This window comes from Eptatretus burgeri, chromosome 11, assembly GCF_056783735.1.
Source record: "Eptatretus burgeri isolate ZD-2024b chromosome 11, Ebu_testis_v1, whole genome shotgun sequence".
Lineage (NCBI taxonomy): Eukaryota > Metazoa > Chordata > Myxini > Myxiniformes > Myxinidae > Eptatretus > Eptatretus burgeri.
The window spans coordinates 8,060,350-8,204,528 of NC_140971.1; the positions used below are offsets into that span (position 1 = coordinate 8,060,350).

The window sequence follows — 144,179 nt, forward strand, 5'->3', positions numbered from 1 at the left end:
ATTATTTACTGGGAAACCACTTCACGCTCGTTACGGACCAACAATCCGTGGCATTCATGTTTGATGGGAAAAATAACGGGAAAATTAAGAATGAAAAAATTATGAGATGGCGGATAGACCTAGCTTGCTACAGTTACGACATTGTTTACCGGCCCGGGAAGGAAAACCCTGCTGCAGATACCTTCTCTCGGGTCTACAGTTCGGCAACAATCAGTCAGGCTTTGCAAGACCTACACGTGTCTCTCTGCCACCCAGGGGTAACCAGAATGGCACATTTCGTGCGCAGACAAAACCTTCCCTATTCTGTTGAAGATATTAAACAAATGAATGCTTCATGCCCTGTTTGTGCTGAACTAAAACCCAGATTCTTTGGCGCGGCTTCTGGCAGACTGATCAAGGCTACTTCCCCCTCCGAGAGACTAAACATCGACTTCAAAGGGCCCCTGCCGACCGAGACAGACAACAGATACATATTCACCGTTGTTGATGAATATTCAAGGTTCCCTTTCGCATTTCCGTGCTCGGATATGACCTCGGGCACTGTCGTGAGATGTCTCTCTGACCTCTTCGCTATGTTTGGGAAACCTTCGTACATACATTCAGACAGAGGGCCGTGTTTCATGTCGGCCGGGCTAAAACAATTCCTACTAGAGCTCGGCATAGCAACTAGTCGAACGACGGGTTACAACCCACAGGGAAACGGGCAGGTGGAAAGGTATAATGGAGTAATTTGGAAAGCCGTAACTCTGGCGCTGAAATCGAGAGGACTGGGCCCCGAGCGATGGGAGGTTACTCTTCCCGACGCTCTGAATTCCATACGCTCTTTGCTCTGCACGTCCACCAATGCCACTCCTCACGAACGAATGTTTACTCACCAGCGACGTTATGTTGACGGTCAAACGGTGCCCAACTGGCTGACCCATCCCGGAACAGTGTTCATGAAACGCCCGGTACGACAAAGCAAGTATGAACCCCTGGTGGAGGGGGTCGAACTCATTGACACTAATCCAGAGTATGCTCATGTCAGGCTCCCGGATGGCAGGGAGACCACTGTGTCGGTTCGCCATCTGGCTCCCTCAGGTACTCCTCCCGCAGGTACACCACCTTCTGGCACTCCTCCTTCTGACATCCCCTCCCCAGGTGTTCCCCCCCAGGAACTCCACCGGGCGACGGGGCTGCCGCGTTCCACCCGAGAGCGATCGAGGAGTCATCCCCGGCACAAGTCGAGGCTCACCAAGAGGATCGGGAGTCTCCCTCAAGTGAAACTGCCATTTACTCCCGGAGAGGTCGACGAATAAGGCCCCCTCGACGACTCAATCTGTAAAGGGGATTATCGGCATTCTCGCTGCTCATGCTCCTATATGCCCATTATATCATATATCGATGCTCATTTCCATGCTCCTACAACTCAAAATAATCACTGCTTGGCATGTATGCTTCTGTAGACCTATTAGTCCGCGTTGCTTGAAATGTATACTCCTATAGTGCTAAAGCAATCATGGTGTGTAAGATGGGCCCCTAGTTACATTTTAAAGGTGGGGAGAATGTGGAGAATTGAGGTGAATTGAGGGACATGACGCGGGATCACATGTTGTGCGTCTCGCGGTTCAGGGGAGGTCTCCACGGCACGGGGTGATTGTCCCCGGGGCATTGCCATTTACATCGGCTGTTCACTTGATGCTCGTTGACTGAAGGTGCTCATTGACTGGTGAGAATGGAGATTATATCGAACTCCGTGCTTACGCGGATTTAGTCTGCAATGGTTAACTGCACATGTATACGTTACTGCTTATGTACTCCTAGCTGAACCTGTATTCCCCGGTGTGCCCGTAGAAGCGGCTCCAATCAAATGGAATAAAGCCTAAACTCTGAAGGTTCATCTCTCGCTCTCATTTCAGTTATTATCATTATTTTCAATATTATCCTTATTATCATAATCATTCATGATGTATCACTATAATTATGTAATTTACGTAATCACGATCGCGGTAATGACGTCATGATGTCAATGAACATCGGACTGTTAGCCACACCCCATCCGGATAAAGTGTGTTCTGAGGTAAATGTGTACAAATTATCCTTTGAAAATTTTCAATGTGCGCTCAACATGCGCGATATAAAGTGGTCACGTGTCACGCGGTAAACTTTCGGTTTCCTCCGAGGGGACGCTCGAAGCATTACACCACCGAGGCTGGAGCTGCATATAAACCACCCACCAACTCCATGACCCACGTTTACAGCTGCGCATTACTCCGTCAGGAATTTCGGTATTGTTTGAATATCCATCATGACCACACCAACGGATCATGAGCTTGATCCACGTAAGGACGCAATGTCGAGTGATCCGTTGAGTGCGCATCCTAAAGTTGTTCGAGATCGGCCATAAAGTCTTCGGATTTGGGAACAAACAAACCCGAAGACTATTCTCTTCTTCTTTTTCTTCTTCCTCTTCCTCTTCCTCTTCCTCTTCCTCTTCTTCTTCTTCTTCTTCTTCTTCTTCTTCTTCTTCTTCTTCTTCTTCTTCTTCTTCCGGCTGCTCCCGTTCGGGGTCGCCACAGCGGATCATCCGTATGATCCGCATAGTGATTTGGCACATGTTTTACGCCGGATGCCCTTCCTGACGCAACCCTGGTCGCGACAGGGATATGGTACACCTATTTTAACCGGGGTATACACCGGCCCAGTATATTGGTATTCATTTCGCCGACCTCGGAAGGATGACAGGCTGAGTTTTCAATGATGACATCAATTCAGTGGCCCAACGGGGCTTGAACTCAGGACCTTTTGGATCCCAAGCCGCTGCCCCAACCACTGCGCCAACACCAGGCGATCCGAAGACTATTCCCTCTATATTAAAAAAAAAATTTTTTGACACTATCAGGTTTATCCTAATAACAACATTCACAATTATCGTTTGTTCATTCGCGCTATTTTTTTATGCTTAGCTACAATTCAGTCCATTTGTAAGTTTTTGTTAAAAAATTAAAGTCAGCTTTTAAAGCGGTGTATTGCCACACGACGGTCGGTAGTCTTCTATTGGCGTTTATAAAAAAAAATTTTTTAGTGTCCATCCATTTTGAGCTCTGAGATTAATATCATCCATCGGTTACACGGATCGTGAACACAACGTCCATCAGAGCAGGCTTCTGTTAAACATCAGCACGACGCACGCAAATGGATGTAAACAATTCACTCAACACGTCATATGTATCGTCATCTCGCACGCCGCGTGACGTCATCACGTCGCGGCCTGCTGATTGCCGCCGGTTGAAGGAGAAGGGGAGAGATCTGCGTAGGTGAACGAGACGGAAGTAAATAATAACCCGCCATAAGAAATAATTTTTTTTTCGAAAATATAACTGGTAAGTTGTGGGTGTGAAGAGCTGATGTCACGTAATACTGTCGTCGCTTTGCTGAGGTGAATTATTTCAACCTCCCCCCCACCTCACCCACTCTTTCTGTTAGTATAAGAGACAATAACAACGAAAACGGCAAAACTGGTGGTAATTTACCACAGCAATAACTACAGATACTGTGTTAATAATAATAATAATAATAACGATGTATAATAATAATAATCATGTCGTGCTTTTGTGTATTTCGGGATATTACGTTTGAGGGTCTCTGCGTGTGAATACCGAAGCCCTGGGCCTTGTTTTTACAATTCGTTCTGCCTCGTCTGTTCAACCTAGTAAGCATATTAACTAGCGATTTATCGTTTTTGCAATGATGGTGATTTGCTTGTGCCTGTTCCCTGGCAGGTCGGCTCGTGTGTTTTTTTTTTTTTTTTTTTTTTTCTTTCTCCTCACGCATTTCCCCGCTCGTCATTCCAAGCGACTCGTTCGTTGTCACCTCAACCGATTGGTCGTTATAATATCCCACACAACAATCGTTATCCTCACTAACTTGGTTGTCACAGGCGTTCTTTGGGAGTTCGGAGCTTGGGTTTGTAAAGACTAACGCTTGAGGCCTAGGCGGCTGTGTCGCTGTGTGTTTTTTTGTTGTTATTTATTAAACTCTGTGCTAATTGTGTTGTGTATAAATCATTAACCTGATGATCAGCGTCGTCCATTGATGTGACGATCGCACTCGTTCCATGCAACTCTGTTCCACTCGTGTTTCCAGGTAGGCCCGTGGCCTTGGCTGGTTAAGTTTCCCCTTCAATCTCCCCTGACTCGATGAATCGTCACTACGTCATGGATTTGCGGAATACTGATTGCCGGTGTGGGTCCTAGATCGAGAATAACACGTCAGGTGGTGGTGGTGGTGGTGGTCGTATGGCAGCTTAGCTGTTAGGGGAGCTATCATTTCTTGAAGCGCCACTGTGTCGCTGATGCAGTGCCCCTGAACTAGTACTCATTTCGCCGACCTCGGAAGGATGACAGGCTGAGTCAACCTCCTGGTGTATTAATTGAGCGGCCGACGGGGCTTGAACTCGGGACCCTAGGATCCCAAGCCGTCACCCTAACCACCGAGCCAACACCGGGCTATATACACGTCAGGTGAGAAACGACCGTCGTACCGCAGGAAGGTGATCATAGCACTCTGCAGTGTTTGCCGGTTTAACCTCCAACCAAGCCTGTTGTTGGCTTAGTGGTTAGGGTGGTGGCTTGGGATCCTAGGGTCCTGAGTTCAAGCCCCGTTGGGTCGCTGAATTAATACACCAGCCGGTTGACTCGGCCTGTCATCCTTCCGCGGCCGCCAAAATGAGTACCAGTGTGTACTGGTAAGGGGGACACTGCATCAGCGGCATAGCCGCGTCCCAACCAATGATGCATCCAGCAGCCACAGGCTGCACTCGATAGAGAGAGAACCTCCAACCTCCAGGTTAACAGGTTGTTAACTGTGCAGGATCCTCCTTGGAGGAAGGTTTGTGGTTTTCCTCCTTTTGCTTTGAGATTGATTAATTTGTGTAAAATCTTCTCGTTTGCTATTTTTCCACGATCCAAGGTTTGTCGTCTTGCGATTTTTAACTGTTTTGTTTCACGGTTGATACAGGCGGCGTTTCATCAGACTACAAGAACGAATCTGTATGAGAGTTCATCTTCATGTGAAGGAGCCAGTCATGAACTTGACCAGACGACTGGTGTATGTGCCTTGGTGATTTTGGATTTATTTTATTATTTTATTGTTTTATTTTATTGACGTGGCTGTGACGGGTTTGAGTAGAGGCTCATGTCGGATGGTGGATGCGTCGACCTCCCTCGTTTTGGTAAATTGAGGAAGTCTTCTTATTTGGGCTGGTGCAAGTTTTGACTTGATTGTCGTTGACCATTTTCTACGCATTTGTACTGTAGGGGTAGGGGAGGGGTCTGCATGATGGTGTACATGCCACTGTAACCTCCAGTGGGGTTCTCTAAAAATGAAGAGCTGCTTTGGTCCCAACCTTCATCATCAATGTGTCGATCAAAAAATTATTTTAAAAAGCGTTATTTCTGAAATGATTCGTCGACGTACATCCCAATATACTGAATGATGTACATCGATAACAGATGGACCACCAGCATCGTCTTTATTCCATTATTAAATTGGGAGGTCATGCCCTTTGCAGCGTTCCAGGGCACATCACGATTGGTTGAGAAACGCTTCTACAGTGGAATCGATCCTGGACCTGCACCGGCCACCACTGACGCAGGACACTCGATTGGAAGTGCAGGGAGTTTTAATTTATTGAGGATGCTGGTGATGACTCACCTCTTCATGCAAGAAGACATGGGATATTTAGCGTCCACCACCTAATGCTAGCAAACAGGTTCCTTTCTATATCGATATCTATCTCCACGTCAATCCTAACCCATCTGACTTGACCTTCTTCATGAAGTAAATCATTGGATCTTTGATGTCCATTCATGGCAGATGCCCCCTCCGGTTTAACACGCATCTGATGGATGACACGCACATTGATTCTTTGCCTTGCATGCCAAACACCAGGACGACCTTTTGTGGCTGGGTTGAAATTCAAACCCAGGCGAGACAGCTTAGAGGCGAGTGCACACACTTCTGGGATGTCCTGCCAACCCTGTTTATTCAATCGATGATCTGTTGTAAATGGATTCCTTTTTGCAAACCTTTCCTAGAAATAAGTCTTGTATACAAAGCCACATGACAATCTGCACAGGATGAGATTTGTGCTTTTACACGTGCCCTCCGCTATCTAGTATTTATTTTTGTGTCACTGAGAATGTGATTTTATATTTCTGAGATTTGGGATGCTTTCGAACATGTTCAAGGTCCAATCGATCCTCGTATCCCCTTTCAAGGTTGGTCATCTGCTTTTCCATTTCTGGTCTGCTAAACATGACTGTTGTCCTTGCTTCAAACCCTGGAGCCCGAGCAGTTGTAAAGTTTAGTTTTGTAAGCCGCTCATTGGGAAGTCTCGTAGTAAGTTCCCTTTACCTGCAGTATTTTTTGTGATGTGCGGCAGTTGCGATGGCCATCAATCATTGAAGGACAAACCCTTGATCTGACATTTGGCAAATGGCAAAAGAAGCATGGAGGCCGAACATAATTCATTTTAATTAAAATCTTTACAAACAGATGACTTGATTCACAAATGGCATGCAGAACAACTTGAGGGATCTACTACGACTACTACCACTACCTGGGATGACCCAGGAAGCTTTTTTTTTTTTTTTGACTTGGGTCTTTCATGAATTAGCTGGTCAGCACTGACATTCAGATGACAAGAAATTTTAATGCTGTCATGGTGTAGTGATAACGCACCTATTATTTGTGAGTCACTGTGAGATCTATGAGATCCACCATCAATCAGTGCTGGTAGACGGTTCCTCTGTTTTAACGTCCTTTCAGTTGACCATGTGTCCATTAATACGTCGCTCTGCATGTGAAACACCAGGGTGAGAGTTTATAGCTGGGTCGAGATTAAAAACCATGCCATTACAGTCGAAAGACGAGTGTGCATGTCACCAGTCTATCCTGACAGTTTGCTTTTCCAGCGCAACACTCCATCCTGCCTGTGATGGAAGTGCACATCCAAGTTATTCAATGAGCTCCAGACATTGTAGAAAATGAAACTCCATCACTTTGTCTGCTCCTTCAGTCCAACATCTTTAAATTTGCACCGGCAAAACTTTTACTCGTTTCCTGATTCCAAAGGGGTTATCTAGGTAAGCACTTTGGTTCTGACATGCCCTGTCCCGACCATCCTGACTCCTCAATGTAGGATGTGTAATCATTATCTTGGTGGAGCTACATGCTGTTTGTCGATGGTGTTTACTTATCCATGCGTGTTTGTTTGACTTTGTGAGACATAATCCACGACGCTTTAGATATTTTCACGGCATGACTGCCAATCTTCTATTGTCCAATGTGCTTGGGAAAGCCCTTCCAGCGAGCTTGAGAACTGCTATGGCAGACAGAGGAAAGAAAGCACAACATGCTGTGCATGGTTTTATTTTTCCATGACACCTGCGGTGGTTTGACCTTTGTATCAGATGTTTCTCCTACGGAGCGGTTAAAGCATTTGATTTGCATTTAGTCGGCATGCGCACGGCCGTGACGAAACGCAAGGCTGGTTGTCCGATTTGGGAACCAGGCCATCTTGTGGTAACCGCTACCTTTTTCAATGGACACCACATTCAGTATGAGAGATGTTGAAAGAGATTTGAGCAAGGAAAGGTTGCTTTGTACGAGTGGTTTGAAAGAACAGGCGTTGATATCTGGTAGAAATGCCATATTTGTGTTGAAGTATAAATCGTACTTTTGTGGCTAAAATGACTTCCTCATCTAAAGCAAATGATGTGTGCTGTACGTCCTTTTAGCATCGCTCAGTTGACCACATGGTGATGATTCCTTGGAGTCCTCAGATTTTGCGGAGAGTCCTGATCGTCATGTTTGTTTGTGATTGGGTGGACATGGTTTTTCTAATGTGTACTTCTTCTTCCTGTCTCAGAGGGTGAGTGCTTTTCGACGGGTACTGTAAACTCATTCAGGGGCATGAGCGAGGGAGGAGCCAAATGAGCGAACCAGCTGAGCAGCATTCTCCGCCAACTCTCAGACGTTCAAGGTTGTCCTCCTCTTGATTATTATGACCTTCTCCACCTTTTGCTTTCAATTACTTTTTGTCTCAAAACCTCTGATTATGTAATGTATTTTTATCACTTTGTTTCTGTTTTATTTATTTATTTATTTTAGATTATTGTCTTGTTTGCTTGCTTGTTGTTTTTTTAAGATATATTTTCCTTTCTTAAATTTACCTATTCCATGGGTTTTATTTATTTATTTAAAGAAAATTTCTCCCCACGTGCAGTCGCCAGGCGAAGAGAAAGCTTGCTGAGTCTTCTATTGCTCAGCATCCAGTTGTCAAGGCAACCCGGGGGGGGCAGTCAACCAGCAGGTGCGCTGAACTTGCTCTTCACATCACCACGGCATTGTGGCTGAATTTGTGGTTACACCTGAGAAAGCCAACCTTGTGATATTAATTGGTCTCGTACTGCCATTGTTCTTTATTTTTCTTCTCTCCTCGCTCCTTTTACCATTCCACACTCTTGTCTCGTCGACTATCCATTTAAACTCGTTTTGGGATTTTACCTTGTATCGGTAACATCTGGCTTTTCAGGGTATCCAGGTGTAAGTTCGAAGACGAGAGATGATAAAATTGCACTCGTTATAGTCCATATGTGCGTAGAGGACAGCAGTTAGGCTCGTGCTACACCCAAAAAGTAAATTTGATTTTGTCAAAGCATTGTATAATAAATCGAGCTCTTGCTGCTTCGACAGATTTGACCTTTATATTTATTTACCGTTTTATGTTTCAAAACCATGATTTATTAGTGTGAAGCAACGATTTGTTTTCTTACCTTTGGGTGTTTTGAGCTTGATTGGTAATTAGAAAGAAGCCAGAGCTTATTTATGTAAACTATAACCCAAAAAACGAATTATCTTTTACCATTTATTTTCCGCTGACATCCACACCTCGGGTCATTGGCAATGGTTGGTTTCATGTACAATGACATTTCAAGCAGATTTATAACTTGAATAAGTGGTAAGGTCTGACGAATAATATTGCCTTACAGTCAGGGGGAGGGGGAGGCGGGTGGGCTTGTTATTTGCATTGCCGTGTTCCTATAACTTTAAAGGCATTACAAAGTCACAAATAATACTATAAGGATGATAGCCAATCATCACAGCACCATCCCTTTTTTTTTTTTTCTTTGTCTTCGTCCTCCACAAGACTTCGAGGTATCATCATTGGCTAAGGGTGCAGCTGTGCTGCTGATGTGGTACCCTCCGCAGGTTAAGGCAGTAATTTGTTCATGCTGCCAGCAATAGCTCACTTACTCTTCGTGAAGGACACTGTGGGATCTTGAACATTCACCAACTAATACGGATTGATGTGACACCCAGTTTAAGGTCCATCCAAAGGACGGCACACGCATTGATGAATCACCTTGCCTGGAAAACAATGGGATGTCAGTTCATAGCTGGCTCAGCAATCATACCCAGGCTAGAAGCTTTGAGGCGAGTATGCGTACTTCTAGGCCTTTCTGCCAGCATCGCGCCCTCAACATGTATTGGTAATACAATCCAAATTATGACGTGACCATTGCGTACAGTACTATTGTTGCTTTTGATTTGTGAAACTTCGGTTCTGATGCATGAAACAGTAGTTATAAACGCTTCACTTTCGACACTGTAAAGTGGGTTGATGTGTCTGCCTCTGCACGGCAATCATACGATGTGGTTTTATTTAGCACCTTCAGAATCATGCCGGCATGGGTGATCACATGAGTCGGTGCCTGTGCCATCTCAAAACGCCTTTGATTATGTGTTTGCGCTTATACCTGCAGATGGTTACTGCGTTGAACTTGTGCGGCCTATTCTTTTTGAAGTGCTTATCGCCAGTGATGCACTTGCAAAAAAGATCCCTCATCATCACTTGTATGCATTTAGCTTGATAACGGCATCGTCGTCAATCAATATAAATGTATAATTATTTTTTTTTAAATAATACTTCGCTTCTGTCACCAACCTCTCTGACCATCAAGGAAGTAAAGGCAGATCCACAATGGAAGTGTACGCACGTATTTGCATTTGCACTCACACGTGCGCGCACACTTGTAAGATGCCAGTTTACTTTGGGGATACATTCCTGAAAAGTATGACATATGTCGAAACGACTAACATCAAAGCAGTTTTTCTCATCAGAGTTAATGGAATAAGGGGTGGGGGAAGGATGCATTCTGAATGTCACCTCTTCGCTTATTTATTTCACTTTTTTACTCCTACGATAGTTATTTAAGAAAAAAAAAACAATTACCGTGCATACTTTAATAATAAAAATTAACCTTTTCCAGAAGGTGGCGGTATATCATCGTCTTCCCCATCCTCCTCCTCCTTCAATGAACGTTGGCATATTTATTGATCAGAGGCAAACTTAATAACCCGGCAACCATTACTACCAGTATCCATTGAACGAATAACATCGAATTTAATTTCGCAGTTCGCACTTCCATGATGCCTCTTGGCAAATGTACAGTACATTTATTTATGTGCGATGGCAAGGTACAGTAGTTTTCAGCGATATATATATATATATATATATATATATATATATATATATATATATATATATATATATATATATATATATAATTTTGTGATCCCCAATTTGGTACTTTAGCGGTGTGTTATTGTGTCTTTATCAGTCTTGTGAGTTCTGAAAGTGTGCATGCTCATCACTGATAGAGAAATATCAGCAAAAATGATTGAATCTCGAGTATAACTAATCACAATTTTCATGCAAACACTTGTCAAGGAGCGTACGCAGGTTTGACGTGCACTCGTAGCATCCCCGTTTTGTGTGTCTTTGCATTATGGCATAAATCTTCCTCATGCTTGGATCGTTAGAAGACAAACTTGAGATAAGGTTTGGTTTGAAGATTTTGTTTGAACTTTTCCTCCCCCCTATAACCCCAAATACCCACATAACCCCCCCTCCCTCTCCCCCAACATGAATAGCTAACATTTTGCAAATAATTTCATTTCTATACATGGTGTTTCAAAAAGAGTGATGCAACTTTAAGTGTTTATTTACTTGAAAGCTCATGACATGGAATTTTCTATCACTGATTGCTATTGCAGTAAGTCACTGCTTGAGTTGGTGAGAGCCCAAGGTCTGAAATTGGCATTCACGCAAAATCCTTGTAATTGACGTTCTCCATGTGTGCTCCTCCGTGGTTCAGACAGGCATTGATCCTGACTCGAAAGTTCTGTCCCACTTTCCTGTATGTCTCATGTGGCACTGCCTGGAGTTAGTCTGACACCTCATGCTTCAGATCATCCATTGTGGCAGGGTGGTTGGCAAAGACAGAGCCCTTGGAAACCCCCCAGAACCAGTCGTCCAGAAGGTTCAAATCTGGGCTATGGGGTGCCCAGTCATGAGTGGTACCCAGGACAACGAGGCGGTTTCTGAAGAGCTTCCGTAGGAAAGTGATGGTGTCACCAGCTGTATGCAGGGGTGCACTATCCTGAATAAACCAGGTCATGCTGAGCTGGTTTGGAATGACCTTTTGGGCTCTATCATTATGCAACTTCTGGAGCATGGCCCGGTAGCGCTCACTGTTGATCGTAGTCATCCTGCTGTTGTCATTCTCAAACCAGTAGGGCCCTAGCGTTTCCCATCTGGCATTGAAGGCCCTGAAGCATGTGACCTTCGGCCCCTTCAGGTACCTTTCAGTGATCTGCTCAGGTTGTTCTGCCCCCCCCCCCCCAGAAAATGTTGTGGTTGTTGATGGCACCGTTCAAGTGGAAATGGGCTTCACCACTGAACCAGATCAGGTTGATCCAGTTTGGGTACCGCTCCATCCTGTCACTGAGCCAATTGCACATATCAAGTCTCCTTCTCATGACATCTTGACTCGGTTTATGCCTAATAAAGATGTGTGGAAACAGCTTCAGTTCCTTTGTGAGGATACGCCAGACTGATGTTTGTTTGATGCCGAGCTCCCGGGAGCACCGGCGGTGGGATTTCTTGAGACTGTCCATTGCAGTATCCCGCATGGTGTTGGTGTTGGCTTGGCTCTTGGTTACTGATGCTGGCCTGCCCCTGTTGCCCTTGCTCTGGTCGTACGCTGCACCTTTGTGCTCAAAATGTTTCACAACACGTTGAACGGCACAGTTTGTGGGTCATCACGTGTTCTGAGGTCGTATCCCGGAAGAACCTCTGGTGGGTGTCAACATATGATTTAGTCTCATACCACGGAGCCACCACTTTTGTCTTTTGTTTTACTGTCAATGGCACAGTTGAGCTACGGAGCTAGAAATCTCAGGGAACAAATACCACGATAACACCACCAAACGCTGAAAAGGAAAATGGTATAGGTCAAAAAACAAAGAAATGGCAGGAAGTCAAAGTTGTATCAATCTTTTTGAAACAACCTGTATTTTTTTAGTTTTTTTTTCAATAGGTCATTTAATTATCTTGTTCTTTCCATTTATTTAAGATTGCATTCTTCCTCTTCCTCTGTGGTCATCTCGACAAGCCCCTCGAGGAGCCGGGGACGGGGCCGCGGCCGGGGGCGCGGCCAAGGACGGGCAGTGGCCACGCCCCCCAAAAGGAGAGGCGGGCGGGGGGGGGGAGGAACCGGACAGGGCAAGGAGGTAAGACGGGGGGGCTTGGTTGGTGAAGCAATCGAGAGAGAGAGGGAGATGTGATTGTAACACAATCTGTATTGGGAGGATTGGTTTGCTGGACTTATGCAAAGAAAGAGAGAGAGGGAGGTCGAGATGTGGAAGGTATTTTGGAGGGAATAGCGATAATGAATAAGGACCTTGAGACTATCTTTTGATGAAATATCAGGTTTAAGTGTAACATTGGGGAGAAGAGAACATTGAGAAGAAGGCATTGATTGTGACGAGACAGCTCTTGATCATCATTTCCGAGGTTTTGAGCTGTTGGGGTATCTGTGTGCCATTTCGCAGGGAAGGGAGACACGAGGAACAGGGAAAGCAGGAGGGGAGTTTTCAGTTTCAGGGACCTTGGTTGTTGGAGAAGAGAGAGCAGGTGCGAGTGGAGTGAGAGGTAACAGAAGGAGTTCAGGAGACGTTCCAGCGGTGAGAGGATTGACCATCGTGTTTTCCTGGACGCTGTGTGCTATTCATCCATTCATTCAGTTATTGAATTATCGAGACTCAGAGAGGCCAAATGGGATGAGAGGCAAAGATGAGGACTCTTACCTGCCACCTGTATTATGCGAACAAGCACAATTACAATAACTTTGTGATTTGAACACGACATGAAACCAAGATGCAGAAGGATGCACAATGATAAATGGAGCCACCTTGAGATCCCCAACAAATCTGTTTGTTTTTATGCCTCTGCAGCCGATGGCCAGAGGCTTTTTTTTTTCTCCATTCGTGAAAACTATCCATTTGATGTGCTTCTTGCGATCCATGTTTGTTCCACTGTCTGTCTGGATCTTTTTTTGAAATGTTCTGCTCATGTCGCACCGAAAATGCTCTCGCGTTAGCACTGAATAGCATTGCTTTAACATTTTTTTTTTTATATTGCTTCCACCAACTATAATGGCAGATTTTTACCAAATGTATTTTGATGGAATTGGATGAAGGCATTTGATTGACCATCATGTTACATCTTCATCATACTTTGACTGCCATCAAATCCAAACATTTTTCTGCCTGAACCCCAGCCTCAGCAGGAAGTCGGAGGTCGCAAGTCAGGATCAAGCCCTAGTCCCCGACGTGAGCCAGTTGCACCGACTGTACCGCGATTTGATTGGCCAAGCCGCCTCAGTAGAGCCACAGGCATTGGCAAGGTGAGGGGGTGGGGTGGGTTGGGTTGGTGTTCAGTTCAGTTTACTCTCTTGAATCGATCAAACACAAAATACAAGAAATGTGCATCGTAATATGAGAACAGTGAAGGGACCTGAATAAAACCATGGCTTGTAAAATTTCAGGTCATTGTGACTGGATTATGATAAAATAAAATAAATATGAAGACAGAAATATAGAAACAAGCCGCTAGCCGGCGATGGGTCGCCGAGCATGGAAACTATAAGATATAGAGCAAAATGGATGTCATATAGTGGATGGGGAATCACCTTGAGATTATGCATATCAAATCTCATCCAGTTCCATCTACTGATAACTACTCGGTATCCATTTGAATGAAAAGTACCGAAAATGCGGTTTGAAATCGGAAATCCCCAAAGTTTGAGGGGGTGCTGTGGGTGAACAAAGATCTAAATCGAAAATCCGGCTCGATCGTTTGTGCACAATGTCTTCCGGACGATTAGTGTGAATTTTCATGACCATCCGACCATAACCCTAGGAGGAGTAACATTTGGCGCGAAGGCACCTCCAGCTCTCGCATGTTATTGATTTTTGCACAAATTGACCTTTGACCCCTGACCTAAGCGAAATCGGTCAATATATCCTGAGGCAAAGTTGTAGGACTCATTGAGTACCATGAACCTGCAAAGTTTCATTCGTTTCGATGCACTCACCTGGTCGCTTGGGGGCCTTCAATTTGTGCAATGAGATACCTATAATGGGAATAGTGAGGTGGAGAAATGGAAGGTAAAACAGAAAGGAATGCAAATGGGGGTGGTTGGGGGGGGGGTTGGAGTCGGGTGATGGGTATGGGGTGTTGAAGGAGGAATCGGCTGGTATGTAATATTTTTGCAGCAACACTCGTTACTCATTTATTACCAGTAACTACTCCTACATCAATTTATCATATACTTCTCCAATAATTATCTGGAGATTGGTTAACTGTTTTGAGTGTATCACAAACTGGAACAATATAATACGGCAAAGATATGGTTTGAATTCAAGCATTGAGGGCCGTGCTGAATAAGCCCACATGCCGTCAAGCAGGAACAAATGCAACATTGTTGAACAATGTTGCATGTCACAATCGTGTCACAAAAACAATTAAAACTATTAATACTGTAGCGTCAATGGGTCAATTAATATTGACCACGTTGCGGTGGGAGTTAATCGTGCGATGAACCAAAACGATCTTTTACTGCGTTCAACCCAAAGGGAGGTGACTCGTGCAGGAAGCACAGGAGGCTCTTAAATCTTAACGGGTTAACCAAAAAGAACCAGGAGATGGTGATCGTGATGGTGGGGATGATGGAGGGTTTAGGAGGTGGAGGATAAGGAGGAGGAGGAGGAAGAAGAAGAATAAAATCTGAAGGTGCCACGCACAGACTGGGAGGGAAACGATCAACTGGGTGAGGCCTTAGCTTGGTGTTTGTTGATGGAGGATTGCGATGAAGCAGGCACGACGAACCAGGGAGGCAAGAATGAACAGACGCATGAGCAGAAACGACGAGGGCACATGGGCAGGATGACTAACATGTGAGCAGGGACGACAGGGAGAAGGCAGGAACATGAGCAGGAACCAGGGATGACAACGAACACGTGAGGAGGCAGGTGACAAATACACGGGTAATGTTTCAAAGGCTGCAGAGGGAAAAAAAATGGCATCCTCCAAATTTAATTTATTACTTGACGAAATCTACGATTTTGTCAAGTATGTTGGTCGGTTCAGTTTGTGAGTTTGTTTGTTTGTTCGTTTGTGTGTACGTCTCGCTCTACAGGTCGCATTTCGAGTCAGAATGTCATGGAACTTCACCAATGGACTTATTGGCCACCAGAATAGAACCCTATAACTTTTGGCATGTCAAGGTCAAAGGTCAGGAAAAATTCCTGAAAATCGCGAAAATCCGTATCTTTTAGCATGGGCCGATTTTCAAAAATTCATGTCTCCGCCAAATCTTAACAGATTCCTTTCAAATTTGAAACACGGACGGAGGAGGGGAGTATCTTTGACTGGATTAAAAATTGGTCACATCCGTTACGGATTACGGAGGTGACAGGTATTTTAATTTAACATGGTAAGTGCTCGCTACGCTTTTTCATGGTAGTCATAATCACTTATGAATCATAATGCCACCAAATATTCAGAAAAATTACCATTCACAGTGAACAATTTAACGGAATTGAAAACGAATCTCCTCGGCCTCTAATATTACACAGTCCTCTCATCGCAGATCTGAACCTTGGGGTTCAGATCTATGGGGTTCAGATCTATTCTCTCATATTGCAATTCTAGAAAAAAACCTATGAGTAGGCGTCGTGTAATACGCACGTGAAGTCAGCAATATAAGCCGCACCGGGCCTGCTTTTTTTTTTTTTGTTGTTTGTTTGTTGACCCGAAAAACTGTGTTTAACCCAAAAAAAACTGTGTTTAACCTATTATCGCTCAATATTCTCTGGTACGCGATCTTGTTGAATTTCGTCAAGTCCTGGCCCTATGGGCCATTTTTAATCTATATGTTCGTATGCAGCCTATAGCTGCTTGGCTGCATCATTTTCTGGGGGTGCGGCCCCTGGTTACCAGCAAGTTGGTACTCATTTCCATGACCTCGGAAGTATGACAGGCTGAGTCCAACCCGCCTGGTGTTGATTCAATGGAAAAACGGCCTTGAACTCAAGACCCGAAGATCTTAAGCCAACCACCCTAACCGCGAAAGGGGAACCCAAGCGCTCTCAGACCACCATGATGCTCATTTCTTGTATACCTTGATACCCTACAAAAGAGATATGATGTGTCTTTTTCCAATTTCCGAATTGTGAAGTAAGTGAATTTGTAATTAAAAGTCAAAATCTTATTCTTCAGATTAGCTGTGACATTGCATCAGGAAGTCGACCACCATATCCGTACTGTCTACAGGTGACATCGTGGTATAATTTTCGATTTTCCACAAATATGCCGAGTCGCGTTATTGGTGCTCGTGTCGTAATACAAACTGAGATGGTTTCATGCTACACCAATGGCCGAAAGACCCTAAATTTACAATAAATTAGATGAGGTTCGTCTAAAATACCCAAGTGTGGATCAGGCCTACGAAATGTTCACTTTTGTGCTCGGAACATTTTATAGAGAATTGTTATATGAAACAACAGAGATGGCTCGATGTGATTATGCGCCATGATTGAGAGGGGATTCAATCCCTACGATTAAGCGGAAGAAACAGCTTTCGCTCGAAACCAACACCATCTCTACCCAGCTACCAGCATATGTACATGGGCGATTTGAGCAGTGAATTGAGCTCCTGTTGCTATTGCCCGACAGTTACCACAAGGCACCTGAAAAAAATATTCTGTTATCGACACAAATTTTTGCCAATCAAATGGACCACCATCTATTTATGGTGGAGAGTTATGTATGTATGTATGCAGCATCTCCTCCTCCGAGAGGATTTGACCGAGGACGCTAAAACTTTCAGGGTCCCCCCTCCCCTCCACCTTTGACACGACACGACACAACAAGGCAACACAGCACGGACATGGCACCACAGCACCAGAACACGACATGACCACAGACACAAATGGCGTCCCAGGAAAGTATGAAAAGGGGTGGCCTCGTAACATACAAGATACCTGGTCAGCCTGCAGCTGTTGGTCAAAGCATTCATCGCCCATTTTGTCTACTGTGTCCGAGTGTGCCGAGGCGGTTTCTGTGCTGTCAGGCGATGACGGGTATTTCTGTTTGAGGAATGTAACTGATTTCTAAAAAGTAAAACATCCTTTGTAAGCCATCAATTGAACAGAAAAACAAAACCTACAAATCTGAAGTGAACATACGACCAGCATTTTCATCTTCACGAATACTTCCGCCGCCTTCCTCTGAATCGCTTGCACAAGGCTCGAAACGATACGGCTCAACAATTCCCTGAAAGCATTTCCATCACCAAGTTGTTTTTTCTCCATTAGTTTCTTCAAAATCCTCCTGATCAGTTTCAACATGCTGAGAACCTTCGTCAACGTCGTTATTGTGTTCCCCGGTCAGTTCTGCTCGAATAGGCCCACGGCACGGAAATAGCCGATCGATCTCTCACGAGTGGCCCAGAGATCCTTCACATCTTCGATGTTGTGCTCTTGTTTAAGTGGAGCCAGGACCGCGAAGTCTTCTTCTTCGTCTTCGTGTGTGTGTGTCGGCGTCGGCCTGGCAGAGGTTGCAAGTATCGTCGAGTCTGTTTGTCGTGCAAGAGCTGTGGGTGGTGTCCACAGAGGAGGCGTGCAAGGTGAAAACTCTCAGACCTGGAGAGTCGTTTGTCTGTGTCATGGATGGCATTGTTAATGACTGTGGAATCGGTGTCGGAATCCAAGCTCGACATGCACTTTCTCGATGCAAGCCGCTGTTTCGATCTATATGGCTTCAAAATGTGGCGTCGCTGGCAAAATTGAAAATCAACACTGGTGCTTTTTTTATATACGCTTTGTAATTGGCAAAAATATTTCCATTCAAATTGGACCGTGAGGAGGTGTGATTAATGATTTTCAATGGATTTCAGAAAAAAAATACAATTGCGTTTGGGTTCCCCTTTAAGCCAACACCAGGCTTCTTTATTTCATGACAATCTGTTTCCCTTTAACCACTCAGAAACATGCTGAAGTTCGATGCTGAGAGTATCCAATAAGATATTTACATCACAATGAGGGGGGAGAAATGCTAGAATTGTCAGCAAATAGGATGAAGGATAGTCATCAGAGACGTTATGAAAATACTTTCAAGTTAGTCTTGCAATAATTGAGTAAACGTGGACATCACAGAAGCTCAAAAATTGACATTTAACAAATATTGGGTCGATGTAGAGGTTTGAAGCCCTGTTCTCCTTCTGCTTCCAACCCCAATACTGGCCTTGAGTAGCCACCCAAGGCCAGCAGATGAGCATGTAACTTAGCCTTACTCCAGAGCACATACTCCGGCCCGGGCTCTGATAAAAGGATGTACTCCCGCCTGGAGGGCCGGAGTGACAGCTCGTTTTTGTGACAAGCTAAAGGGGTCCCGAGGATAGCAGGTGTGCTCATGATTGTTTAATTTGGTGCTACAAGCTGTTGAATTCTTCAGTGGAATTTTGGGTTTAAATGATGAACATTTGATTCGCCTGATAAAATCTTACAGGATGGTCTTTGAGTACCCTTACCTTTTGAGTTGTCTAGCTTGCATTCTGTTCTCAGCTCGAGTATAAGCTGTTTAACCAAGTCGTCCTTGTACTCCGATTGACCCTGATAGTTATATTACTATGAGTAGCGGTTGCCAAAGATGTATGCACGATGACATTTTTGCTATTAATTTTCATTTCCCCTCACCATTCGGCCCTTTTTATTCATTGTTTTATTGTTGTTGTTGTTGTCCTCTCCACCCCCCTCCCCCTCCCACCCCTATCCCAGAACCGATCCCAAGCAGTCGAAGTCTCTTCAGCTCCCAGCCGGCCGGGCCCTTCCGGCCTTCAGCCTCAATTACCCGGTTACGTTCCATCATGATGCATCTTCTGTGATGTTCCAATTGACTGTCATCTTCCTCTCTCAATTTCGTGTCATCTTCCAGCACCCTTTACAATTCATACTTCCCTCCTTTATCTCTTGTTTTGCTTCTCAAATTACATGATGTAATTTGCACAAAGCTATAATGTGCTGCTTAATAACTTGACCACTTTATTTCAGGGCTGAAAAGAGGTGGGACTACCAGCAAGGGAAACCAATCCCTTCCCGCGGAGGGGTTAGGGGTGGGAACAAAAGCGGGCCAGAGGGCCAGCCAGAGAGGCGGAGGGGGGAGGAGCAAAACCACGGGGGGGGGTTGCAGGTACTGCCGTCTCCCGGGTGATTTTATAATACAGTGCAGCATTTTAAATAGTCTTTATAACTTTGTGTTCTTTATGTTAATCATGTTCCCAACCTATTGATTTGGAGGTCTATAAAATATGAAGGAGCTAAACCTGAGGCTTTTCACCATTCCCACTTGCCTTGTCTGCAATCGCAATCAAAATGATGTACATCACAGGAATTGATGAATTTGCTGTGTTGATGGATTCCTTCATATGTTTATAGGCTGTTTCAGTTATGGGAAAGAAAATGAGCTGAGTTTTATTCATTCTCCCTGTTCCACTTTGTTATATCCTCGATGTTTGAATTGCTGCTACGTACTAATACTTTCATTTTGACTTGCTTTACTTGTTTGTCTATGAAGCAGCAGAACTTTCCTTTTACTTGATAAATGTATTTTGCTGCTGTTCCCACTAATGCAAAGCAACCATTAAATGGGTTTCAATTGCTTTTTCATCATCCTCATCCATAGCCGCCGGGCCGGGCAGAGGGGTGGGGACAAGAGCATGGCAGAGGCTGATGGAGAGGGGTCCGGAGGAGGTGGAGGAGCAGGAGGGGCAGTTGGAGGCCTTGCTCCTACAGATGACTCTGCACAAGGGGCTACGGGTGGGTGAATATTGTCTTCGTCTTTATTCCCACAGATCTTGTCAGGAAGAAGGGTTTGTACACAGATCATCACCTCTTTGTTGGCCATATCGTGACGTGAATAAAAGTGAAGCTGAAGTTTCGGGCCTCACCCTTCATCGGAGCAAAAAAGACAATGGAACAGGGGTTAATAAAAGAACACTTCCACAAATTATATCATCTGAGGTGCTGGGGATGAGGAATGCCGATTGTACAGAGGGGTTTGCGTGATGTGTAACGTATTTCTCAGTGCAATGTTATGAGTGACGAGAGAAGAAAAGGATGGGAGATGCAAGGAATGTGGGGGGGGGGGAGTGGGGCAGAAAAGTGTGGAAGGTGTGGGGGGGAGAGGGGGAGGAAAGTGTGGAAGGTGTTGGGCGTGGGTGGAATAAGGGAGGAGGGGGAAAAGAAGATTGGCAAGGGGAGAGCTGAAAATTATGAGTAAGACGAGAAATCTTATGTTAGAAACTGGAGAGCCTCCCCGTCGTTTTGCTGACGGACCAATTATTCCTGTTTGGAAGGGGGACAAATTTAACTCTGCGAAGATTGCTTTAACTTCAGCATTGCCCAGATAAAAAAGGAAATTGTAATTACCCCGTTCCACCACCACCAGGAGATGCCATAAGGTACACATTTACATCAAGAACATACGCACCTCTGCGTGAGACCGAGGCCACATTGCCAACATTACTCCCCACGTAAAGTTGTATTTGTACCCCGAGTTTGGAGTTGGAAACTTAAAACATGTGGCTGTGCATAAGGAACAGGGATTGACAGAGACACAATGGTGTTTTGTGTGTAGATTTAAGGTGCAGTATTTTATTTCTCATTTGTTTAGATTTTTTTCCGCCCATTGTATATTGATGTTCTGGCCCATTTTGAGCTGGCCTTTGACACACGTTGTACACCTCTGTCTTTGCTCCAGTACATTAAATTGGAACATTAACGGTGCGCTCATGAGGATGGTGCTATTAGTCTTTGGCTTTTTCTTGTCTCACATGAACATTAATCTCAGGCATAAGTACTAATGTGGATTATAAGGACATTAGTAGACGATGCACAAACATGTATAGTATATGGGATTTGAATCTGGGGTCCGAGCATCATAAGCCAGCGGTTCAGGTGGGAATGCTAAATTGGCAAAGCTTTCAGTTAGCTTTTAGTGTCTTCTATTACGATTATAAAAACTATTATCATATCTCTCAGAGAGAAATGAGTAGATGACTCATTCAATGGTGCTTTGAGCTGACTTTGACATCAATGGCAATCTACAGGTTCGAGTGTTGGAGCTGGGACCTCTGGAGAGAGCGAATCGGATGACTCGGATATGGGACGTTTGCAGGGTAAGAAAACAGTTTGGGTGTTTCATTTCGATGAGTAATTGTGATTGGCTTTTCTGTTTCTGGACACTAATTGTTCGATTTGCACTGGGCAAGAGTGGTGAAGGGAAACGGTTAGCGGATACATTAGATTGGTTGATTGTTTTTTTTCCTTAGCTCTGCTGGAAGCTCGAGGCCTGCCTCCCCAATTGTTTGGATCTCTTGGTCCCAGAATGCAGCAACTGTTCCACCGTACCCTTGGATCCGGCAGCTGTAAGTTCCACACTTTCTTTCCATATTTTTACCCTTGACTGTACGTCTTTAACCACCTCGATCCCCCTTGCCTCCTTCCACATTTTATTCAAACTTTCTCTAAATGTTGGCAACATCAATATAAATCGTATTTTGCAAATATTTCTCTCCTTTCCTTTATTGCTTCACTTCACCCAAACCCCCAGCATCCAAAGCCCAGCAGTTGGTGTCAGGGCTGCAGGCATCGGGGGATGAGTCCCAGCAGCTTCAGTCTCTCATTGAGCTCTGCCAACTGCTCGTCATGGGGAATGAGGAGACTCTCGGTGGTTTCCCTGTGAAACATGCTGTTCCAGCATTGGTGAGAATCAGCGGGAGTGTACTCAGCATTTAATATTGTTCATCAGGATTTCAGTTGATGTCTCTGTGAAAGATTGAGAGTGAATCCATGATACAAACGCTTCACTCTCCTTCCCAAACTCTCCTTGTAGATCAGCTTGCTTCAAATGGAGCACAATTTTGATATGGTAAGTTTTGGTATTGCACGTACTCTCTGTGTAACCTCTTTGTGCTACATGAAGCCTATTTAACCCCTCAGTAGCATGCAATACTAATGTAAACGACTGGTTTCTAACCTTTCTCTTTCCCTTTCCCATTCAGATGCATCATGCCTGCCGGGCTCTCACTTACCTGATGGAGGCTTTGCCTCGTTCTTCCGCCGTTGTGGTCGATGCAGTGCCAGCCCTTGTCGAGAAGGTGCTTCCTGCTGTGCGCCAGCACCACCACCACCAGAATAACTTTGGCTTGTGGAGGAGTTTGTGCATTTATTATACAACACAAGCAATAACTTGTTTTTGTTTTTATTTTTTACTCTCCATACTCCAGTTACAGGTAATCCAGTGCATGGATGTGGCTGAGCAAGCCCTCACTGCTCTGGAAATGCTGGCAAGGAGGCACAGCAAGGCGATTCTGCAAGCTGTAAGCCTCCTCCCCTCAACCTCTCAAACACCATATAAAAGTTTACATTAAAAATGAAGTCTCCTGCTTTTGCTTCATTCCTCCTGGCACAAGTTATAATGGCACGATAACATCTCCAGGGAGGATTGGCTGGGAGTTTGCTCTACCTCGAGTTCTTCAGTATAAATGCCCAGCGCCATGCCCTGGCCACTGCAAGTCACTGCTGCCAGGCACTGGGACCATGTGATTTCCACCTCGTCTCTGATTCGCTGCCGCTCCTCTGCCAGCGATTGGCACATCACGTATGTCTTCCTCTTCCTTATTTTTGTTCCACCTCCTTCCTTTTTTTGTTGTCTTCGTTTCTTCTTCATCTTTTGTCATTTTCAACCTTTTCTTATTCATTGTGATCTATTGAATTGCAAAGTTTGAAGTTGTCCTTTTCACCCACCTAGGACAAAAAGTCTGTAGAAAGTACCTGCCTCTGCTTCTCTCGCCTGGTGGAAAATTTCCAACATGATCAGGTGACAAGCTTATGTCCTTCACTGGCATTGTCCAACATGTTTTGCTTTTTCTTTTATTTTTTTTACTCCCAATGATTTTGAATCCTCCTGGTTTTTCTCCGAACCCCCACCTCACCTCCCCCAACCACTTACCTTTATTTATATATGTTTTTACCTGTTATTTCACCCCATACAAATACATTGATCAACCAACTGACTTCCCACCCAGGCTCTCCTGCAGGAATTGTGTGGTTCCAACTTGCTGCCAGCTCTGCAGCGTCTGCTATCCCTCTCCCCTCCTCTGCTTTCTTCCCAAATGTTTGTGAACGTTGTACGCACTTTGGCACGGATCTGTGCTTGCAGCCCGGCACTTGCAGCCCAACTTCTCCAGAACAGTGAGTGAGCCCTTGATAGTTGATGGATGAGGAGCCTAAGAGTGCCATTTGGGAAGAGTTCCAATATTGTAGGATATCAAGGTGCAGAAATTGTGGATTCCTACATGGCTCCCACCCCTCTTTTTGCCTCTTCTGCACAGATATTGCTGACACTCTTTCACGCTTGTTGTGTGGAGAGGGGGATAGAGAGCGTGCAAGTGGAGAGCTGGAGGGAGATACAAAGGAGAGAGAGCGAGGGAGAGTAGGAGATGCATTGGAACTTGTTTCACGGAGTCCGCAGGAGCTGTTTGAATTGACTTCACTTATTTGGTATTGTTTTTGTCTGCCTTGTATTTCTGGGGTTTATTAAATGGGATTTGGTGTTTTTTGCTTTGTTTGTTTGTTTTTATTTATTTATTTTAAGTCTCAATCTTCCATATTCATCTTCTTTTCCTCCTTTTCATCCAGTGAACTGCTCCCCAGCCTCCCAACTGATGGAATTTTTTCAGTTGATGCATGGCTAGAGCGTGGTCCTGGCAGTGGTCTCAGTGGGCTTGGGGGTGCAGGAGGATCTGGAGGTCCTGGGAGTGGCCCCTTGTGGGAATGGCAGGATGACAGGGGAAGCTGGCTTCCTTACTCTCACATTGATGGCAGAATCATCGAGGTGAGAGCGTCAAAGTACTCTAAACCCCATTAGAGCAAGCAAGTGTTTGAGATTAATTTATCAGCTCGACAACGCTTTCATTGAATCCTACAACTTGTTGACCCAAATGCCTGTAATAAGTTCTGGTTTTTACTTTTTTGCATTTGGCCACATTGTACATTCTGACTGTCAGACATCGTGCTGATATCCCACTTTTCCAACAGTGTAACAAGTCTTCCTTTCATTATTGAACAAGGTTTCTTTACATGTACAAGCACATGGTTGTTTTAAGGGTGTAGGTTTTAGAAGGGGTACTACATTCTGTCTCACCTTTGGGTGCAGGCGGCTCACCAGGCAGGTGAGGAGGAGGTAAGCCTATCCACACTTGGACGGGTCTACACAGTAGATCTGTCTGCCATGCGCCAGGTTAATGAGCAGACTGGGACAGCGAGGCCTGTACAACGTAGGCCGGGACGTTCCCCACCTCCACCCCATGGTATTGAGCAAATTATCACATCCCATTTTCTACCACTGACTGTTTGCTCTCTCTGTGTCTCTCTGTCTCTGTCTCGTCTCTGTCTCGTCTCTGTCTCTCTGGATTTCACCACTTGGCCAAAGGTGAAAATCATCAATTAAATATTATACTTTTGGTGTTCAGTAAGGCTGCATTTCTAATACCTTCTGTATTTCTTGCTAGGCCAACGTTCTACTGCTGCTCCAGCTGAAGATGCACGTGCATGCCTTATGCGCGATCCAGACAGTGGGCCAGCTGGTCCTTTTGTACGACGCCTTTTTGGTGTCCTCTACGAGCTTTGTGTCTCGAGTGCAGGTCCAGCAATTCGACATAAGTGCCTAAGAGCTATTTTACGTGTCCTGTACCATGCTCCAGCATCTTTGCTTGCAGAAGTGCTGCGTAGCCAACCACTTTCCAGGTAATGAACAATCGCCCCTCTTGGCATTTTAAAAGCCCTTGTGTTTTTATAAATGTCACCCTGACTATTACACCCACTCACTGTGACACCCACTCACCGTTCTTTCCTCACTCCAGCCATGATTCCCAATTTAATTTGACTTGGCTCCTTTTTGTCTACACAGCCACCTGGCATCTATGCTGTCTAGTTCTGATCTGCGGGTGGTTGTTGGGGCCGTTCAAATGGCAATCATCCTCATGGAAAAGCTCCCAGACATTTTCTGCCTGTTCTTCCAAAGAGAAGGTAACTTTTGTGCTTTTTCGTTACCTCCAAGGTTCATGTCGCTTCCCTATCTTCCTGAGGTGCATTTGTTCGTTCGCTTGTCACAGAAGGTTAAGCAACAACTTTTAAACTTGAATATACTACACATTTGCAGTTAATAAATTTGTCATGTGTATGCAAAGCATTCCTATTGAGGAAAAAAAACTCAATCGAGTGTAATTGACCTCACCTGAACTGAGCGATCCTTGAAAATCTCATCTGAATTATGTCTCCATAATCTGCATGTAAATTTGCACATGACCCAGGTCGATATACTTTATAAATTGGCCAAACATGTGTTCTCAAGTTTCGTCATGGCTATGTGTTAGTCACCATATAACATCCTGCTCTACTTTCCACATACAAGACAGTCCTCATATGTGATGGCTTTCACAATTCCTTCATTTATGCAGTCAACGCCTTGCTTACGATGGAATCGATGCCTCCTCTCTCCCAATGAAGACTTGAGTGCCCCCCAAGGCATTGTCTCGGTCCCACTCGTGTTCCTCGCCTACATATAAACCTCTCCAATGTGCTGGAAAACCCTCTTCCTCTTTACAGATGAGTCCACATTGTGCTGTGCAGTACCTCATCCCTCCGACAGGCAACAGTTGCATCACCTTGCTGATCTGGAACTGATAAAATACCAGTCTGATCATGATTAGTGGCACATATCTTTCAAACCCCATCAAATCTCTGTTTTATTTTTACTCCGGAAAAAATCAACCCACAAACTTAGCGATCTTTTTCCAGACACTGGAAGAGTTCAGCCTCTCGAATTTCGAGCTGTTTTTATCAGCCATAACCTCTCCTGGGCTTGACCCCGTATCATGATCCAAAGCTAACCACAGAAAATCCTCCGTCATTCCAAATCGTTACTTAAAAAAAATCAATTTCACTCTGTCGAGAAAGCCTTTGTGCCTCAACGGAGAAGAAGGATGATCAACAGGTTATCGTTCTTCTCCACCTGCGATCTTTCTGACCCCCATTTAACCGGCTCACCCCAACCCAACCCTCTTCTTACATGTTACTCTGTTTCCTTACATCTCTCTCTCTCTCTCTCTCTCTCTCTCTCTCTCTCTCTCTCTTTCTTTTCCTGTTCATTCATTCCATTTTGTGTCTAACTGTTGCACCATGGTAATTACATTGCCTATTTGGCCCCGTCACCTCGATTTTACATTCACCAAGTATGAATCCTTCCTCACATCATTGGAATAGTTTAGGGTAGTGGGAGTGGAGAATGACAAGGTACCATTAGACTGGGATAGTTAACGAAGAAAGCCAATTCAAGTTGTCCAAGAGTTTCAATCAATCAGGAGAATTGTTATCTTGTCTCCCTTGCCAGAAATAACTTTATAAAACAGCATGATCTCTTCAAAATGATGGAATGGGCAAACGAGCCAAACAAGGCACATGTACATTCTGCTTGTACTTCACCGAGAGGGAGGTTGGAGTCTTCAGATGAGGTGTAGAACAATATTTCTAATTGTACCATTCGTTAGCATGATCGTTTTGGTGAAGTGGAGGGTGATAGTCTGATGATGTGGGCTGAATAATTTATCTTGTCATCATTTGAAGAGATTCTTAAACCAGTGTCACACGCAAGAACGAGATGGTTATGCCGGTATTTGTCCATCTGTCCCAACAGCAATGTCTGCACTTAATTTTTTTATGAACGTCTATGTCCGTGCACATCATCAACACTGCACTTTGGGATCGCATTATCGCTCGCCTGTACTGAGTGGTTTAATCTCCTGACTTCAGTCTTATAAAACATACTTGAGACATCCTACAGAGACGTATTTGTAGTCACCAATGCCACCCCCAATCTCTTGATCAACATGAAGTGGCCCTGGTTAAGGAATGTTGCAACACCCCACAGTGAGAACTGAATTGTCTGATGTTTGTCCATGATAAGACTTTTACAAGCTTGTATTTGAGTCCGTTTGTCACCTACGTTATTCACCTCATAGAGATTGGATATACTCCTCACACCTCATAGATATACTCCTTACAAAATATATATATATATATATATATATATATATATATATATATATATATATATATATATATATATATATATATATATATATATCAAGCAACAAAGGTTTCAAACCCTGTATTGTTTTATTGAACGTTCAAATGTGTTTATATTTTGCTTTAAGAGGATTTGGACATTGATGTGTATGAACAACATGCCATGTCATTACCTTGCAGGTGTAACCCACCAGATGACCCGACTAGCATCCGTGGGGCCAGCTAGCCCCTTAAGGGATGTTAGCTCTGGCACTGTAGCTGCTGGGGGAAGTGGAGGCCCGGTGGTGGGCAGTGCCCCTCCTGTACCCCCAGCACCACCCCCAGCCCTCAGTGTTCCCTCGGTTGAGCCTGAAGTAGAAGCGCAGAGGTACGCTCTGCCTGCTGTTCTGAGGTAGATCGCCCAATCGTGCACGTTGGTCACACCCTCTCCTCCCTTTAATTTGTCTTGGTTATAAGAATGATTAATGTATTATTGACATGAACACTCCATTTGTCATTTGCAAATATTAGTTGTTTTTTAGTTTTATTTTTGTGTACATGACTTTTTTTTCTGTTTTTTTTTTAAAGTATTTCATGTACCCCCTCAACCTCAGCCTTGCACTTTGTGTCACACTCAAATGTACGTGTCTGTGTTGGTTCCTCCAAAAAGCAATGTACTTTCTGTTTAACATTTTAAAAGGAAATATTTTCTCTGAACACCAGCAAGATGGCATTTTTGTTTGGAAATTTTTCTTTAAAATGCACCATCGCTGGCATGAGAAGCAAGCTTTCCTGGTTTATCAATGTACTTGTTGGTCACTCTGGATGGTTATGTTGACACTGAGATGGATGGGAGTGCCAGAAGCAGAAGTTAGGTTGGTATAATGGGGATGTACAAGGAAATGAGGGGAAGAGTTTTGGTTGGTTCTTGGGTGTCTGAGGAGTTCAACGTGAACATTGGTTTGAGGCAGGGACGCGCTCTCAGCCCACTCAAGTTTATCATGGTGATTGAGCTGGTGAGCTTGAGTATGGGGAGGATGTTGTGGTGGAGAGTGGGTGGGAGATGCAGGAAGTACTGGGGGAGTGGAAGGAGGCATTTGGGAAGCATGGGCTGAAGATGAGAATGGAGAAGACTGAGGTGTGATGGTGGTCAAGCAGCAGAGAAAAGGAATGAATATCATGTTGGAGTGGAAGCAGATCAGGCAGGAAAATAGGTTTGACTATCTGTGGGGATCAGTGACCAGGTATGGTAAGTCCCAGGCAAAAGTGCGAAGGAAGATTCAGGTGGGTAAGGGTGGAGGGAGTAATGGCAGACAAAGTTATCAATACAATTGAAAGGGATGGTTCTGATGTCATGTTTAATGCCGGCCTACCTTTACGGTCTGGAGACTGTCACTGAGCGGCGATGACAGGCTGCAGGTTTGTGAGAACAACTGGGTCAGTAGGATTACGGGAGTGAAGAGTGCATATAATGAGGATGGATGACGTGAGAGAGGTGATTTGTGTGCAGATGAGTTTGACGGGGAGATTGGTGAAATGCCGGTTGAGATGGGCTGGACGCATGTTGCGAATGGTGGAGACACCGGATAGATTGAGGGAGCAAGGCAGGAGGAATAGTGGTTGAGATAGGAAGATTGTGTGGGGGATATCTGTGAGGTAGGGGTGCTTGGAGAGTGGAGAGAGTTGGCTGAGGACAGAGTGGGGTGGAAGAGTATCGTGGTCAAGCTTGGGTAGAAGTGTGGTGCCATCATTCTGGTCTATTATATCGACGTGGGAAATTGGAAATCTGCCATCATCACAGCATTACATTAAAAAGGTGCAAAAACAGATGCCCTTAACTGCAGCCCAATTTGCTTACTTCCAATCAGCAAGATCATGGAATCCATCATCGCACTTGACATAAAATCATTTCTTTTCTCCAACGGCCTCATCTCAGAACATTAATTCAGATTCAGACCTGGTCACTCTACTTTGGACATGCTGTTTCTACTCTCCCACCAATGGTGGAGGCCCTCAATATCAGATGTGAGATCAGGGCTGTCTGGACACATTTTGAGCTTTTGCTGCAGTCTGCCATCCTGCCTTGCTCTCCAAACTGGCTACCTATGGAATGCAAGGCCAACTCCACTCTTGGATTACTAACTTCCTCCCTTCTCATTGTCAACATGTGGTCTTCAACGGAACCCTTTCTCCTCTTCTCCCTGTCAAGGCTGGAGCACACTAAGGCAGAGTTCTCGACCCCATATTATTCTTGATCTTCATCAATGATCTTACTGACTCTCTCTGAAAAATCCTCTATCTCTTTGTTGAGGACCCTACTCTCTGCCGTGACATCTCTCATCCTTCTGACAGATAGGCAGCAACCTCTTTCCTCTCGTCAGAACTTGACAAAATCACAAACTGGTCAAACACAATTTAAGTATGTATCCATTTTGTCTACCCTTTGCGTTTCCCTTACCCCTCATGATTACCTGCATACCTTATTTGTCCTTCTCGGTCTGCTTTCTCCCTCCGCACTGCAATTGGTGTTTCCCCTTTCTCATGCTGTTCACTTTGTTATGTTGTGTCCTGATTTGTTCTGTGCAATTGCTCTTCCGCGAGCCGAGACCATGTTAAAAAAAAAAAAAACAATGCCGTGGCATTTTTCAGGAACATATCCACTGCGAATAGTGGTGTCCATTCGTAATTAATTCTTTGGTTTCTTTGAACTTGTAAAATGTAGACCTTACTGTACAATTGATTGTTTTGTTTATGGCAAATATAGGACAAGTTTTGCAATTGCAAATCCTACATTTACCCACTTTGCATTCGGATAAGTGTTCCCTCGTGGCGAACCCAGAATGACCATCACCACCTCCAGCCAGGATAGCTGAGTTATCCACAGCATTACCTTGTCAAGGAACACAAGTCCTCTGAGGAGGGTTTGTCCCCAGGGAGGCGAGTTCAGCTGGGGGCTGCCCTGCTTTATCTTTCATTTTGTTCAATTGCTTCATTTTCATCGTTTGAAATGTAGTTTTCATAAATACATAACCAAATAAGTACACAAGAAATGTATAAATATATAAGAACCAGTATAGTGGATTTTCCACCAAAAGATAATGATGTAATAATGACACACATACACACACACGCTTCTCCTTTTATTAATAAATGACGGTTAGTCATGATTGACTTGTACCTCATAACAATGTGCAGCTGGTATGAACGTGTTTTTATATATATATATATATATATATATATATATATATATATATATATATATATATATATATATATATATATATATATATATATATATTTTTTTTTTTTTTTTTTGACATGAGATAGTGGCAAGAGCCAATCGGTGACTGTTTTGGAAAAAAAACAACAAACAAAAACTTTCAAATCAAACGAATCTCGGCCAATCATTGCATGTTTTATACGGAAGCTTCACAAGGGTGGTTTCACTGAAAGTTAAAAAAAATATATATTATTATTATTTTTTTTTTTGTCCTCCTGTGGGTACTGTGCACAGTGGTGGTTTAGCAATGTGCAGGAATGTCAGTTCAAGTATTTAAAAGTATGTTTTTTTTGTAGTTTTTGTATCCTGTATTAATTATTTTTGCACATGTATGGGGTAGTCATTGAAGCAATCATTCAACTCTTACGCTGTAAGCTTAGCAATTACCTTTAACGATAAGTCTGATCTATTAGTTTACAGTCCTGAAATCTGTAATGCAGTTTCATGGATTCTGATGTTTTAACATAAAGACGATACAAGGCCATTTTGTCCAGACAGCTTTGATGAAACATCCTCTCCGTTAACAGATGGAAGTGTGGCCTCGGTATGTGGTCACAAAACATCTGGAATAATGTCGTCTTTAAATGTTACATTTTTTTTTTTTTTAACAGGTCAACCTGTCTTAATGAAAGCACAAACTGGTGACATTTTTCTTTTTTTCATTTCTCGTTGGGAATGATCAGGTACCTGCATGCTGCCCAAAAACCGTTGCTGAGGAGAGGCAAAGGTTTTCGGGCAGCACCACATTCATCGAGTCACTTTGCGGTCATGTGCTTCTTATTCTCAGATCAACGTTGACACCCATACTTTTCAACTAGGTTATTCACAAGATATCGACCAGATCATGGACTCTCATGTCGTAAATATACCTTGAGGTACTCATCCTTACTTTTGAAGAGTTTAGGCTCTCTTCCTGAACAGCTTCTATGGTCCACAGCACCGGTTTCACTTGTCCTCCTAAGTCTTGCAACAATGGTGCTGCTGAACCATGAACTTGGATCCCATTAGGCCACATGGAGTTGCTTTCATGAGCTCACCTTTTGATTACTATATGCTTGTCATGTGGTATTTCCTTCCCAGGTGCGGTCGTATTCACCACGCATCAACCGCACTACAATGTTTTTGGTGATTTATAGTAGTCCTGTGGGTGTGGAACTTTCTAATTGCTTGTATGACAACCAATCCATGTACTATATCAACACGTGACTCTACGATGGAGGATTTCATTCCTCCTTCCGCATGAGATCACGTACTGTATTTGCGTGTTACATCTTTTATTATTATTATTTTTTTTCCTCTTGCCATCATTATTTCCAATACTGTACATAAATGAGAGCAATCGCAGATTTAGTGATTGGCCTGATTCAGTCGTACGAGGGAAATTGTTTGATAGCACTGTGCCAAGTGAAAAGACACTAACTTGAGGCTGCTGTGCTTTTCCCAGCCGTGTTGAAGTCTTGAAAAGGAAGAGGCTTCCCAAACGAGCCGCACGACGTGTTCGCACCCACGATGATGATGGTAACCATGCATTATCCCTCTTAAACTTCAATGATTATTTGCATTGATGATGATGAGAATTGCTTTACACTGAATCTGGTTTAACTTTGATAAAATACTTCAACATGCTGTGACCGTTATAGTCATGGGCACGTTGGGCTTTTGGCCCAAGAATGCATAAGTCATAGGTAGAGATGACCGTCTGGGTGGAGACACTGATATTGCCCAATCCTGCAACCCATTTCCAACGGCTGTCTCAATCTGGTGGTCTTCCTGTCAAATAGCCAACCAAGACCAAGATGGCAACATCATGCTGCGTAAACAGTTTCATGCTGATGATTGTCATTAAAAATTCAGGAACATGCCAAAGGGCTGAGTAGCACTCCATTGAACTATGGATGGAAGCCCTGTAAATTGATAAAAGATCAGATTTGCCAAAGAAAGGCTTTGCACAATGGTGGATACCGACGGAGTCGGCGGCTGGCTTTGCAGGCCAACTATCTAATGGATAGTGGGGATATTTTCAGCAGCCCCTGACTATTTTGTGGAGAACTAAGTTTTTGAGGGTGGATTTGGGTACCTTGGAATTCGACCTTTAAATTTAGCTTTGACACATTTGAGAAATGATTGGGAACGGCCGCTCGAGGGCGTTTTCCAAGATGGCCTCTCTCTCTCTCTATCGAGTGCAGCCTGTGGCTGCTGGTTGCATCATTGGTTGGGACGCGGCTATGCCACTAATGCAGTGTCCCCCTTACCAGTACACTGGTACTCATTTTGCTGACCTCGGAAGGATGACAGGCTGTGTCAACCTCCTGGTCTATTAATTCAGTGGCCAACAGGGCTTGAACTCAGGACCCTAGGATCCCAAGCCACCACCCTAACCACTAAGCCAACACCAGGCTTTCCAAAATGGCCACCATGAGTATTACGTGTGAGTATCTTGGTGTTTTGTCTGCAGAGTCGGCCAAGGGGTGTATTAAGGGGGTTTTAATGGTTCTAAATCCAGTTTTCATACTTGTAGCAAGCTACAACACTCAAAAATACTATTATTGGTGCTTTTATTTGTTTCTTACAGGAAATAACACAGCAAAATGGTAAATATGCAGCAAACATTGAATTGAGTATCAAGGACCTTAAACTGGTGCATCACTATGGTGATTATTATAATATGACTTCTAGCATTTAGTATTTCAACTGCCCTTTGAACAAGGTGTAACATTTTTCACTCGGCAGTTTTTTTGTCATCACTGCCATCTGAATACATTGAAGAATCTGAATCGGCATCAAGGTCTCTGTCATCTGGTTGATTCCTATCTGCAGCTGAAACGTCTTCTGGCGTAGCAGGTTTAGATGATACGGCAGGATCAACTGTGCCAGACATATCTGTAGCCCAGCATGCCCCCAATGGCGGAGGAGGAGATTTGGGTTTGCAAATAATTCATGAACACCCACACTTGATAGTTGGTTCTTGAGATATGAAGATATGGAGGCAGGCCACTTCGCATTTTCTCTCACATGAAAGCCATTTTCTGGACTCCCTTTGGACCAAGCCAAAGAGAGTAAGATGAACAAGGGAAGCAAGATGAAGGGTGGCTGACTCGATAAAATTCACACAAAATGCCACGATGATTATTACTCACAACCAGACTGTCAATCATGTATCTACAGCTTGAAACACACTTGATGCAATTGCGAATTGTCGTGAACATGAGCAAGGGCATCATGAAAATGAAAAAAATTGACGAAAAAGCTGTCCAGGACATCAGCTCGTGTTTTAACGAGTGGAACTCCGACCCATTTGATACCGCCAACAGCACAATTATGTCTTCAGTCTGGCAAAACTGCATCTCCGAACCTTTGTGATGATTTCAAGTCTGCCAAAGATAATGGCGAAAAGCTAGTTCCTGACTTTTTTTTTTTTACAAGGAACGAATCCTGTCAAATGAAAATAAATGAAGGGACTCTATCAAAAAGAACAGTCGACTAAGCTTTCTTGATTCTAAGACTTTGGACAGCAAGGGCATGGAGATGGACACAAAGCAATGGCAAGCTTAATCCGAGTTGTGCAACATTCCAAAAATTTGGAAACGTAATGTAGTATCGCCTGACTGAGATGCCATTGGCTATTTTCAACCTAAAAGGTACAATGTGGAAAAGTCGTCAGATCACGACCTCAAGACAAGATGACTTTTGCGGAAGTTAAAAATCACCCGTCTTTGCAAAATCGAGGACAGTTATCGTTGATATGGGATATCTCTGGCGTCTGGCAACTCCATTGAAGGAAGATGAAAAAGTTTGATGGTCAGCCGTGCATGTGGGGCAACTATCCACAGAAAATTTCCAGTTTTGGTCACAAGATGGCATATTCGATCTCCAGTTTCATTTTATAAATGACACTTATGATCTTAACAATTTCATTGGAGGCAGCAAAAACATCTTCATCAAGGTGGACAATCAGCTTCCCTCTTCACAAGGTCTCGCTATAGTTTTCAAAAATCTACACAAAACAGTCAGGCTTCAACAATTCGTGTTTCATGAATTCAAATGCCTTATCCGACATGAAGCGAAGGAGTTCATCTACACTTTGAGAGAGCAGTGCTTTAATTTGAGGATGAGTAAAGAAATAATCGAGCGAGAATGTCGTCAGGCTGAGGCAGACACAAAAATTTTCTTCCATGTACACTATCTCAATCAGTGACCCCCTGTACGGCTATTCCTGTCGGCTGAAGATACTGATGTGATAGTTATGGCAGCACATGTTTCCCACAAGGTTGCAGTCCCACTGCAATTGTACAAGAATGGGAAGATGTACGATTGCAAGAACCTCTGCAATCATTTAACTGCATATCTTCACAGGCACTGACTGCATCTGTAGATTTTTACCACCAAGGTAAAACATCAGTGTTCTCTGCTGTGCAGAACTGTTCTGAAACACGATCCCTTTCATCTAGACTCAGGGTTGAACTTCCAGTCAACAAGACTCTTGTCCAGGATTTGGAACACCTCACTCTGTGTTTTATCATTGATGAGAAGTAAACACATTCTCTTGGACAAACACTTGCAAACAAGTGGAACATGATGAAAAAGGAGGTTACCTCTAGACTTCGACTCGACCCTGACTCTCTTTATCTTCATATCTCAAGAGCCAACTATCAAGTGTGGGTCTTTATGAATTATTCCAAACCCGAACCTCCTCCTTTGCCATTGGGGCATGGCTGGGCTACAGATACAGTCGTGGCAAAAAATAATGTCACCCTTGCACTTTTTTCAAATAACTCACAATTTTCTCTAAAAATAAGTTGAAGTTGATGAAAGTATTTTGTCTCCACAATTCTATATTTCATCGTTAATATAACAGAACCTTTGTTTTTGATTCAGAACTTAATGTGTCCTTTTAAATCAGAAAATAAAAAGAAATTGCATTGACAAAATTATTGACACCCTCGACTTAATATTTGGTAGCACAGCCTTTGGACAAAATAACTGCAGTCAAGCACTTCCTATATCCATGAATGAGCTTCCTGCACCTCTCTACTGGCAGTTTGTCCCACTCTTTGTGTGCAAACTGCTCCAGTTCTCCCAGATTTGAAGGGTAGCTTCTCTCAACTGCTATTTTCAGATCTCCCCACAGGTGTTCAATGGGATTTATATCTGGACTCATTGCTGGCCACTTCAGAACAGTTCAATGTTTTGTGTTGAACCATTCCTGGGTGTTTTTTGAAGTGTGTTTGAGGTCATTGTCCTGCTGCAAGACCCATGACCTTCGATGGAGACCCAGCTTTCTGACACTGGGTTGAACATTGCGCTCCAAAAGGCCTCCTTGGTAATCTCTTGATTTCATGATGCCATGCACACTCAAGGCAACCCAGTGCCAGTGGCAGCACAGCAACCCCAAAACATCACTGAACCTCCTCCATGTTTTACTGTAGGGAAGGTGTTCTTTTCTTTGATGGCTTCATTTTGTTTTCTGTAAACAGAGATGATGTGCTTTACCAAAAAAATCTGTAAACAGATGATGTGCTTTACCAAAAAAATCTGTAAACAGAGATGATGTGCTTTACTTTACCTGGGTCTCCTACCACAGAACCCCCTTTCATTGAGTTGGCGATGGATGGTGCGACTTGAAACTGTCGTACCTTGTATCCGAAGGTCAGCTTGAATCTATTTGGCAGTTGATTGAGATGCTTTCTCCATCATTCGAACATTCCTTCGTTGCAATCTTCGATCAAGTTTTCTCTTACGGCCATGTCCAGGGAGGTTGGCAACAGCGCCATGGGTCTTAAACCTCCCAATTAACATTGTGTATGGTGGACACACGAACATCAGGATCTCTGGAGATGGATTTGTAGCCTTGAGACTGTCCATGCTTGGCTACAATCTTGTCTCTAACCTCATCAGACAATTTTCTGGTTTTCTTTCTTTTCTCCATGGTCATTGTAGTACACACAGTGACACAAAACGGCAGAATGGCTTCTTTTCTCAATTCAAACTGGTTGAATGAGTTTTTTTTTTTTTTCATATTACAAGCACCTGCAACTCGCTCCAGGTGAGTTCAATTCCAAAGTAAAGGAGAATCACCTGCTTGAAATCTCATCATTTATCGCAACTTCTAAAACGTGCCAATAATATTGTCCAGGCCATTTTAGGATTTCTGTGTGGAATATGCTAAGATTTAGTAATTTTTTTCTTTTCTTTTTTTTTAAAGTTTGTTCCACTGCAAACCAACGATAGACATTTGTGGATACCCAAAGATTTTTTTAATTTCAACAATTTACTGGAAGAAATGGTGCATTATTTGAAAAAAAAGTTCAAGGGTGCCAATATTTTTGGCCACGACTGTATGTGTGGCACAGTTGTTCCTGTCATATCATCCAAACTTGCTATGCCAGAAGACCTTTCAGCTGTAGATCGGAATCAACCAGATGACAGAGACCTTGATGCTGATTCAAATTCTTCAGTTTATTCAGATGATGGTGATTATGAAGAAACTGCCGAATGAAAAATGTTACACCTTGTTGTTCAAAGGGCAGTAGAAATACTAAATGCTTTAAGTCGCATTATAATAATCACCGGAGTGATACACCAATTTCAGCAAGTTCAATGTCCTCGAAATTCAATGTTTGCTGCATGTTTACCATTTTGCTGTGTTATGTCCTGAAAAAATGAAAAGAAGAACAAATATCAGTATTTCTGAGTGCTGTAGCTTGCTATAAGTATGAAAACTGCCGTCTCTACCGTCTCCTCTCCAGTCTCGCCCCCCCCCCCCCCCTGCTCTGTCTGCGATTTGTCCCCACCATATTTCCACAGCGCGCTCAAGGTCTGCCAACAACCTCCTTCTGGTAAAACTTTCAACATCATGAATCACTGCTCACCTTCACTCTTTCGTTCCTCTTTTTTTTCCCCCGTCTTTGGAATAAACTCCCTCACTCTGTTCAATCCCATTCTCCCCCCCCCCCGGCCTTAAAAACAGCTGTTGACCACCACCTCTTATCCTCCCCCATCCAAATCCTCGATCTTTTCTAGCCCCGTTAATCCACCCCAAACCCACCTCCTTCAAATTCCCTGTAATGTCCATCTTGTATGCCCCCATCCCTCTCCCTTCCACAGATCTCATAATGTCTCTGTTCCCCACTGTTTTGTCCTTCCCACTCCCACCCCTCTTGTCTCATGCACCCCTCGCTGTACGTTGTGTGTTGGCTCTCATACAAGCCTCGACAAGGTATACAAAACAAAAAATATAAGGAATTTCGACCCATTTAAAAAAAACCCCACAATGCACCCCTTTGGTCAACTGTAGACAAAACACCAAGGTACTCAGACATGTAATTCACTCATGGAAAACTCTCCCTCATGGCTGTTCCTCCTCATTTCTCAAATGTTTAGAAGCTAAATTTAAAGGTTGTAGACTGAGGTACATAAATCCACCCTCAAACTTAGTTCACCACAAAATAGCCACGGGGATGCTGAAAGTAACCCTATAGTTCCTCCATTAACCAGGTTGGAGTACGGTCTTCAAAACAGCTGTTCACCACCATCTCAGGTCGTCCCCAATCCAAAAACCATGATCTTTTCTACCATCGTTAACCCCATCCAAATCCCTCTTTCTAATTTTCCCTCCATGGAGTTTCCTTCTGCATCCATCGTCCACCCCACACGTGCGTGTGTGTTTTGCATCCTCTTTTTGTCTGTTACGTTTTGATCCATTCAGTGTACTCGCTCTTCCACAAGCCTCGACGTTATTCAAAAAATACCCATCTGGACCACATTTTTATCATTCACAGAATACCTATCCAAATGTGGCATTTGCAACCAAAACTACTATAAAAGGGGTCTCCACTCCTTGCCATGTATATTGATATTACATTTTTACCAGTTTGTGAGATGAGTTACCTGATCTACCAGTTCATGGAATATATTTTTGATGCAAACAATGCAATGCAGTTGCAGGTCCAGTGCATGCATTGGGTGATGGGTTATTAATTTTATTTACTTGCTTCTTTCACTCCTCCTTTCCAGGGAAACCAACCCCACCTCCTCATTCTTCATTCTTGGGTTCTTTGCACCCTTCTCGTTGGGCTCACCCTCCCTCACCTCACCCACCGTCCCCTTCCCCCTCACCATCACCCACCACTCCTCCAGGTCCCCCTCCTGCACCCACGGAGAGTGGCCGTGGCAGCACTGCGTTAAGGATAACGGGTGCAAGGGACACTGGGAGTGGCAGTCGGTAGGTTATTAAGATTATTATTTACACACATTAATCTCATAATACTTTACCAGCAACCTGTGAAAGAATGGCTGAACAAATTTTGTACAAGTGTATGTATAATGATTTAAAGATAAACTGATTTGATTATGGGGTGAAGCGGTCAAAGGTCAGAGGTCCCGTTGGGTAAAAAATCATTTTTTCGCCCTAACTTGTGAACCAGTGATGGGATTTTGAACAAACTTGGTAGAAGTATATGTTATGATGCAGAGATTATCCGATTGGATTTTGGCATCAAGAGGTAAAAGGACAGAGGTCATGTCAAGTAAAAATGTGATACTTGAGAAGAGGTGAAGGGATTTAAAACAAAACTTGGTTCAAGTATGTATGATGATGTAATGTGGGCGGAGGCAGATTGTTCTCAAGTGCCGTTCTCGTTATTTTATGGGGTCATTAATTTTCGGAGCATTTTGCATCAAAACTTGCAACTTGTGCTGCTTGCCACTCTACATGTAGAATGAAGAACTGGCTTTGCTCGTGAAGGCTAGCGTCTATCTGTATTGGCAGACCAGGTAAAATATAGAACAGACCAGGTAAAATATGCTAACCACCGTGGGTAGAAAGGAGGTGACATTTTAACAGTTGACCCTTCATCGGATCAAAAGAGCAGTTCTGATGAAAGGTTAACACTCACCTTCAGGTTCTCCATGCTTCCCACGGCGGTTAGCATAAAATGATCGGCATATTGTTGAATCCATTCACTTCTTTCCACTCTAATTGTGTGTCGCTCAATCGGTCTTTTAAAAGTGGCGTTTTTCCGATGTGGTTGCTTTGGTTGAAAACTGAAAGAATAGTACGAATGCAACAAAGTGCACGGCTTTTTCAAACGTTGCTTGTTCGCGGCACTGTTGCAGGGTTGTGTAACGTGTACGTTTAAGGACGAATATCAGAGACCATGTTGTGGCAACAAAACACAATTTGAAGTGTGCACACAATTGTAAGAACACTTGTGAAATTGAGCTGCATGTACTTTGATGCTGATCATGCTAATTTGTACCATCGGCTGAAGGGAGAGGGTGAGGCTGTGGGTGAAGGAACAGGCCACAAGCTTTCTGTCACGCTTCCCTTCACCTCCTGCAGAGAGAGGAATCGACACTCAACCTCACGGCCTTCTTCCTCGACTCACGCGTGCTGCAACCCGGCTTGCCCAGGTTCCTTCTCTTTGTTTGTCAAATCACCTTTTTGTGTTTGTTTGTCAATTCTTTCGTACGAATCTCCTCGAGTCTATATCCTTCTTGGCCGCTTCATTCGATTCGTGCCTCCTGCAATGAAACGCATCGCTGTTCTCATTCCCCCAATCTTGTTCGACTATCTTTGTGGTACATTTCCCTTCACTCTAGGGTGACTCTGCAGTGACCACCCTTCAGGAGGTTTGCTCCCTGCTTGTCGAATCTGACGCATCAGCGTTTGAGCTGCAACATTCAGGCCTGCTCACAGAGCTGCTCTTCTTCCTCACTGGCACTCGGCTGCCCTCATTATCTTCCCAGCACTTGTTCTGCTCGCTCCAAATGCCACCGCAACCTCCCACTTCCATCCCAGTGCTTCAGCCCAGGGATCGGAGAAGTGATTGTGAAGTGCATAATGACAAGGAGTGGCTTGCAGTGGGTCAGCCACAGCGGCTCAGGCTCATGGCCTTCTGCCACATCTTTCTGGGTTGTCCGGTAAGTTTGCTTTGTCTTTGTCTTTGCTTTTGCAACCTTGTTCATAAAGTGCACAGTAATATGAATGGAATTACAGTTGAGGTCATGGATCAACAATGATCGTCATCAACTCTTTAGTGGGTATGTTTATTTGAGGGAGGCATGATGAGCTTATTTTAACATCGAGTCGATGTTTCTCCCACAGTACAGTTGTTTGTTTATTTATTTTATTGATGGGATGTGAAGCTTCCCCAATAATTTTGGCAGCCATGTTGATCCACGAGTCTGATTGGCTGTGTTTCTGCACTTGGTTGCCCATGGTGGTCTGTCCAGAGTAAATTGAAATGTCTTTGGGTTTACGATCCTCACCATGAACAACATGAATGCAGGCAATGACGTAGAACTTTATTTGTTCGACATCATCAAACAGTGGAATAGCTTTCAAAATCCTTTTGGAAGACCTTGATTCGTGCATGATCATTAGCTATGTATGATCCATGAACGTTGAGGATCTTTGTGTCGTGACAAGAAGAGTAGCCCCAATAGTAAAAATAAAATCAATTGCGCATTGGTAATTATGCCATTGTTGTATAAATTTTCATTTGCAAGATTTACAATTACTCCATCCCACCCCCTCCCTTTGCATGCCCCCCCTTGTATAAATTACATTCTAGCCCCCCCCCCACGCCACGTTCTCCGACTTCCTCATGTGCATGCTCCACCCCAATCCCTCCATCTGGATTTGGACGAAACGGATTCGTTTTTATAAACTTGAATTTTTTTCAAAGTAATTCTTCACCATTGAGAAATGGGGGGGGGGGCAAAGATGATACATAGCGTGATATCTCAAAAAGTTGTGGGTGGGTTGTCACGACAACTTGGTGAATGAGTTGGGTATGTGACAAGAACAAGCCGATAAATTTTGGTTTGACAAGGACTAATGTTCCAGATGCATATCCAGCCTGTTCGTGGGGAAACAAAACGTAAACTATTCAGTCTGGCAGAGGGATGCGCTCTACCGAGTGCCGTTCTCGTCCATCCGTGTTTTTCTTTGATAACATTTCCTTCCACTTATCCCATCCTCAGGCACCCGATGCTCCTCTGAAGGGCTTTGTGCGTCTGCCTTCTGATCCTCCCTTACTTCCTCTTGTTCACCGACTCAATGGCTGTCTCTCTCAATTGGAGCAGTTTCAGGTCAAGGTTCATGACTTGCCTGGTGGAAATGGAGCTGGAAGCAGGTGTGCTATCTCCAAATGCCGTTAACTCCCTTTGATTTACTTTGCTCTGAAGAAACCCTCATCTTATTCAATGTTCTCCCTCCATTGCCACTTCTGTGTGACTGTCCATCACTGTGTTGTACTCCTTTGTGTACTTGTTCCATAAAGGGATCCTCCAATGCTCCCCTCTTACTCCCTCCCTCCTTCCTCCAAATCAGCTATCTGACTATCTCAAACTTTGGCCCAGTTTTATAAACAAACTATTGATGAGACAGATCTAAAAATGGTACCAGAGTACAGAGGAAGGTCTAAAGTTCCATTTTGTGTTCCGTTTCATGTGCCGTCTCCAAACAAGAGAGTGATCAGGCCCCCCTCTCTTTTTATTTTTATTTATTTATTTTTTCAATGGCAAAAGCTATTTGGAAACACCACAGACATTCTTCTTTGTGGAATTGTGATGTCAACATTTTCCGTATGGTTTCAAAAGGATGGGACACACCCTAGCACCAAGGATGACTTCTTTGATGATCTCCACTCTCAACTCTGTGGCAGGATCTCAAAATGTCTCTGTGCACGCTTTGAAGAAGGCTTACCCTTGCCACCGTCGTGCCTGGACATTAATCTGTTTGACGTCTTTTGGAAGTTCCTTGCAGAGGACGTCGAAGATGTCTTCAGGACTGTCCACAACCTGAAACTGGTGATTCGGGATTGCGCCCGACATATTAGCCGAGACTCGTTGGAAAGTGATATGCAGAACATGTGCGTACGCGTACGTGCTTTATGCTTAATCAGAATGTTGGTCATATTGAACATTTCCTTTCCACAAAATAAACCTTTGGACATTCCTCTGTGCTGGAGTACCATTTTTGGTTGTGATTAATAGTTCATAATTAACAAATGTGTAACGTCATGGTTTTTCACCTGGAGCACGCTGTATTCCTTCTGTGCAGGCACGGCTCCTCACGGAGGTTTGAATATCCTTTTCCTTGCTGTCGTTCCAGAGGTTCCCAAGCTTTGAAGTTCTTCAACACTCATCAGCTGAAGTGCCAATTGCAGCGCCATCCTGACTGCTCTACGGTGCGACAGTGGCGTGGCGGGCCTGTCAAGATCGACCCACTGGCTCTAGTTCAAGCCATCGAGCGATATCTGGTTGTCAGAGGTGAACAATATTTGGGTGTCCAATGGGTTTAAATCGGGAAGGAAGAGTTAAGGTGTGTTCATGCTTTCTTTTTAAAATGTTGTTGTCCTCCCCTTTACCCCCACCACCACCAGTAATCAAGGGAGCAGAATCATCGGTGGTGCATCACCAATTATTTTGTAATTTTAACAGTAAATGTGCAGTCAAACTTGATGCAAAGTCAAATATTGACTGTGCAGTCCAATACATTAATTTTAAGGTCTTTTTTTGTTGTTGTTAAGCTCCATTGAGGGTGTGGGGATTGAGTGGCTGGAATTTAGGTAACACATTCTTCATTAGCCCATCTGCCCACGCAGGGAGAGGGACAGAGAGACAGGCAGGGTTTTGCAATTGCGTCTGTGTCTGCGTGCCTGTCCAGAGCACACCTTTTTTTTTTTTTTTTCTCCTTAACTATTTGTGCTTTTGTCGTCAAAACAAACCTTTATTGTGAGAATTATTGAGAACACTAATTGATAACTGGGTAAAAATGTCAAAGAGCAAAGCCACAGTAATTACAAATGGGCCTTATCGGACCGCCCGCCACTGCACAGGGCGAGACGGCCGGTTTTTTATCCCCCGCCGCGTGGCGGAAGGGGGATATTGTCACCCAGGTCGTCCGGCTGTCCGTCCGGGCGTCAACATTTATAGCTGTGAGTGCGATAACTCATAAACTGTTCACCATATCGATTTGAAATTTGGGTCACACATGTACCACCTGAAAAGGAAGAACCCTATTGATTTTGGGCGTGGCCGGATCCAAGATGGCCGACTGGGGCGGCCATATCGAAAAACGCTTATCTGATTTCAATTATTTTTCAATGGCGGGGGATTCCCCATCTCTGATGGTATATTTTTAATTTCTTCAGTGTTTCTTTATTTAGTTACCTTTGAACTTCAGTTTGTCTGTCTCCAAGCCATAAAGTTTCCACCATTTGAGCTTTTGTTATCAAATTTACAACAAACCTTTATGATGAGAATATGGACACCAACTATTAAATTTTACTTTTACTCAGTAATGTCAGGTAAAAATGTAATGCTTGACAACAGCTGAAGGTATTTGAATAAAACTTGGTACAACTATATATCATGATGTAATGATACGGGCAGAGGCATATTGGTGGATGTCATGACGTTGAAGAGTGCCATTCTAGTTCTGTAATATTTTGTCCCTGTGTTGCTGTTTGTGTTTTTGTTCAATTTTCTGTGTACTCTTCCTCATTCTCATTGTCTCATTACTCTTCCTCGTTCCCTCTCCTGTCCTTCCTTCTCCAGTTTCATGGTTTTCTTGATTTGGTTCATCTCCATTTTGTGTTTCATTCGCTGCTGTCTCATTACTCTTCCTCGTTCCCTCTCCTGTCCTTCCTTATCCAGTTTCATGGTTTTCTTCATTTGGTTCATCTCCATTTTGTGTTTCATTTGCTGTTGTCTCATTACTCTTCCTTGTTTCCTCTCCTCTCCTTCCTTCTCCAGTTTCGTTGTTTGCTTAATTTGGTTAATCTCCTTTTTGTGTTTCATTTGCTGCTGTCTCATTCCTCTTCCTCGTTCCCTCTCCTGTCCTTCCTTCTCCAGTTTCATGGTTTTCTTGATTTGGTTCATCTCCATTTTGTGTTTCATTTGCTGCTGTCTCATTACTCTTCCTAGTTTCCTCTCCTGTCTTTCCTTATCCAGTTTCATGGTTTTCTTCATTTGGTTCATCTCCATTTTGTGTTTCATTCGCTGTTCTTTGTCTATCTCCTCGTACTCCAGCCTCAGCTTTTCTTTCAATTGGTCAACCTCAGATTCATGTTCTTTTTGTTTTCTATTCCATTGTTCCTCTCGTTCTTTCCTCTCCAATCTCGTTGTGTCCTTCAATCTCCTGATTTCTCCTTCCTGCTTCATTCCTTGCTCCTTTACTTTCTCCTCGTATTCAAACCTATTTTTTTCCTTTTGTCGTTCAGTTTCAAATTCATACTCTTTCAGTTTTCTATTCCACTGTCTTTCTTGTTCCTCCTTCTGCAATCTCGTCATTTCTTTCAACTGACTGATTTCTTTCTCCTGTCTCATTCGTTCTTCCTTCATTACTCTTTCTTGTTCCTCATTCTTTAGTCTGGCCTTCGCTTCCAGCTGTTCGATCTGTACAGTGTGGTTTCTTAAAGTTTCATTTTCCGTTCTCTTCCTTTCCTCTTTTAACACTCTCAGTTCGTTTTGTAGTTCCCTCTCTTTGTTTTGGTGTTTCTGTAACTCAGAAACTTTCTTTTCCAATTCCTTTCTCATCTCCGCACACTCACACTTTGCTTTGGCTTCTAACTGTTCTTCCGGCTTGCGCTTGTGGTTTTCTACCCGTCTTCCCAGTTCCTCTGTCTCCGTTTTTCCCTCCAGTCCCAGCTTATCAACTCTCTTCGTCATGTCTTGAAGTCTTTTCTCACACTCCACCGTTTCGACCTTCAATCCCTCCTCTGTCTCCTCCTGGCTTTCTTTTAATTTTTCTAATACCTTCTTTACCTCGTGTCTCGTCTTACACGTCTCCCGAATTATTTTCTCGCCCGCCCCGACCGCAGGCCTGACAGCCGTTGCACTCCCCCCCCAGCTCGTTCGTCCCAGCACGTGGCAGCGCCATTTTCTCGCCCGTGGTCCGCGTTTCGCTCCTCGCCATTGCCATAATGCCTGCCTGCAGGCCTATGCCCATGCTCTGCATCTCACCCCGCATTTCTTTCATTTGGTTTTTCGCTTCGAGTGCGTTTCCATCCATTTTTTTATTTTCCATTTGTTGCGTATTTCTCTTCATTTCGTTGTTCCTTTCTTTTATTTCGGCATTCCTGTAATCCAGTTTGTCATTTATGCTCTGCGCGAGTTCCATAATCTGCCGCATTGTCACCTGCCCTGGCCACTCCCACTGACTACATTTAGTGGTGGAGTTATAATAAAAAAACCGACCAGATGAACGGCATCGATGCCTTTCCCAACCTTCTGGTACGGGTTTCTCTTGCACGGTGATCCCGTCCTGAGCCATGGATTCTACATTACTATTACACATACCTAATCCACCCGGCACCCGCTCGCCTTGAGACGCCATCTTATTTCTCGTAAAAGGTTAATTTGAATCGCTCGTAATTTGGAGGGAATCGGGGGTCGCTCCTCTCACCCCTGGACCGATTCCTGTGAATTTAGCTGGAGACAGGAGAGCCCGTTTTCCCGTTCTTCGATACCAGTGCCGCGAGGAGGGCGATGAGTTTATATCGCACGACCTGACACCAGTGTTGCGGATTCGCGCCCGCCGGCGTGCGAACGGCCACGTAACTCGAATCGCGGCACGTCGCCCACCGGACGGACAATCCAGTCGTGACCCTCTCGGACTACCGCCGGGAACTAGTCACGGGTGGACCTTTCGGCCTCACCACGATCGTGCCAATCGGCCCCCCGCGTGGGATAGGGTTGCTCGCCAAATTCGACCTTCCTAAGTACCCACACGGAGGGTAGACCGGGCGATCGCACCTCGCCGCAGGTCGACTTCGGACACGGGCCACTTTAAGCGACCCGTTCCGTACTATCGGGATAACCGAGCGGTGTTATCGTCGGCCTCGACGGTTCGATTAATTATCGGGCGTTTTAGCCCACGACCAACCCTTTACGTGAAGTAAGATGGAGATTCAATAGAGGAAAAGACGAAGCGAAGCGGGAAAACAGTTCAACGTAAAGCACATTTATTTCACGATGAACGGAAAGCACACATATACAATTACACCAAAAGCAAATGTAAAAGAAGAAGAAACACAATATTACACAAAAAGCAAATGCAACAATGCAGATCTATTACCGACTACGCGAGTACACGGCAACACTTATGCAGTTTTACTTCACAGACGGCGCCGACAACACATATACCCAAAGCAAAAGAAAAGGACCACCCTCAAGGATGAGGCGGGCCTGGGGCCGAGACCGCGTCGGGCCGACCCGTCTGGTGATGAGCCGCGAAATGGCGCTGGCGCCCCGACTCCGCGGGCCTCGCTGGGACTGCCTGCGGGGGGAAACAGGAGGGGGTTGTTGATGCTCGGGGGATGGAGGATATCTCCCTGTCTCGGGTCCCGCGACGAGCGTCTCCACCACGACCTCGGTCGCGCCGCCGGCCTCTCCCTCCGCAGCTCCCCGACTCCGACACGAAAACCCCCTCGACCGCCTTCGCTGCCGCCACCTCTCCACAGCTCCGTCCTCTTCACTCGGACTACTACCACTTCTTCCCAGCTCCACCGACAACTACCAACTGCGAACTGCCTTGACTGACGAACGCAGCCGTTTATATCCCCCATGGCCTCGCTCCTTCACCTTTGACCCTTTACCTCCGACCCTTCACCTCGAACTGGCTCCCCATTGGACCGAGGAAAAGTGGGCGTGAATGCTTTTTGATCCATGAATTTGCATATAGCGACCACACTCCAACGTACCTGGAGGCGGGGCCAAATCGCCCCACGCTCACCGATAGGACGGAACAGAAGTGGGCGTGAGTCGTTTTTGATCCGTTTTCTTCGGAAAGGCCGGCGCTTTTGCACCCCTGCTCGGTGCGCGCCCTGCACGAGTCCAGTATCGGTGCCCACAAGTGGCGCGGGAATAGTGGTGATGCGATGGTTGCGAGGGCGAGTTGTGACGGTAAAGGTCGTGGCTGTTGTTGTGAAGCGGCGTTGCGGTTGGTGGTTGTTGTGTGATGGCTGTTGAGACGTGGTTGGTGGTGGTAGTAATGGCGGCTGGTCCAAAATAAAGATAGTAAAAGAAAAACGGCTATCTGGAAGGGTCGCAGCCCGCATGAATGACATTTATTCCCTCTAAACAACGGGTTTGGGCCTAACTACACATATACTTAGAGATATCTCACCTAAGGGACCTGAATGGTGGTTTGCGAATTTCGTCAACCACAACAATATATACACACATATATATATATATATATATATATATATATATATATATATATATATATATATATATATATATATATATATATATATATATATATATACATATATATACATATATATATACATATACATATATATATATACATATACATATATACATATACATATATACATATACATATATACATATACATATACATATACATATACATATACATATACATATACATATACATATACATATACATATACATATACATATACATATACATATACATATACATATACATATACATATACATATACATATACATATACATACACAGTAGACTATGCGCAAGTCGTCACCATCAGGACGGAGAAAAAAGTGATGACTTAAGCGTATGCGAACATTCATGATGACTGGGGTGAAGGATGAAGTCGCGCGTGGCCTGGACACGTATGTGTGAGAGCCGGCTATTGTACCAAAAGGAAAACGCAATCCTCGGGGCATAGGTGGGGGTTCATTGGTGAGTTGGAAAGTGATCAAGCAAAGATGGAATTCATGAATCAGTTTATCAAAAGTAAAGATAATGAACAACTGTAAGACAACAACTTCTTATCACCATGATGGGATTGACCAACGAACCCCAGAGTCTTTTCTGGCAGCATCTGCCAGAAAAGCCCAGTCTCATCGGCATTGTACACGTCTCGAGGCTGATACCTTTCCAAGATGTCTTTCAATTTGCCATCCTTCCAGTCGTACACCACTGCGAATCCACGCTGCTTGATTCGCCGAACTTCTTGACCTTGCCGATTCCCCACCTCACTTTGAATCTGTCTATCCAGTGCATCGGCAAGGTCTCGGCATCATCATGCCCGAGGTCCGCAGCGAATTTACGTGCCTTCAGCAGCAACATTTCACCGTCCAACCGAATATTTGGCTGAGCCGACATTTGCCGAAACCAGATGATGAGCGCGTCATCGACATCTTCAAAGGACACGCATTTCACACTTACCACCGGCCTCGCGATCTTCTCCACTTGTCCAAATATCTTGCCCTTATTCTTCAAGATATCGTTCAATGTCTGCCGTTTGATGTCCAACTTCTCAGCTATGGCTGTTTTCTTCATCAGTGGGTTTGCCTCGCAAAACTGGATGATGTCGTATTTTTCTTGGTAGGTTTTAGTTGTAAGCTTGCGCTTCGTCGCCATTGTCCTGCCTGTAGTGCGATCAACATGTGTACGCAGTTATAAATAGCCTATCACTGGAGGTGTAAATCAATGAGCGAGCATCACGATTCCATGAAATCGGGCTTCTCACGAGGCAGAAGTTTCGTGTGACGAGTTAGGAGTGGTAATTTACTTGAGTTTCCATTATGCGGGAACGGACAACATCTGACGAAGTGACGACTTAGAGATGACGACTTACAGAGGGATGACCCTTTATTCAAAGGGATTTAACATGAGATAAATTTGGGGCTTTTTGACGCTGCCGACTTAGGCGAAGTGACGAGTTACACCCTGCCGACTTGCGCCTAGTCTACTGTGTGTGTGTGTGTGTGTGTGTGTGTGTGTGTGTGTGTGTGTGTGTGTGTGTGTGTGTGTGTGTGTGTGTGTGTGTGTGTGTGTGTGTGTGTGTGTGTGTGTGTGTGTGTGTGTGTGTGTGTGTGTGTGTGTGTGTGTGTATATATATGTGTATATGTATATATATTGTTACGTTTGAGGGGGGGGTATGCATTCAAAGGGTAATTAGGATGTTTAATTAGGTATGCCATGCTGTTCGAGTTTACCAGGATCTCGATGTAATAAGTAGTAATTCAGTGGTGATAAGTTGTCTAGTAAATGTGCATTTCTTCAAGGGGGGAGATGATAATTGTCACGTAATTAGATAGGGACACGGGATAGGGTAAGTGTGTCTGCGTAAACCCCTTTTGGTATTCTCTGAAGACTGGCCGTGACGTCACAGGACAGTTCAGCGGATGGCTCCGCCCCGTGATCACGATTGGCGGAAGGCGACGGCAGTGGGCCAATGAACGGCTCGATTGGAGGTGACGAGGGCAGAAGGATAAAAAGGTTCTGTCCGGGGTCGAAAAGGAAGAAGAAGAAGATTACAACCAGAACGCTCGTGTTTTTTTGGTGTGGAACCTGTGGCGGCAGAGAGCGTCCTGGTGGCTGTGCTGAGTCGATCGTGCTCTTGATCGTGCCTGGGAGCCTTGCCTCGCTTTGGTTGGCTCTAGGGTTCTGCTGACTCGGAATACGGGGTCGGGCGGCGGGTGGACCTGCCTCCCTCTCCTGCTCGCGGCTTGGCGCGGGAGCTGGTCCCCTGGCGGCTGTGGGCGGACTTGGGCCAGGACCAGGAGGTCGACAGCACCGCGGTTTCTCCTGCCCCCCCCCCCCCTGGCGAGAGCAAGGCCGGCTCGTCCGGCGCCGATCCAGGGACAGTTGCGTCCACACCACGGTCCAGCCTGACCACCAGAGATAGCTACGTTTTGTGTGTGTGTGTGTGTGTGTGTGTGTGTGTGTGTGTGTGTGTGTGTGTGTGTGTGTGTGTGTGTGTGTGTGTGTGTGTGTGTGTGTGTGTGTGTGTGTGTGTGTGTGTGTGTGTGTGTGTGTGTGTCTGCTTGGCGCCTTAGAGGGATTGAGAACTGTATATTCATTGGAATTGTCTGTGTTTTTCCCCACGTCCGATCCCACACCATCCCGTCGAATCGCCCCGGATCCCTCTTCTTGCCGAGTCTTATTTCTGGTAAAAATTAAAAAAGGAATAAACATCATCAACTCGGTGAAAAGTGACTCGTGCCACCTTCCTCGTCCCGTTTGCGGTAGGGCGATTGAAACCGCCGTCTTTGGGTTATATAAAAATAAATCGCCTCCATCGTTTCGGCTCATTCTACGTTTGCGGGACTATTCAAGTCCCGTGGACGTCACAATATATATATATATATATATATATATATATATATATATATATATATATATATATATATATATATACACATATATATACATATATACATACATACATACATACATGCACACAAATTCCCGAACCCACCAAAGAATTCTATAATCGGACCTGGTAAATGTCCCGTGGACTTTCGTCAACCTTGGAAAGGTGATGTGTCTCAATGGTTTGAAAACCAGATCAAACAAACAGTGTCCCATTCCTATTTTGCTGTTCAACCACAAGTGATTTTCACCACCTGCCAGTTGCTTCTGTCAGTCCAAAAAGTTCTGCTTCTGTCAGTTCTGCCTGCCTCATAAAAGTAAGATTATTTACAAATTTCAGTGGCAGTGTGATGCTCGGTATGTGGGCCGGACATCTTTGAGATTGAAGGATTGCATTGAAAAACATGTCCATTTGGTGATCAGATGGGGTCAGTCATCCAAACAGAGACAACCAACTTGGGCTTGAAAGAATATACACAGTACGACAACTATTCCCTGTGCTTCTGCAATTGGTTACCATTTACTGAATAATCAGTGTGCAGAGCAATATCGTATTTGCTAGTTTAAAATCCTGAGTTGAGGAAGCAGTTTAGCTCACCTTCCTGAAATGGAGGCCACATTCATCAGGTCAACCACTCCCATTCTTTGCAGACAGACATAATTTGCTGAACTTTATATCTTTTCTGATTATGATGGCATGACTGTGTGACTGACAACTCTACCACAGTCAACATTGAATCATCGTAAAGCCACCACCACCACCCCCACCCCCTTCCAACTCGCCCTCAGCTAATTGGCATTATGTTTCCGCCGGTACTTTGGTGATTCATCTCTGTCCAATCATTATTCATGATTGTTCATTTCATGATTGTTCATGATTCCCTATGGTGGAACCAATCAATGTTGAGGTCATTACATTGTAACTTTATAAACAACTCGTTCACCCGTGAACCCGTTGAGTTCCCGTTGTGACGGCGATTGATTAAAAAAGTAAATAAATATAAAAAATAGCTCCAGTGAACTATACCCCTGAGGTTGTTCGCATTGATCAAATAATCCCGAAGATTACTTGCCTGAATCGGGTATTGATTTTTTTAAATATTTTTTTTCTGTTGCGCGATTTTAACGAAACTTGATACTGCACACCTAGGAGAATGGTAAGGTGGGCTGAGTTTTTTTGCGCTATCGTGTACCGTTTTGGCTGTATTTCGGGAACATACATACACACATGATGAGAGTTTTAGTAGTACATAGATAAACTTTATGAAAAAAAAAGTCCTTTCAAGCTTCTGGGTCTCACTATCTGCCATGATCTTTCCTGGGAAAGCCACATTTCCAACCTGGCCTCTAAAGCCAGTTGCCAACTGGGAATCCTCCGTCGTGCAAAGTCCTTCCTCGGCCCACCTGAGATCCTGACCACGTACAAAGCTTTCGTCAGCAGCCTGATGGAGTACTGCTCTCCCCTCTTGGCTGGTGCTCCTGCTTCTCACCTTTCTCACCTTTCTCGCCTTCACGCAGTGGAAACCAAGGCATTTAGGATCATTGGTATCTACCACGATGAGGCTGAGTCTTTGGGCTTCTCAATCTCTCACTTCAGGCAGGTCGGTGGTCTTTCTGTCTTCCACCGTCTCCTCTCCGGTCTCGCCCCCCTGCTCTGTCTGCGATTTGGCCCCACCATATTGCCGCAGGGCGCTCAAGGTCCGCCAACAACCCCCTTCTAGTAAAACTACCAAAATCACAAAGCACTCCTCACCTTCACTCTTTCATTCCTCTTTTTTCCTGCCTTTGGAATAAACTCCCTCACTCTGTTCAATCCCATTCTTCCCTCCTGGCCTTCAAAACAGCTATTCACCACCACCTCTTATCCAAATCCTCGATCTTTTCTACCCCCGTTAATCCACCCCAAAACCCACCTCCTTCAAATTTCCTGCTTTCCTTCCTGAAAGTCCCTGTAGTGTCCATCTTGTATACCCCATGTTCCCCACTGAATCCCTCTCCCTTCCACAGATCTCCTTGTCTCTGTTTCCTACTGTTTTGTCCTTCCCCCACCCCTCTTGTCTCATGCTTCCCTTGCTGTGCGTTGTCTGTTCGCTCTCATTCGAGCCTTGACAAGGAATACAAAAATAAAGTTTGGTGCTTCTTCATCTGCTTGCGGTTTTGTCCTGAGGGAGCACAAGTCGAAAAGCTTTGATTAATGTCTATTTTATTGAGATATATATATATATATATATATATATATATATATATATATATATATATATATATATATATATATATATATATATATATATATATATATACACATTTTTTTTTTTTCACAGTACCAGTCAAAATTTTGAACACACCTACTCATTCAAGGGATTTTCTTTATTTTTATGGTTTTCTACATTGTAGAATAATAGTGAAGACATCAAAACTATGAAATAACACGTATGGAATTATGTAGAAACCAAAAAATGCGGAAAACAAATCAAAGTATATTTTAGATTCTTCAAAGTTGCCACCCTCTGCCTTGATAATGGCTTTGCACACTCTTGGCATTCTCTGAACCAGCTTCATGAGGAAGTCATCTGGAATGCCATTCCAACAGTCTTGAAGGAATTCCCACATATGCTGAGCACTTGCCGGCTGCCTTTCCTTCACTCTGCGGCCCAACTCATCCCAAACAATATCATTTGGGTTTAGATCGGTTGATTGTGGAGGTCAGGTCATCTAATGCAGGCACCCCATCACTGTCCTTGGTCAAATAGCCCTTACACAGCCTGGAGGTGTGTTTTGGGTCATTGTCCTGTTGAAAAACAAATACTGGTCCCACTAAGCGCAAACCAGATGGGATGGTGTATCGCTGCAGAATGCTAGGGTCGCCATGCTGGTTCAGTGTGCCTTGAATTCGAAATAAATCACCGACAGTGTCACCAGCAAAGCACCCCCCACCATCCTGCCTCCTCCTACATGCTTCATAGTGGGAACCACACATGCAGAGATCATCCGTTCACCTTCTCTGCGTCTCTCAAAGACATGGCCGTTGGAACCAAAAATCTCAAATTTGGACTCATCAGACCAAAGGACAGATTTCCATCAGTCTAATGTCTATTGCTCGTGTTTCTTGGCCCAAGCAAGTCTCTTTTTGTTGGTCTCCTCAGTAGTGGTTTCTTTCTCTCAACCAGCTTCATGAGGTTGTCATCTGGAATGCTATTCCAACAATCTTGAAGGAGTTCCCACATATGCTGAGCACTTGTCGGCTGCCTTTCCTTCACTCTGCGGCCCAACTCATCCCAGCAGCAATAGTCCAGGAGTATTAAGTCAAATTTGAGTCAAACCCAGAACAAATTTATAACAAGCTGAAACTTTCAGGATATGTTCAGAAAACTGTCAGGAATAACATACTAAAAGTCCCCAAGATTGCCCCTTGGGGCTTTTGAGAAATTGAAGATGGCGTCCAAGATGGCCGCCGGCTTTTTTTTTTTCATTTCTCAACCTGAAATCATCATAGAATTAAAAATAATGGGTCAAAACATTGATTTTAAGTTACAAAGAATCAATTACTGTGGCTATTTTTTAAGATAAAATCAACTTATTACATATTTGATATGGCTGACATGCACAATACAATGTTTTCTTTTCAGAGCAGGCGATGGAGTCATGCATCATTTGTAAGGACTTATGCATCAAGGATTTTGTGCAAGTTGGACCCAAAGGAAGGACAACTCTAGTAGCTGCAAGCCTTGAGAGACAGGATGGTCTTCCTGAACTTCTGCAGATACAGGAGTCACTGACACTTCACATCGCCTGTAGAAAAGCCAACACCCAGGAATCATCCATCAGATCTGAGACGAGAAAGTCTGAGGAATTTGAACAACCCACCCTGCGGTCCAGAACTCCTTTGTTTGACATCACTACACACTGCCTTTTCTGCTCTGAAGTACTGATTACTAGCAGCAGACTTGAAACCAAATGCAGAAAGTTAACAAGCAATGTAGAGACAATAGAGTTCAAGAACAATGTGTTGAAAAGGGCAACAGAGAGGGGTGATGAGTGGGGAAAGGCGGTTACCAAAAGAATAGAAGAAAACATTGATTTGGTTGCCGCAGAGGGAAAATACCATCGTGCCTGTGCCCAGGAATTTCTTTCTTACCCACAAAAGTTGAAACCTGTTGGCAAACCAGTTTATGTTCAAAGGATTTCAGCTTTCAATGAGCTATGTGCATATATAGATGACAATGACGAATGTCAATATGCAGTTTCTGACCTCATGGAGCACATGGAAACATTCTTGAATGGTGAGGAAGGCTATTCTCTCAAGTACTTCAAACAGAAACTGAAAGAGCGATACAAAGATGATATCATTATAACAAGCCTCCCTGGAAAATCCAGCATAGTCAGTGTCCGTGAATCTGCTCACCGGATACTTTGTGAGAGGTGGGTGGCAGATCAAGCAGCTGACAAAGCTTGTGAAAATGAAAGAATAATTGAAATGGCAGCTTCAATTATTCGTGATGAGATTCGTTTGTCAATGTATGAGCTCGGTGAATATACAACCTTGGAAGAAACTGAAAATGGTTCCTCTATGATTCCTGAGTCTCTGAAACTCTTCTTGCACAAGTTGTTGGACCCAAAGGGCAAAATGCTGCTGTAGTAAGTCGGCGATGCACTGCCATTGCCCATTCTGTCATTTCTGCCTGCAGACCAAGGTCTTTCATTTCACCTGTGCGACTTACCATAGCAGTGTACATACATCGCAAGAATGCCTCTCGCGAGCTGATAGACATCCTCAGTAGCATCAGTTTTGCAGATGACTACAAGGAGGTCCAGCGATTTGAAAACGGCCTCATATCTGCTGGTGAGCCCTCCTATGGCCTCAATGGTTTCACCCAGTGTGTATTTGATAATGCAGATTTCAATGTTGCTACACTAACTGGGCACAACACTTTCCATGCCATGGGTGGCATAGCTTGCGTAACACCACCCGGAACAGTAGAAAAGTCTCCTGTCAAGCGCACAATGCAACTACCCCCAGCTGAAGCAGTTGGCACTTTTGGGCACATACCCATCAAGACAAACGGCAAACCTGCAGTTCCTGCTTTGCAGTCAGTTACAGTAGAGCCTCTGCAGATCTCCGACACTCACAGACTGCAAGCATCAGCTCTTGATTCCATTTTGATGCTTGGGTACATGTTGAACTTAACACTGTGTCTGCCTTGGAGTGGCTTCATGAAAACTGTTCTGAAAAGTGATGAGTTCCAAACCTCCAGAATTGAGACTCTCCCATTCATCAATCTGGAACCAAGCAACCCCAGCACTAGCTACACTGCACTGTGCTTTGCACAGACACAAAGTGACAAGCACAACCTCAAGATCTGCCCAGTAACATTTGATCAGCCTCTGTATAAAAAGGCTTCTGAAATTGTTGCTGCCTCCAGAGACTTGGACAAAGTGGTGGTGCAACTTGGTGGCTTCCACCTGCTGATGTCCTACCTAGGCAGCATTGGGAAGATCATGACAGGGAGCGGGTTGGAAAACCTGTGGGAACGAGTGTATGCCAAAGGTTCAGTGGTGCATATGCTCACAGGTCATGCCTTCTCTCGAGCAGTGCGTGCCCACATTCTGACCTTGCTGGCCCTCATCTATGTAGTGCTAGACAAGTCAGACTGGGAGAGCCAGACTAACAAGGAACATCCGGTCAGTCTGTACCAGGACACAGTGGACCAAGATGAAGATGCTGCTGAGATAGATGAAGATGAAAGTCTGCAAGAGTTTCAACAGTTTCTCACTCACCACCTAGATCAAGCTGCCACACAGAGCAGAACGGGGAAGTTGTGGGTGCAGTACATCCACCAGGTGTTGCTCATGCTCAACTTCATCAGAGCTGAGTGGACTGGCAACTGGAAGCTTCATCTTCACTGTGTGCAGGAGATGATCCCGCATTTCCTTGCAGCAGGTCATCTACCATATGCCAAGTCTGGCAGACTGTACTTGCAGCAGATGAACTCCATTGCACAATTCATGCCACCTGAGGAGTACACGTTGTTCTCTGCAAAGGGGTATTTCACCATCCGCCGAGCCAATGAGTTCTGGTCTGGCAACTTCTCCGACCAGACAATCGAGCAGTTCTTGATGAAGATGCTGAAAACCAGTGGAGGGATGACACATGGTAGAGGGATAACAGACAGCACCTTAACAAAATGGGTGCATGCACTGCCTCACTGTGTTCCTTTGTGCGATGCTTTGGAGAAGTTCACTGGTGTGCACACTGCTACCTCTGAACAACACAAAGATCTTCGTTCATCCAACAAGTGCTGCAGCCAAGCAACATTCCTTCAGAACATATCTCACTATTCAGGAATGGATGGGGAGGCCCTTGCAGCCAACAGCATGGGGATGGAAACTGGAGGACATCCTGACTCCAGTTGACACTGACCGTCCCATTGCTCCAGACACTCTGCTCAACATGATCTCTTGTGGCTGCAGAGCAGATGGCTGTGGAGTGTCATGTGTCTGCAGGAAGATGGGGGTGCACTGCTCTGCCCTGTGTACAAAGTGCACTGGTGAAACCTGCAACAATGCAGCACCAATGCCATCCTTGCTGGATGCTGAGGGAGAAACTGAAGAATCAACTCCTGTTTCTCCAGAAACTGATGATGAGGATGATGACTGAGGGTGAACATGTCATGTTGTAAATATGTTTCACAAGTTTTAACATTTGTAATTGTTTTGTTAATTGTTTTTTTGTTAATGTATTTAATACAATACATGAATATTCTTATTTTACTCTATTTTTTAAGGTTTCTATAGTATTACCACAGATATGGTGAAAATTGTTCATAGCCCAGGAGTAATAGGTTTAGACCTATGTATAACTGCATAAGTATTTCATTAAATCTTCAAAATATTGTTGAAATCGAATTCCCTGCCCCAAAAAACATATATTTAGACTCATTATTTGCATTTTTATGATGTTTTAAGCCTGAAATGTGAGAAAATCTCAAGCTGGTGGCCATCTTGGACGCCATCTTGAATTTCTCAAAAGCCCCAAGGGAGATCCTTGGGGACTTTTAGTATGTTATTCCTGACAGTTTTCTGAACATTTCCTGAAAGTTTCAGCTTGTTATAAATTTTTTCCGGGTCTAAACCTATTGCTCCTGGGCTACAATTCGACCATGAAGGCCTGATTCACGCTGTCTCCTCTGAACAGTTGATGTTGAGATGTGTCTGTTACTTGAACTCTGTGAAGCATTCACTTGGGCTGCAATCTGAGGTGCTGTTAATTGGTGATTTCTGAGGCTGGTAACTCTAATATACTTATCCTCTGCAGTAGAGGTAACTATGGGTCTTCCTTTCCTGTGGCGGTCCTCATGAGAGGCAGTTTCATAATCGTGCTTGATGGTTTTTGCGACTGCAATTGAAGAAAATTTCAAATGTCCCCCTTGCTGTGCGTTCTTTGTTCGCTCTCATACGAGCCTCAACAAGGTATACAAAAAAAGAAAAAAGTTCTTGAAATTTTCCAGATTGACTGACCTTCATATCTTAAAGTAATGATGGACTGTCATTTCTCTTTGCTTAGTTTAGTTGTTCTTGCCATAATATGGACTACTACAGTACAGACAAAATAATGGTCTTTTACCAAATCGGGCTATTTTCTGTACACCAACCCAATACCAACTATTTTCTGTACACCAATTTGGCCGCCATGTTGGATTTAAGAAAAATATTAAATAATGTTTTCTCTGGTATTTCATAAGCCATCAAAGCGAAAATTTGCAAGTGCCTTCCTCGCTCAAGTCTGCATACATGGTAAAAAAATTTTTTTACCTCAGAAGTCACATGGTTTGGCGGCCATCTTGGATAGAAAAATAGACTTTATCCGATTTACACGAAACTTCACACACTTGTTCGGGTCGACGATGGAAAGCAGAATTTAAATTTATGATATCATAGGTCACAAGGTTCGGCAGCCATCTTGGATTGAAAATGAATAAATTTTAAAAATCTTCTTCTCCAGAAGGGCAAGACAGATGAAGACGAAACTTTACGCATATATTCCCCATGAGGTCCTTTCTCAAGTTTGTTAATTTGTTCTTGATCGGTCACATGGTTTGGTGGCCATCTTGAAAAAACCCTAAAACCTTCAAACATCTTCTTCTCCAGAAGCGCTGGTCGGATGAAGGGCAGATTTCAGAAGTATATTCGGGACAAGTAGGCGATATAAGTTTGTTAATTTCGAATTGATAAGTCACACGGTTTGGCTGCCATCTTGGATTTAAGAAAAATATTAAATAATGTTTTCTCTGGAACCGCTTAACCTAACGAATCGAAAGTTTGCAATTATCATCTACCATCGTGTGTGCATGAGTGGTAAAAATTATGATGTCACACGTCACATGGTTTGGCGGCCATCTTGGATAGAAAAACGCACCTTTACCGATTAACACGAAACTTCACACACGTGTTCCAATACCCTGTTGGAAGCAGAATATAAACTTGTGATGTCATAGGTCACATGGTTCGTCAGCCATCTTGGATTGAAAAATAATATCTTGAAACGTCTTTTTCTCTGAAATGACTGAACAGATCCAGGCGAAACTCCACCACTATGACCGCCTCTCCATGACAAATAAAAAGTTCTCACCCCCTTTTGAGGTACGACGCAACGTTTGGCAGTCATAGTGGATTGAAGGAAAAATATTAATTAATGTTTACTCTGGAACAACTGCATCAATCAATGTGAAACATCACCTTTATGGTGGAACAGTCATGCGGAATGAGGGTTTGAAATTTCAACGGGATCGGGCCCAGGGTTTGGCAGCCATGTTGGTTTTAAGAAAAATATTAAATAATGTTTTCTCTGGAACTGCTGAACCAAGCGATGCGAAAATTTGCACTTATCGTCTCCGATCGTGTTTGCACAAGTGGTGAAAATTATGACATCACAAGTCACATGGTTTGGCCGCCATCTTGGATTGAAGGATAAATATTAATTAATGTTTACTCTGGAACCGCTGCTTCTATATATGCGAAACTTCAGATTTATAATTTAGGCGACATGTGAAACAAAAGTTTAAAATTTCAACCTGATCGGTCACGCGGTTTGGCAGCCAGAATTATTTAATTATTTGAATCTGTTCGCCAGTAATAAGGAAATTGAACACTTTGTGCTGCCCGGTTCGTAACTCGTCTGTTCCGCGCCGTCTCGAAGCAGGCCTGTGTTTGTATCACCATTAAATAATTTCTCTGGCACCGCTTATCCGATAAATGCGAAACTTTGCGGCTATGATTTAAGTCTCATGTTGTATCAGTTGTGTCAAAGGCGGACGGACTGGGTACCCGGTCATCACTGCCAGCAGTTATAAAGTGGCAGTTCTAGTTTATATTGATATACTTTTTATTTAAATAATTTATTTTATGGGGTTCTCCAGAGTGGTCCAACAAATGACTTATTTTCACTCTCATTTGTAATTGTCACCATTTTATGGGCCACTATATAAAAACCAAAGTAATTACTCTCTTATATTGGCTGCGATACTTCATACAAAGTAGATTATTATATGTTCACTTGATGAACTTGTCTGTCTTTAGGATATGGACGTGTGAGAGAGGAAGATGACTCGGATGAAGATGCTTCTGAGGATGAAGTTGATGAAAGCCTGGTAATTTGCGATCAACATTGAATCAAAATATTTTGTTTGTTTACTCGTGAGAATAATGGTGAGTTCCCTTTGAAGGAACTTTAACACATGATTAGGCCATCAGGCCTTTCAGCACCTTCACTATTATTACGAACCTTTGGTTGTTTATCTGTGCTCTATCTTTTTAAAATGTGTCGAGCAAGGAAGCAGCACGCACCATTTATATATGGTACGTGTTGCTTCCTTTCTTGACACTTTTAAAAAGTTTTGGGCACAGACAAACAACCAAGGTTAGTTCGGTATGACTCGGTCGGGTTTGAACTGCTGGCCTCTCAGACTCACCGTGGACATTCCAACCATTACACCACCGAGTCTGGTTAAGATGGAGTTTTTCTCTGATTGCTTTGGTCTACCAGTTCAGATCGAACCTATCCATGGACTCATTTTTTTTTTTTTTTTTTTTTTGTTAGCTCATCTGGAACGTAGTTCCGTGGAACTTATGGAATGGCGCATAGCCTGTCTGTCTGTCTGTCTCTGTCTGTCTGTCGGTCCATCCGTCCATCCACAAACACCTGCAACCTCTTCTCTGAAACTACACATACAATTTTGATGAAACTTGACCACAACCTTCACCAGGTGAGAACTAAAGTTTGTTCACGACATTAAAAAAAAAATTCGGGCCCTAAAGGGGTCGACGGGGTGGTTTTTGTTCCACCTGGTCTACAGGGTGCCACTTGGGGGGGGGGGGATGTACCCCCCAAAATATGTATTTACTTTCTTTTCTGAAACCACACACAATTTTGATGAAACCTGATGACAACCTTTATCACCTGTGATTTTACAAAATTTGTTTACAGAATTTAAAAAAATCCATCGGTATTTCCTTTCTTCTCCATTACGTACATATTTTGTGGGTCATCCATGCCGACCAGTGGTTCCCTGGTTATCTTTTCCAGCCACTACCGGGTGAGCGCCCAGGGGTATTGCCCCTATGTTGTTACATTGTCTAGAGTAAGGAGTATTTGGTGTTGCCCAAGAGGGGATGAGCATTGTGTGATTTCGAGATTGGTAGAATAAGGTGTTTCGTCTTTTTTTCCTTTCTGTGGGGCTGAGCAGGATGGGAGTGGCGGGTGGGGGCTCGTCACCATGTGCCCCCGCCCCAATTAACAGGGATATTACTCCCACTCCTCATCCCCCCCCCCCACCCCCCAGACCACAGTTGTCAACCAGTGCGCAGTAGGTGGACATTGTTTCGTTGCTGATGCCAGGCATTCATGAACACCCTCGGGGTGGAGGCTTGTGGGGCCCCAGGGTGGGGATTCCTATGGGCATTGGACTGTGATTGGTATAACACATGTGGCTGCTATTCGTGAGACCCTTGTGGCCTGTGGTTGGTGAGCCTTTGGGGTTGGGAAAGTTGGAGACTTGCGATGACATGGGGGTTGTTAAGAAAACCCCAGTACCGACAGGAAGTCAGTGAGTCTATAGTCTGCTTCCAGCCACAGGCTCGTCCTGTCACTGAACCGCTCACTTGGGCCTTTGCTGATTGAGGCGATACAGCACCGTGTGAGTTCTGCGACAGCTTCATACTCCAGTTTTATTCACTTGTTATGCCATCCTCACCCTCCTTCCACACCCTCCTTCCACACCCTCCTTCCACACCCTCCTTCCACACCCTCCTTCCACACCCTCCTTCCACACCCTCCTTCCACACCCTCCTTCCACAACCTCCTTCCACACCCTCCTTCCACACCCTCCTTCCACACCCTCCTTCCACACCCTCCTTCCACACCCTCCTCCCACACCCACCTCCCACACCCTCCTCCCACACCCTCCTCCCACACCCTCCTCCCACACCCTCCTCCCACACCCTCCTCCCACACCCTCCTCCCACACCCTCCTCCCACACCCTCCTCCCACACCCTCCTCCCTCACCCTCCTCCCTCACCCTCCTCCCTCACCCTCCTCCCACACCCTCCTCCCTCACCCTCCTCCCACACCCTCCTCCCTCACCCTCCTCCCTCACCCTCCTCCCACACCCTCCTCCCACACCCTCCTCCCACACCCTCCTCCCCCACCCTCCTCCCACACCCTCCTCCCACACCCTCCTCCCACACCCTCCTCCCACACCCTCCTCCCACACCCTCCTCCCACACCCTCCTCCCACACCCTCCTTCCACACCCTCCTTCCACCTCGCCCGATTCTTGTTTGATTGCTTGTGTGTGTTGGGTGCCTCGGAGGATGTCTTGTGTTAGAAAGTATTTATCTTGTTGGGAATGGCTTGCCTTGTGTTGCTGCCATTTTGTTGCACAAACGATCGGGTTTATATTGGAGATTATTTGAGGATTATATTTATTGTAATCCTGTTGTATAACTGGCACGGTCATGGGCCCTTCTGGATCGCAGACCAACATTAACTGATTGGGGTTTGCTTGTGAAAACTAGTGAGTTCGGTGTTCCTCGAAGTCTCAGCTTCAGCGTACGACAGTAACCGCCTCGGGTGTGGTTGCGTCCTGTTGGGAGGTTGCCGTCCACACGACAATAGCAATAAATGTATCATTTTGTTGCTTGAACGCTATTGTTGTTTGTCTTTTAGGCATCCCAGGTCCTTTCATCGAGACACCGTTTGCAGTTTTATCTTGGTGGCCATCTTCTGCCGTATGGCATGACTGTGTACCAGGCTGTGCGGCAGTACGGTGGTGCAGGGGCATCCGAAGACGATGGGACAGATGGGACTGATGATGAAACTGGCGTTCTGGGAAGGGCGGGTATCTGGCTGCGGACGCACACAATCTGGTAACCATACTTGCATTCAAATGAATTACTCGTGATTGATCAATGATCATTGTGAAACTTTTTTTGTTTGTTTAAATCTGTGAAATTCCACATCGATTATAAATGTACTATGAGTTTGTAAATTTGATCTGTGATGAATTGGTGTTTGAATTGATGTTTGCCTAGGTATCGCCCAGTTCCTGAAGGGGACCAGAGGACAGATGGCGGGGGTGGGGTACAGAGCAGTGCACAGGCAGGGACGACTGCGGGGGGAGGAGGAGGGAAAGGAGGGCGAGGTATTGGTGTCACAAACAGGCAGTCACCAAAGGGTGGGCGTCGCCACGATGAGTTGTGGAATGGTAACTCCTCCCATTTTGTTGTTTTCTCTTTTCAACATTTTGTATTGTTTTGTCTCAGTACCTCTTGCTTCGTGCATTTTGTATTAAATTCATTCAAACCCTATTCATTCGTGTAAACGACATTCATCCAAACTTGGTGTGAAGAATGCAAACCAAACCTGCTTTTGAACTCTCGTGTGAAACTTGTGCATTGTTTTGGTGTTGTAAGGCACCAACCATATTCCATGTGCAAGGTGAGGTTTGGGTTACATTATCCATGCCATTTCATAATAATAGAGAATAAACTTTTTGCTGTTTGATGTAACACTTTATTTCCGATGTCTGTTTCAGCTGGTGTTCCCCCTCGTCCTGTGAACCCTCTGGAGCTGGTGTTGCCCCCACCCTGTCCTCCTCCCGCTTCCCTCATCGACCCCTCTCTCCATCTCCTGTACTTGCTTCGCTCATTGCACGCGATATCACGATATTGGTACCACCTGTACCCGGTAAGACGACATTGAGCTCTGTTGGTTTGGCTCACGACATTGATTGCAATTGTGCGTGCCCATGCTGTCGTTTCCTCCGGTACTCAAGCAGTGATGTACAGATACAGACAATCCCTGAAAGATGAACGCAGGGAATGATACTCATCATAGTATAAGCATCTCGTTTCAGCAGAGGTCTCAATTTCAAGAGTGCTCTTTATTTTCAGGACGCCGAGAGCGAAGAGGCCATCCCTTCATCTGAGTTTGTAAATGCAAAAATGGCTGCCAAGGCTTCCCGTCAACTTCAGGATCCATTGGTGATTCTAACTGGGAATCTACCAGCCTGGGTTACGCAGCTCGGAAAAACATGGTCTGTAAAACCGCCACAGCTTCATCGTGCCCTTCCGTAACACCCATGACTTTCCCACAATCACTGTCGTTCAACTCTTTCAGGTTTGTTTTTCTGGAACTTTTTGTTTTCTTCTCTTGCAGCCCATTCTTGCTTCCATTTGACACACGGCAGCTGCTTTTTTGTGCCATTGCCCTCGACCGGGACCGAGCCATGCAGCGTCTGCTGGATTCTAACCCTGAACTTTCTCCTCCTGACGGAGCAGAGGCCAGGGTCGCACCCAGACTTGACCGTAAAAAGGTATTCACACCCATCTCCCTTTCGCCTACAATAGGCTGCAAAAGTGTTTGATTTGTTATCTTGTACGTTGGTTCACTTGTGTGTTCTTGCTTAAGTGTTTGGTATTGATTTATTCTTGATTGTATTGTTTTTATTCCTTCCTGTGAGTGTGCATATCTGTGTGTAATCTAACCTGGTCTTGTGTGGTTTTATAGTTTAAGTGAAGGCAAAGTGCAGCATCGTGTCGTAAAGTTCCTTACCCATTGTGTGCAGCGCACGGTGAGCCGCGATGACCTTCTCAAGCAGGCGGAGGCGGTGATGTCTGAGCTTGGGGCTTCACGAGCATTGCTTGAAGTGCAATACGAGAATGAGGTCAGTCACGTGTCTGTATTGCTTTGCCTTCATATATTCATTTTTAATCTACTTGTAGAACTCAAACTTGTTCACAAATTTCTAAACAATTGTTCATCCACCTTTAATGGATGGCACAATGTTTATAAAAGTGTGCATACATGATCTAAACTGATAACTTTAGATTTCAGGAGTTTGATCGGGGGTGTAGTGCTGCCGGGAGAGCACCTGAGCGGTGCTCTGCCACCTCAATCTATTTGAGGGGGAGCTCATCTCCGCAACAGTTTAAAATAACCACCCACGTTCACGATCGGTTGAGTTATTGTGCTTTGTGTGCTTTCATGGCCAAAAAAATCGGGGTCAAAGCTTGTCACGAAGGTTTGGATGTTGATGCCTTGGGCACTTTATCTTGTGAACGATATTATAGCAAAACTGTTTACAGGCAACACAGACCCGTATTAATTGCCCAATCCAGCAAGGTCCAGAATCGAGATGAACTTTCCAACCATTTTATAATCCAGATTTAGTGAATTATTTTGTGTTTACTAAAAGTGCTTACACCCTTGAAGACGTGAAGGCATGTAAAACTTTGGATGCCCACGACTCGTTGAAATCTGGGTGGATCAATGATGTGGTTGTTCTTGTAAAGAATGGCCGTCACGTTGTATGAGCCAAGGTTGGCCTATAATACATCCAATAATGCATTCAAGTTGGCAGAGCAAGCAATCGTGATGTAAAACATGTTAACATCATCCGGATCTGCGCTTCTATCTACTTTAACACACTCTGATGTTTGTCTGGCCCCAAAGCTTTCTCTTATTTCATCAACTCCAAGAAAGACACCAATTGATTTGAACGACAACAACTAATGGACTAATGCCGGCAGTTGGGACGATCAGTTTAACGTTCATCCAAGCGACGACACATTGATGAATCGCCCTACCTGTGAAAACCAGCATTACAGTTTATAGCTGGGTCGGGATTAGAACACAGGCTAAACAGCTTGGAGGTGAATGTGCGAACCTCAAGGCACATCCTGCCAGCCATTACCACATGGTAGTAAATCAGTAAATCCTTATTTATTTATTTTACTTCTCTTTATTTCTTAAAATGCATCGTTTTGTTAAAACATGGTGGTTGGAGACTGAAATGAGAGCGAGAGATGAACCTTCAGAGTTTAGGCTTTATTCCATTTGATGAGAGCCGCTTCTACGGGCACACCGGGGAATACAGGTTCAGCTAGGAGTACATAAGCAGTAACGTACACATGTGCGATTAATCATTGCAGACAATCCGCGTAAGCACGGAGTTCGATATAATCTCCATTCTCACCAGTCAATGAGCACCTTCAGTTAACGAGCATCAAGTGAACAGCCGATGTAAATGGCAATGCCCCGGGGACAACCACTCGTGCCGCAGAGACCTCCCCTTATACGCGAGACGCACAACATGTGATCCCGCGTCATGTCCCTCAATTCACCTCAATTCACCACATTCTCCTCACCTTTAAAATGTAACTAGGGGCCCATCTTACACACCATGATTGCTTTAGCACTATAGGAGTATACATTTCAAGCAACGTGGACTAATAGATCTACAGAAGCATACATGCCAAGCAGTGATTATTTTGAGTTGTAGGAGCATGGAAATGAGCATCGATATATGATATAATGGGCATATAGGAGCATGAGCAGCGAGAATGCCGATAATCCCCTTTACAGATTGAGTCGTCGAGGGGCCTTATTCGTCGACCTCTCCGGGAGTAAACGGCAGTTTCACTTGAGGGAGACTCCCGATCCTCTTGGTGAGCCTCGACTTGTGCCGGGGATGACTCCTCGATCGCTCTCGGGTGGAACGCGGCAGCCCCGTCGCCCGGCGGAGTTCCTGAGGGGGAAATGTCAGAAGGAGGAGTGCCAGAAGGTGGTGTACCTGCGGGAGGAGTACCTGAGGGAGCCAGATGGCGAACCGACACAGTGGTCTCCCTGCCATCCGGGAGCCTGACATGAGCATACTCTGGATTAGTGTCAATGAGTTCGACCCCCTCCACCAGGGGTTCATACTTGCTTTGTCGTACCGGGCGTTTCATGAACACTGTACCGGGATGGGTCAGCCAGTTGGGCACCGTTTGACCGTCAACATAACGTCGTTGGTGAGTAAACATTCGTTCGTGAGGAGTGGCATTGGTGGACATGCAGAGCAAAGAGCGTATGGAATTCAGAGCGTCGGGAAGGGTAACCTCCCACCGCTCGGGGCCCAGTCCTCTCGATTTCAGCGCCAGAGTTACGGCTTTCCAAATAACTCCATTATACCTTTCCACCTGCCCGTTTCCCTGTGGGTTGTAACCCGTCGTTCGACTAGTTGCTATGCCGAGCTCTAGTAGGAATTGTTTTAGCCCGGCCGACATGAAACACGGCCCTCTGTCTGAATGTATGTACGAAGGTCTCCCAAACATAGCGAAGAGGTCAGAGAGACATTTCACGACAGTGCCCGAGGTCATATCCGAGCACGGAAATGCGAAAGGGAACCTTGAATATTCATCAACAACGGTGAATATGTATCTGTTGTCTGTCTCGGTCGGCAGGGGCCCTTTGAAGTCGATGTTTAGTCTCTCGAAGGGGGAAGTGGCCTTGATCAGTCTGCCAGATGCCGCGCCAAAGAATCTGGGTTTTAGTTCAGCACAAACAGGGCATGAAGCATTCATTTGTTTAATATCTTCAACAGAATAGGGAAGATTTTGTCTGCGCACGAAATGTGCCATCCTGGTTACCCCCGGGTGGCACAGACACATGGAGGTCTTGCAAAGCCTGACTGATTGTTGCCGAACTGTAGACCCGAGAGAAGGTATCTGCAGCAGGGTTTTCTTTCCCGGGCCGGTAAACAATGTCGTAACTGTAGCAAGCTAGGTCTATCCGCCATCTCATAATTTTTTCATTCTTAATTTTTCCGTTATTTTTCCCATCAAACATGAATGCCACGGATCGTTGGTCCGTAACGAGCGTGAAGTGGTTTCCCAGTAAATAATGTCTCCATTTCCGCAGCGCTTCAACGATGGCGTACGCTTCCTTCTCTATCGCTGAGTCTCTGTTCGCTTCTAGAGAGAGTTCTCGAGAAGAACGCGACCGGCCGCCCAGACTGATTAAGTGTAGCAGCTATGGCGTGATCTGAAGCGTCGGTTTCCACCACAAAGGGCACCGAGCTGTCGATCGATAAAACCACGGACTTACTGATATCATCCTTGAGGTTGTGGAAAGCTCTTACAACAGCGGCATCTGGTGGAAAGTTTTTGCAATGCACTAGGGGATGTATTTTCTCGGAGTATTGCGAAATCCATCTCGCATAGTAAGCGAACATCCCGATCACCCGGCGCATTGCCTGCAGGTCCTGAGGAGGGGGTAGCTCACGGAGCGGGCGCAATCGCTCAGGATCAGGCTTAATTGTGCCGTCGGCTATCGTGTAGCCGAGAAGGTCAATTGACCTTGCCGAGAATACGCATTTCTCGTAGTTGAGAGTCAGATTATATTTTCTAGCAATGCTCAAGAATCTGTCCAGATTCCTATCATGTTCCCCCTGATCCCTACCGCACACTGTGACATTATCCACGTAAACAAAAGTGTCTTTGAGGTTTTCATCTGAGATGATGTCGTCCATAACCCGTTGGAAGCAAGCTACCCCATTCGTGACACCGAAAGGTATTCTCCTGAATTGGTAGAGGCGCCTCCCTGCCTGGAATGCAGTGTAAGGTTTGTCTTCCTCTCGGATGGGAATTTGATGATAGGCGCTTCGCAAGTCGATGGTACTGAATACCTTATAATTGGCCACGCGTTCGACCATCTCGTCTATGCGCGGCAGGGGGTAGGCGTCGAGTTGGGTGAAGCGATTGACCGTTTGGGAATAATCGACAACCATTCGTTTCTTATGGTTCTGACTGCTGGTTACTAACACCTGTGCGCGCCATGGCGAATCGCTCGGTTCTATAATTCCCTCTTCCAGTAATCGCTTGGTTTCCGAAGTGATGAAATTCATGTCAGCAGTGGTATATCGCCGCGATTTAATCGCTATCGGTTTGCAGACCGGCGACAAGTTAGCGAACAGCTGGGGGGACGTCACCTCCGCGGTGGTCAACGCATTTAAAATTAGACGAGGCTTGCTTCCTCCAAAGGGTATTTCGACGCTCGTGTGCTGCTTGAGGACATTATGACCCAGAATTACGTCTGCGCACAAATCACGAAGCACCAGTACCCTTACATCCCGATGCGTGTACCCTTTTACGTCCAATTCGACTTTGCAGTACCCTCGTACGCGGGATTGTAGTGAGGTGGCGGCCATGCATACCGTATTGTCAGTCGGGTGGATTACCCATTTCCTGCCCTTCACTAGCGAGCTGTTGACGAAACTTTCAGAGCTACCGGTATCAATCAGTGCCTCAGCCATATGCCCGTTAATTCCTACGTTGATGATAGCCTTGGATAGATTCCCCGGGGAGGCTGCAGTTAATTTATTCTGCGAGTAGAGAGCCGCAGAAGTGGGTTTATTTCTCCTTAGAGTAGATTTACATACCCTGGCATAATGCCCTTTCTTGTCGCAATTCATGCATGTGGCATCTCTGGCGGGACATTTTTGACGAGGATGCCTTTTGTACCCACAAAAGAAGCATTTACCAACCGGAGCAGTTGCTGAGGAGTTTGACGTGGCCTGTGTATCCGGCTCCTCGGGTGTTTCTCCATCCCCTATGTCTGGCTGTGTCTGTGCCAGTGGGGTTCCTTGAGTTCCCACCGTAGCAGCGTTCATTAGCAGCATCGGTGTCCCAAATGACTCAGATTGCTGCTGAGCCGTATCCATCGCTCGTGCCTGATCGACTACCTTGTCAAGAGTGGGTTGCGCTTTCTCTAGTAAGCGTTGCCGTATGTGGGCTGATCTGAGTCCTTGGATGAATGCCTCCCGTGTGGCTTCCTTTCGGTGTTCCTCGGCGCTTACGGCCCGGAAGCTGCCGTCTTTTCCCAGCTGATTCAGAGCTTGCAGGAACTGATCGATTGTCTCCCCGGCTGCTTGCTTGCGTGTGTTGAGAAGATGTCGTATGTATACCTCGTTCTTGGGCTTCACGTAGAGCGCCTGCAGCACGTCAATCGATGCTTCGTAAGTGTCGCACTCCGAGAAGAGCCTGTACACGCTGGGCGAGACATGATTCACGAGAGCGGCAAATTTGTCGGCTCCTTCCTCGATGATGGTCAGATAGTGTGAGAAGGAACAGAACCAATGCGACCATTTCATTTCTGCGTCAGTCGCGTTTGGGTCTGCGTCGAACCTCTCTGGTTTGTAGATCTTGTCCATCGTTGGTTGAGAGAGCCGAGAAAATCAAATGGAATAAATTGAAATGAGAGCGAGAGATGAACCTTCAGAGTTTAGGCTTTATTCCATTTGATTGGAGCCGCTTCTACGGGCACACCGGGGAATACAGGTTCAGCTAGGAGTACATAAGCAGTAACGTATACATGTGCGATTAATCATTGCAGACAATCCGCGTAAGCACGGAGTTCGATATAATCTCCATTCTCACCAGTCAATGAGCACCTTCAGTTAACGAGCATCAAGTGAACAGCCGATGTAAATGGCAATGCCCCGGGGACAACCACTCGTGCCGCAGAGACCTCCCCTTATACGCGAGACGCACAACATGTGATCCCGCGTCATGTCCCTCAATTCACCTCAATTCACCACAGAGACTAACTGTTTGAACTTTTTATTAAAAGGGGATTCTTAATTGTAGAATTAGGTGTGTGTGAGTGTAAAGCTCTTGTTTGTTATGGTAAAATGTGTGTATTTCATTCATCACTCGTATTTGGGGATTCAAATGGTTAGTGTCATGTTAAAAGTTGATGTGACGGTAGATCTGGCAATGACGTCATGACCAACATTTTTGCATGGCTTCAGTACCTCAAAATTTGGGACAGCACCACTGGGTTTGATCCATGATCAAGGACCCAAGCCTTGCCTTTAATTTTTGTTGGTGCACCACTCGTCACCCCCTTTACTTTGAGTCAGGTAGCGAATAATTATTGTGATTTTGTTGATCATTTTTGGAAGACTTCGTCACCTCGGCATGTCTGAAAGTTGGGATCAGTGTGGTTAGCTGATGCGTATTACCAGTGTGTTTGGCAATTTAATGGGGTTATGCATGAAGGGGCTGGTGGGTTGGTTTCAAGCCGTAAGGTTCTGATCTCATCGTATCTACACTGGGTATTGAATCTCGAGGTCACAGGAGGGGCTCACCCTTCTTGAAAATAGACAGATGTGATGAAGAAAGCATGGTGGGTGTCTGGTAATTTCATGCAGACCTTGGGGGGGGGGGGGGTTGAGAGATGCAATAAATGGGCAGTTCTATTGGGCCAGGATTTTTATCACGAGCATAGGATGTGTCGTCAGGATAATTGGGATCATTATCACGTGGCTTCCACTTTCACCAATCCATCTCACCCATTTTGCCATACAATACACGTTGTTTGTGTTCCATAAACTGCCCGTTTCTAAGGTATTTTGTGGTTTGCAGGTGGGGACGGGGCTTGGGCCGACTCTGGAGTTTTACGCGCTCGTGTCCCAGGAAATCCAGAGAGCAGATCTGTGCTTATGGAGAGATGAGGATCCTTCTCCGACTGGTACATGTCATTCACAAAACCTCATATTCTGTTGCTGATTTTTATGTTCCACTCTTACCAGTTGGTGACTTGACCTTATTTGTATATTAGGTTTTATTGACCATCTTTCCTGTTTCTTTCCCCCAAATAGGTCGAGGACCGGGGTCACGACCTGTGTCTTTTCCACAAGGCCTCTTCCCGGGACCTCTCCCCCGCGGGGTTAAAGTCGCGACCCTAACAAAGGTCAAGCTCAAGTTCCGCTTTCTGGGTCGGCTAATGGCCAAAGCACTCCTGGATTCCAGAATGGTACATCTTTATGGGGATTTGTTCCTTAAAATGCTTTTCTTGTCTGGATTGTGAGTTGCTAAAAGCAGTTTCATCAGCTCTGTCAGCTTGTGAAATGTTTCGTTAAATGGAGATCAGATGAGAGGCACGTAAAGATGTTTGACACCTATGTGAGGGAGCAGTCTAACTGGAGCCTCCTTTGTGTGGTCCATTTAATGAGGGAAATGGCTTTGTGTTCACCACTAACTCATTGTTAGTAAGATTCATAAAAGTTATTTGTTGTTTTTATTTTTTCTCTTCTTTCTCCACTTCAATCCTCCTGTCATTCATGCTTGGCCCAGCTTGATCTCCCACTTTCACTGCCTTTCTGTCGCTGGCTTCTCGGCCAGGAGAGCTGCCTGGGTTTAGCGGGCATTACGTCGCTAGACCCACAGCTTTATCGTTCTATCCGTCAGCTTTTTCGATCAAAAGCTAGCACACCTCGAGAGCCACCAGTTTCTCACTCCATGCCGCCGAGTCCAAGTTCCTCCACCACTGAGGTAAAGATTTAACTGTTTTATGACTGAAATATTTCATTTTATGGTGCATGATGAATGTTTCGTAACTTCTTCCCCCCCCCTTTTTTCCTTCCTTTTTCCCCGTTTCCCCTTCCATTAAAAATGGTGTATTTGACGGTACTTGCAGCCCCTGCTGCCAGCCTTGGCGGGTCTATCCGTTGCATCTGCTCCTTTACCCCTGAATACCAAACACGGCAGCTCTGAACTTTCTAGCCCCCAGCCCCCCGACTCCCCTGACCCAATAGATGTGGAAGACCTGGGTCTTGATTTCACTCTCCCTGGATACCCGAATATCGAACTTCGTAGGGGAGGGAGAGATATCGCTGTGACTTCAGAAAATGTCGAAGATTATATTCGGGTTTGTCACTTCACATACTTGATACCTCTTTCACAGGAGAGAACATGAAAGAATTATATTTTTTCTTATTGGAAAGCACACCAATTTCTTTTGTTCTTGCTGTTGTCTCCACAGCCAAAGGCTAGAGGCATTGTTTTTGAGTTCTACTTTCCAGCTTGTGCGTATGCTCGTTTTTTTTTTGTTACCGCAGTAACTTATGAAACGCTGAAGAGATTTCAACCAAACTTGGTATAAGTATAGACTGTTATACAAAGATGAACCAATTCAATGATGCGTTCAATCAGTCAAAGGTCATGTGCGCTTTGAAAATAATTTTGCAGGCCATAACTCGAGTTGGAAGCATCTGATGTTTCCTCTGTTCCACTTGTATCTCTTCTCTCACTCTCTCGTAACCATTCGGTTAGCCTGCCCCAATAGCATAAGAGAAGGCTTATTGCTGTTGTTGGGTTTTTCTCTACAGTTAGTTTTTTTTTTTTTTTTTTAGGTATTTCGTGGTTTGCACGATTTTTAATGGTACCACAGAGTTTTTCTAGACCCCCCCCCACCCCACCCCTTCCCCCAAGCAATACTAAACCACCATTTCGGTTTGTTTTGGGTTTTTTTTGTCTGCACTCCTAATTTCCGAGCTGTATCTCGGAGCCGGCTGGGACCTTCGGAATTAAGTTTTGCATCAGTAATGTGAATGGAAAGTATGCGAGATTGACATGATTTTTTTTTTTTTTTGACCTTTACCTAATTTTTGTGGTCGTGACTCAATTAGTCGTTTTAAATTTTTTCACCACAACTCGACCAAGGTTTGTCCCATCAGAACAAAATTTCCCTTGCTAGATAGCCTCGAGCAAGGTGCATTTACACTTGATTTACATCATATCCCTCCAGGTTAAAGTTCAAGGTCTTGCACCGCTCGGAGTATTAAACCAAAATGTCGGTTTCTCTTTCTTTTTTTTTTCATTTTCGTCCAATGTACGAGGCCTTTCGGAATTAAATTTTGCTTAATTCATGGGACTAAAAGTATGTGGGGTTGATATTTTTTGATGTTGACCTAATTTTAAGTCAACCCAATTATAGATATTTTAACATTTTTCACTAATTTGAGTAAGATTTGTCTGATCGGAACGAAATTGACATCTCGAGATAGCCTAGATCAAGGCATATTTAAGCTTAATTTACATCATACCCTTCCGAGTTAAAAGGCAAGGTCAAATGGCATTCTGAAAAAATAAATATATATATCTATTTTGTCATCACTCAATTTTGCCATTGCGGGTTCTCAAAGACCGCTTGGCCTTCCAAGATGTTTTTGCGTCATAAACGTTATGAACTACACTGAAGTTATGCATCTGATACTTGATGCGACCTTCTTTTTTTAGGTCATCTCTACCGAGATGACCTAATAAAGCCGGACCGAATGTTTGTCCGTCCGTCCGTCAACAATTTTTCTTTCCGATCTTGATGAAACTTAGTATGTGGGTAGCGGTCGATGAGTGTTGCACAACGATATAACTTTTGTCCGGGTTCAAGGTCAGGGTCAAGGTCACGTAAGTTATAAAAATCGCCATTTTCAAAACCTATCTAGTCTGCCATTCTACAAGATATTCGGCAACTGTTTATTGATTATGATAGTAAAAAAACATTAGAGAGATGACTATCACCCCCACACGGGGGTAATTTTTCAGATTGTGACCTAATTAAGAAAAAAACACCGCTCTAATCGTAACTTGAATAATTTTCCTCTGATTATCATTATGTTGCGTTTTATGGATAGAATGTAAATGGGACGCATTTTCTTAATTTACACTATTCCTAAATGTTGAAAGTCGATGTCATGTGGTGGTCCCCCCCATAAAAGGTGCCGTCATTGGATTATGGGCCAAGGGTCAGCTGGGGGAGGTTTACCCTTGATGATCGCTTTGTGATCACAGATATCTATTTTTTTTCATGTGACCTTTAATTGACCTCAAACGTAACAGTGGGTTGACTTCTAATAAAAGTGGATGAAGGCATTCATATCAAAATTTTTTTTCTTTAAAATATAAGAGGGAAATTAAAGTTGCATTCATGTCTTCCAGCTGGTAGTTCATTGGACCCTGGTAGAGGGGGTGTGGAGACAATTTGAAGCTCTCAGGGAAGGCTTCCAATCAGTTCTTCCACTTCATCACCTGCAGCTCTTCTTTCCTGAGGAGGTATGTAAGCAAAGTAAAAGTGCACAAGGGAGCTAGTTTTAGTAGGATTTGGAGTGTGGTGTTTGGAATTGTGGATTTGGGATGAAGTTTGTCAGGTCAGGCCCAATTTGATCTGTGACTTGCTACAGATACCATGTAAACCTGTACTAACCTGTTTCATGGTCGGGTTGTCGGCGATTAAACCATCTCCCCCACCAGGTTTCCTTGTGAGGAGGGTGTATAATATGGACACCCAGCAGGATTAAAAACAAAACCTGTCAAAGGGTGGAGGAGCTCCTTCTGAGCCAACGTCCATCCATATCGAGTGCTCAACTGTGTCTGCGGACGTTGTCCTGCAGTTGGGTTACTTTTTATTATTTTTTTTGTTTTGGAGGTTGGTGGCAGGATTTGCACTCGGGCCACTGTAAAACCCCTCACTCTGGAAAACACAAGAAAAACTCAAAGAAAATTCAAAACCTACTCCATGGGAGTACCTTCTGTGCTGCTGCCTTCCGCAGGGCAACTCACCGGATGACGGGATTGGGGCAAAGCCTTTGAGACCCCCACTCTATAGGAAGAAGGAGGTAAAACACGGGGTAATCTTCCCGGGTCAGATTGTGGTAGTGTGTGTGTGAGGGTGGTGCTGAGGTGTCGTCCACCAGATCGGTCTTCTTGGGTTAACCTGAGGCGGTCCCTTCAGGTGGGTGACTGGAATGTCCTATCCCTAAGAGAGGATGATCACCTGTCTCTGTTATCATCTGAGCTCAAGCGTTTGAACATCGGTATTGCAGCACTCTCTGAAGTTCGGAGACCGGATAGTGGTGAGATCATGGCGGGTGGTTACACCTACTATTGGTCTTGTTGCTGTGATGGTTACCATGCCCAAGCAGTTGCTGTAGCTGTGTCCAATAAACTGATGCCAGTTATAATGAAGGCAATATCGGTCACTAAGCATATGATGAGACGAAGGATTCGTCACTTCTTGGGTGTCGTTTCCCTGGTCTCTGTATATGCTCTGACTGAAGCGAGTGGTCTCACAGTGAAGGATGCATTCTATGTCACGCTCGAGTCTGGTTGATCAGTGCCCCAGGCGAGTTACACTTCTAGTCTTGGGGGATTTCATTGCATCGACTGGAACTGATGGGGATGGTTATGAGACATGTGTTGGTCCCCATGGGTCTGGAACTGTGAACCAGAATAGCACCAACTTCCTTGACTTTGCAAGAAGTCATGGATTTAGGGTGGCTGGTTCATGGTTTCAGCGCCCACAAGCACAGCGCTGGACTTGGTGTTCTTACGATGGTGGTATGTCAAAGGAGATTGACCATGTGCTCGTTGATGGTCGCTGGAGGATGATCCAGAACTGCAGGGTCTACCGGAGTGCTCAGTTCCTCAATATCGACCACCGGCTTGTTGTAACAACTCTGAAGTTGCACCTTAAATCCAGGAGAACGGTACCATCCCAGCCTCGGCTGGATGTTGGCAAGCTCAAGGATGAGAGGGTCGCTGAGGAGTTTGCGAAAATGCTGAGTGGGGATTTCAGGGGTCTGTGTGCTTTGTGGAATCCTGAAGAGTTGTGGAGTTCCTTCAAGACCACCATCCTTGATGTTGCTGGTGGATGTCTTGGAACTCACCGTTGGGCGAAGAAGAATTTTGTCTCTCAAGGGACACGGGATACCATTGACCAGAGTTGCAGGGCCAGGCTGAATGGCAGAGCTGAGCTGTTCAGGGAGCTGAAGAGAAACTGTACGTGCGCTAAGGGTGGACGAGGATGCCTATGTGCGAGGAATCTGTGAGGGGCTAGAGCATCATCTGTGGTCAAGTGATTCTCATCCTTCTTACAGGGGAATTTGCGCATTGTATTCCTCCAAGCCCATCCCTCGATGTACTGCAGTTAGAGTGGAGGATGGTAGGCTCTTGACAGAGGAGTCCAAAGTGAAGGCCCGCTGGGCCGGTTACTTGGCGTGGATGTACCAGGCTGATCCACCAGCTGTCGAGTTAGATGTCAGGTGCGTTCCTCTCCCTATTGCTGACACTCCAATCAACTGTGTTCCACCGTCGTTTGTGTAAACACGGGCTGCGGTGAACCGGATGAAATGGGGTAAAGCTCCTGGGATTTGTGGCATCTATGCTGAACTTCTCAAGGCTGGTGGAAATGCTGTACTCGTGTTGTTGCATGCATTTTTGTGCTCTGGCTGGAACACAGATATCATCCCAACTGACTGGAAGAGGGGCCTTGTTGTCCCTCTCTGGAAAGGGAAGGGTGATCGCCAAGACTGCAACAACTACCGAGGTGTGACGCTGCTCTCAGTGCTGGGTGAAGTCTTTGCTCGGATAATTCTTGATCGGGTTCACCACCATCTGCTTGAGCACCAGCGTCAAGAACAGTCAGGCTTTACACCAAAGAGGTCAACGATTGACCGTATCCTTGCTCTTCAGGTCCTCACCGAATGCAGACGAGAGTTTCGGCAGGGGCTGCTTGCAGCTTATCTTGATTTCTGCAAAGCATTTGAGTCAGTGAATTGGGATGCTTTCTGGAGGATTCTTGGTCTTCGTGGGGTGCCACCAAAACTGATCAATCTGATGTCTGAACTCTACTCTGGTACTGAGAGTGCTGTGAGATGTGGTGATACCATCTCTGACTTATTTCCAGTTGTTACGTTAGTTTGTCAGGGGTGTGTACTGGCCCCCACACTTTTAATCATTTGCGGTGCATTGTTTGGGAATGTAAAGATCAATGACCTTGATTTCACAGATGATGCAGTCCCCTTTGTGGACACTCCAGATATCTTTTTGGGGGCCGTCGAGGTGCTGAAAGAGGAGCCAGAGCCTCTGGGATTATGGGTTTCCAGGGTCAAAAGTAAGATCCATGCTTTCATTGACATCTTGGATGCTGCAATCTTGTCTGTACCTGTTTGTGGTGAGGATGTTGAAGTCATGGAGAGATTCACTTGCCTTGACACTGATATTCATGTCTCTGCTGGCTGTGAGCCAGAGGTTAATAGACATCTCGGTCAGGCCTGGGGAGTCATGGATTCACTGGATCATGGGGTATGGCGCTGCCGGTACCTGTGCAGGAGGACGAAAGTCCAAGTCTTCAGGTCCTTGGTGCTTCTATTCAATGGACTCTGACCTCTACGGATGCTCTACGGATGTAAGATTTGGACTCTGACCAGGGATCTGAGATGGCGACTTAATTCCTTTGGTGCCAGGTCTCTTCGGAGAATCCTTGGCTATCACTAGACAGATTTTGTGTCTAACGAGCAGTTGCTGAGAGAGACTCAAATGAGATTTGTTACCTGCATAGTCCGTGACTGTCAGCTGCGGCTGTATGGACATGTGGCTTGTTTTCCTGACGCTGATCCTGCTCACCAGATTCTCTCAAAGAGGGAGTCTCATGAGTGGAGGAGGCCAATAAGCTGACCACGTGCCTTGTGGTTGCAGCAGGTTGATCAGCATCTCAAGGAGGTGGGGATGGTCAGACGGAGACCCCTGGAGTACTGTCGGAAAGTGGATGTCGTGACGCACTGCTCCGGAACATGCTCCCATACATGACCTGGTCTGGGGGATGTGTCATTCGGTATTCAATTTTTGGCCTCGTCTTCATGTTTTTGAAATTTTCAAACATCCTGATTTGAAGTGATCCATTGTCATTTCAACAAAATGGAACTGCAACATCAACGAAACAAACTAAAATACCCTTGTGGTAACTGCAGAAGTGTGCACTGCTCTCGGCCAAAAGCTTGAACAGATCTGGTTGTTCCAGAAATGGCTTTTGCGAGTGAATAAAATTGCCATGAAATCGGATTTGCCCTTTTCTTTTGAGAGACTCCCACTCTGCTTCCAGCACCATTGCTGCACCTCCGCGATGTATTTGTCCCGAAACAGTTTGCCAGTGAATGCATATTTATCCCGCTCGCTTTTTGGAAGAAAAAAAAAACTGGTATGGTGATCGGCTCTGTCTGTCTGTCACGCTTTCGCATCCGAAAGAGTTGTGCAGAAATTCACCAAATTTGGTAGTTATGATCGCTACATGACACAAAGATGCATACCCCTGCAAGAATATGACATTAACCATGCAACAGTTTTTAAGTGTAAAAAAACAAGTCACCATGTTATACTTTAAAATACAAGTGCAGTATTGGGTGGGGTCAAAAGGCAAAATTCAAAAACAACAAACTATTTTTATGGGTACATTTTTAAATATGTGTTTTCATGAAACTTCATATATGCATTCAACCTTTGAGCCTCATGAAATATGTAACGATTTTGGGGAATTTGACCCCCAGTCCATGCCCCCAAGGGTGGGGACTTCGGGTCACGGGTCAAAACGGGAAGAAAAAAAAAATAACTGAGAATTTGATCTTGGGTCATTCCTGGTGGAAGCTTTTGTCATCTTTCAACTTTGCTTTCGGTGGGAGGTGTGGAGATTTGTGATGGCACCATCGACTTCGCTCCTGTTTAAATTTTGGAAATGTGCCGAATGTCCGCTACCGGTTTGTCATCAAAATTTATGATTCATCTTGGTGGCTTCTTTTCAAGCTGGACATGCTTCTTTGTGGGGGACAAAGTGAGGCATGGGATGTGCGCCAGCTCATGGACAGCTGCAGGCCTGACCACGGCTACAACCACGACAGGTATATACGCACACCGCCTCTTCCTGCAGTAATATGTTCTCGCTTTTCCATGAGTGGAGATTTTTGGATGCGATAACTGCTTCTTTTGATTTCTTGTCTTTTTTTTTTTTTTAATCAAATTTACAACTGTTTGTATAATGATTGTATTTTTGGTTTTTCCCCATTCTTAAAATTTTTCAATTTCCTCCCTCTAATCCCATTCCTCCCAACCATCCCCCTCCTAGCCGGGCAGTGAGGTTTCTGTTTGAAGTTCTCTCATCCTTCGATTCATCCCAGCAGCGCCTCTTCCTGCAGTTTGTCACTGGCTCTCCACGTCTCCCTGTGGGAGGTGAGTACAAGTACCCCATAATTTCCAATCTACTCACGAACCCTTCCCACAAATCTGATATGCACACAATTTCTCCTTTGTTGTGGTCATCTGTTCATTACATGACGTGTGGTAGAAAGTTTGATTATAACCCTCCTACCCCTTTCCTGGCATAATAATCATCATCATCCCCAGGCATTCTTGCTGGAAGCCCACAGCTCCAAGGAAGTCTGCCACTCTGACCAGATTCTCCCCAGGAATTGAGTAAAGATGAAATTTTAAATAATTAACAGTATCTTGCGAGTTGAGAGCAAGTTGTAATTTAGTGGTCCACAGCACTCAGTTCAAGGTGAGGGTGTAGGCAGGATGGGTCCTGTACTGGGTCGAGTTTATTAACAAGTTTTAAGTGTGGGATGGTGACCAGAAGGAAGTCCATACCTTGCCGCCTTGTTCTAACCTGTGAAAAGCATTCTATTTACCTCTCTCCTTCTCTCAATACTCCTTTCCTTACTGGAATGTTGTTTTCCAACCACAACCCTTCCATCCCTGTAGGACTTTAAAATTTAGAAGTCATTGTCCACACTTATTGTTTTTTGAAATTTTAATTGTGATGGACTCAACCATTGTATGTTCCTTCCTCCAGGGTTCCGCAGCCTGAATCCGCCATTGACGATCGTGCGTAAGGGAGAGGGAGGGGAGAAAGGTGGTGATGGCGCGCTTCCTTCTGTGATGACGTGTGTGAATTACCTGAAGCTTCCAGATTACAGTTCTGCCAGCGTGCTGAGGGAAAGGTTGCTTTTGGCTGCCCGGGAGGGGCAGCGCTCCTTCCATCTCTCATGAGGTGAGCACGGAGCAGGTGTCCAAAACCTCAGATCCTAAGTGTACACGTTCTTTAAATGCAACGAAGTGCTCTTTGGGATGTCACAAAGACTTTACACAACTTTCTCTTATTGCATTAAGTGCTCAGAGGTATGTGTTGTATTATGATGAAAAGGTGGGAGGACATTCTCATAATTGCTGTGAGAAGGGAATGCTTTTGAGATGGTGTGAACTAAATGGACAATTGCAAGGAAATGACATGTATGCTGCACTTATCAAGTATTTTTCCTTTCACTCGGTGAACTTGCTTTTACTAATTCATCAAGAACTTAAAATGAACGTGATTTCTCTCGGTCCTTGGAAAATGAAAGTTGTGTAATTTGCCCTTTTGACCGCGACCCTCCGACCCACCCTTCACACGCCCCAATCTCGCACAAGATCCGATTCATTTCCCCTTCACCCCTTACGTTCTTCGTTTTAATTCCTACACCCCCAGAGTGATGGCGATGTGCAGTTAAATGGGCTGGGGGGTGGGGAGGGGTTGAGGGCATGTGAGGGAGGGGTTCTGTGGGTGAAGAAGAACCGGCGTTACTTCAATCTCATGAGGTGAGCACGAAGCAGACATCAAGAGAAGAGTCAAGATTTGAGGTGGGGGGACTGTGGGAGAGTTGAAGAGTTTTAAAGGCAGGACTAAATTTAAGTTGAGTGGAATGTGGGTTTGGGTTCAGTGTTTGAATCAAAATAAAAGTTTCATTTGATCCTCACCGTTTCTTTTCTTGAGCTGTAGCTCAATACTACATGCTGCACGGCGATGGGCCACTTGCTGAGCCAGGTGTAAGAAGTGTTTTATTTGTACTCTGATTAACCAGTACGGTTTTCGTCGTTTTATTTTCTGTTAGCAGTGGTTAATATTGCTGTTTATTAAAAGGCTTTCCTTGTTGATTCATTAAAGTACTTTTACCAAAACCAATCCTATTTTGAGGGAAGTGGTACAGGCACTATAAGGTACTGTCGGTTACTTTCATAAGATTGAATCGATGCCTTCAGCTCTTCAAACAATCCTACGAGGGGATAATGTAAATTTTGGAATCAGCCCAGTTGATGCTACTTTTGTCAGTGTTTTCCATGTACTCTATGTATGACGTTATGCCTTTTCCCCATCTTGGCGATGCTTCAAGCTCAACTGTCCTGGGATTGTTGTCTCTATTTATTCACTTAGTCCCAGATTGTTGGTTCATGCCCCCCTTTCCAAACAAATGCCGTTCCACCGGATTGCCTATCCTTGTCGAGTGTATCCTTGAGTCGACTGCGTCTGCCCATCCAGTTTCTCACGTCCTGCATTTTGCGCAGACTCGACAACCTTCGTAGGCATCATTGGTGATGTCGTACACAGTGTACTTCCAAGTCCTCTTTTTATCCCATTTGGCCCAATTGAAAGGAGACTTTTCAATGTGGTGAATGTCTGGGCATTCCCGTAGGTGGTATTTCAATCCCCAATTGTCTTGGGATTGTCTCCATGATTTATTCTGTCCGCCACAATATTTTTGTTCGATGGCCCTTCCCTTCCATCAAATCCCATTACTCATCCTTCATGGGAATATGATCCAACTCTTCTTGAGATGAGATTTCCATGGTGGAGAGGGAAGATGTTCTCTCTAAAGGTCATTCCTCCTTGAAGGGTTATAATTATGGATGGCCCTCTGAATGATTTTCAAGATTATGCAGGTGTCTTGACAGCATACCTGTGATCAGGTTTGAAAAATTTAATGAAAGAAAAATATTTGTACAAATGTAATTCTTTATACGTTTTGAGAGAAAAATTTACTTACTGACTGCAGAGGCCAGAGCTCATCAAATTGTCACTTTTCTACAACAGAGCACTTTAACCTTCGCCAGTTTGAAAGTAATGTTACTTGTAAATATTTAATGGCGGTGTTGATGTCATCAGCAGAGCAGAGCTTTGATGGTGACGTTAATACGCTCCCTGCATGAAGGTTGAGTGTTGCAGGAAATAACCCCAGAGCTTGGCTGTGGAACGGAGTCCTAGCAGGTGTCGAAGTATCCACCTCCATTTCGGTGAGGGATCATGCACGAATCATGGGCCAAGCTGTGAATTTTTCTTGTCCTCAGTTTCGTTCAGAGGGCTCTTTTGAAGATCGTCACTGAGCCCCGTACAGTCTCCAATCGTAGCTTGTTTGTAGTAATATTCCAAGAGAAGGTTTTTAAGATCTCAGCGAGGTGTATGCATGTGCATTCACCTTTTCTTGCCTTATAACCTGGAATTGAATTGTATTGAATCAGACTTTTTCCACCTTTATTTACACATTGTAACCCACAACTTCCAAGTGAAAAACAAATTCCACAAATTTCAGAAAATTAATTAAAAATACAAAACTAGAATATCTTGGTTGGATAAGTGTTCACCCCTGTGAGTTAACACTTGGTGGAAGCACCTTTTACAGCAATTACAGCTGTGAGTCTGTTGGGATAGGTCTCTACCAACTTTACACACCTTGATTGGACAATATTTTCCCATTCTTCTGTACAAAATTGTTCAACCTCAGTGAAATTGTGTGGAGAGTTTTGATGGACAGCCGTCTTCAAGTCATGCCACAGATTTTTGATTGGTTTTAGGTTGGAGCTCTGACCGGGCCACTCAACGACGTTTATCTCTGTTCCTTTGGCACTCCAGTGTAGCTTTGGCTGTGTGCTTCAGGTTGTTCTGCTGAAAGGTGAACTTCTGTCCCAGTTTTAGCTTTGTGGCAGAGGGCAGCAGAATTTCCTCTCGGATTTTTCTGTATTTTGCTCCGTCCATTTTCCCTTCCATCCTGACAAGTGACCCAATCCCTACTGATGAGAAACATCTCCATAACATGATGCTGCCACTACCATGCTTCACAGTAGGGATGGTGTTATTTGGGTGATATGCTGTGTTGGGTTTGTGCCAAACATAACGTTTTGCATTTAGGCCAAAAAGTTCCATCTTGGTTTTGTCAAACCACAAAACGTTTTGGCACATGGTTCTCAAAATCTCCAGTTTGTTTTTGCATGCGTCAAATGCTGCTCAAGGTGGGCTTTTTATACGCCCGATATATATATATATATATATATATATATATATATATATATATATATATATATATATATATATATATATATATATATATATATATATATATATATATATATATATATATATATATATATATATATATATATATGCGTATTATGTGATACCAGTCGTCCGTCCGTTCCTGTCCACACTCTAACTCCCAAAGTTTTCAACTTTCACGTTTCATATTTGGTACATAGGTACAGACTGTGGAGACGGTGTGTCGCGACATATGTTCGTCATCTAAAGTGGTTGCCATGGCAACCAGGATGCTGTTTTCCATGTCGTAGCACAATTCTGTATATACCTTCTTGTTTAGGCATATATTGTGCTCACTTGCGCTCTTGTTGAGTAATGGCTTCCCTCTTGCCACCCTACAATACAGGCCAGACTTGTATAGTGCTTGGGATATTGGTGTCACATACACACAGTGACCAGTCTTTGCCATGAAGGTATGTAGCTCTTTCAAAGTTTCCATTGGCCTCTTGGTAGCCTCTCTGATCAGTCTCCTCCTTGCTTGGTCATCCAGTTTGGAGGGACAGCTTGATCTTGGCAGGATCTTGGTGGTACCATATACCTTCCACTTCTTAATGATTGTCTTGACTGTGCTCCAAGGGATATTCAAGGCCTTTGAAATATTTTTATACCCATCCCCTGATCTGTACCTTTCCACAACTTTATCCCGGAGGTCTTTTGAGAGCTCCTTGGCACTTATGGTTGAGTCTTTGCTGTGAAATGCACTACCCAGCAGGAGAAACCTACAGGAACAGCTGATTTTATTCTGAAATAATCAGAATCACTGCAATTTAACACAGGTGGAGGCCAATTTGATTGATGTGATAGTTTTGTATTTTTCATTAATTTTCTGAAATTTGTAGAATTTGTTTTTCACTTGGAAGTTGTAGGTTACGATGTGTAAATACAGATGGAAAAAGCCTGATTTGATTCAATTTCATTCCTGGCTATAAAGCAACCAATGGTGAAAATTTTGAAAGGAGGTGTACACTTTTTTTTTTTGGCACTGTACCTAAGAAGGCTCAAAGCAGTAATCACTGCCAAAGGTGCTTCAACAAAGTATTGACTTGGGGTTGTGGAATACTTATTGACTCAAGACATTTCAGCTTTTCATTCTTAATTTGTAGAAATTTCTAAAATCATGTTTTCACTTTGTCATGATGGGGAAGTTTGTGTTGATCAGTGACAAAAATAAAATTTAAATTCTGGCTGGAACACAACAAAATGTGAAAGTTGAGGGGTGTGAATACTTTCTGAAGGCACTGCACATAAGAATCCCAATGCTACGCTCCGCCTCAGCTGACATACCGGTTTCATTGTTTTTTGGCGAATCATCATCAGCGGCAGTGCAGACGGAAATGTTTACCAGGCTTCCAAACATGTACCATGTGAAAAGCAATCAACATATAAATGAAAAACAAACTCACTCACAGCTTTGGAGGAATTCTGGGAATGGTTTGAAACAGCAAAGGGTTTACCTTGTGAAGCTTTTCATGGTTGCTTTATGTGGCTTTCTTTGGCTGGAAGAGCAGGGGAAGAGTCCATTTATTTGTCTAATCCTCACCACCTGATTTAATTGAATAGGTGAGAGCTAATTGGTTATCCCCTGCATTCACAGGTGAAAGACGTGAGTGGGTGCTGTGGATATTACAATACAGTTAAAAATTTTAATTTTCCTTTAACACATTACATCTCCATCATTTTACTTAATGATAAAATTAAACCAATTTGTTTCAACCCAAACCTTGTGATGGAATTGTTTTCTCCTCCAATAAATGATTCATTCAATCAAGAACGATTAAATCCCTCATGAATGCAAAACATTTCTTAATTCAGGTGGTATGGTACAAGGTAAGGAGGTGCAGTATTGTGGGGAATGAGCTACATTATCATCAAATATAGAAACTTGGCGGAGTGCAAGGGGTGAGGTAGGCTTTTTCATGATGTGTGCCATGGGGTTGTTATCTGTTAAGACCGTCAACCTAGACTAATAAAATTTGTCGTCTGTCTATCTGTTCGAGGTTTTTGCAAAGACTCCTGCGCCGATAACCATCACATTTGGCACACAGACCAAGTCTAACCTGGGAATTATCCTCAGTATTTTCATCCAGCACCTCGACCTTTCAAGACCCTTTCGACCCCAAAGAGCCGTAAGACTCCATTATCATGTGACCCCTAAGACCTATAAGTCCTTGAAGATCCTTTTGACTTAAATAGACCCTTAAATCCCCTTCAACCCTTTAAACAGATTAGACAGCTTTGACCCTTTACCATTTTGAGCTTTAGACCTCTTGGACCTTTTTTAGACCCTTTTTACATGCTTGAGAGGTGAGATCCTTTCTACCCCAAAGACATTAACTACAATTGGAATATACCCTTTAGAGTTTTGACCATCTTGAACCTTTTGAAGCACACATCACACAAACGTCTATATTCTTCTTGCAAAATACAGACTATATTTTGCTTTCAACCCAACCAGAGGGTGTATACTCCATCTAATATCTTATCTGTCGCTGGGAAGTGGTAGGGGTGGGTGGGAAGATGGAAGGAGGGAAATGGGTGGGTGCAAGGGAGGAGAGAGTAGGCGGCGAAGGGGTGGGATGATAGAGGGGAAGGTGTGGGTTGTGAGGAGGGAGGACAAGGGGTGAGGTCGGAGTTCAGAATGGGGTGTTAGGAGGGACTCGGTTTCTAAAATGAATGGGAGGTTGTAGTTGGCATAGCCAAGTGTGTTGGAGCTGAAATAAGACTGGACTTTATCGGTACAAAAGCCAATTCGCATTTCGGTCCACTCTTCCCAAATGCATACATTCTTGCCGCGCTTTCCTCCTCCTATACGTTGCTTTCCTCCTCCTCCAACGGTGCATACGTTGCGACACAAGATGATAGAGGAAAACCCTTTTACACAACGTCTGTAATAACTGCAGAATCCTAAAAAAAGATTGCAGATCCTTCAGTGTCTGTGGTTGCAGCCATCTTAACAGCTCCAATTTTCTCTGGGTCTGTTTTGATGCCATTGCTGGAAATCATATGGCTCAAGTGGTGGACCACCTCCTTGAAGAAATACCATTTGCTTCATTCTATCTTCAGACCATACTCTTACAGCTTCTGGAATATTATTTCAAGTTTATCCAAATGCTCATCAATAGTTTTGGAGAAGTAGAAAAGGTTGTCCAGATATGCTGAGTGTCTGGAAGTGTTCTTCATTTTAGACGTGTTGAATGAGGTATTGGTATGTTGCTGGTGAATTGCAGGGGCTGAAGGGCATCTGGTTAAATTCATCAAATCAGCTGTACATACTATTTTAAGTTTTTATCGTCGTCCTTCACCTCAACCTTATGGTAAACAAACTGCAAATCCATCGTAAAAAGCCAACGAGATCCTACCAAAACATCCATCACTCTTCAGTCCTCTGCAGGGAGTGTGAATCCTTAAGAGTCAAAGCATTTGGCAGCCTTCTGTCCACACGAATTCACACTAAGATTTCTTTCTATCAGATTGTAGGACTGAGGTACTCACTTCCGCTTGGCCTGATAACTTTCCGCAACATGTTCCTTCGATGCTCCTTCACTTGCCTTTACATGGGTGGAATGCACCTGTGAGGCAGTCGATTAGGCTTGTCATCCGTTTAGGTGTATCAAGTGTCTGGCATCTGCCTGACCCAAATCATTTGTCCCGGATGCAAAACTGGACCTGTATCATTTGAACAACCCCCTCAGCTTTACTTTTCTCCAACTGAGATCCTGGGAGATCTTAGACTGGGTCCTGGTGGTAGTGTCATCTACTGGCTCATCCATTAGATGAGGTTCATTATGCTGCCCCACAGTGATTCTATCCACTGACACATCGATGAAAACTTTACCATATTCCACCTCCACAGTTCCCAGTACTCCAACTCGAGTTATTGACTTGCCGAATGTCACTTTTAGTGGGGTTTATCGTACAAATGCAAATGCTCCCGTAGGTTGAATCCTCCAGGGTCTTTGCCACGATCAGGTTTCAAAGCATTGGTGTTAAAGGTTGCACAACTACACAAGGCCCGCCGAGGTTACAGACTACTTGTATGTCATTTCGTCTGAGCCGGAAACCTTGCTTTTTTGTGCCCGATGTACAGACAAAACTGATGGTCTTCTGTTCCGTGTTCCCAAATGCAGATACCCAGCTAAGTACTTCAGTCTGTTCATGCTTATTAGGTCTGTTAATCTTTGCCAGCATTGGTTGGTTCAATTATCTCTTGTGATTAAAATGCTTCTGTTAGCAATACCTCATTGACCTCCCCGTCAATCTCTGCAGTGGCCTGCAAAAGTTTTCACACCCTCCCAATAATGCCACATTTAGATGAATTATGTATAAACAATTTTTCCAAATGAACTTTTTTATTCATAACTGAAGAGATCAAACTAAACACTGCTCTAGTTGAAGGAAGTTACATGTCAGGAATACCTGAAAGACATGAACAATTCAAAAATCACTGATTGTAAAAGTATTCAGCCCCTGAGGTCCGTACTTGGTGGAAGCAGCTTTCCTTTTATAGCAATGACTGCTATGAGTCTTTTGGGTAGGTCTTGACCAGTTTTGTACACTAAGATGGAGAAATCTTTGCCCATTTTTCATGTTGTCCTGCTGTCCTGCTACAATCATTGTCCTGCTGAAATGTGAATCTCCTACCCACTTTCAGATTCATGGCTGACTCGAGCAGGGTTTTCATCAAGTATTCTGCTGTACTTTGTACCTTCCATTGTTCCTTCTCTCCGGAGAAGATTTCCAGTCCCTGATGAAAACCAGCCCCATAACATGATGCTGCAATCACCATGCTTGACTGTAGGGATGGTGTTGACTGGGTGATATGCAGTGTTCGGCTTGTGCCAGACCTAATGCTTTGAATTTAAACCAAAAAGTTCAATTTTTGTCTTGTCTGACCACAAATCCTTTTCTCCACATGCCTGCAGTATCATTAAGATACTTTTTTTGCAAACTCCTTATGAACTTTTATATGTCGTTTTTCATTCATGGCTTCTTTCTTTCCACCTGTCCATTGAGGCGAGTTTTGAGAAGGGAACGGGATATTGTTTATTGATGAACACAGACCCCCCCCCCCCCCCACTCTCGGACATAGAGCCTTGCAGATCTTTCAAAATCTCTTGAATTTACAGTGAAATCCCGAAATCACTTCCTGCTTGTTGGACTGCTGAGATTGGGTGGGCGACCTGATCTGTGTAGACAAGGTGGTATTTTATGTCTTCCACTTCTTCATGGTGGATTTCACCTTACTCTCAAAGGGATGAGTGACTGAAATCCTCTTATTACCTTCTCCTGAATGGTGTTTTGTCATTATTTATGTCTGACTTTTTTTGGAAAGCTCCTTCGTCTTCAAATTTGTTTTGTTGGTTGACTAAGTGTTGCATCTTAAACCTCCTTAGGTGGAGGAGCTTAATTTTTTTAATTAAACCACTGATTATATACAGGTGAAACCAATTGCACTTATTTTGTAACCTTTCAAACAAATAATTTGCTCCTGAAGACATTTTGGGTTAATTAGGCAAAGGGGTTGAACACATACAATTGAGAATCATCCGATTTATTTATTTTCTGTTAATCTAATTTATTCATATTTTATCTGCATTTTTTTTTTTAGCTTTATCACTTTGGAGTAGTTTGTGAAGACTCTATATATCAAGTTTGATTTGAAGGCATTTTGAAATGAGCTCAGGTGATATCATAATGTGAATTCTTTGGAGGAGGTGAATACTTTTGCAAGCTACTGTATGTACCAGGTGTATGGTGCACGGTTCCCATTTCCGGCTGTAAGTCTGAGTCATTCTTTCGGCTCAAATAATTGTCCATTTTCTTTCACATGGTTCTCAGAAACCATTGACCCTGCGCCAATTAACGAATTGATTTGGACTTTCCCAAGAGTCACCACTTTGGTTGGATTTTCTCCAACAACAGTTTCTAAAAATCCATTATTCTGGGAAACTTTGTGGCTGCCCCTAATTGTGCTCCAGCCGATGGGGCCCTCCAGTTCTGGTTGTTGGAGCTTGAGGCCTTCTGTGCATCATCATTCTAGTCATCTGTGCCCTGCCCATTATAACCATTGCAACTTCCACCCTCGAACAGCTAAAGTCCTGGATTTGGGCTTTTCAGTAATTATGGACTACAGTAAAGCTTGTTGGGGAGAACGCTCTTCATCTTTCTCAAGTAACTTCTGCCATTTGCCTCTTCATTTCCGACATCGCCTCCTCATCGTACTTGCCATTCTTCCTTCTACGAGACATGAATAAAAGACAGCTGTTGAGAACGATGACAAAAACAAAAATCAGAGGTAAATAATTCCAAATGACAATACATTGTTGTACTATCAGGACAATTTCTCTGATTTCTCTCATATCCCTGATTATTTCAATCAAAATCATTTGGCAATCTATCCGGCAACAATCTTACATCGGGTAAATTCAGTTCAATAATGGAAATTGTGCTTCTCAGTTCAGCCCTCTATTGAGTGAGCTGTTTACTCCTTGTTATGTGCATATCCCACTTCTGACACCATGAAGCCATTGAAACTTGCATAAACAGCCAGGCACAACATTCATCAGTGAGATGAACACTTTATTTATGAGGATAAGGGAAATCAAACAAAAAACGATGGCTAACCAGTGCATATTGGATATTTGATGTGGCATGTCACGACCAGCATGTTATTCACAGGACGTACAGAAAGGCCAGGCCATAAAAGATGACGGTAGTGTCTCTCTTGTGGGCATCAGTCATGATCTTTCTTGGGCAAACCATATTTTGACATTGGCCTCCAAAGCTAGCCACCAATTGGGAATCCTCCATCGTACAGTCCTTCCTTGGCACACCTGAATTCCTATCCACCTCAAGGCTTTCATCCACAACTTAATGGAGTACTGCTCTCCCCTCTGGGCTGCCTCCACTGCTTCATATCTTGCTCAGCTTGAGGGCATGGCAACAAAGGCCTTCAAGATTATTGGACTTCCGTGATGCAGCTGAATCTATGGGCCTGTCACTTCATCACAGACAGGTCTGTGGTCTCTCTATATTGTACCACCTTCTTTCTGGTCTGAACCCTCTGCTCTTTCTGTGTGTCCCCTCCCACTCCCCCCCCACCCCATGTTTCTGCAAGGCTCACACATTGTGCACAATCAACCCCCTTCTGGTGAAAATACTTAAATCCACGATGTCAACTCACCTCCACTCATTCATTCCTCTTTTTTTTCCACCTGTGGAACCAACTTCCATATCCTCTTCCATCCAGGTCTGCAATACGGCTGTTCATCACCATCTCAGATTGTCCCCAATCCAAAAACATGATCTTTTATACCCGTTAATCACCTACCCCCAAGCCCACCTCCTTCTGAATTTCCAGTTTTTCCTTCCTGAGAGTTTGCTTCTGTATCCATCCTCCCCTTCCCCTCATTCCTCCCCACACCCATTTTTTGTCCTTCACCCTGCTGTTGGAGTGGCACCCCCACCCCCCCACACTCTTTCTTATGTTCCTTTTGTTGTTAGGTCCTGATCCATTCTGTTCTCGCTCTTCTATGAGCCCTGACTTTGTGTGCAATTTTTTTTTTTTTAATGGCTTTGTAAGAAAAGGATCAAATGAACAAAACTGGTCATACATGACTCCAACATTTGATGTTTTTATATTTTTTTTGAAGTAAGTTGAGGTGACATCTTCAATGATAATTTAATATTAAGCCAAGGTCTCTCCTTCCACTGACTAATCCCCCCATTGCATGGTGGGTAGTGGAAGGTAAATGAAGATATGAATTGCTGAACATAATCCACAGTTTTTTTTTTCTACTTCTATTAACTTCCTTTTTGTTACAGCCTGCATTTAAAATGGATTACATTTTTTGTCACCAAATAACTGAACACATGGCTTCAGATATTTTACAAATTAATTTAAAATGGAAAACTGAAATGTTTTTTCATTAATTGTTCAACCCCTTTGCAATCTTCTTCTTCTTCTTTCGGCTGCTCCTGTTAGGGGTTGCCACAGCGGATCATCCGTCTCCATTTCGCTCTATCCTCCACATCTTCCATTGACACTCCAACCACCCGCATGTCTGCCCTCACCGCATCCATGAACCTCTTCTTTGGCCTTCCTCTTCTCCTCCAACCTGGCGGCTCCATCCTCAGCATCCTTCTCCCGATATACTCCACTCCCCTCCTGTGCATATGTCCAAACCATCTCAATCTCGCCTCTCTCACTTTGTCTCCAAACCATCCTACCTGCGCTGTCCCTCTAATATACTTATTTCTTATCCTGTCCATCCTCGTCACTCCCAACGAGAATCGCAGCATCTTTAACTCTGCCACCTCCAGCTCCACTTCCTGTCTTTTTGTCAGCGCCACTGCCTCCAAACCATACAACATAGCTGGTCTCACTACCATCTTATATACTTTCCCTTTCACTCTTGCAGCTACCCTTCTGTCGCAAATCACTCCTGCAACTTCTCCACCCACTCCTACCACCACCCTCTCTCTCATTTACGCACATGTACTCCGTCTTACTCCGACTGACTGTCATTCCCTTTCTCTCCAGTGTGTACCTCCACCTCTCGAGGCTCGCCTCATCCTGCCACCTACAGATCATGATGTCATCCGCGAACATCACAGTCCATGGAGATTCCTGTCTGATCTCGTCCGTCAACCTGTCCATCACCATTGCAAACAGGAAAGGACTCAGAGTCGATCCTTGGTGTAATCCCACTTTTACATTAAACCAGTCCGTCATTCCCACCGCACACCTCACCGCTGTCACACTGTCCTCGTACATATCCTGCACCACCCTCACATACTTCTCTGCCACTCCCGACTTCCTCATAGAATGCCACAACTCCTCTCTTGGCACCCTATCATAAGCTTTCTCTAAATCCACAAACACACAATGCAACTCCTTCTGGCCTTCCCTATACTTCTCCATCAACATTCTCAAAGCAAACATCGCATAATTGGTGCTCTTTCCTGGCATAAACCCATATTGCTGCTCACAAATCATCACCTCTCCTCTCAACCTCGCTTCCACTACTCTTTCCCACAACTTCATGGTGTAGCTTAACAACTTTATGCCTCTGTAGTTACCACAGCTCTGCACATCACCCTTGTTCTTAAAAATCGGAATCAGTACACTTACTCTCCACTCATCAGGCATCCTCTCACTTTCCAAGATTTTATTAATCAATCTGGTTAAAAACTCCACTGCCATCTCTCCTAAACACTTCCATGCCTCCACTGGTGTCATCTGGGCCAACCGCTTTTCCACTCTTCATCCTCTTCATAGCAGTCCTCACTAAACCCTTACTGATCCACCCAACTTCCTGATTCACTATCTCCACCTCTTCCAACCTTCTCTCTCTCTCATTTTCTTCATTCATCAGCTCCTCAAAGTACTCCATCCACCTTCTCAACACACTCTCCTCGCTTGTCAGCACATTCCCATTTGCGTCCTTTATCACCCTGACCTGCAGCACATCCTTCCCAGCTCGGTCCCTCTGTCTGGCCGATCGATACAAATCCTCTTCCCCTTCCTTTGTATCCAACTTCTCATACAGCTCGCCATATGCCTTTTCCTTGCGCCACCACTCCTGTCTACTTTCTTCATCTCCCTGGCTCTCCCACTTCTTTTTCGCCAATCTCTTCTTCCTTATACTTTCCTGTACTTCCTCGTTCCACCACCAAGTTTCCTTATCTTCCTTCCTCTGTCCAGATGTCACACCAAGTATCTTCCTGGCTATCTCCCTCACCACTTCTGCTGTCGTTGCCCAATCATCCCACACCTCTTTACCACCATCCAACATCTGTCTCACCTCTCTAAATTTCATGCAACAGTCTTCCTCCTTCAGCTTCCACCATCTGGTCCTTGGTTCAGCCCTCACTCTCTTCCTCAACCTCAACTCCAAAATCATCCTGCAGACCACCAATTGATGCTGTCGAGCTCCACTTTCCCCTGCCACCACTGTACAGTCTCTAATCTCTTTCAGGTTGCATCTCCTGCTTAAGATGTAATCCACCTGTGTGCACTTTCCTCCACTCTTGTACGTCACCCTGTGTTCCTCCTTCTTCTTGAAATACGTATTTACCAAAGCCATTTCCATTCTTTTTGCAAAATGTACCACCATTTGCCCTTCCACATTCCTCTCGTTGACACCGTACCTATCCATCACCTCCTCATCCTCTTTATTCCCTTCCCCAACATTCCCATTGAAATCTGCTCCAATCACCACTTTTTATCCCTCAGCCCGAATTGGGCTAAGGGGTATTGTCATCACAGGCGTTGTCCGGGCGTCCGTCCGTCTGTCAACTTTTGGTTTCCGTCGATTTCGAGGAGAACGCCTTGTCCGATTAAATCCATTTTTGCAGGGTGTGTTGGGGTTGAGTTGAGGAAGGTTCCTTTTGAAAATTGGCGTGCTGCGATTTTCAATGTGGCCTCCATGGCAGCCATCTTGAAATTGGTTTCCGTCGATTTCGAGGAGAACGCCTTGTCTGATTAAATCCATTTTTGGAGGGTGTGTTGGGCTTGAGTAGAGGAAGGCTCCTTTCGAAAATGGGCGCGCTGCGATTTTCAGTGTGGCCGCCATGGCAGTCGTCTTGAAATTGGTTTTCGTGAATTTCGAGAACGACTTGGCTTGTCCGATGAAATGCATTTTTTTTCAGTGTGTTGTAGTTGAGTCGAAGAAGGTTCCTTTCGAAAATGGGCGTGCTGCGCTTTTCACTTGCCGCCACGGTAGCCATCTTGAAGTCTGATTGATTTTCGATATGACGTCCAACGTGCTCTAACTGACAGCATCATCGTGATATCACTGCTTCGTTTTACAATGCATGGGCTGAGGGGTTACGCCCGCTTTGCGGAGCTATCTTTCATCCTTCGATACACTCTCCACCACTTCATCTAACTCACTCCAGAAATCTTTATACTCCATCTCACACCCCACTTGCGGGGGCATATGCACTGATGACATTCATCATCACCCCTTCAATTTCCAACTTCACACTCATCACTCGGTCCGACACTCTCCTCACCTCCAATACCCTCTTGACATAATCCTCCTTCAGGGTTACCCTGACACAATTTCTCCTCCCATCCACACCATGGTAGAACAGTTTGAAACCACCTCCAATGCTCCTAGCCTTACTCCCCATCCACTTGGTCTCTTCTACACACAGTATGTCCACCTTTCTTCTCTCCATCATATCAGCCAACTCTCACCCTTTGCCAGTCATAGTCCCAACATTCAGAGTTCCAACTCTCACCTCCACACTTCTACCCTTCCTCCTCTCTCACTGCCTCTGGACTCGCCTTCCCCGTCTCCTTCTCCTCCTTCGTCCAGCAGTAACACAATTTCCACCGGTACCCCGCTGACCAACAGTACTGGTGGCGGTCGTTGGTAACCCGGGCCTCGACCGATCCGGTATGGAAATCCGTTTTATTGTCCGCATAATGATTTGGCATAGGTTTTACGCCGGATGCCCTTCCTGACGCAACCCTGGTCGCCTCATACGACACACAGGGATATGGTACACCTATTCTAACCGGGGCATACACCGGTTTGTATGCAATGGCACTCCAAAATTGAGCTCAGGTGCATCCACTTTCCTTTGATGAATTATCCTTGAGATGTCTCTACAACGTGGAGTCCACCTGTGGCCAATTCAATTGATTGGACATGATTTAGAAAAATCTTTCTATATGTCCCAGTTGACAGTGCAACTCCACGATGAAGTCCAAAAGGAACTAGCCGTAGAACTCCAAAATACAATTGGGAGGAGACATAGATCTGGGGAAAGGGTATAAAAATTTATAGTGCTGCACAGTGAGCTCCATCATTAGGAAATGGAAAGAATATGGAAGTACCCAGACTCTTCTGAGAGCTGGCCAGCTGACCAAACTGAGCAGCAAGGCAAGAAGAACCTTGGTCAGGGAGGTGACCAAGAGCCCACTGCCAGACCTACAGAGTTCCTTGGCTAAGATGGGAGAACCTGGTGGAAGGACACCAATCTCTGCAGCACTTCACAAATCTAGGCTTTATGTTAGAGGGGCCAGACGGAAGCCACTCCTGAGGAAAAAGGTACATGACAGCATGCCTGGCATTTGTAAAAAGGCATGTGAAAGACTCACAACACGAGGAAAAAAAGATTGTGGTCTGATGACATAAATTGAACTCTGGCCTGAATGCAAAGCGCTATGTCTGGTAGAAACAGAGCACAGCTTATCATCCATCAAACTCCATTCCTACCGTGAAGCATGGTGGTGGCAGCAGCATGCATATGGCAATGCTTTTTTATCGGCAGGGACTGGGAGACTTGTAAGGATAAAGGGAACAATGAATGGAGCCAAATATGGGCAAGGCCTTGAGGATAACCTGCTTCAGAGTGCAAAAGACCTTGGACTGCAGTGAAGATTTACATTCCAACAGTGCAATGACCCCAAGCAGCACTACAATGGCTTCAGGACAAAAATGTGAAAGTCTGTGAGTGGTCCCAGCCACAGCCCAGATTTGAATCCTATCGATTGTGTGAAGACTTGATTCCTTTTCGACACTCCCCATCCAACTTGTAGTTCAGGTTCCCTGTGTATTTTCGTTCAATATTCGTGGAGATTTGCAACCAACTGCATTTTTTTGGAGGATTTGACCTTACTGAACACCAAAACCAATGTTTCCATTTGATTCAATCCATTTTAAGGCCGCCATCTTGGATTTCAAAATAGCCACCGTTTCATACCTATTTTATTTAATATCTTGAAAAGTAAGCAAGATATTGTGTTGATTTCAATGGATATACACACATTTTTGGGATCGAGGAAAATGTTAGTGCAAGCAAAAATCGGCTGTGATGGCAGCCATCTTTGATAAGCCACCATATTGTATTTCAAGATGGCCACCACTGAAAAAACAATCATATGACTATAATTTTCACTTATAGCTCAGCAATATGCTGTTAATATGGTGATTTTTCAACCAGTGTTAGCTACTTACAGGGGTTAAGAAAATGATGGTGTGACAAGAACAAGTTTCAATAGATCAAAGGAATGTGAACATTACATAAATCTTATCAGAAATTTGTTTACTTTATTTTCAGGTTGTTGCCCATAATGACTGACCGGCCAATTCTTCATAAGGGATCCACACCAACAATGGGAGCATTGAAGCAGAATTTCTGAGAGTCCATGTCCAGGCTAGAGTTTGGGGCCAAGCTAGTATTGCACATCAGACCTTCGTAGATCCACTGAAGAATGGGACGCTAATGGTAATCTTATGCCCCATACTGCAGATGATCTTCCTGCACCAAATGCCATAATTGAGATGGTTTCTTGTCAATGCAAGGGCAATTGCTCAACACGCAGGTGTGGTTGCAGGTCGCACAATCTTTCCTGCAGAGACCTCTGTTCATGCAACACTGAATGCCAAAATGACGACTCCCTTAGTATTCCTGTGTTTGATGACAATTGAACTAAAACTGTTTTGTCCAGCGAATATGATTTCTATCAATTGATTCCAATGTCACATTTTGTATGTTGATCTGGTACATTTGGCAGAATATTCTTATCAGATATAGTTAGATATCATAAAGTGAAGGAAGTTTCGATGTGAGAAGTTGACAATGCACCATCCATAAAGCCACTTTAGTAGGTGCTCGATGCCCTGCACTATACAAACATGTACTTCATGTCACACGTTCCATCAACAGGCATGCATGGTAATTACCTGTTACCACAAAATAGCTGTAAGTGATACAGAAATAACTACTGGTGGGCAAATATCGTAGGTTGCAGCAAGCCAATACCAAAACTTTTTCAAATAGCTGCAACCATCACTTTCCTCGACTGTGGAGATGCCCCCGCGGCTACTCAGCTCACAATTCTTAAGCTGCAAGTAGGTTGAGGACCAAAATAGATTTTGAATGGTGACCATCGTGGATAATAAGACAACCTGCATTTTGAATTCTTACATAATTTCAATTTGATGTCAATACATGCATCAATTTCCTCAGCTTCAAATGTTAGGTTCTTATCGCTAAGAATTTGTGTTCCAATTTTAATACAACAAACAAGAGGTTTTTGATAGCAGCCATCTTGAATTCCAAGATGGCTGCCATCAAAATCCATTTCTACTTGCACCATCATTTTCCTCCACCCCAAAAATGTGGGTATAGGTATTGAAATAATTTTCGTATCTTGCTTAGTTGAGTTATTACTAAAAGCAGTAACTAAATGGCAGCCATTTTGAAATCCAAGATGGCGGCTGAAAAAGTATTCGATTCAAATGGAAACATTGGTTTTTGTATTTAGTGGACCAAGGGCTTTCCAAAAATGGGAATAGTTACAAATCTCCATCGACATTGAATGGAAGTTTGGCTCTTAACAGAGTGAACCTGACTATTGAGAAAATCCACAAATCCAGATGTGCAAAGCTGAGAGGCATACCCAAGAAGACTCAAAGCTGTAATCGCTGCCAAAAGCACTTCTGCAAAGTGATGACCTAATTTGACATAAAACATTTCAGATTTTCTTTGTCATTTTGGGGTATTTTGTGTAGATTGGTGACAAAAAAAATTTCATTTCATCCCTTTTCAATTCAGGCCAGAACAAAATCTGAAAAGTCAAGGGGTGTGAATACTTTCTGAAGGCACTGTAACTGATTTCTCTCTTTCCTTGGTGTTCAACTGTCAGCCTAGTTAATGCATTCCCTTTTTACACTTGATTACTTCACTCTTCCATGACCCCTTTATAAAAATGGCAAAATAAATAAATTAAAACTGCAAACTTGAAACACCAACTGATAATTGTAATTATATATATTACAATAAACGAGTTACCCTTGCTAAATGAGAGCATGTTGAATTTGGGTTCGTTTGTCCCCACAGAATGCGTTGTCAGCCACATATGGCACCGAATGGTAGCCAGCAGTACACTTTTTTTTGCCCTCAACCTAGTACGTCAAGAAAGTATGTACAATTCGAATATGTAAATCTATTTTTAAAATCACAAAACAAGTCTGGGTGTGGGTCTGCAATGCTTGATTCCTTTAGTTTTTGTAATGGAGTGAAAACAAATGCAAAAAATGATGAATAAACCATTTACAAATTTAATTTTCTTCTTCTCATTGGTTCAAAGATGGTATAGATCCAGACTTGCCAAGCCCTTATTGCTTTGCTCAATTACATATGGTGAAGTTTGATGTCTCATCTTTTTTCAGTTAAGCTTGATACTTATTTCCCCCTTTCCCCTACCATGTTGTGCATTATGTAGACGTATGGGAATTAAAGTTATATAGCTGATAAAGAACTGATCAATTGTGGTCACTAGCAGCGCAACCACCCTTTGGGAAATTTTGTTCAAAGTATGCAACATGTTGACCTCTGTACTGGAGGGGGGGGGTATAGGTTACAGACCACTGCCTCACTCTCCCACAGCTGTCTCTCAATTAGAGATTTTCAAATATTAAAATTAGGGAAGATTTTTAGGGATTCTAAAATTTTTATAAATACCTAAAAATTAGGGATTCAGTCCTTCAGAATCTTAAAATATCACATTGGATTTACCTATTTGCGGAATTGATTGCATTTAGCATTCTCCTATGCATGATAAGCAAGCAATGTTGTGCTCTGAGATGTAGAAGATTAATTGCTGTGAAAGTCTTGGAAGGTTCTGGGGAATTGGTGTAAACACAGGAAAGCTCATTTTTTGTGGTTTTTTTGGGATAAGGTGCAACCGTACAAGGCAGTGGTTTCCAAACTTTTGTCCACAACCCAGGTGCCGCCAGTATCTTGTAAACCTACGAGAAATCAGAGAAACGTTTTTGACATGAAAAACTGGAACTTTGAGGGGGGGTAAGTTTGGGTTGCGACCCTGGGTTTGGGAACCACTGACAAAGCCTTACCTTTGTTCAAATAGCCAAAGCCTTTCAGCTGGTCCATAAGCCTTGGTAGAAATTCTCATTGCAATCCATTTGGTTCAAGCAATTGATGTTATGAAGCTGGGATGTTTTGATCATTCAGCCCAAAATAAAGCATTATAAATATGCATTGCTGCCTTGTAAGACTTAATAATAGAACAGTTCAGATTCGATTATTTTTTTTGGTATACCTTGTCGAGGCTCGTATGAGAGCTAACACACAACGCACAGCAAGGGAGCATGAGACAAGAGGGACAAAACAGTGGGGAACAGACACATGAGGAGATCTGTGGAAGGGAGAGGGATGGGGGTGGGACAGGGAACATGGGGAAGAGAAGATGGACATTACAGGGACTTTCAGGAAGGAAAGCAGGGGAATTGAAGGATGTGGGATTGGGTGTATTATCAGGGGTAGAAAAGATCGAGGATTTGGATGGGGGATAAGAGGTGGTGGTGAACAGCTGTTTTTAAAGCCTGGAGGGAAGAATGGTAAAGAAGAGTGAGGGAGTTTATTCCAAAGGTGGGGAAAAAAAAAGAGGAATGAGAGTGGAGGTGAGCAGTGATTCGTGATTTTGGTAGTGTTACCAGAAGGGGGTTGTTGGCGGACCTTGAGCACTCTGTGGAAATGTGGTGACAAATCGCAGAGAGAGCAAGAGGGCAAGGCTGGAGAGGAGACGGGAGAAGACAGAAAGACCAACCAACCTGCGGTGATTGAGTGGGAGGCCCAAAGACTCAGCTTCATTGCGGGAGATGCCAATGATCCGAAATGCCCTGGTTTCGAAAGCGTGAAGCTGAGAAAGGTGGGAGGCAGAAGCACCAGCCCAGAGGAGAGCCGTACTCCATCAGGCTGCGGACAAAAGCTTTGTAAGTGGTCAGGAGCTCAAGAGGGCCGAGGAAGGACTTTGCACGACGGAGGATACCCAGTCAGCGACTGGCTTTTGAGGCGAGGTTGGAAATGTGACTTTCCCAGGAAAGGTCATGGCAGATAGTGAGACCCAGAAGCTTGAAAGAAGACTTCTTCCAGAGGATTGTTGAGAAAGTGGATGGGGGGGTTTTCTAATCGGTCCTTTCGAAGAGACAGTGAGTGTGAGATTTGTCTGGATTGAAAGACAGGTTCCACGTGTTGGACGAGTTTGTGATTTTATCCAGATCTGCAGTGAGCGAAGAAGCTGCTGCTTGCCGGTCTGAGGGATGACAGATGGTACGGCAGAGGGTGGAGTCGTCGGCAAAGAGAAATAGAGGATTTTCCAGAGAGTCCGAGAGATCATTGATGAAAACCAGAAAAATAAGAGCCCAGAACGCTACCTTGAGGAACTCCAGCCTGGACAGGAAGAGGGGATAAAAGAGCTCCATTTAGGGCCACACGGTGACTGCGACAGGAGAGGAAGTCTGCGAGCCACGAGTGGAGATGGCCTTGGATAGCATGGGAAGAGAGTTTGGTGAGTAGTGCAGGGTGCCAGACTGTCAAAAGCACGTGATATGTCCAGGGATACGGCTCGGATTTCCTGTCTGGCATCGAGGACCTCCATCCATTGTTGGGAGAGCAGAAGCAGCATATCCAGGGTAGAGTGACCTGGTCTGAAACCAAATTGATGATCGGAAATCAGGCCATTGGAGAAGAGAAAGGATTTATTGTCTGAAGCGATGATGGATTCCATAATCTTGCTGATGATTGAGAGAAGGCTGATTGATCTATAGTTGCAGGGATCTTTTTGCACCTTTTTTATACAGGGCAGTGATGTAAGCAGATGGCAGATGACCTTGAGCAAATGAGAGGGTGAATAGAACAGAGAGAGGGTGAGCAAGAGCAGGCTTTGATGACACGTGGGCTGATGCCCTCTGGACCGGTTGCAGAATCTGAGTCGAGGTTTGACACAAGCTCTCCACCTTGTTAGGAGAAAAGGACAGAGTCCAGGGACAGTTGGGTGCGACTGGGTAAGGTGGGTAGAGAAAGTGATGGGTTTGGGACACAATGTTTAGCTGCAAACATGAGTTTAGACATTGCGGCCATTTGAGGTAAGGGAGGGGATGGAGGGGGAACATACACCAAACAGATTTGATTAAACGCCACCAGGATTTTGAGGAGGGAGAGAGGTTTGAGAGTTCAGACTTGAGATGAGAAAGATGTCGTTTTCTGGCTCTCCTGAGGGTAGATACACACTTGTTCCGAGCTTTTTGGAAGGAACCGAGATTGCCCTCAGTTGGGTTTGCTTTCCATGAGGAAAAGGCAAGTTGTTTCAGGACAACTGCCTCGCCACAAGCTTCAGTAAACCAAGGGCGGGAGGAAGGGTAGGACAACTGAACACAAGAGGGGGTAAATCTGTGCATGAGGGAGAGCAAGTTTCTTTGAAAGAATTCCCAGGATGAGTTTATGTTTGAGAAAGTAGTGATAGGAGACCAGTCTGTAAGTTTGATGGCTGCTCGGAGACCCTGCCAGTCGGCTTGAGTGAAATGCCAGACTCGACGGCGGTGAGGTGGTTCTCTGATGACAGCCGGAGATGTTCACTTTGACAAGGACGTGGTCAGAAGAACCGATTGGAGCGGAGAAAGAGCAGCAGATATTGTCAGGGAAATTTGTCAAAATCAGATCCAGAAAAGCTGGAGTACCATTGGTTGAGATCCGGGTGGGGAAGTTGACCGTTTGAGTCAGTCCCAATGAGTCGCAGAAAGCTTTTGCTGAGGTGCCATGACAGGTGAGAGAGGTACCCACATCTCACCAACTGGCATGATAATTGAAGTCACCACATAAGAGGAAGAGAGAGTTTGGATGAGAAGATTGAAGATGGTCCATGTTTTCAGATAGTGAGGTGTAGATGGAGTCATCACTGTTCGGTGGACGGTACAGTACACATATAAACATGAGGTGGGAGTGGAGGGAAGCCGTAGCCAGAGGTATTCCTGGGGGTGTGGGGGAGTGAGAGCAGTGCATGTAGAGTGAGGAATAGTCTTTGATGAAGAGAGCAACACCTCCACCAGGACGAGGCTCAGGTCTATCATACCGGAGGAGGGAGTAACCGGGGAGAGATACTTGGGAGTCAGACACGTCTTGGGAGAGGAAAGTTTCTGTTCGGCAGATTATGTCTGGTTTGTCAGTGGCAGCCTGTATAGAAAGGTTTGAGCGAAGGCCCCGGATATTTGAGGTCCACACTTTTGATGAAGAGGTAGAGGAGGCTTTGGGTGCAGGTGGTGGGGGGAGGGGGAGGGGGAGGGGAGGGTAGGACAAGGGATGAGGGGTGGAGGTAAGGAGGGTTGTTGAAAGTCTGGGGAATTGCAGAATAGCAAGGGGAGGGGGCTGAATGAGGAGGAGAAAAGATTCTGTGGTGCTGGGGGAGAGGGGGGGAAGAAGGCAGTTGAGGATTTGAGGAGGTGTAGTGAAGAGATTGAGGTGAGAGGGCAGTGGAGGGAGGCAGCTTGGTGGATGAGAGGGGGGGGCAACTTTGAGAAGGATGAGTGAGGGGGATGAAAGGTGGGAGAAAGGTGAGGGGGGAATTTTTGAGAGAGGTGAGAGGGAGTGATTTCCTCTTCATGCTAGCGTAAATACTAATCTTGAAATAAACCAATATCAGACCTCACCATGATACTTTTGTTTATTCTGCATCAAAACCTCACCAGCAATGAACAACGCCATGTACAGACCGTTGCAGTGCCCAATATGGTGAACAAAAATATATTTTACTGGTGACAAGCCGCAATACCGACACACACCCACATGCACAAGACGAAAGAGCATTCTCACAATGGTAAAACCTCCACTTTGCAGTCAACCCAGGCTAAAAGAATCACGCAAAATCAAGTGGGGAGACTTCACCAATAAGGTTGGAGACAGGTATCTGCTAAATAATAATGCCATTGATGGATCAGATGCTGCACAGCTCCACACATTGTATAATGAAAAGTAACAACACGTTATATCAACATACATTATGCAATTGACAAGTATCTAACGCACTACTGCTGTTGACATACATTCTTAGAATAATTGATGTACATTAATATTAATAACATCACAGACACAGCTAAAGGGGAATATTCTCCGTATCTTTCCTCCCGCATCTCTGTCTCTCTAAATCACCTTCATTTGATCAACAACTATGCAGATATAGGAATGCGATCAACATGGCCATGAAGAAGCTTGTTACTCCTTTACCAGGTGTCGTAAATAACGAGCATCTTGATAAACTGGAGCTAGCGTCAGGAAAAATCTCAACCAAGTGGAAAAGGGAAGGTTAGAAAACAAAACTGTTGGAAAGAATTTTGTGAGAAATATTGAGGAACGTTTTAAAGAGCACGAGGAAGTTGGAGAAAGTATCTGGAAATTAGCAGAGGGAAGAAAACAAAATGTCGATGAGCAAATAAAGATTCAACAATAAATAGAAAATAAAAACGAGAGATTAAACAAATGGAAGTGAGAACGTTCAGATCACATAGTCTTCAATAAAAAACTTGACATTCAGTTTGCCCTGGTTTTTATCACGAGTACTCAACTTGATGTTAGCTGCTGTAACCGTGCACTCCACCTTGAGTTCTTGACCACGGGTCAAATTTAGGAAGTGCACGGCAATGAGAGGAGTCAGGCGTTTGGGAGACTTCCCAGGGTACCAGGGGAAATACTGAAGCGGGATGCCTGCTTGGGATTGTGCAGCGGGAGCTGGTGTCATGATCGGTGCATTGGTCGTGGTCGGAGCGGGAGTAGGTGGGGCAGAGTGTGGAAGAGGGTCCGAAGAGAATCCGTAGTACTCAACTTGGCCGATGAGGTGTTCATCCTGCGTATGCTAAGAAAAGAAGGGGGGGTAATCTAATATCAAGAAGAGTTGAAAGCAGAAAATAAATATTAAAAACATTGGAGTCTGATGCCATACATCATTGTGGACCAACAGCTTTGTATATATGTATATTAAAGGACAATGTAAAGAATGTGAAAATATACCTTTGCATGACACTTGACTGGCAGTAAATTTGGATGGAAACTTTCTCCAGTGTCATTGGTTGGTGCCTAAAGGGAAAAAGATTTTCACAACAACATTCAAACAATCCCAAGTATAACAATGCAGTGACATTTCAAAATTGTAATTGTATTTGATCTGAGGAAACTATTAGTCATCTTTACGAGCATTCTCACTCCCTATTTCTATCTCTGAGGTGTCTCGATATCTTGGCTGGGAGTGCTGCCCCCATTCTTTGCAAACCCTGATTGTACCTCATCTCCAGCATCGTCAGATCCAAATTAAACTGCAATCCTAGCAGGCCTCATTGTAAATGGAATCTTTCAAAAGGTGATCATCTTGTCTCTGCATTTTTACTCTTATCAGCAATCCCACATTGCAGGTGGTGAAAGATTTACATTTGGACCCGTCGCCTTCAAATCCAAAATTCCCACTAATGGCTTAAGCACATAGCAATGACCACTTGATTCATGAGGATATTGGTCTGTAATCACTGTGGAAGCCTCAGGTGTGGTTTCACTGGGAGGTTTTATAAAATTATTTGCACAAGGACTGGGAAAAATTAAAATGGAGAAAAGCAAGAAAAGTGAGTGTGTATTTAAAATAAATAATTTAAAAAGAGGATGATATAGGTGAAAGGAGGGAAAGGAGGTTCAGAGAAAGAAAAAAAAAAAAAGGGAAAGTATTTTCATGAAAGGTCATGCTGTCAGAACCAGAGGATAGATGACAGACCAGACACTTTGGTGAGGGTTGAAGCCCAGCAGATACCATTTAAACAATAGTTTGTTGCTAAAAGTACCAAGTTTTACATACACATTGCTCTTGGGTCACTTTTAGGAAGGGGGGGGGGGAAGTTAGCCACCAAAAATTGAAGATGGTTGCCAATGACTGAATTACGTTTTTCCACATTTTAGACTTGTTCGACTTCATTGATCATGGCATAAATTTATATTATCAATTGTGCACCTTTCAAAATTCTGACTATATGGTGCGTATATATATATATATATATATATATATATATATATATATATATATATATATATATATATATATATATATATATATATATATATATATATATATATATATTGTTACGAATTTGGAATTTGATCGCACTCAACATACAGGTTCCTTTAGCTCAGTTATGTCGATAAGTGCATGTTCCCCAGATAGCTCACCTTCCATTGTTTAAAGGGCAGAAATAGATTAAATGCGCTGTGATTTAATTTAATAGTTAGGGAGCGATCACAACACAAAGGAAGCCGGCCCTCCCCCTCTTCTGGGACGAGGAAGAACAGCCCTCCCGTCCTGTGATTCATGACTTAAGCAACTCCCTTCCACCCACGGTTGTATGGGCACGGGGGAAAGAGTCATGCCGGGAGCGGAGGAGGATAAGGAAGAGATCCTCCAGTTGGTTCGGGTTTTTAGGCTGGTTCAGTAAGCTTCTTGCTTCTGCTTGGCTCGGGTTTGGGAAGAGGCTTTTTTGAAGGCTTTGCAGTAGGCCTTCGGGTTCTGCTCAACTCGGGGGAGGCTTTTTGCTTCGGCTTGGCTTTTCAGCAGGCCTTCGGGTTCTGCTTGGCTCGGTTCGTTTTTTGTTCATCGGAAGAGAGTTGAGCTGGTTGCTCGGCTCGAGCTGGTCGGTGGTTGTTCATCGGAAGAGCTGGTCGGGTTGTTGTGGTTCTTCTTCGGTCTGGTGGTCGAGGAGTGTCGGCCTGGTTCAAGGGTGCTTGAGCTGATTCGAGCCTGTTGCTCTACTTCGTCGTCCGCTTCGGCTGGCTCTTCTTCGTTCGTGGAGCTCTTTTGTCTTTGTTCTCCGCTTGGTGTGACTCCTCGGAGGTGGTTCTTCGAGGAAGCGAAGCATCAATGGGAAGGATCGGCACCTCGTCTCACCAGCATGTGTTCGGAAGCGCGAGAGGATTTGCTGGAGCTTGGGAAGGATCGCGGCTCATGGCGATTGGATCCAGCTCGCTCTCGCTGGAGCCCGGGTCCGAACAGCTTGAAGACCACACGAGGTGGAGGTTCGAGATAGGTTCTCGGTTTCAGCTCATCTGTCCCTCAGAGTTGAAATCCTTAAAGGCATCAGCCACCATTTCGGTGTGTGTGTGTGTGTGTGTGTGTGTGTGTGTGTGTGTGTGTGTGTGTGTGTGTGTGTGTGTGTGTGTGTGTGTGTGTGTGTGTGTGTGTGTGTGTGTGTGTGTGTGTGTGTGTGTGTGTGTGTGTGTGTGTGTGTACACAAGTGTCCGTGGGCCCGTCTAATAAGTAGGAAACTGTTAAGTGCCTGTGTTGTATTTGCTTTACATTTCATAATAGAACTCCGCTGTAGGTTTTTGCTTGTGTCTTTTTCCCCACCCCCCCCATTCATTGCATTGCCTGTGTTCAAATAAATGTTCCCCATTATTAAATGTCACCTGCTCGTTGCGTCCCTTCCTTACATTGGCTGCCATGGAGCGTTCAGAATGTTAGCTGGCTGTTTTAGCCGATAAAATGTACATCTGGTCCGACGGGGCTTGGCGATATATAACCGCTCGGCAAACGGAACGAGCTGCTTAAAGCGGCTCGTTTTCGTGCAGGCTCCGTTGAGGTGTAGATCCCCGGCATTTCTGTCTGCGCAAATAATTAGGTACATCGATAATTCGGCGATCAACCCTGTAGCACGTGGACAGAAGAGTTGGCTGATCTATGGTGTGGTTAACAACACCCGTAGCTGGGTTTCGGCATTGATCTGGAAGCTACGACTGGATTGCTCGTTCGGTGGGCGCGCGGCCGCAATTGGGCTAAGGCGGTCGTCCGCACACTGAAAGGGCAGAAATCTACAACAATATACATGTACAGTCATGCGCCACTTAACGACGGGGTTACGTTCTGAGAAACTCGTCGCAAAGCGACATCGTCGTTGTGCGAACATTATTTTTTTTTCGTTTTCGAACATCCTACTTACACAAAACTACACACCTAGGCTATATAGTGTAGCCTATTGCTCCTCGGATACAAACCTGTACAGCATGTTACTGTACTGAATACTGTCGGCAATTGGAACACACATCCAAGATAAACGGGACACGTTAGTTTTATCTTTGTGCTGTTCATGACGGCCATCGGTGTTGTTAGCAGGAGCTCACAATCTCCTCTCGCATCGATTACAGAAAGATGAATAATTAGCGTTTGGATTTTATAAATACGTAATCATTGCATTGATGTTATAATTTATAAATGAAGAAACGAGCTCCTGTCAATTGTGATATATATTTTCAGAACAGTGCGATTGTTTTAACAACATGAAAAGCTTCACCAAAAAGAAATTTGTGTTTTAATTTCGACTGTAACAACGAATTATTCACGGAATTCTTCAATTCAAAGGTAATTTACTTGCTCGAAGGTTAACGTGGAAACATTGGTTCAGTTTGAAAGCCGATTTCCTTGAATCCCAATTTAGCACGATCCTGTTTTTTCGCGATGACATTTTATGGACCTCAACGATCGCATTATAACAGGGCCACACTTTCGTTTATTATCATTATGAAGTATTATGTACTGTACAGCGTACATAATTGTACGTGCTATTTTATATGACTGGGAGCGCTACGTCGACATCGCTCGGCGATAGGAATTTTTCAGCAACATTTTTTTTTTTTTTTTTCCCCAGAGCTGGCAGACCCGTCGTATATGCGATCCGTCGTTGCCCGGAACGTCGTTAAGCGGCGCATGACTGTATATATAAATTTACTATTTCCGGTGCCTTCGATGGAAATTATGCAACTTCTAAAGAAACATTTGTACTGTCATGCAAGTATGACTGCCACTGCAGAATCAATCTGGATTATAATTAAAATTACAAATAAGGTTTGCTTCAATCATGTCTAAAGTAAAATTTCGATTCAGCTTAAAAGCAATGAACTCAAGAGAAATATTTATTTTCAACATACATACAACTATGGTATAACCAAAGTGTCCATCTTGTGAAATGTCACGACTATAGAGTGTACCAAGACCGATTCAGCAATTCTCCTTTCCAAAACCTGCTTTATGTCTGATTATTGTACAAAATTCATCTCAACATGTACAACTACATAGTGCTGGGTAGAGGAGACCAAACCAATAGCATTTGCACCTTCCATGATTGTCTTGCATCCACATTTTGAGAGTTCCTTATAACACATCAACGGTTTGGTAACATCCGAGTTCCTGGGAACAGACGGTTTTGCCATTTTACAAAAGCTGTGAAGCTGGTGTCATGGTGAACAGTTTTAGGCCAATGATTTGTCCTTTTGCCACAAACTGTATACTTTCTGGTTTTGGGATTCAACAGTGTTCATGCAATTACCCTACACCCAGCCTGTACACCATCTGGACAACAAAAGTCCAACATTTGGGACATGAAATTACTAATATTTGTTGATTAAGCCACCACTGAACTCCATGCCAAGTTGCATAACAGCGATGTCACCAGTGTGCCCTGGTAGTGCATTGCCATTCACCACTTCGTAGCATCGTCATCCTGAATGTAGCTCCAGTTCTGGTGACTGATAATCGACACGTATCCACATATTGCTGACAATGTTGGAGCTACAACATTCCTCCACCCAATTTAGCCTGCAAGCCAAACTAGTTTACTGGAATGTGGCAGTTTCCGTGCATGAGCAACTTCTTGGAGCTGTCGACGAGAGCCGGGTAATCAGTGAGGACTAGTGCCAATTGTCCATCCGAGAGTTGTGGCTTGACTGCTGAAGCAAAAGTACATCTACCACTACTACGACTACAACCAAACCATTGTTTAATAGAATGCAAACGTAATAAAAACAAATATCAAACTCAAGGCCCTGTCACACCTTGACGTTTTAGCCAACGTATGCCGATTTTTGAATTTTTTTTTCTAAAACGCTGGCACACGTTGAATACGTTATGGGTAAGTTTTGATAACATTAAGAGCACGCTGGCATACGTCGTAGTACGTTGGCTTTAAACGTTGTACTTTTCGGTTGTCCTCAAATTTTTTTCATGCTTGAAATTTCACGACGTATGCCGGCGTATGACTCACACGTTCCGCTACGCTGGCCACAAGTTGTATGCACGGTCTGCGATCGTTGACAGACGTCAACACATGCTACTTGTAAGTTAATCATAAGTTGAGACACGCCGAGGTAATGTTTAGCGTACCCGAAACTTATTTCTAACCTATGATTAACCTGTTGTTGGCACGTTACGCGATCGTTGCCACACGTCGACAGATGTTACTTTTAAGTTACTCATAGGCTGAAAGACGTCGGTATAATGGATCGTCCTTGCCTCAGCATCCACGGCCACGGCCAGGACACTTATTTGCAGCATTCTTCAAACTTTTCTTCGGCATGACGAGGATGTTCACACTTCGATGTCTAGCTTGGCTATGATTCCAATTGTCCATCGGCAGCGTCTATTTAAAATAGTCGAGTTTGAGCGTTTTAACACGTTCAGAAGAAACGCTTCAAATTTCCAAACCCCAGCGTCAAAAAAAACAAAAAAAAAACAAAAAAACAAAAAAAAAAAAAAAAAACAAAGGCGAGTGACAGCAATTTAAATCGTTCATTGTAAACAATGAAACTAGCTGAGTGGTACCGTTTAAAAGTCGTTGAGTGTAAAAAAAATCCAATTGTTGAGCGCAAGCGTCTACTTTCAATAGTGGAGATGCAGCCATTTAAATCGTTGAGTGGCAGCCTATGAACCTACCCGTGGACACGCGGACGCAAGGACGATCCATCATAACCCACACCCTCCCCCTCACACCCACCTACTACTGCCAACATGAACAAACTACTACTAATACTAATACTGCTGACATGGACATCGACTCAAAAAGGAACTCGAAAACACTGTTGGGTTCCCCTTTTATGAACACCATTTTTATATACCAATTCCCAAAACCGCTAGGAACACGTCTTTATATGGCAGTTGTAAGCTAGAAACAGGTTAATTTTTTTTTTTTTTTGTCGACCGGAAGACGTCATTGGAATACGTCTACATACGTCGATGTGTGTTGGGACTACGTAAAGAATTGGTTCAAAGCACGTCAAACATAAGTTAGAAATAAGTTTCGCGTAAAAAAGACATTACCGCGACGTGTTTCGACTTATGAGTAGCGTTTGTGGACGTGTGTAAGCGTCCGCATATCGTGTGTAAAACTTATCCCCATCGCATGCGGAACGTGTGTCATACGCCGAGTACGTCGTAAAATTTTGAACATGTTCAAAATTTGACGTACTCTACTTACTACGACTTATGATAGCGTATTTAGCGTTCTACTCGCGCATACCAAACTTACCCATACCGTATTCGACGTGCCCCCAACGTTTTAGACACACTTTTTGTTATGTCGGCATACGCTGGCAAGATCGCCAAGGTGTGACCGCGATTTTGACCCTTCCATTTCTACGGCAGTTATGATTTGAATCGTTGTGCGTCAGCCTTTTAATAGGCTACGTCACGACATCGTCGGCGATGCGTGCAACGCGCTATGCCTGAGTTAGACTATCGTTGGGCATCGGTTGTGTAGGCCGACAACAGGTTCAGCATTCGTTGGTATAAGTAATCTATAACAACGAAACGTTCTGTGTAGTTACCAATGCGTTATACATAGGACCAAGTCGCTATGAATACGTCCAAATCTTTAAAAAAAAAACATCAAAAGTTCAACGTAAGCCAGCGTTTTACATAAATTTTAACACGTTGCCATCGCTGGCTAAAACGTCAAGGTGTGACCGGGCCTTAACCACAAGTAATGAAATAATTTATTGGACGTGCACAAGTTGCAAAATCAATTTCTGCATAAGTAAAAAGCAAATAGACCCCAAGATCAAATTGGACAATTCTATCAATCGTTATAGAAAAAAAATAATAATAATAATAATAAAATTAAGTAATTCAAGGCAATCCTTGGCAGCCATCTTGGATATTTTGGTAGTTACTGGTAACGTTTTTCGCTTATCTGCTGGACTATTGGAAGAAATGGGAATGAGGGGGAAAGGAGTTGGGGGGGGGGAGAGGCAGGAAAGTTGGTGCAAGGGGTATATACAAGTGGTATGTATACTAGCAACACAGATCATACATGATATATATTATCCTTGTGTATGCATCAAATAGATAGTTTCAAGTTTGAAAGTCATTGCAAACCATGTGACCAACACTGCTTCTTTTGGGTGGTGGTCTTTGGTTGTGCTCTGAAGATCTCATCTTGTTACTCAAATCACAATTTTATTTTCAATAGATATTCTGCCCTTGCTATGAATAGGCAAAAATTTGACCAACTCACCTGCGGTACGAAGTCCATCGCCCTGTTCAACCTGATGATCAGACAGGGTTTTCCCACATCATAGCCAAAATTGAGGTCATAAGTTCCAGAACAAGGACCCAACCATTCACGGTAAAAGCGGCACGGAGTGGGGTATTTTCCTCCTTGTGGAAGCCGTGGGGGTTTGGGCAGCACTGGTGAGGGGTTTTCAGGGTTGTAGGCCAATGCAGAGACAGATATATATTAAAACGACAAAGCATAATATAGTTAAGCAAAACAAAATTGTGGGTTTAAACTTTAACCAACGAGTTTGATGAAAAGCTGGGTGGGTGGGAGATGACTTGGAGTGTTTGTGGTACATGCGAATGACTGATATCTACAAATTAAGAAGCAGACGGTGTATACAAGTTTTGTTTTCAGTGAAATTTTCTAATTTTGGAGGTTTGTGGAAATTGTTGCCACCAGTCAAATTTCTACCTTGTGGCGATCACCATCTAAATCCAGTTAGGACCTGAATTTGGTGAAGTAAACCCCTTGGAATTCCTCCATTTGCATAAGAGATAAAGCCTCTGGTGAACATTTGGTCAGGGAAAAGCACCTGGGAATTCCATCAGTTCAAGCAAGGACTTGTACCCCAAGTTGCTTCCATGATGTTGCTATCAAAATGAGATGAGGGGTGTTGGTGGGATATTGATGGCAATAAAATCACCTTGTGAGTATGCGTTTTATGGAAAGTGCTTTGTTGAAGAGAAATACAATTTCAGCATTAAAAAATAATAATAAAAAATTTAATCTATAATTTCTCAGCGATCTCATTTGTCATTACCCATGATAACTTGCGATTATAGTGGGCGAGGTGCTTTTAAACGGCTTGGAGACCCATGAGAGCCATTCCAGCCAACCTGGATGGAGATGATGCCCGACCTGACCCAAGGTGAGATACTCAAACACAAGGGCAAAGTCAACCCGCTTTGTGCTTACGATGCAGATTTTGTATACAAAATCCAGGTTAACGACAACAAACACTTCTAGTATTTACCATGTAGACAATGTTCACATGTTTACCATTACCATTTAAAAGTTATAACGTGTGCAAAGCCACAATGCATTAATCAAATGTGAATACATCCTTTAGAGATTAATTTGTTATAAAGAACATGTCCACCATGACAATTTGCTTTCACACATTTTCTCAAGCTGACGGAAGAATATGCCCTACTCTGCGACACGAGACCACAAGACTAGACTTCAAAATATCCCAAAATAAACCAATTGTATGGAATCAAGTCTGGGTAGACGGTAGAGGGTGGGCCATCATATCGTTCCACATCGGTACCTATTTGGAAAGCCGAGAGAAACAAATCGATCTTCAAAAACATTTAATGAAGGTCAAGGACACGTTCACAGTATGGGGAGTTGTACCATCCTTCCTGAACCAAGGTGTGCTCGTGTCCAAGATCTTATCGTCCACAAACATAGTGAAACGGCATTTTAAAACATGGCAACACACCAGGCCAATCCAATAAAGGACTGTTGCCATGTGCAAAAACACACTGAACATTTCACCACAAGATACACGATGCCATTTTTTTGAAAACAATCAGCTTATTGAACGCTGGGAGAAATAGCTGCTCGTTTATTTTAACACTGCTGGTTCTTTGTAACCACAGGCCAAGCCAACGAGTGAAACCTTCTTTTGGTTTGGTGGTCATACACTACTGGTCAAAACGACATACAACTGGTTTTAGAACACCCCCATTTTTCAGTTTTTCATGAAATTTAAGCAGTTCAAGTCCAGTGAATAACATGAAATGGTACAAAGCTAAGCGGTAAACTGCCAGAGGTTAAAACAAAAAGTTTAGGTTACCAAAAACTGAAAAATAATGTACATTTCAGAGTTGTTAAAAAAGGCTCTTTTCAGGGAACAAGTAATGGGTTAGCAACTGAAGCTGTTCTGCAGCAATGGAAGTAAATTAAGCCTTGAAAGTTGATGCAAACAATTCTGACAGGTGTCCCAACTTTTGTTGATTAGTTACAAACCCTCTGTCTGTATAAAAGTAGTGTTGGAACAGACTGTTTTGCTCCACACTCTGAAACAATAGTGCACTGCAGGAAGTCATATATTGCTATCATAATGGTGAGAAAAAGACAATTAACAAAGGAAGACAGTCCATTAGAACCCTTAAAAGGTGTAGGTCTTTCCTTTCGAGAAATTGCAAAGGAAGCCAAGGTGTCAGTGAGTACAGTTTCCTACACCATGAAAAGGCACTTGAAAACTGGAGAAAACTCTGACAGGAATAGGTCTGACAGACCCAAAGCCACAACACAATCAGAAGACAAGTTTCTCAGTTAACAGCTTGCGTGATCGGTGGCTCACAGGACAGCAGCTTCAAGCGCAGCTCAGCACTGGTCAAAGTAAGGAAGTCTCAGTTTCAACTGTGAAGAGAAGACTTCGAGCTGCAGGTTTGACAGGTTGAGTGGCAGTAAGAAAGCCATTGCTCAGATGGCAAAATAAGAAAAAGAGGCTTGCCTGGGCCATGAAGCACTGCCAGTGGACTACTGAAAACTGGAAGAAAGTCTTATGGACCAATGAATCAAAATTTGAAATCTTCGGTTCATCTGCGGTTCAGGGTTTTTGTATGCCATTGAATAGGTGAAAGGATGATGGTTCCTCAGTGTGTGACACCAACTGTCAAACATGGAGAAGAAAGCGTGATGATCTGGGGCGCTTTTGCTGGATCCAGAGTCGGCGACTTGCACAGAGTGACTAGCACCCTGAATTAAAAGGGCGACCACAGCATTTTGCAGCACCATGCAATACCCTCTGGTCTACACCTAATTGGGCAGGGGTTCATCCTACAGTAAGATAACAACCAAAAACATACCTCCAGGCTTTGTCAGAACTACCTCAGAAGAAAAGAACAAGACGGTAGGCTTCAAATCATGGAATGGCCAGCACAGTCTCCAGACTTAAACCCCATCGATCTGGTTTGGGATGAACTGGACAGAAGGGTGAAAGCAAAGCAACCTACAAGTGCAACACATTTGTGGGAACTTCCGCAACAGTGTTGGGAAGAACTTTCCGAACAATATTTGATTTCCATTGTAGAAAGAATGCCACGAGTATGTTCGGCTGTTATATCTGCAAAAGGAGGCTACTTTGAAGAGTCAAAAATTGAGATCAAATTTTGTTCAACAAAACGATTCCATGATTTCTTTTTTATCTGCTATAATTTCAGAGTACATTGAAACATTAAACTGCTTAAATTTCAGTAAAAACTAGAAAAATGGGGGTGTTCTAAAACTATTGACCAGCAGTATATATCCATCTTGGTCAATTTTACATTTGCAACAGTCATGTGGAGAGAGGGAAGAGAGAGGAAGAGATGTTGAGAATTTGGTAACAGGGAAGATACTATTTTCCTCACCTCCACAGTCAGCATATTCTTGCATGGGTTTCTCAAAGGTGTTGTACTGTTCCAGATAAGCCTTCATGCTCTCTGTAAATCCTTCCCACGTGTCACTCTTTTCAGGGTGAAAGGTCAGGTCAGACTTTCCAAACCGTGGGCGGAGCGATAGTCCTGCAGGTAAATATGCATATAGAGCAAGTGGGGAGTAGACAGACAGGCATTTTAGATTCCAACACTATGTTGAGGCTTTTCTCTCAATACAAACATTGAAGCTTGTCCAATTCCAATGGCATGGCATTAGGCTGGGATAGACCCATTTTTTTTTTTTACGTGCAAGGCAGCACCTCACTGGTTCAAAGATGGTGGCAAGAAACAAATGACCAAAAAAAAACAAAAAAGTTATGGTGGTAGCCCTTTAAATGCACAACTTTGTCGGAGTCCAGCCCTGACAAAGCGTTATTGTCATGTGATGAACAGTTGTAAAGGATCACCATTTCAGACCAGATCTAGCATGATATTTTGGCAAAACACCGACAATGCCATTACAATGTAACCAGGTAGAAATGGGACTCTGCACATGGAAGAGCCGAACGAAGGTTCCTAAACTGGATGGACAACCGCAAGGAAGAATATCTCAAACAGAGTAACAATATCCCATAAGGGAACACAGTGTAGAGGACATATGGAATGCTTTTCTCTTGTATGTAATACGGAGTGCTCAACGATACATCATAAGCCTCTTTTGCATACCACCTGGAAGCCAAAAAAATAAGAATTGTACATGGTCACATTACCATAGAACACCTGTTTCACCCTTTGGGACTCATCACATTGCAGGTGGTAGATTCCGGGTTGGTGCCCAGGTCAACATTTAAGCAATTACTACATGTTGACAGTTAACCAAAGATATGCATAATAGCAGCTGTGGCTCTGTTATGATTGACGGTGGTCAAGAGGAGAATTTGTGGTGAGATTAGTAAACACGATTCAAGCTGTAGAACGTGTTCATTTGCATATTCCAACCCCAGTTTGCCCTCCGTTAACCTTGCGTGCAGTGTTCTAACGAGTTGCAGTGTGCATCACGTACTTATTGGACCAGTTCGGAGCACAAACTTCCAGACATGCTCGACTCGCTTGGCGATGGGTTTCCAAAATTACGGGCAATTTAATTTGACCCTCAACATTGTTCCGATGTCATGTGAGCTTCGGTTCACAAATGCATTCCAAACACACATTGCCAATTTGTTTGTCCACCATTGACACTGCATAAAGAGGTGCGATCCAACACAATGGAACACTCGACTTGCAAACAGTTTGCATCAGCGGGGAAAAAAAAACAAAAAAAAAAACATTTTCTTAACCACAAGTTGAGGGTATATGCGAACTACCATAGGAAGGGTGACAATGAAATGGAAGACCAAGAAGTAAAGAGGAAAGATGGCGTTATCAGGAGGAACCTGGATAGGATTCGGGTTTCAGCCGCAATCCACTACCCTCAAACCCATCCAGGCGCAGCCAAGCGAGACTTGCAGAAAACTCTGCAAAGATTCACTTCCCCTTAGATAAATAGATTTAAAATAAAATAACAATTTTTTTAAGGAATAGAGAGGAAAAGAGATGAAAGAGGAAAAAGCAAGAATTAGAGTGAATAAAGAGAAATGTGAAAGTATAAAGAAGTGTGAAAGGAACAAAGAACAAAGAAGTCAGGAAGAACGAATATAGAGATTTCAGCAATTACTACTCAAACGCAGCAGCATGTACAAGCTACCAGAGGTCCATCATGAGCCCTTCAAAATAAAGCGACTGTTTCTGTTCCCGTCTCAGCTTCACCTTCGGATAAATTCATCGTTTCTATCCAAAAGCTCAAAAACGTCTTTTAGCCTCAAACTGGTATCAGCCCGACCGGGTGGGGGGGGGGGCTTATATCTCGGGTGCCATCAGTTCATCTGGAGCCTCGACACATTTATTAATCATCTGGGGGTATGGAGGCACAAACTATTTTGGTATCGGAGCAAAAAAGTCATGGGACAATTTTTTTTTAATTACTCTCCTTGGTGCTACAAGGAGATGCTTCACACACTGACCAATCACGTGACCGGGTAGCTATTTTCAAATAACCTGTAATTGCCATCTCCAGACATGCTCGTTAACTGTGTGCGAAAATAATCAGACCAGCCAAGAACTGCTATGGGGTAAGGGTGGCGGTGGTTGGGCAATGGGCTGTAATCATCTATTTTAGACATTTTAATTACACTCGTGGCATTGAAGAGAAAAGACATTTTTTGAAAAGCTTGCAAGGCACTTGAGGTTGACATTTAAAGATTATAATGCATCTAAGGAAACAGTAACGAATGTAACCAACGGTGTGGAAGGGATAGTCAAGGCATGCCTGGAGGTAGAACCCTGTCCGTCCACTTTGGTAGCTCCATATTCACCGTCAGAAGAAACACCTTCATAGTAGCCATGAAGAATCCACCAAGGAAGATGTAGAACAGGACATAGAACCCGAGGATCTTAACTGAAGAGGGAGGGAGTCGATTGTAACACAGGAGTTTCAAGTCCTCACATCCTTAAAACATTTATGTACAGTATAGACAAATAGACAAAGCTGGCAGCATTATACTACCCTTCTCAAGCTGAATACTTAATCTCTTCGAATTGCAGCTATTGTTAAATAAATAATGTCCCATCTCGAGTATCCTCCCCAAACATATGCAGAAATACACGCGAGTTATGAATAAACAGCAACATTACAAAGAAGAGGGGCAGACAGATAGAGAGAGGGAGATTTGAATTGGCCGTTAGAGCAACGAAAGAGCGAGGTTGTGTATGCTCTCAATGACAGGATCACTATGCAAAACAAGCAAGGACAAAACATACACCAGCTGCTCGCCGTACGACCCATGCACGTCTGCAACTCGGAATCCCACAGGAACTTCTTCCATCCTCCTCCTTCCTCTCGTCGAGCCATCTGTCTTCAAGGGTTTTCGTTACCTTCTCCAATTAGTCTTCTTACACCGAAAACCCTCAGTGGTTGGTACAATTCAACCTTCTTGCTTTTCAAATCCTCCGGCTTGATTTTCTTTCAGTCTGTGGTGCGGATGAAATTGGCAAATTGATTAACGAGCCTGAAAACGTACGGTACTCAAACATTTTTCGCTCAGATTACCGGAACAAATTCTTCATTTTTGAAAGACATTCCAATCGATTGACAAACATCAAAAATAATAATAATAATAATAATAATAATAATAATAATAATAATAATAATAATTAAAAAAAAAAAAAATCAAAAAGTTCACTCTGCCCTTCCTACCAACTGTAACCTTTCTATTTCAGATCTTAAAGTTGTTGTTAATGGATCTCAAGCTCATGAAAGAGCTTGTACATCAATCTGTTGGACATACATGAACAGACATCGATGTACCTCAACACAAATTACATGGACATTAGACAATGACCATGTGGTATACACGACTTGGATCTGCATTCCATGCATCATGAGCCCAGGGTTCAGATGGGAATACTAATAAGCCAGCAACTCGTATCCAATTCTATTTTAAATCTATTTGCTGTCACGACGAACCTTGGCATCGAATGCAGTCTCGGTACAAATAAATAAATAAATAAATAAATAAATAAAGCTCGCTCTGTTCCCTTCTTCTCCAACCTTCCCTTTATAAAGGGTTGAAGTCCAATGGTCCCAATCTTCTGCACCACCTTGAACACAATACTCCTCCACCCCTCTGTGCTCAGCCAACTCTCCACTCTCCAACCACCCCCATCTTGATATCCCTCCTCAGACAGTCTTCCCATCTCAATCATGGTCTACCTCTTTTCCTCCAACTTCACTACCTCAACCTATCCACGCAAAGTGTGCAGCCCAATTCAGTCAGCTTCTTACCAATATTCCCATCAAGCTTACTTGCACACCACTCTCCTTCCTTAAGCTCATCATCCTCCTGTCCACCCTCTTCACTCCCACAATTCTCCAGACCCAGTTCACACCCTTCACCACAAACAAAAGTGGGCTAAAAGCACTTCTTCCCTGCCTCGAACCAATGTTCACACTGAACTCAGAAATCCCAGGACCAACCAAAACTCCCCATCGTTCCCTTGTACCTTCCACCACCCTCACTTCTGCTTCCGGCACTCCCATCCATCTCTCTCGGGACAGTGTCGTCGGCCTTCTGCAGATCCACAAATCTCAATAACATCTTACCTTGCACCTCCAACCTCTTCACCAGCCATCTCATCATGAACATTCCATCCCTCATCCCCCATCCCCCTACCCTTTCTAAACTACTGCTGCTGCTCTTTACCGATCTCGATCTCCACACTCTTCCTTATCCTCCCATCCAGAATCCTCCAGTACCTTCATGCTACGACTTAGAAGCGTAAAGACCACTTCCCTGGCTCTTGAACAATGCCCTTCCTCTGCCATATCAGCACACTCAGCAAAGTCCTCCAATCCTCTGGAATAGAACACTCTTACATTCAGCAACCACTTCATCCAACTGACTCAGACTTCTCCCACAGCAACTACCATCTCTGCATGCACATCAATGCCTGCCACCCTTTACTTCATCCTCTAATGCTGTCCACACCTCCTCAGTGTTGCTTCCTCTCTGACTCAACAGCTCCTCGAAATATCCTTCCCATACCTTAATACTGCCCCCCCCCTTTCTATCACTAGCCTCCCACCACTGGCCATTGTTCAAACAGCAACTGGAGCCATCCTTAATCATCACCCCCCCCCCAACCTTTTGCTTATCCTCATCCTTGTCACGAGCCAATTTATAGACAGTCTTCTTCAAAATTGTACATCCACTTCCATATCAATCCACACCTTATCCACAAGTTTCCTTTTGCCCATACAAGTGCACCAACCTTGCATCCTCTTCATCAACTACCTTTGCTACTTTCTCCGTCTACCACACTTGGTTTCTTTCCCTAGATGACGCACCCTTTTTCCTGATGTCCTTCCACAAAACTTGTGCCATTCCCCTAAATGACTCTTCCTACTCCAACCCTTCTGCTTCTTCACCAAGTTCCTCATACCTGGCCCTCACCTCATCCTCTCCTTGTACTCCACAGCAATGTTATCCATGGAATTTACCCACCTTATCTTAGCTTACCCCCTTTTCTGCATGTGTACAACACAAACACCACAGGCTTGTGCTGGGTGGTGACACGCTCTCCCACAGCGAACAAATCAAACTCCATTTTATGCTGTCTGCATTCCAAAAGAAATAATAATGTCTTCACATACTCTTGTTGGATCTTAAGAAACTTTTCTTTTTTTTTAACCTTCCTTCCAGTGATGACACACTCCTTTATTTCAAACATACAACATGTCCAAAGAAAACTTCCTAGTCCAGTCATTTTGAAATTACATCAAGATCCATACACAATACTCTCATAAAGCCATTATTCACCTTACAAGCAGCGACACCGAATACCTTCCACTGCCTACTTTACAAACGAGTACACAACCTATTCCAGCGACTTACGGTTACAACACATCCTCGCATCAGCATTTTATGACCGACTCCATTCTTCATCTTAAATCGGTTAGCTACCTTCTCTTCCTCTTTCCTTCCCACCGCTTCCTGGTTTGTAATTTCAAATCCATCTCAGGACACATCAAACTGAAAACCATAGCCTTTAGTTTCCTTGCTTTGTTGATCACATGATTTATTCCATCTATAAGATTTTATATTCAACAGATGTTTTATTTTTAATTACTATCATATAATAATACATATTTAAAAAAAATATATGTATATATTACTAAAACTCTCATCTTGTATGTATGTTCCCGAAATACAGCCAAAACAGTAAACGAGAAGGCAAAAATTTTTGGCCCACCTTACTCACCATTCACCTGCGGTGTGCAGTTTCAAGTTTCATTCAATCGGGCAACGAAAATTTAAAAAAAAATAAAAATAAAAAAAATTCCCGATTCAATCAAGTACTCTTCAGGAGAATTTGATCAATGCAAACAACCTCAGTGGCATAGTTCACTAGAGCTATCTTTTTTGGAAATTTTTTTTTTTTCATCAACCGCTGTTAAAATGGGAACCCAACAGGTTCACAGGTCATCTCGTATATTACTAAAACTCATCTTGTACATATGTATGTATATTCCCAAAATACAGCCAAAACTGTACACGATAGCGCAAAAATTTTCAGGCCACCTTACTCATCATTCTCCTGTGGTGTGCAGTATCAAATTTCGTTCAAATTTGGCAACGAAAAAAAAAATTATATATATATATATCAATTCCCGATTCAGTCAAGTACTCTTCGGGAGTATTTGATCATTGCAAATAACCTCAGTGGTATTGTTCGCTGAAGTAATCTTCTTTTTTCTTTTTTCACAATGGGAACCCAATGGTTTCATGGGTCTTCTAGTATAAATATACATATATAAAAAAAATTGGGAATTTCCCCAGTGGCCTCCAGACTAATTAGATACACAGGCATTTCACTCGATATTCATTGCCTATAATGTTTATTTACTTCACATATGTGAATTACATGTCCACCAGTTTGTTTATAAGCCTTGAATGAGTGAGAAGAGGATTTGAGGGAGGTAGTGGTTAACCTAGTTTCATAGGCAGACCGATTCATCAGCGTTTGCCGTCACTCGGATAGATGTAAAACTGGACATCCCGTCTACTGGAATTGGTACAGGGTTGAACGAAATGGGGTGCATTCAAACAGCAAGTACCATTTTTAAAGATATTCTAACATGAGTTTCCTTTGAGGGATGAAACTTGTATTGCATCAGTCACCCTGTGTACCCATAATCATGGAAATGGAACTCCGAGGCAGTCATAAATGCACTTGATTAAATAAACACATTCCAGATGAAATTAAAATTAAGCCATATTCTATGGCACTGCTTTCTTCCCCTTCACAACTCTCCAAGTGGTGTTTGTGCCTTTATTTAATTTCAATTAAAATGCGATGCTCAAAAATCTCTTAACTGGAGCCAAATTTCAAAATTTAAACTGTGAGCTTAGCAGCAATTTCAACTGCTCAAGTGTTCATTTGCTTTAATAATTCATTCAAAACATATGTTATATATATATATCTCTGGACATCTTCTCCAACTGACGCAGGCAAACGTTCCAAACACGGCTCACGTTCCCCGTTAGTGGGCCAATTTCTAAACACTTTTCAGATTTCACTCCAGATCGACACCTATTTAGTCCACGAGATCAGATTCTCAAATCCAAAATAATATTTTGATTATATACTACAATTAGGCAGAGAGGAGATCGTGCTTCCAAGGTAAGGCATGTTTAAATATGCCAAATCAAAATGGCAGCCAATGCCCCTGCAAGGCAAAATTTAACTGACCAAAGATAAGCCTTTCATGGAGGTAAGCCGTTAATAATCTTCAAAAGGGGTTTAAATTTACCCAAATACCCAGTTTTCGTTCATGCACTACCTTGGAGTTCAAGTACGCATACAAACTTTTGGGAGACTCGGTTTCATGGTTTTAGAGTTTATGGAGGACACACATATGCAGACAACACACGCTTGTTATTATAGTTTTAAAACGGTGCAAGACAAGTGTAGTCAGGGCCCTAAATGTCATTTGCAAGCTTAAACGTTTAAAACAAACAAAAAAAAAAAAACTCACTTGGTAGTTTAATTTTTATTACAATTTGATTTGAGGTTAATGCTGGGGTTATATAAACTGATGTACCTTACAATGGCAAATGATAAATTAAATGTGGATCTCACAAAGAAAACGATTTGTACAAAATAACCCCCACCCCCCCCCCAAACTCCTTGGTTGGAGGGGGGGGGAAGGGACTTGCTATCTTCACGTGCAATGGTGCAAGTGGTTTAATGACCCCTGCTGCAGAGAAGGGGGATTAGCCACAACAAAATATATATATATATATATATATATATATATATATATATATATATATATATATATATATATATATACATATACATATATATACATACATACATATCACACGCACACACACACACACCTCCTGAAGGGAGGTGTTTCTCATACAGTAAATAATTTAAAATTCCAGGTAACTAGTTTGAGCTTTTAAAAATGAATTTTGCTGCAGGGAAGCCAAACTGAAACAAATCCACATCAAGTTTAGTAAAAATGTGGCCAAAACTGCCACATTTTACAAACTGAAGATTGAAACAAATAACCAGATTTCAATCAAACAACAAGATCAAGGTGGAAAAATAGGAATCAGATCTGCAGCCCGTCAATCAGACCTGCGTGGTACCTGTCAGATTTCAGGAACAAAGACGTCCAACAACATTACCATCGTCTCTGCCCCAACATGGACATCCAGTGAGCTTACCATCTCCAGATACCTTCCTGGTCTCTGCCACAGCTGCTGGATGAAAACTTGCTGCACTTCCACCTTGTCAAAATGGAAGTAGGGACTTCCATTTTACAAATGAAGTTAAACATTCCTGCTTTTAAAAGCTTCTCAAAGCTATTCACTTTAAGATTGAAAAAGGGTAAAGAGTGAGCTTTCGGAATACAAATTAAAGAGCACATATAAATTTGCATGCAACCCTTGCACAAGAGGCAGTGCATCACTGCAATTGTTTTGCAAAAATGGCCAGTGCTCTTTTTATTTCAAGTATGTCAGCAAGGAAGACTTGGGGTTGAGACAAATGCGGTGGATGAGTCATTCTTTTCACTTCAAATGTGGTGGACGAATCAATCGAAAGATAGATTCATAACCTCCTCCATCTCAGCCCAGTCTTCAATAACCCAAAGTCTCACCCCCTAAAATATGACCTACACGGCACGTCAAAAAAAAAAAAAAAAAAAAACCCAACTGAGCTACTCAATCGAGACCACCTTTTATATGCATCACTGGGCTGTAGGGGAGCATCATTGGCCGAGAGCATGTCTGTGCCCCCTGTAAGTTAGGGCAGGAATTTAATTTGTTCAGGGTACCGATGACAGCTCACCTACTCTCCACGAAGGACACCGTGGGATCTCGAACATCCACAAGCTAATTCCAGCAGATGGGACAGTTTAATGTCTATCCAAGGGACGACACACCCTAACGATTCACCCTGCCTACGAGACATCAGGATGAGAGTTTATAGTGGCACGAGATTCAAACACAAACTAAACAGCTTGGAGACACATGTGCGTACCTCTCGGCCGTCCTGCCAACTGAGATACCACTGACATTGTAATCAACCCAAGACGAATTGAGAGTTACATGGGAATGCCTTTAAGGATGCAGTGGCTGTGCTTCCAATGACAGCGCCATGTAATTGGAACTCGACAGATAATCTTCACGGAGCATAAGACAGCAATGTTTAAAAGGTTAAATGTCATCTTTGGAACAAACTTTCAGAGAAGGAGCAATGTGACCTACAACTATTTTAAAGGAGCAATTTTGCAAATGAGAGCTTTCCTTTTGTTTGTCTGCAGGCTCATGATAGAGCTGAACAATTCAGATGACTGGAGGTAAATGTAGAAAGAATGGCGTGCAGGATTAATGGACAAATCATATAAAAAGATATATGGTGATAAAATGGCAGCGACACTTCCGAGTGATTGCAGGGAAGAATGGGATTGGACAGACAAAGGTGCCGAGAGGGAAGGCCATGTCAGGCAGGATGAGAGTCAGCTAAGGACGAGGATGATAGATAGACCTGAACATGGTGTGAAAGCAAGAGATGTTAATCACAAGATTCCTGATGAAATACTTCAATGACCCCATGTTTTTGGACCAAACAACAAAGGAAGTTTGAACGAGATGGGTCATCTCAAGAGATTCATGAGAGGGGAATGGATGAGATGGGAATGGAATACCTGCTTGCTTTTTATTATCTTGCCAAAACGAAGTTTTGCAAGATATGCAAGTCAGCTTGTATGTTTTTTTTTTTTTTTTTTTGTCTGTAATCACGTATAAAAAATTCTGCAGAGCACAGTTATCATTGGAAATTTTTGTAACTTCGCATATCAGAGGCCTATAGAGGTCCCTTTCAGTGCACAAAATTTTGAAGGTCAAGGTCAAAGGTCAAGGTCACTTTGGCGCAAATCAGGGGAGTCGACGAAACCCTTATTTTTGAGTAATTTTGATCGGAGAGTCTTCAAACTTCATGGGAATATAGTTCATGGTCTGGCGCTCAGCTGATTAATTTTTGGTGGCGATTGGCCTTGACCTTCATATGTTTTTTTTTGTTGTTTTTTTTCTTTGGTCTGTAATCACGTATAAATCACTCTGCAGAGCACAGTTATCATTGGAAATTTTTGTAACTTCACATATCAGAGGCCTATAGAGGTCACTTTCAGCGCATAAAATTTTGAAGGTCAAGGTCAAAGGTCAAGGTCTTTTTTTTTGGTGATTGGCCTTGACCTTCATGGTTAGCGCCTCAGGTCAAACATATTTGACCCCAAGGTCAAATTTTCAAGTTTTAGGAACCATATCGTGTAGTACCTCAAATTGAACACCTCGATGAGTGCTTTCTAGATATGTCAAGCTTGAGACATTATGACGTCATTTGGTGAAGTTATGAGGCAAAAGCATATTTTATTTTTCATGGTTACTCTGTAGAACGATTCTCATAGAATCTCTCGTAGGCAGATATTCCTCAAGGAGTCGCTCCTGGTGGATAAGCAGCTCTGTTCACCTCAGTGTGACCTTAAAGAAGTCACACGTGGTCACCTTTTGGCAAGATACGGGTCACCCTGCAGGTGACAGTTTTTTTTATTTTGGACATTTTTAATTTTTTTTACATCTCGCATGTGCATGTCCAGACGTGCATCACAACAATCAGTTTGTACTTTAGGATAAGACTTTGCATTGAAGAATATTTAACAGATCTCTGCTTTTGGAGGTCAAGTCGACGATGCCCCCAAAAATATTCAGCGCTTGGTTTGGCTGACAGCGAGACGGTCGAAACTGTTCCAGATTGAGAGACATCCGATTGGAAACCTGGAATTGGATTTTCATTGCAGTCTTACATCCAAGTGAAGAAATTGGATTGCCCTGGGTTGGTCACCCAATGATTTTTCTCCAGTCCATTTGACAAAACAGCAATATAAAAATAAATAAATTAAAAAAAAAAAATCGACCATCGTCCAGTTTGATTAACCCAAAATATGCACTATATATATATATATATAAATAAAACATGGTTTTCCAGAGGCAGATACAGGATTTACTCAAACCAAGAACATTAGGAATTCTCAAGTATTGTACCTTCAGAATGGTAGCTTAATGGAGGATCCGACGTCGTTAATAGTCGTGCTATCATTTTCAGTTTGTCCATCCATTTGGACCATACTCTGTACAGAGCATCAGTGCTGCTGAAGCAGTCTCCTGGGCACAATCCTGCACGGGTCGCCACTCCGACATAGGACACTCTAATGGCTCAATTATCCCAGCAAGCTGGTAATATTTTGCCAACCTCAGAAGGATGACAGGCAGAGTAAACCCCACCTGGTATAAATTCAACAGCTGAACAGGATTTGAACTCAGGACCCTAGGATCCCAAGCCAACCACTAACCATAAATAATATCGATATACCAGCACGACCCCACCTGTATCATGAAATTGGAAAATAAAAAAAAAACGATATTGACAGCCTCTTTTGGCCGCATCACTCAACGGTGAAATATCACTTTAAAAACAAGCAAGGAAAAAAAATCCATCAACATCGTGACACAAGTATCATCAAAAGATCGGTTTAGAAAGGCAGAGACGAGCTGCAATGATATGAAGGTGAAACCTGCATGAATAAGTCATAATCAGGTCGGCTCTTCTGACTGGTCGATTAATTTTCAACAATTGGACCTGGGATTTCCATCACAGGAACCATCGGCTCGCAATTTGGGAGCAAAAGCAACCACCTTGGACCTTCTGCACACTTATGGACAGCATTCATCTGTATGAAGGAAAGTGCCAGTTCGATGGATATTGTTAAGTGGATCAGTCATGCCAAGCTTCTTATCGAATTACGAGACATTTGCTGGTTAATGCACAGTGGAAAGCAACAATCATGACCCTGGCTTGGTGAGCCGAACATGTACCACCAAGACAGTGAATGTGGAAGAACGGCCCGAGTCCAAGCTCATTCATCATCCCAAACGAATTCCACATTGAACAGCTCGTACAAATTGAACTCCGAGCATCAATTTGGTGTCGATAATGCATTGACAAAAAGATGTCGAGATCATTGCATGGAGAGTCTGCCGCTGGGCACCTAGAGTCGGTCGGTTGGGGCCCATGAAGGCACTCGAGCTTTCAAGGGTAAAAAGTCAAAGTTGAGAAACTCCACACCAAATAAATAAATAAAAATACATACAATCTCCCTATAAATAAAAGTCAACAGATAAATATCCTCATGAAAGACCGAATGAAGTGGAAAATGATTTTTGCATAGGACAATAATTTAAATCGATCATTTTCTTCCTTTCGATAACTCTATATTTACTCATTTATCAGACACATGACTTCCATTTCAGGTTTCGAAAAGATTGGACAAAACATACAATCACACAAGGATCAGGAACCATCCGGCGTACCTCGCTCATCGTTTTCCACTTCATTTACCTGCACATGACCCTAACAAGGTGGTGCAGAGGAAGTACACACTCACCTTTGAGCCCCATCGTCAGGGTTCGATTCCAACCTCAGAATAAACAACCTGATTTGTGTTTCACAGGCAGAGTATTACATCTCAAAGTACCTTCCCTTGGATCGATGTTCAAGACCCCAGTCTTTCGTGACGAGTAAACAAATTATGGCCGTGGCAGGACCTAACCGATTGTAAACCATACACATCCCAGTTTTAAATTTCATTCCATACATCCTAAAACAGCAAAAAAAATAAAGTTTTTAAAGAAAAGAAAAAAAACTGCCATTCTGGTGCTGTACATTCCATTGCATGAAAGCAGTCGTCCCAATTGGTGAATAACTTGACTCGCCAAAACTACTGCTTTTTGGGTGTGGTCAAGATGACCACCTCCAGTGGACCGTTATGATCTTTATGGAGAGCGGGGTTACATGCCACACCTTTGGCAGATACGCAGCTACAGGAAGTGATTATACAGACAAACCTAGTTGGAATACCTGCTCGCTTTTGTGGAATATCTAATTTTGGACTTGTGGGGACAATTACCATGTTGATCGAGAGGACATTGCTCATGTATTCAAGGAACTTTGACAAATCATGGAAGTACGACATCAGCATCACAAATTAAATCCATCAGTTTGTTCACTTGATGTCACCGGAGGGAGGGAGGAGGGGGAAGGGGGAAGGGGGGGCATTGTGGCACACATAGGGACAATATTTTAAAATTATTATTATGGTGATGGATTGGAGGGACAAGGAGGGGGAAAGAGGGTGGTTAAACATTTACAAGATTAAGGACACAAGTGGTGTTAGGGGTCAGCCCATATTACTGGTTTGTCTGTCCATGTCGCATACAAATTTCAGGCACAAAAATTAAAAATAAATAAATAAATAAAAATCAGTCCCACCATTGCTCTCCGGATAAATATTAAATATCTCAAAATGTATCCCCATGTTATTCCCCTTGTGGGTTCCCATCCAAGCAGAAAAAGGTTCTTTTTATTTTTTCCTTTTTTTGGACAAAAAAAAAAAAATTACATCCATCATGTCAATGTCCAGACGTACATCACAACAATCAGTCGATATTGCTGTCCGACTGCAAATGGACAGACGCGATAACGATCTGTATGGCTGTCTAGACCCTACGAGGCTTGGAAGTTGGACATCCATTTATATGCAAAACGGATGGAGAGAGAGAGAGAGGAGAGAGAGAGGAGAGAGAGAGAGGAGAGAGACACAATAAGCCATGCACGACACTCGTCCTTTCACTCATTCTATGTGGGACAGAAATGCAGACAAACAGACAATGCAGGATAATCAAATAAATAAATGTGCGATGTTCAGACAGATCAGAATAATTCCAGATCGACCATCTTTCAGGAATACATCACAAATCCAATACATTACATAAAAACCAAGCAACTGATCAAACCTTTTGGATCAGCTGAGCTACGTTCATCACCAAGATTTCGACTCCAATCCCAGAACCTCTCCAAACAGCTGGACCACAACCTCAGTCATGAACGAAGGTCACCACCCAAGGCAGTGCCGCGCCAGTCAAACATTTACCTTGATCTTTAGAGGTTACCTTATATTAGCGGACTTTACTTATAACCAGACAACACGTACAATGCCAGACACACGGACATAACGGAAAGACAAAGACGTGGAGAAGCACGGTGCTGTTAGAAAGGGAAACGCCAGATTGAATCTCTTGCCGTCCGACCTCGAGTTGATGAAAGGTGGACACAGCCGGACAAAGCGATCTCACCTCTGTCTGCCGTTGATCGAAAGGGAAGAGAAAGCGCACGAGGCTTTTATAGAGAGCTCGAGGGGAGGAGGGGAGAGGTGTTGGTGGGGAGCGGGGGAGCACAACGACAGCCAACGTTGGTTTTACAATTCCAACCTCAATGTACATCACTCCTTGGACAAAGCGGGTTGTAGACCAGTGCAAAGGCACCTCGACTATGTAGATTGTGTCTTGCGAGTGAGTCAGTCGCGTTTGCTTTAGCAAATAAATATTTCATTGTCCGTCCTGTTGCCGCCCATATTTGTGTCTATCAACCAACCCCTCTCAATGTCTGACTCTGGGAGGGACAGGAGGGAAGGAATGGAAGACCGCAAGGTGATGGAAAGGTGAATGCAGTAAAAAGTCCATTTTCATTCTCCATTTCGATCCTTGCATGTCCCTCCCACATCTCTCCTTGCAATCACCTTCACAGTTCCTCGCCCTTCACTCCCCGTTATCTCAAATTCCTTTCCATCCTCAAGCACCACCATATTCCACTCGATGCTATTGTCGGCTTTGCAGTCATCACGCATTCCACATCACTGAATGTCAAGCTCTTTCGTTGGTGGGGTCTCGAAGATTCTGAGCGATCTTGCTCCATTGAAAACTATACATCGTTATTGCTACATTTACATTCACGTGACTACTGACAAATAAACCAACAGGCACACCTGCCAATTCTCTCATCGAGAGCCGTTATTCTTAAGGTGCGTACGACGTCAAGGAATCCCCCAAATGACGTCAGTAGTAGCTGAGTGACGTCAGAGCCACATTTCCCCTTGGCTAGCTTTTACAGATGCTTCACTTCACCTCTTAATCCCAAGGCTTTTATACAGTGTGCTCACCAGGTCAGTACACACTTTATGCAGTCACTTATGAGGACAGGATGAGGCAGGAGTGCAACCAGAATATTTTTTCAGAGAGGCCTCAGATTACCTGCAAAGTAGTGGAGGGACAGAAATCAAGGAATTGGGGAGAGTGCAATTACTGATCATGTTCTCAATATTCTCATAATAACATATATATGTTAAGCCCTGGAACACACACACCTATGAAAACGAATCCCATCCATGACTAAGGGTGGGGGAGGATGTTGGGGTTGACCCCATTAGTGCCCCCCCCCTTCATTGCAGCAATGGGTGAGGCTCTGTAAATCCATTCACAACTAAGGGTTTTCTCCATCACACAATAGGCTTATTTCGACTTGGGTAAACCATCACGAAGATCGATCCCTTAAAGGTGTGGTGAAACTTCACCTGGGAGTACCCCACAGCTATGTTGGGCCAGATTGCTTCAAGTCCTTCTTTGAGGTCAATAATGACTGTTTTTTTGTTGTCGTTTTTGCAGACAACCTGAACCTGGGTACCCCCTCTGACACATTTGCAAAATTTGGAGGAGATTGGTCCAGGGGTGTGGAATGCAGAGAGACAATAAAAATAAAAATCAAAGAAAATGCCTCACACAGACATCTTGCTCTTCCAAACAGTACAGATAACTGACTTCCAGACATCATAAACATCATCTTACTATTTGCAATTGGTCACCAGCTTTGACACCGATACAATTTTTTATTATGGACCCTGGGCATCAAAAAAGCTAAAGTTTCAAATGGAACACCTCACCACCATTTGAGAGCATTTAAATTACATCATGTGGCAATAAATGTAAATTGTTGCTCCCATCTTGCCAGCTCAATAACAGGAGACTCCATTTGCATTTTTTTGCCACCTCCATCCCTACCCCATTTATAATCCCATGTGGGCATGGGCAACTTGCTAGTCCTAATTAAACAGAGTAAATTATTTTTACAACAAGCAGAAAAGCCTTTCAAAATGGCATGCGACCTTTCTGTATATTCACACGAATCGGCCTTGAAAACCTGGGCTAAAACCAAAATTACATTTAAATTAAATATAAAAATAAAAATAAAACTTCCATTCATTGTACAAATTGAGCATCCTGTTATTGGGGCAGTGTATAGGTAACAGACCACTGCTGCAAATAAAAATAGCCTGGGTTACATACATGCAGAAAAAAAAACAAACATGCATAATACATCATGGTTATATTGCCCAGATAATTATAATTGCACTGGGCCATGTGCTGACAACAGAGGCCTGAGGCCTTCACAAAATGGCGGACATAAGATTTTTGATTCCCCCCCCCCCTAATATTACAATTGTGGATAGAGTCGAGCCAGCTGTCCAACCAATGGGGAAAAGGCAATTCATCAACACAGTCCAAAAACGAACCAACAAATAGTGTTCCAGTTTTCACGAGTCCCAAAGAGATCCTCAGTTAATGCTCGGTATATCCATTGTACTGTATACGGTTTTGTTTAACCGTCTAACGTCGGTGTTGATATGTCTGCATTGAGATAGTGTTAGAAATCCCATTGGTGTCATTTTCCTCTTAAAGCATTACATGCTCCTCAAACGTCCCAAAAACACTTCAAACACATTTCATGAATGCCCGAGACCTATTTCGTGGTGGTTGGGGGGGGGGGGTGACTATAAAAATGCAGGACGGAGAACCGAGGAGTCGAAGGGGTGGTTTCTTTTGAGAGAGGGGGAGACAGACTCAGATTCAGAGTTCGAGAGGGTTTCCAGACTCCAATAGGCCGCTCGCTTCTTCGCATGCCCATGACGATCCCTTGCATCCTCTGTCCTTCCTTTCACTTTGCTCGTTCTCCTTTTGGCCTTTGGAGTGAGTCAGTGGCCACTTTCTCTTGCGGCACAACTCAGACACGAAGTATTTATTTTTAATCACCACTCACCATCTTCGCTTCACTATTTGTTCTTCATTCGTTCCTGAATCTTCTGTCCTTTTGCACATTCACACGTCCATGTCCACTAGCCCCTCAAACTCATCGACAATCACGTGGGTGTCCCGCCAAGACACATATTTAAAAACATGCTGCGAGTGAAGTCACTGGCCCGTGGGGAAATGCCAGAGGCACGGCTGTTTAAGAAGTGGGAGTAGAGGGTTCCGGTTTCAGTCAGGATGTGGGAGCCAGAAACAAGCAACACCGACTGTTGAGAGGTGTCTAGGGGTCCGTGCTGTGTCCCCATCTCATCTTACCAATCACCTTCCACATCAGATGCATGATGCCGGCATACTGTAGAATGCAAAGTCATTATTAAGGTTCCAAAGACAGGTATGTCACTTTGGGGATAATTTGGAAATGTATATGGGTGCAGTGAATCATTGTTGTAAATACTTGCATTTTGATTAGTTCCAAAAAATCATTTCCTCAAGAAACTGTGTCCTGACAGCAGCACAAGACTACTGAGGTGTTTGACCAGCACCAATTGGTCATCCAGGTTAGAACTCAGATGCAGTTATGCAATGTTAGTTCCGCTCGGCTGAATAAAGGTATGTTGCGTGACCGCCAGCATGGTACCCACTCTCGCTTTTACAAATGGTAACACTACTCTGGTCAAAGGATTACCCCAATAACCTAAGAGTTATCCTGAGACGACAACCATCACACTTTCAGAAGCACAGATTTGGAAAGCTACGACCACCAACACAATCTGTATTACGATATTGGACAGCTCGTCAAAATATTGAAACAGGTAGCGACAGCTCGACAGAGGTGTCCTGGCAAATATATATATATATGGAAACATTATCTCATCCACGAATGGTGGAGCGTGTCCGCCGAGCACAAATCAAACCAGAAATAGCAATCAGAGATTGCAGACCCTTACCAGGACTTGTTTTGTGTGGTTTATGGTACTTATTTTAGAGATTAATTAATGGCAGAGCCAAGCTGTTCAGGGAGTTGAGGAATAAAACTGTATGCATCCGAAGTCCAAAGTGAAGGTCCGCTGGGCTGGTTTCTTTGAGCGACTGTACCAGGTTGATCCACCAGCTGTTGAGTTGGATGTCAGGGGTGTTACTATCCCCATTGCTTACCCTCCAATCAACTGTGATCAACCTTCATTTGTAGAAGCACAGGCTGTGGTGAACTGGTTGAAATGGGTAAAGGTCCTGGAATCTGTGGCATCCATGCTGAACTTCTCAAAGCTGGTGGAAATGCTGTACTTGTGTCGTTGCATGCAGTTCTGTGCTCTGCCTGGAACACAGGCATCATCCCAACTAACTGGAAGAAGGGCCCTTGTTGTCCCAGGGAAGGGTAATCACCAGGACTGCAACAACTACTGAGGGGTGATGCTGCTCTCAGTGCCAGGCAAGGTCTTTGCTCGGATAATTATTGATAGGGTTCACCATCTGCTTGAGCACCAGTGTCCAGAGCAGTCAGGCTTTAAACCAAAGAGATCAATGATTGACCATATCCTTTCTCTTCGGGTCCTCACCGAACGCAGACGAGAGTTCCGGCAGGAGCTGCTTGCAGTCTATGTTGACATTTGCAAGGCGTTAGATTCAGTGAATTGGGATGTCCTCTAGAGGATTCTTGGTCTTTGTGGGGGTGCCACAAAAACTAATCAATCTGATATTTGAACTATGCTCTGGTACCGAGAGCGCTGTGAGATGGAGTTTATCAGGGAGTGTGTATTGGCACCCACACTTTTCAACGCTTGTATGGACTGGATTCTGGGGAGGATGTCAGAGAGATCAAGCTGTGGTGCGTCATTTGGGAATGTCAAGATCTCTGACCTTGATTTCGCAGATGATGCAGTCATCTTTGCGGAGACTCTAGATATCCTTTTGGGGGCCCTCGAGGTGCTGAATGAGGAGTCGAAGCTGCTGGGATTACGCGTTTCCTGGGTCAAAACTAAGATCCAGCCTTTCAATGACATCTTGGATGTGGCTATGTTGTTTGTACCCGTTTGCGGTGAGGATGTTGAGGTCACGGAGAGATTTACTTACTTTGGCAGTGATATTCATGTCCCTGCTGGCTGAGCCAGAGATCAATAGACATCTGGGTTAGGCCTGGGGAGTCATGGATTCATTGGATCATGGAGTGTGGAGCTGTGCAGAACAACAAAAGTCTGAGTCTTGAGGTCCTTGGTGCTTCCAGTCTTACTCAACAGATGAGACTTGGACTCTAATCAGGGATCTGAGACAGACTCAATTCCTTTGGTACCAGGTCTCAGAGAATCCTTGGCAATCGCTGGTCACTGTGTCCAACGAGTGATTGCTGTGAGAGACTGAGATTTGTTACCTGCATTGTCTGCGAGTGTCAGCTGTAGTTGAAGTTGCAAGGACATGCGGCTCATTTTCCTGATTCTGATCCTGCTCACCAGATTCTCTCAGCAAGGGAACCTTGTGAGTGGAGGAGGCTGTGGAAACAGCTTGCTAATCTTGATTCACAGATGGCACTCGTTTTCATCCTTGGCTTGCTTAACCGTCAGTGTAGAGGGGGGTCTGGTGGTTTGATATTTTTGCTTGTGAGGGGGAGTTTTTCCACTTGTTTTATTAAAACTTCACTGTGCCAGCAGGTGTGGTGAATGAATCACACCCACGCCGATCTGCCATAAAATGCTCGACTCCAAGTAGAGTAGACAAATTGCCTGGTGATCGTCTTGCATGGTCTCCGCAACTGTGAATACATTGCATCAACGAAGCAGTTCGATTTTCTCAGACAAGACCAATGGGCTGACCATGTTCCTCGAGGTTGCTGCAGGTTGATCAGCATCTCAAGGAGATGGGGATGGGCCAGGCATCTGCCTGGAGGATGGCCAGATGGAGGCCCCTGGAGTACCGGCAGAAAGTGGATGCAGTGACACGCTGCTCTGGCGCATGCTTCCATACCCGACCTGATTTTATAGACGCTCATTATAATTGTACATGCTTTTGAGACACACCATTTATTTATTTAAAAAAAAAATAATAATAAAAAAAAAGCAACATGTAAAAAAATTGTGGTCCACATTCACACATTATGTGCGGACAAACAAAGTCAGATAAATGGACCCAAGTGCAATACCCTCTCTCCTCTAGCAAAGGTAACAATGATGGTCCAGTCGGCTCGGTTCAAATTCACGACGAGCTATCCTTCGACTCGTCTTCCATCAGCACAAACTTCTTTCCGAACAACCACCGGCTAAATCAGTCCCTTGATCGGAAGCCATGAGATCCCCTTGGTGAGAACCTGGTCGATAGTTCGTGATGGTCAAGGTGGTCAGGGTACACAGTGTATGATTTGAGAGGTTTTCTACCTGCCCTCCGTTAACTATTCTAAGGATTATACTACAGACAGATTGTCCATCTCATGCTTGATACACGGTTCACTCAATTTCCACCGATAGGTAAATAGTGTTGTGTGTGTGCTCTGGTTCTGCCCACACACAAAACAGTATGAACAGGTGCAAAAATTTCTCTGATTGAATATTTAAAAAAAAAATTAAAAACGAGGGGGGATGGGGGAGGAAGGGGGTCAGGTTCAAGCAGTTATATAATGGTTACCACTTCCTTAGTGTCAAACAGGCCATTGTGCAATCCGTTATGTTCACGGGGTGTATTGCAATGGTTTTGTAGTGTTCGCTGTGGTTCTCAAGATGGGTTATTTCCTTTTCTTCTAGTTTTGTTTTGATCCTTCCGCTGCGGAACATTCCTTCCTGTTCTGCCTTGTATTCCCGCTTTGTGACCTCACGCAGTGTCATGCAAAAATAAAAGATAAAAAAGTGGATTTTTTGGGTGGGGAAAGCTTAAAAAAAAAAAAGTTTAAAAAAAAAGTGGTGAAGAAGAAAAGAAAGAGTGGGTGCGGCGGGGGAAAAAGGAGGGAACGAACCCAGGACGTACAGTCTGGCTTGTGATGAGAAACTTAGCCAGAAAGACCTCTGAGGATTTGAGTGATCCCTCTGAGGGCTGCCTGTTGGAGGCACTGTCTGTGTTGAAGGCACTGGCAGAGGAGAGCCTCACTGGTGCACGTTGATCGGAGAGGGAGCAAAAGCGTTTCCTCCTCCCGAGTGTCACCTGAACTGACTTGAAGCAACATGTGGCTTCAGGGTGTTGCAAGAATTGCTCCGGTTCGTATGTTGGCAAAGTTTGAGAACACACCCAGAGAGAGGGAAGGGTGGTGGTGAGGTATCATCCTGGTAGCCTGTGGTTGGGGTGAGGCCGCTGCAACGTCAACTCAAACAGGCCTGAATTCTTCCCCCCCCCCCAACCATACTGTCTCCTTTACACATTATTGTCTTTATATCTTGGCAAATATTCCTTTATTTTGCCCCTCCCCCACCTTTCTCCTTTACATCTTGGCAAATATTCCTTTATTTTGCCCCTCCCCCACCTTTCTCCTATATATCTTGGCAAATATTCCTTTAATATTCTGTTCCCCCCCACCTTTCTTCTTTCCATCTTGGCAAATATTCCTTTAATATTCTGTTCCCCCCACCTTTCTTCTTTACACCTTGGCAAATATTCCTTTATTTTGCCCCTCCCCCACCTTTATATCTTGGAAAATATATTTGTTGTTCTGTTCCCCCCACCTTTCTCCTTTGCACATTATTTTCTTTATATCTTGGCAAATATTCCTATATTTTGCCCCCACCCCACCTTTCTCCTATACAAATCTTGTTAAATATTCCAATATTTTGCCCCTCCCCCACCTTTCTCCTATACATATCTTGGCAAATATTCCTTTATTCTGCCCCTCCCCCACCTTTCTCCTATACATATTGGCAAATATTCCTTTATTTTGCCCCTCCCCCACATTTCTCCTATACACATCTTGGCAAATATTCCTTTATTCTGCCCCTCCCCCACCTTTCTCCTATACATATCTTGGTAAATATTCCTTTATTTTGCCCCTCCCCCACCTTTCTCCTATATATCTTGGCAAATATTTTTATTTTGCTCCCCCCCCCCCCCACTCGGATTAACTCGGGATATCTGGTGGGCCATTGAATCGTCTTGTCCATATTATCTTGGCACCTGTCTGTCCTTTAATTTATTGTCATCACTAGATGTATATTTCATTACATTCTTTTTTTAACAACATGATTTATCCATTGCTTGATGGAATACCCCGTGTTCCTTTATCCCGAGTTGAACATTTGCATCGATGCCATCGTTTTGAATTGGTATTGTATTACTGGATTTGCACACGATACTGTGTGTCGAGGGTGGTGTGTGAATCGGCATCAGTATTCGGATGTCAACTTGTGCTCGGTCACATCTGACTGCTAATCCGGCACGACCGCACACGGGGTACGTGTTGGTCTTCTGAGCACGTCAATCAGGACCTGCGGAACAATAGGCAGGACCCAGAGCCATCAACCCACGGGCTCGGTGGAAACACGTCCTCCCAATTACAGGAACTATAATCGAGACACGATCCACTCCTCGCGTTATAATTAGACCATTATAAAGATCACCAGCGTTTTAACTCCTCCGGCTATGTTCGACATCTGGTGAAATCCGAAACCCTTGATCGGTCCTGGAAACAACAGCGTCTCGAAATACCCGCGGCATGACGTCACAGTCGTACACGCTCATCCCGTTTTGCGAGCCGCTCCGGAGTGACGTCACAATGAATTGACCACCTGCGCCCGTTTCCATTGATGGCCCTGCGAGTGAATCGACAAGTCATTTTTGTTGGTTACCATGGAAACCGGTAAGAACGGCACAAGATAGCTTACATATACATTATATACGATTGTCACGTCGCCTGCGCTGTGACGTAGGCGCTCGCCGGCAGGTTTACGAAAATAAAATAAAAATTCCACAATACTCGTGTTAAAAGGATGCCATTTACAGTTGGACACGTTCAATACAGTAAATGTGAAAATGACGTCACACGTCGGTAACAGATCTCCTTACACACCGAAAAAAGGCCCATTTCATTCACGCGGTCACCATAGCAACAGAAAACGTCCAAATCGGGGTGCGTTCCATGAGCAATCAGCTTGCAGAGTGCTCGCCAAGTGGCTTAAGCACTCCATTCAAATGGTTCATCAGGAGCAACATCGTGCGTTTTAAACCATATTTAAATTAAATAATATTTTTAAAAAAAAAAAATTTTTAAAACCTTGTCGGGGTGGTTTTAGAGAAGGGGGGAGGGGAGAAGGTGGGGGGTATTAATAACCGTTATCCTCCCCTCGAAAGGAAAAGTAAGACCGGCTCATATGGATTCGGCTTTCACGAGCCAATAACAAACGTATAATAAATAAATATGAGTCTCACAAGGGCCACAGGGTGAAAAGGTCAAACTCGTGTTAAATAAAATTTATACGATACGCATACACCGCCTAACCAGGAGTCATGACAACGCTCGATCACGTGTGACCCGGACTCGTGTGCACGTGGTACATCGACACAGGGTAAGTCGATCGAGGAGCGGAGAACCTGTCCTTACGGACGGGACAAGTCCTCTGGAATAAACAGCATTTTCGGATGACCCGTAATACCCCCTCCCCCTGGGAGCGACTGTATTTACATCGGGGGAATTGGGGTGTCCCCCCCCCCCACGCACCTGGAACCCTCCACCCGCTGCTGTCCCCCACCCCAAATGTGTTTGTTTTTTTTATATTATTTATTTATTTTTTAACCGCCCAAAACCTTCCTGCGCACAACCAGAGTACAACCACCACCTGAGAAATCATTCCGTTCAACGAACGGTTCAGGATTGCATTGGATAAAAATAATAATAATAATAATAATCAAATAAACAAAATACACATTTCTTCAATCGGCAAAGCGAGGGCCAAACAATAGATTTTTATCCCGGAACAATGAAACACCATCGATTCCCACGTCATCCCGGTCCCGATGTACCTTGTGAGCAGGGAGGGTCCTTTGGAGGGTCCTTTGGATGTTCGTCCGAAACGTTCACACAATCAAAACGTCATGAGATGTTCTCCTGTCGGTGGGCGGAGCTTAGCGGTGGGCGTGCGGCGCTGCGCTTTTATCTCCCTCCTCCTTATGAATATTCATGAGCGATTGAGAAATGGGGCGGGGCTTCGATCGCAAAACAAGTTCAAGTAAATAATAAACAACACGTACCAGAGTTACCCGGGACACTTGGGATAACTCGTAGTATATATGGGATAACTAGTAATATAATCCGTGGGGTATTTGGGATAACTCAGTATATATGGGATATTTGGGATAACTAGTAGTATATATGGTATATTTGGGATAACTAGTAGTATATATGGGATATTTGGGATAACTCGTAGTATATATGGGACATTTGGGATAACTAGTATATATGGTATATTTGGGATAACTAGTTGTATATATATGGGATAACTAGTATATATATATATGGGATAACTAGTATATATGGTATATTTGGGATAACTAGTAGTATATATGGGATATTTGGGATAACTCGTAGTATATATGGGACATTTGGGATAACTAGTGGTATATATGGCACATTTGGGATAACTAGTAGTATATATGGGATAACTAGTAGTATATATGGGATGTTTGGGATAACTAGTGGTATATATGGCACATTTGGGATAACGAGTAATGCTGATTAAACTGAAATACGTACACTGTGTCAATACCCCTCTTACCTGCGGCAGAAGTCAATGGTTAAACCACTTTCACGATTATACCTGTACTGGCGGATATCGCAATGAAGTCGTCTCGTCCCTCTCCTGGGAGAAGGGGTTTTACCTTTCGTGCTCATCACCTGAACCTAGGTACCCCGAGCAGGTGTGCAAAATTTGGAGGAGATCAATCGGCCAAGAAACCGTTTTCGATTCTCCAGGTGAGTCACAAAAAGGTATCCGGATTTAATTGTTTATTAAACATGATATTTTTCATGCGAGACCATATATCATTAACATTTACATGATACATCACTAGGAACTGGTAAAGTTTTGTTTAACTATAACTATAAGTGAAACGAATGTCCGAAATGTCCTCTAAATTGTGCACACTGATGGATGTGTATGGGAGAGTGTGTCGGGCTGGCAGGATGGACTCGAGGTTCGCACACTCGGCTCGAAGCTATCCAGCCGAGGTTAGAATCTCGACGCAGCTATAAACCTCCATCCCGGTGTTTCCCATGCGCGGTGATCCATCAATGTGTGTGCCGTCCCTCGGATGGACGTTAAACTGGGCGTCCCGTCTGCCGACATCGGTTCATGGACATTAAAGAGGCCACGGTGTCCTTCGCTAAGAGTAGGCGAGCTATCGCCGGCACCCTTAAAAATGACTAATTCCTGCCTGAAGCTTTATCGAACGTCAGGACTGGCCAGCCGGTTCGTCAAAGACTTGGGCCAAGCTTCCCCAAACCAACCCCAAAAGAACGTGGGAATAATTACGGTCGTTAAAGAAGAAGAAGAGTTTGTAATTGGAGACTGAAGTGTGAGTCACGTGACGTGAGCATCTTCGAGTTCAGGAACGTTCGTCATGGGGTTAAAAGTCTGAAAACATTTTTCCCTCCACAATCCACACGGAAAAAGTCGAAAGGTGAAAGGTCAGGAGATCTTTCAGGCCAAGAAAATGTCGATCGGTGGGAAATTAATGTTCCAGGAAAATGATTATTGAGCCACTGCGTTTGTGGAACAAGAGAGCCATTGTGTTTGTGGACATGAGAGCCATTGTGCGGCGTTGCTCCATCCTTGCTGAAAACAAGCACCGGGAACGTTTGTCACGTGACTCCAGAAAATGTGTTCAACATGCGGACGTTAAGGATCCACATCCACAAACAGCCCCTCATCAGGACCCCGATCTTCGAATCAATATGGACCATCAATCCGATGATTGAGACCACACCACCACCACGAGCTTTAGATCCTCGTGGAGGATCTCCAAGTCTTACTCACGTTGTTGTTCTTCTTGTGGACTTTTTTATTTCACAGCCAACAGTTTTCTTCCAGAAACTTCCTGAAACTTGGCGTATATATGTAAAAATACCCCGCGCAGAGAGTAACAATCTCCGATTTTGAAAATTCCTCCTAGAAAAAAAAGTTATGACGTCAAAATATCTCCGCTAATGGGAATCGCCTAAAAAATTATCTCCGAAACTAGACAAGCTGTTTGAATCCTGTTTGCGGGAATCGAACAGGGCATGAGCACAGATAATTTATCGCAAACCTGATACGTCACAACGACGTTAAATTCGTTTTTATGACGTCATCATTAAGAGGACGAGGATCTTAGCTCATTTGAGGTTGTTTTGGGGGAATGGAGAGGGAACTAAACAATGTCGGCTGTTTTCTCCACGTCACAAAGGCAATAATTCTGTTTGTTTACCATTGGAGGAGACATGACATTCATCGCTGAAAGTGATATCGTCCAACAATGATGGTTCCTGATTGATCAAGAAGCCGAGAGTACTTCATTCACGAAGCTTACCGTACGCTCGTCGTCTGAGGTTAACTATGCTGACACCGCACCAATTGAATTTTGGAAGGGAAAGCCAATTCAGATCAGATTTTAACATTCGGATGACCCTGCTTTGAGACGCTTCAATTTCATGTTCAATGAACCTTCTTGATTTTCTCGGGATACGATACGCGCAATCATCACTTCTATCATTTCTGCAACTGGACCGGGGTTGGCAACAGCTCACGTGTCCGAACAAGAATGACTGCGCTGTGGTCACAACCTGCGACAATTAAATAAATAATTCATCCATAAATATATATATATATATTTATATTCATGCAGATATTCATTATATTCATACAGAAAACCAAGATGGCGGCCATATCATTTGTGTGGTTGCTGTGGTGGGTTGAGTCAAGCGACAGATGTGGGTGTAGTCTGGCAGCTGTCAGACCAATGGGTGCACATTTCAAAAGTCGACTCCGAACAAGAACCCCAACAGCAACAACAACAGCAACTCAAAGCTACGGTATGTCTGTCTGTGGCAGGTAAAAACCTGCTGTGGAGTTCTTGCACATCCTGTCATTGCCATTTTCACTGGGACAACTTCCATCTGCTTGGAGATTTGGCAACATCACAGCACTACATTTAAAATAAAAGGTGCAAAAACTGATCCCCTCAACTACAGACCTATCAGCTTACTTCTAATCATCAGCAACATCATGGAATCTATCAAAACACTTGATGTGAAATCCTTCTTTTACTCCAACAACCTCATCTCGGATCACCCATTTTGGATTCAGACCTGGTCACCCCCACCATGGACATGCTGCTTCTACTCACCCAACAATGGATGGAAGCCCTCAATGTTAGACGTGAGATCAGGGCCATCACTCTAGACATATGTCATGCTTTTGATACAGTCTGGCATGATACAGAAAGAAGAAGGTTGACATCTGGTACTCGTGGAAGATTCGATGCTCTAAGGTTGGACTCAGAAAGCTCTGTTGACGGTGTAATTTCCGAGTCTCTGAACGATGTCGTCAGTGGCACAATAACCCAGGCTATCTCTGAGCGTAACACAAATTCAGTTAACACCCGTGGAAGTCAAAAAAAAACGTTGGAGGGAAACCTGTGCCAAGCAAAACTTGTTCCGTCAATGGCGGCAACAATGGCGGCAGTGTTAAACAACGTTTCGCGATCGATGGTTCTACTGTTAGTGAGATAGTGACGCAAGTCGTGTCAGCATTGCAACCCACGATTGTGTAAGTGTCATAACTGTAGCTAATACTTCATCCACGAAATAAGTGATGGCTGGTGTGATGGGGGTGCTGATGAAAGACGGAGGGGAGTCCGACAAACGTTTGGTGGGACTACTCGTCAGAGTGGAGTAGCTTCAAAGATTCAAATTGGATCATCTGGAGCAGTCCTCGAGGAAAGACAACATCCGTGTGTTTGGGATCCCTGAAGTTCCATAGGAAGATCCAAACCAGTTCAATATCGATGTTGAAATTACAACACTCGACATTAGTTGCTCCAACAGGAAGTCGTACACAGAATGCCAATTCTAATAGGCCTGGTCCTATCATCGCTCGATTTGTCTGCATAGATATCATATCTAAACCCTCTATGAAAAGGAGAACATGGAAAGCATGGATAAAAAGAGTTATCGATTCACCGGACGACCTTTTTCTAGCTTCGGTTAACCAGAGACTAAAATCCGTGGCCTCGACTTTTGCCTGGATGCACATGACAGGCCTGACCCTTTTGATCCACGGAATGCTGGTTGTGTTCCTCCTGACAGTGTTGATATTTATAGCTCTTGCGTCCATGTTAAAAAAGATAAATGATTCCGATCACTGTTCACTGTCTGAAACCAAAACTGACTCATTACCTCCACCACCGAAGGTGAAGGACCTCATGTTTCCACCCCCTTTCTTTCTGTCTGTCTGTCCGTGTGCAGCATATCTCAAAACGTTGCAGAAGGATCT

General features: G+C 43.9%; 3 protein-coding genes across 17 annotated transcripts; 2 read left to right on the forward strand and 1 right to left on the reverse strand.

Moving 5' to 3' along the window:
• Nucleotides 1-3,154: 3,154 nt before the first annotated feature.
• TRIP12 (thyroid hormone receptor interactor 12) lies at nucleotides 3,155-97,508 on the forward strand. Of its 13 annotated transcripts, none has more exons than XM_085845079.1 (46): nucleotides 3,156-3,292; nucleotides 7,913-8,026; nucleotides 8,270-8,356; nucleotides 12,465-12,621; nucleotides 12,943-13,074; nucleotides 13,671-13,796; nucleotides 19,231-19,306; nucleotides 19,504-19,642; nucleotides 20,135-20,268; nucleotides 21,561-21,629; nucleotides 21,783-21,878; nucleotides 22,064-22,215; nucleotides 22,346-22,381; nucleotides 22,515-22,610; nucleotides 22,740-22,832; nucleotides 22,952-23,113; nucleotides 23,264-23,332; nucleotides 23,541-23,706; nucleotides 23,847-24,015; nucleotides 24,154-24,349; nucleotides 24,671-24,824; nucleotides 25,026-25,260; nucleotides 25,424-25,542; nucleotides 27,781-27,991; nucleotides 32,304-32,377; nucleotides 38,873-39,080; nucleotides 40,129-40,270; nucleotides 40,460-40,780; nucleotides 41,846-41,997; nucleotides 42,978-43,135; nucleotides 60,543-60,613; nucleotides 63,190-63,389; nucleotides 63,555-63,727; nucleotides 64,058-64,209; nucleotides 64,416-64,558; nucleotides 64,681-64,837; nucleotides 65,090-65,188; nucleotides 71,712-71,817; nucleotides 71,948-72,102; nucleotides 72,423-72,620; nucleotides 72,766-72,996; nucleotides 75,066-75,179; nucleotides 79,701-79,795; nucleotides 80,020-80,123; nucleotides 80,746-80,943; nucleotides 97,150-97,508. In XM_085845079.1, the coding sequence occupies exons 2-45, from the start codon at nucleotides 7,977-7,979 to the stop codon at nucleotides 80,940-80,942; spliced, it is 6,174 nt and encodes a 2,057-aa protein (XP_085701205.1). In that variant the 5' UTR covers nucleotides 3,156-3,292; nucleotides 7,913-7,976; the 3' UTR covers nucleotide 80,943; nucleotides 97,150-97,508. The 13 variants fall into 13 exon arrangements, with proteins under 13 accessions (XP_085701208.1, XP_085701205.1, XP_085701206.1 ...); XM_085845080.1 differs by lacking the exon at nucleotides 97,150-97,508 and adding an exon at nucleotides 88,724-96,205; XM_085845078.1 differs by lacking the exon at nucleotides 97,150-97,508 and adding an exon at nucleotides 81,418-81,685.
• LOC147016441 (uncharacterized) lies at nucleotides 53,324-57,753 on the forward strand. The gene is given in 2 exon segments (XM_085845090.1): nucleotides 53,324-55,591; nucleotides 55,594-57,753. Coding segments are annotated over 2 exon segments (2,775 nt in total). The 5' UTR covers nucleotides 53,324-54,603; the 3' UTR covers nucleotides 57,381-57,753.
• A 6,030-nt stretch (nucleotides 97,509-103,538) lies between the features above and the next one.
• On the reverse strand, nucleotides 103,539-139,810 carry LOC147016442 (sodium/potassium-transporting ATPase subunit beta-1-like). 3 transcript variants are annotated; one of them, XM_085845104.1, is made up of 8 exons: nucleotides 139,672-139,806; nucleotides 130,830-130,920; nucleotides 118,463-118,672; nucleotides 117,978-118,100; nucleotides 115,601-115,759; nucleotides 112,194-112,366; nucleotides 104,893-104,958; nucleotides 103,539-104,737 (listed from the first exon to the last, which is right to left on the reverse strand). In XM_085845104.1, the coding sequence occupies exons 3-8, from the start codon at nucleotides 118,551-118,553 to the stop codon at nucleotides 104,381-104,383; spliced, it is 969 nt and encodes a 322-aa protein (XP_085701230.1). In that variant the 5' UTR covers nucleotides 118,554-118,672; nucleotides 130,830-130,920; nucleotides 139,672-139,806; the 3' UTR covers nucleotides 103,539-104,380. The 3 variants fall into 3 exon arrangements, with proteins under 3 accessions (XP_085701230.1, XP_085701232.1, XP_085701231.1); XM_085845106.1 differs by lacking the exon at nucleotides 130,830-130,920 and having other exon boundaries at nucleotides 139,672-139,810; XM_085845105.1 differs by lacking the exons at nucleotides 130,830-130,920; nucleotides 139,672-139,806 and adding an exon at nucleotides 129,967-130,187.
• Nucleotides 139,811-144,179: the final 4,369 nt, after the last annotated feature.

What these genes read in the sequence shown, in the direction of transcription:
- LOC147016442 (XM_085845106.1), bottom strand. Translation starts at nt 118,553, where the DNA reads ATGGCTCGACGAGAGGAAGGAGGAGGATGGAAGAAGTTCCTGTGGGAT. An exon ending in GTGGACGGACAGGGTTCTAC is followed by an intron (nt 115,760 to 117,977) that starts CTCCAGGCATGC and finishes ATGCATATTTAC; the next exon opens with CTGCAGGACTATCGCTCCGC. An exon ending in CGATGGACTTCGTACCGCAG is followed by an intron (nt 104,959 to 112,193) that starts GTGAGTTGGTCA and finishes TTTTCCCTTTAG; the next exon opens with GCACCAACCAATGACACTGG.
- TRIP12 (XM_085845079.1), top strand. Translation starts at nt 7,977, where the DNA reads ATGAGCGAACCAGCTGAGCAGCATTCTCCGCCAACTCTCAGACGTTCA. An exon ending in GGGGGGCAGTCAACCAGCAG is followed by an intron (nt 8,357 to 12,464) that starts GTGCGCTGAACT and finishes CATTTATTTAAG; the next exon opens with ATTGCATTCTTCCTCTTCCT. An exon ending in ACATCTTTCTGGGTTGTCCG is followed by an intron (nt 40,781 to 41,845) that starts GTAAGTTTGCTT and finishes TCCCATCCTCAG; the next exon opens with GCACCCGATGCTCCTCTGAA.